The following is a 124,141-nucleotide window of genomic DNA, read 5'->3' on the forward strand; positions in this document are numbered from 1 at the left end:
AAGCTAACTGTGCTAACTTTGGGGGGGATTTCATGGTCCCATGTTGTAGGACTGTTCACCAGGAGGTGCCACAATTGTGTATTGGAAGTCTTGATGCTGGAATTTAGACCATTTAAAACTGCTCTTGTCCCTCAGAGTCTCCAAGAAGAAGAATATTATGTACTTTATTCACAGTTTTACATGTCCAACGTAATAGATGCCATATATGACATACTGGACAACAAAATTAAGGAGAGGGACAGGAGGACAAAAGCCTTAGCAACACCAGCATAGTTACAGTTTGTGAGCTACCTGGTTCAAACTTCCAGCTTCCATATCTGTAGCTGATTGACGGCTAGTTGGAAGAAATCAGGGCTTTATTTTAGGACTCTTTTTTTATACAAAACAGTTCTAGCAAAGCAGTTTTACCTGGATTACATAGTAGTCTGTGTTATTATTATTATAAGTGTTGTGTTATTACTATTGTGCCTGTTATAGATATTTCAAACCTTTCAAACCTATAATAAAAGCCCGACTCTGGTAGGTTTCACCTACTGACACCTAGTGACCAATGTAGAATACTGCATAGCACAGTTTGAATGTGTCTTCTTAATTCATTCATTCATTGTTCTTAATTCATTTGTAAAAAAAAAAAAGGTAAAATTTGAGGAAATAGTTTATAAAAAAATTATAAAAAATATAACATTTTCTTTTAAAAAAAATATTTAATTTCATAATTAATGTATTTTTAATAAGTGTGGTAGAGTGAAGCCACAAAATGTGATCCGCGGTGTGGCAAAAAAGTGATGGTGGGATTATGCCAAGGGCCCATCATTGCTGTGTTGGGGGTGTATTTCCATGGGGTCTGGGCATTGCTATGGTATGTTGTGATGTAGTGGCTTAGTAACAATAAGATTCAAAAAAGGTGATTTCCCCCAAATGAAACAATAAGCAGCATGTCGTCACTTCCGGGTTCACGTTTGCTAGACAGACGACAGGGTTCCCGTCTGTCCCCCGCCTTCCCACTACAAGCACCGTGGGGATGAGACAGTGTGGCTAGAGCCCCGGTGACCGCAAGGCTTAAAGCTGCGAGCGACGTCTCGCCACACAGCTACGGGTCAGCCGGCAGCGCGGCTGCAGACAGGTGGACGGGGCCCGTGGGGGACCTCCAGCAGGAGACACTAATGATCCCCTCGGACAAAAGAAACAGCAGAGTTCCCCACTGTGAGTGAAAACAGAACAACTTACAGAGACGTGTTTACACTATTAGAATAGGAGGAGGAACACGGTGACACTGTACCACTGTACTCCTGCAAGTATACAGGAAGCAAAAAGTGTGCCCACAAAGTTGGAAGCACACATTTGTCCATAATGTGAATGTTGATGAAGATGATGATCATCATTAGCTCACATTTGATATGGAGTGGAAGAAAAGGCCTTATTTAAGATTGACTATTTCATCACAAAAATGCTGGCACGCATACGTCAGCTTGGCACCACAGCTGAAATCAGTGTGCACAACTCCACACACGGTGTGCGTGCTCATTGGACAGAACTGGGCATGTGCCAAAACTGGCATGCACCCACCACGAAGTGGTTGCAGAGGACACGCGCATCACACGTCATCTGTAGCCTGACGCAGCCCCGTACGCAACAAAAGTTTCTCCTGCACTAAAAGCGCAACATCGTGTCTGCATGCTCTCAAATCCATACTGAGGTGGTACCGTAAAACGGGGTTATAAGGGACAATTTTCGGTAATTTTTTTTTAACGATTTGTTCAAGAATATATGGTTCTTTGGAAAAAACAACACAAAGCAGCTTCCTGTTTTACATGAACAGGCAGAATTACATTTAAAACCTTTTTCCAAAAATTGTCTTATATTACCCCGCCGTCCCTTATAACACCGTTTTACAGTACTGGTCCCCAAATTTGCCCACACAAGAACAGCAGGTTGTGACCGGGGCTTTACTGACAGCTTTTGTACTGACAGAAGTGCGTGAATTTCCTAGTATTTAATGAGGATGTTTTGCAGACTTCTGGTACATCAAAAGCCATATGCATAAAGATACATAAAGACCTCCATCAGTCAAAATAAGCGCTCAGTAGCACAGTTTGTCGGCTTCAAGTTGGATGCTGTGAGGTCTGGCATGTCCACCATTCATCAGCTTTAGTGTTTTTGGACACGGCCAGACAGCAAAAAGGCCTCACAGTTTGTTTTTGATGAGGTCGGATGAGACTTTCAGCCGCATACTCTCCAGCCGACACCCAGTTCCTAAAAATACACATTTCCAAACCTCAGGAACAAGAAGCGTCTTCAGTGGGTCCTATTATACATGGTTTGTGTACAACGAGTGTGTCCAATGTGCGGCCCACAGTTTGTTTTTTCATTGACCGGCCACAATCAAATTAAACAAAAAAACAAAAGAAATTCACAAAGTGCATTTAGTCATGTTACTGTAAGTGAGTCATTGTAAAAGTCGTTTCTCCTACTTCCATGGTCTTCCTGTCAAAAGAGTGCTGAACTCATCTGTGTGTTCCCCGCCACATGCAAATGATCCCGCCTGTCCACTAACTTTGACTCACAAATTTGCGTTCACGATCCTATTTTACATTTCAAACAAATCATATGACCAAGGAGGGACAAGCAAAGTCCTTAAAATGTATAATCATGTATAATCAATCAAGTCAAAGACGTCTGTCTTGCTTGATGACGGCCATCTTTATCAACCAGTCTGTACCAAATTTGGTGGTGATTTGGCGAATTGTGCAAATTACACAAAGAAATACATACAGTCGGGTTAAAAAAAATGTGCATTATTCGAATGTGACTAAGGACACGTGTGTTTGATTTCAAAAAATGAACTTTTCAGACAGAAGTCATTTATTTTGCTATTTCAGAGCTTTGGGACAATATCTTGCAAGGAACTGGTCCGCATCTGTCACATGAAGATTGACATGTAACCTTTGGAGATAAAAAAAAAGGGGGGCGTCCATGCAGACTGTGACCCGGTCGTGCTAGCGTGTCATGTGGCTGACAGAGATGTCAAGCCATCAGCGGGGACAATGTGTCTCCTCACAAAGACGCATAGTTTGAGGTGACGCAGACAAAAGGCCATCGGGCCAAGCTGAAAGTTGTGATTTTCCCTTTGACAGGTTCATTCCAGACTGGACCAGAGACAAACATTCTCCTCACATATGTCCACCGTCCTGATTGGTCTGCTTCGTTGGCTGCCATGGCGCCGCAGGAGCACAGGAGCTGATTAAACATGAGGTCATCCTGCCCGCCCCCGCCGCCCCGCCACAGGTCTCATCGTAGCGAGGACCCGCCGCGCCGATTGACAACTCAATGAGACGAGCAGCGGCGGGCTTTTACCACGGCTTCAGCCCTTGAGGGGCAAAAAATGCAGAGCCACCACCCCCGCCGAGGCGCCACTCCACATCCCCTCCATTACGTGCCCCCTTTCATACTGATCCCAAAGGACACATTTTTACCATGCTTCTCTTTTTGGACTGTTTTTAGCATTTAAACACTGCTGTCATATAACACATTTTGCCACTTGTTGCTAGGCTGAATTCAATCATAAGCCAATGAAAAGGGAGATGAAATTCTTCCCAAAACAGCACAATAACCATTGTGAAGCATGTTTATGTACACTGTATGCCTTCATTTCACAGTTGGATCGCCACTCTGCTCTGTATTACATATAATAATTTTAGAAAGAAAACCAGATGGTGCCAAATGGTGGGACAGTGCCTCCCAAATGCCATTAATGCTAGTTTGAAACTACTGAATTAAGCAAGGAAAGCCAATAAGAGGAGGACGTGTTGTCAAACTGGCCCACATTTTTATGTTTTCACAAAAGTCTTTTTTTTGTTATTTTTTTGTAGTTCAAATCTTGCAATGTTGACATCACATCACATCTCAAACGTTGGTGTTTTGTTCTAAAACTTTGAAGCCAAAAGAAAAAGAAACGCCATAGAAATGTTGCATGGAATTGCCACTTGTTGTTGCTAGGCAAAATTCATTGTGCTCAATCACAACTACCCCATAAACCCATGAAAAAAGTAGATAATGGTGGTGAAATTGCTGAACAAAAGCATAATAAGAATTGGCGAATGCATTCATATGCATTTCACAGATGAATCACTGCTCTGTATGATATATAAACAGGTTCATAGGAGGAAAAAGAGTGCCATCTGGTGGGACAATGCCTCCCAAATGAAGTCAATGCAAGTTTACTGGACTGAAACGGAATTGCGGAATTAAGCCATCATGTCGGACCGAGCATGGTTGGAGACACGGAAGAAAGCAAGGAAAGGTAATAAGAGGAGGGCACATTTTCACGCTTTGGTGCCCGTCAATTGGGGGTGTGAACATGGGTCACGTACACCTCCGCCATGTTTGCATGTGAATGGACTTAGCGGCATGTTTAACCTGTCTGCTCCCAAAAGAAAGGCATTGTTTCTTACCCTTCATCCATCCAAAGTCATCAATGCCACATTTACTGTATATTGATCCTGCTGGATGCATTCATGTATATAATATATAATATATAATAGATGTCCCCCTCCCCACCAGACTAGAAAGACAGCCAACCCAAGTTAATTGTCCAAGCGTGTCCACTCAGTCGTCTGCTCCTGCTGAGAAGATTGTTCCTGCTGCCAAAAGATTCCAGCTGCACTTTGAAAAAAGAAGCGCTTGGCTCCCAAAGTGATACTGACCAACATGTGAGTATGAGATGATTTGAGATTTGAGATGAAGAGCCGCATGCGGGTTTCCGACCCCTGTTCGAGATGTTTAGAAGCTTCTGAGTTGTGGATCTATTTGGCACACAAACATGGAGGAGGCGGGTTCAAACTGAATATATGTGTGCTTTCACAAACGTTTTCACAGTCCTCACCAGAAAAGGGATTCCCTTCTCTTTGAGTTCACATTGCAAGTTCATTTCTAATCCACATCAAGTCTGATGTGGAAATACAAGTCAATTGAATCTGGAACACTTTGTTTTCACAGTCACAGTTCACTTTCTAAACTACTTTAGCTGTAAAGGGTACGTAGTCATTTTCATGGCAATACTAGGCAATGTGGACCAAAATCACTTTGCATTCACAATGTTAATTCATATGAAAGAGGAATCAGTTCTGATCCACTTCCTTTCTAATGGGCCTAAACTAAACATAATGAAAACATAACTCAATGTGAATCTGAACCACTTTGTGTTCACATTGTATAAGTTTGGCTAAGTTGTCTTGCTTTGGTTCACTTTATTGAAAGAGGTGTCACTTCTCTTTCGGATCCACTTCTCATGGGGGCAAAGTGAGCAGAATGAAAATATAGGTCCACATGCATGCAGACCGCTTTCTGTTCACACTGCACTGATGATGTGGTGGTGTCACTTCAGTTCAGTTGTGAGTTCATTAGAAAGTGAAGTAAATGTTCTGATCCACTTTAGGTTCAAACGGGGACACTGTCACTAGAATGGCAAGTCAAAGTCAATCTGGACCACTTTGTGTTCACATTTCTTTTGAAAGAAGAGTCAATTTACTTTCTGATCCACTTGATTTGTATTGGGGCCAAATTGAATAGTGTCAAAATATAAGTCAAAGTGAATCTGGACCAAATAAATTGAATTGAACTGAACTGAACTGAAGGAGGAGTCAGTTCACTTTCTGATCCACTTCAGGTTTCCATGGAGCCACAGTCAACATAATAGCAATACAAGGCAAAGTTGTACTTTCTGTGCTGAGGTGGAAAGTTTGTTTGAAGGAGTAGGAGTTCTCTTTCTGATCCAGATTTATTTTTAGTAGGTTGAGTTGTATGTGTGTAGAGTGTAACCCAGCCCAGGAGGAGTAGGGAAGGACACCGGGAAGCCATCAAAAAACTGCTAAATGGAGTTTGTTTGCGTCCTCCCCACACAATGTCCCCACGCCCGGATCCGCCAGCTCTAAGAGGGCCCGCTGTGAGAGCGTCTCAGCCTGGGTCCCCGGGGACCAGAGTATGAGGCTGGGATGGGGGGGGGGGGCAGCTGCATCCCGCAGCCCCTCAACACTCGGCCCTTTCTTCTGGTGGGACACTTGGAGAATGAAGCCCTGCATGGTCCTGACGTGACCTTGCAGAACTTCAGCAGAGTGGACCAGAAACACTTGAGGTTCATTTGAGTGTTTTTGAAAGGAACATTTCACTGAAGAGCTGCTAAGTTTTCAAGTGGACTACTTTAGATCTTCAGGGCGAGGACAGGAGGTTATGTTTTCAAGTACATATTGTGCATGTTACAGCAACTTTGTACTTACAGTAGTTATATAAACACATACATTTTAAAACATTGTTTAATGATTAAATAAACATGGTGTTAGTATAGTAACATATACTGTAGTTTAGCTTAAATGTACGCTTATTTTAATATTCAGGAGTAACAGATTGCCATTATTGTTAATGGGCCTTTTCCGGTTGTGTCTGTCTTCAGGCTTCTGATTTAAAAAAAATCAATTAAAATTTAAAAAAAAGTCACAAGAATAAAGTGAAATAATGCACTTCTGGACGGAGATGTCAGATGTTGGTATTAGCTGGAGCCATCCACCCAACTTGGGAGTGACTGCTCCCAGTGCCCCGATCATTACTGGCACCACTGTTGCCTTCACACCCCACATTTTATCTAGTTCTTCCTTCAGCCCTTGGTATTACTCCAGCTTTTCCTATTCTGTTATTTTGCTATTGTTTGGGATTGCTACAAATATCACCATTACTGTCTTCTGACGTTTATCTAGCACCGGCCATCATCAGCTTGTCCGTCTGGATCTGGTTCTTCTTGACCACCTTTGGTGGTGTCTGCCATCTTGATTCTGGACCTCCAGAATCAGATGTTCCGGTACACTATTCTTGCTTCCTGGTGATGCCCTTCCTGCCAGCACTGTAATGTACTGGACTGTCTCTGAGCCTTCACCAGGGGTCCTGTCTGATGCGGTAGTCCCAGACCTCTATTGCCAGCCGTTTCCGGCTACTGGTATGTTTTCCTAAAGTCAGTCACTTCTTTAATTTGTTGGTGGTACATGCCATGCAGGGGATTGTCTTTCCATGTCTTTCCATCTGGCTCCTTCTGTTGTCTGAGGCAGTCACTTAGCATGTCATCCTCGGGGTCCATCTTCTTGATGCATTCTTGGAGGCCTGTTGTTTCCTCCTGGACAGTGCCTGTGACACTCACTAGTCCTCAGCTCGCCTTTTTTGCTGAGTGTATAGCCTTAGGATGCTGGACTTGGGGTGGAAGCCTCCACGCATTGTAAGGCGCTTGCATCTCTTACACTGGCCACAGGATAATGCCACCGGGGTATCTGATTACTGGCGGGCTATAGGTAGTAATAGCCATCATCTGACTTTCAGGATCTGAAAAGTTAAAAAAAGTTGCAAGTGCCAGCATTTTGATAAAGAAAGCGATAAACATTAATTAATTAACATTCATTAATTCATTAATTCATTCATTAATTCATTCATTTTCTACCGCTTATCCTCACGAGGGTCGCGGGGGTGCTGGAGCCTATCCCAGCTGTCTTCAGGCAAGAGGCGGGGTACACCCTGGACTGGTTGCCAGCCAATCACAGGGCACATATAGACAAACAACCATTCACACTCACATTCATACCTATGGACAATTTGGAGTCGCCAATTAACCTAGCATGTTTTTGGAATGTGGGAGGAAACCGGAGTACCCGGAAAAAACCCACGCATGCACGGGGAGAACATGCAAACTCTACACAGAGATGGCCGAGGGAGGTCAATAAAGATTATTGTATTGAAATAAGTCACTGCTAAATACGAAGGTGGTGTCCGTTCAGTGAAGGTAAAAGGAACCTTAACTGCTCATTTAGATGTTGGATGCATGTAAAACTATAAAAATGTGTTTTGACATATGGAGAGTTGCAGAGTAACTGTGTAAGTTAGCAGAGAACTACAGAATCTACCGCTGATGACATCATAGATGGTGCAACGGAGCTGATGTCCACTTCCTGTTTTCATATATATTAGCAAGTTTCTAGGTTGCTAACAAGGATGTTTTGCGCTAAACATACTTTCATAAGAGTCACACTTACTCTATGTATTAATAACATGACAAGACATGCACTGCATTGTACAGTCACTGGAAAATGTCTACCATATTTTGGTGTCAATTTTGTACCGAAAAATGCACTCACCATAGCTTTAAAGGATGAGTGCTTTCATAATTGAGATGTTTGATCTCAGATGTTTACGTTTCACAATTGAAGATTACTATTCTAATGAATTAGAATATATTGCCATGCCATTCGGTGCCTTCCTGAGTGAAGTGCAAGCAGGTGCAGTTTTAAATTGACTTAAATTGACTGCGTGTTTTTGCGTATAATACAAAAGGATTCCGGTTGTGTCCTCTCATATACATAATCCTCCCCAACGCTCCTCTTCCTTTTCCTCCAGGGGCCTGAAAGGGAAGCCTCGGCTCTAACCGGGGGCCCGTGGGCGCAGTGAGAAAACGAAGACCTCTGCGCCCCCTCTAAACCCCCAGGAATTTCTCATTAAGCGTAGATTTGAGTGAGGGGGTCTCCCTCTCGCCCGTTATTCACCTTTTCTCTCTTTCAGCTTTCTCCCAATCCCGCTTTCAAAGCCTGCAGCCACTTCCTCTTCCCTTCTTTCACTTTTTACACAACTTTTTTGTCTCATTCTTCTTTAAGAAGAGAGAGGCATAATTGAATTTGACATTTCTCTTTTCTTGTTTCATAATAATAGTCTCCTGAGATATTTGTGTCCCCAGGCAGCACAGATGAAGCAGATTCTCCTTTCAAAGATGTTCTCATTCACGCATTGTTGGCGACTACAAGTAGGCTTAATGGGGATTATGTATATGAGGCGAGCTAATGAGACCATATTTAGCCGCCACTTTTCACAACATTTGGCCGCTCGTGACTTTTCCTGTTTTTGGCGCTCGACTTTGGCGCCATTTTCGATGCCAGAGTGAGGGACAAAACATTGAAGAGTGGTTTGATTTTGGAATATAATGCACTTATGTCATGGGGTTTGCTGCTACAGTGATGCTGTGTGGTCATTACGCAACTCACTGTCTTTATTTGTCACAAAATCAGTGCAATGGTTTAAAAAATTAAATACAATACAGTTAAATGAGCTAAAAAATAGGAATAATAAATGGACTAGAGCTGTACTACCTAGTCATTGTTGTATATGCCTGTTTATTGGAAATCTCCTTTGTCATTCAGAAGACTTGGCTGATTCAGCCACATTTAAAATAAAATTGCTTTTATTTTTTGTTTAATATTTTTTTATATCCATTTATTTGTACACAATATTATGTCATTTGGATTATTTCCTCTATTTCATTATTAAATATTTACTATATTTTCATATTTTTATCGATATTTTTTTCCGATTTATGTTTATGTAAAATAAACAATGTTTTTAAATGTAACGTTCATTTGAGCATTTCCCTCTCACTAAAGCAATGTCATTCAAACTGGAGACCGCTCTGCTTATAGCCACTAGGGGGCGTACTTGTACCGTATCCGGTTAATGCTCGACTATACTGTGATCTGTACATGAGGTTCTATTTTTTTCTTGACATTCAGGTGCGTTTTTTCACAATATTTTAATTTCCGTATGACTTCGTGTGGAATAGCGTGACAGTGAGTGAAAAAGAGTGAAAGTTGGTGGGGAGGGGGTCCCCCACACGAGGCCAGAACAGCTGACAGCTGGGTTCAGCTGAGGTCAGAGGTCAGGCATTGGCGATGGGAGGGGGGAGAGACGTGGAATCTAAAACAAGAGGAAGAAACACACACAAAACAGTCTTAAGGGGAGCCATCGCTGCGAGGACTATTTGCTTGTAACCATGACAACCAAGAGTTTATTGCTGCTGTACAAGTACACACACACATGGTTTGTTCGCCTTTTTGAAGTAGATTTTGATAACATTTTATATTACTATGTACTACTATTTTTGTAATACATTTTTAATATGGTCTTGCATGGATTCTATAACGGCAAGTATTTGAATTGACAATCATTCAAAGAAAGCTTCAATCTCAATACAGGTGCTCTGCTTCCCTCTAGTGGACAACAGAGGTACGTCTTCTAAACCGCATTATTTGCATACATCTTTACATTTTTGCTTATATAATGTCTATTCGTCAGCAAATGTCTATGTAATGTCTATTTCTCAACGCTGATTTTCCTTTTAATCTGGGTAAATATTTACAGTGTATAAACCTTGTATTTTTCCAATTATAAAGCTTAATTATTTGTTTACATTCTTGTACAATATGCTATGGATGTATTTCCTGCACTTGTTCTGATATTAATGGGCATCATTTTGTATTGTTACACACTGGTGTATACTTTTAATTTAAATTATAGCATAGCATTTTAGAACAGTAAAACAACATTTACTCATGCTCTAGTCTGATTGAATTGTATTTATAAAATAAAAAGCAAATAAAACAGTCACAAGGGCTAGTTTATCTTTATCGCCGCCACTGAAGTACTTCAAATTAGGAATCATTTCTCCACTGATTACACTTAATGTGACAAATGAAGCTCACGTGTTGTTGTCGTCATGGCAACATTGATGCTGATATGAGATTTTGAAGTATCAAGGCTCAGTAGACATAAAATGTATGGTCCTAACTGCAATGTAAATATCTATCTTCCACTTTAAGTAGTTCTGTGTCAACAGATACAGCTCTTGCATTGGCTGTCTTACGGTAGCTGTTTGGGGCAAACATGCAGCGGGGTCTAAGGGCTCCAAACACAGAAATTATCTAAAACCACAACAATGCTACAAATTAAACAGTGTCGCCTAAAATAAGCAGCTGCAGTTTGACCTAAATAACAAATGGACATTCACTGCCTGCTGTTTCAATCGTCTACCATCAGGGGTCTCTGTTTTGCACCAAAACCACAGCCAAGCTAGGCCCGGTCTTGTCCGCCTTAGAGGTCCACCACTTTTCCTCGTCGTATCCACCTGGGGAAAAAAACAACCAAAAATGTCTTTGGTAGAAACGAGGGAGTGGCGTTTCCTATCGTGACTTGGTTGTGTTGACTCGTGTATCGTGTCGTCTCGGCCACTCGTTGGTGGTTGTTTTTTCATGTTGACCGGAGAAGGTTGCCATTTTGCGATCCAAGCCGCTTCCTGCATTAAGATATAGCGAGATCCATTCGTGTCCAGTTGGCGTGCTTGTGCTGGTGGCAGCGTTGTGTGGGGGGGGGCGGTTAGTGTGTATGTGTATGTTTTAAGGGGCGTTTAACCCTACTCTGGTCCCCTTCCCACGCAACCACTTTCATAGTAACGTGGACGTGACACAATACAATAAAAACAATGCACTACCCTACCCGCCATGTTAGTTGTTGCTACACGCGGCAAACCTGGGAAGCAACACCGGAAGTAAACACATTTATTTCATTCACGCCGTATGTTTTAAACATATAACGAATAATACTCTGTGTGTGTGTTTCGTGGGTTCCCGACACGCTGCATGGACAAGAGAGTTGCGGGTCAACATTAAACCCACGCTCTAACACTTTGTGGCCTTTATCTGTTCCCCTTCTTCGCCTCTCCTGCTCTGAGCTGAGAATGGAGGACTCCATTTTGAAGAAGTAGCAGCAGCGGCCACTGATTCTACACGGGGAGAGGGCGGGGGAAAGAAGAACCCACGCGTGATTTTTGTTTAGTTTTTAAAAAATAATAATAATGCAACACGCATCGTTTTCATGCAGCCTTTTAATGGACGTACATGCTCGTGTCGCATGGAGGAAGCTGACACTTTAAGTTTGACGTATGACGTAACGGCTGCTGACAAGATAATTGATGCCTAATTATAAAGAGGGAGGTCTTCTTAGAAGGTGCTTTTTTGTATTATTGTAACTATGAGAATGTGACGACGCCCCCCCCCCACCCCCCAGCAAGAGAAGTCCGTTTTTTGTGTGAGAGACGGGGCTGGTGGGTGACGCCTGGTAGTGCGCACAGCAGACATGCAGGAAATAGACGCTTAAGAGAGACCCAAAAAAATCCAAAAGGTAGATTTAAAAAGTTGTGCGAAAAAAGGGAAGTGGTTCTCGCTGGGGTATGGGTGTGTAGATGGGGTGGGGGGGGTTTGGGTTGCAGGGGCCGCAGGAGCATGTAAAAGAGGTGGAAGAGGAGGGAGGGAGGGAGTGAGAGAGGAGGTGGAGGGGGGTGAGTGCTTCTCGGCTCAGGATCCGGGCCTAGTAGTGCCGGCGGCAGGACTCTCCCTCATCCGCTGTCAAAAACCTGGGATTTGCCTCATTTGGGGGCCAAAATGCAGACGGCGAGGCTCTTCTTGAAGGTGGTCGACATCGGAATGGTAAGAATTTCGCCTCGAATGACGCGTCCGGACGCATTTTTGCGCGTCATTTTTCCTCCCCAAACCCTTAAACCACAAGCCCGTGGGAGTCTCGTGTACATGTGTGTGTTTACGTGTGTGTCCACGCGTGTGCAAATTGGCGTCGTCCTCCTCTCATTACACGTTATGTTCCATTTTAACATGGAGAGACACGGACGACATACACACACAGTGTAAAGACGCGCGCAGATGCACACACCGTCACACACGCACGCCCCCATGCACGCGCGCGTTTAGGACCGTTGACAATGTCCTCCTCATGCAGGAGACACGCATCTTCATCACATCACGCAAAGGCTCCCCCAAAATGTCAACCAGTGGTGTTGTCGTCTGACACATGACAGGTTTTTGTTTTGATTTTAGCCTTCAGTGTCATGAATGCAGAAAAAAGCCCTTGCTCCTCTCTTTCTGGTATTACAGTAAGACCAAAATAATACGTACCGCCATAACTAAAACATAATGTACACCAAACATTTTTATGGAAAAGAAAAATGAAAGGATGCATAGGGCAACTCTGGTATCCCTCAGAGTTTTGGTTGTTTTGTTATAAAAAAAAATATATATGTTTTGGGACAATAAAAAAAAATCTTAAGGCCTGAAATACCCACGAATCACACTTTAGACACATGCTGCAAAATTTTAGGATGAATTGGGTGACTGATCATTTTCATGTTTTTTTTTTATCAAACACACTTGAATCCATTTGTTTTTAAGATACAGTGGGTAGCGGGCCACTAAAAACTGAAGAAACATCTTAGGCCTGCTGTACGTGAACTAATGATCATGAACATACATGACTTGGATTTTGTACAAAAATATGTCAAAAATGTCTTTGCTGCTTTGCGATCAACTAAATGACTTATTGCATGGCCCGGTATTTATGTTAGTAGCCCCATTTTGGACGCAGAGCTTAACTTTGGAAATCCCTACCGTAAGATAGAAGTGTGTACTACAATTCTAATGTCATGTACAAGTATGTATTGAAACTTGTTGATACTGATTGTTGTTGGTCCTGTTCCAGGGAGGAACAATGCCAGCATGAGTGGGCCCCATGCAGGCCCAAGCCAGACGTCCAGCTGCCCTTTGACCCCTGCCCCTGACCTCTCTCCCTACTCCCATAACAATAACTCCCGCCCAACCATGTCTGCCACCTCCTCCCTACAGCGTGTCTATGGATTTGTGCAAGGGGACCCGTCACCCCCTTCCTCCACCTACAGCCCCCTCAGGAGACTGCAGCATCTCACCACCATGGTCAGCCAGCCCGACCTGGTCCTTCCGGCCCAGTCGGGTAAGAGCTGGGAGTGGGCATCCAATCAGAAGGCACCAGAGCGGGACTCCTGGGCCGGTAGCAGGGATTATTATGGTGCCTCCTTCACAAAAAGAGAGGAGAAACAACAGGAGGTCCAAAGTGGTGAAACTAAGGATGCACCGTTAGCTAGCTGTAGCAGTCCTAGCACGTCCGAGAGGAAAACGGAAGGTGCTTTGTCTTGTCCGCCGAGTCCAGCCTTCTCTCTGGATAGCAACAGCCCGTTTGCAAATGGTCTTCTGCACTTTGAGTCCTCCTTGTTTGAGGATGAGGACAACAACGTTGAAGAGCAGCAGCAGACTTTCCCGACCATCTCTGACTCGTGCAATAAACACGAGACAGCAAGGAGTGAGATCCAATCCATCCCTCCCGACTCTAAGGATCTAAATGTTTCATCAGCAAAGGTCATCACTCGATCACAGTCGTCAGGCCTGCGACGAAGGTACTGGGATGGTTCCGAGGACGAGTGGGAGAGTGACACTGAGCTCTTCCTGTTTGAAGATATGTCCTCCAGACATTTGACGGCAAGTATTATCCCAATGACTGCAAGCGCAAATACTAGCTTATTGTGTTTGTCAGCTATGTTTATTGTTTATGTTTGACTGGAATCTTGTTGATGTCGGATTTCGTAAGTGCAGAGTGTGATGGTTCCCCTTCAGCCAGCCCTTCAGCTGGGTCATGTTTCTCGCCTCAGCTGTTCAGCTGAGACCCTCAGAGTAGCCAAGCCTGACTACTAAAGTCGTAAAAACCTTGGGCATTTAACTGCATTAGTAATGCAATGTCTAATGTTAAACATTGTCTTATCTGATAAGGAAATCCTTTTGACTGTTTTTGTGTTGTTGACAGCAGAACGATATGAAGAGAAGTTCCGTGCCACCCGTGAAGTTTTTAGAGGGCGAGCTCATTTGGGCAAAGTTCAACCGACGACCGTGGTGGCCCTGCGAGGTGATCGTTGACCCTGCGCTGGGAGTCTATCACAGGGTCAAAGGTGGGCCAACAACATTGTAACTGACTTACCAAAACCATGACTGTTGTGATGCTAACTAATCGTTCTGACTTACTGACTGTCTTAGAGCCCAGCGATCGTCCCTGTCGACTCTACCATGTCAGGACTTTTGGGGAGCCGGAGGAGCAAGCCTGGGTGGAGGATAAATCAACTCATATCTTCCATGGAGGCTTTCAGTTCGAACAGCTCGCTCAACTGCGTCGTAAGGGGAAACAAAGAGCGCACAACCACAAATACACTGTAATGCCTTGACTGATTACTACTTGTATACCCTCTTAAAATGCTGATATGAATCTTCATTGCCTTTGTCTCACTACAGATTGCAAAACGTTTTGAGGCGTCTTGGCAATCCAGTGTGAATGAAGCTGAAATTATTCTCCAGCAGAGACCCAACATAGTCTCTTTGTCTATAGACAATGCCTTCCAGGAGAGTCCTACTGCAGTAAAAAAGGCCAGCCCCCATATTTCTCCTTCCATGCTGCCAGTGACCAATCTTCCTGAAAAATCGCACATAATCAATGGATCAATATCTTCTCCTATAGAAACACAAACTAAGCACGGCACTTTAAAGAAATCTTCTAGTAAGAGAAAAGATGGTGATTCATCAAAGAAGTCTAAAAAGATACACCATAATAGCCCATCACATAGAAATGTGGAGTGCCCTTATTCAGATCTTGACTCGGTCCCTAAAATTTTGTGTCCTAAAGCACTTGAACGTCAGTCTAAGTTGACTCAACTGCCGACTAATGTCGCCAAAGAGGAAAAGAAACATCCAGAAATACAAAGTGGTCTGTGGTTCAGCAAATCGGGCAAAGACAGGCGACCTAAAACTGTTGGTCCAGTGCCAGATCGTACCCTTTTCACCAAGGTGCTCAGTAAGAAAAAGACCTCTGTTAGTAGTAAAAAGATTGCGGCCCCTGGTGGTCCTGCCTCCAGTGGGGCACCGGGTGGTCAGTCTGAGGCGGTACTTGTTGAAACAAAGCTTATATCTGAGAAATTGGAGCATATGAACTCATATGAAAACATCACTGTAGTTAATACACCTTTTGGAAGCCCTGCTGAGTTGGTGTCACAAAAACAGCAGAACCCAGTGGATTCTTCTGATCTTAAAGGATTGTCGCAAAAGCAGGAGTCCATGGATTCTTCTGGATCTCCAGGATTTTCACAAAAGCAGGAAGCCATGGATTCTTTTGTCTCTCCTGGATTGTCAAAGAAGCAACAGTCTGTGACTTCTTCTGGAACTCAAGGTTTCTCAGAGAAACAGGAATCTGATTCTTTGGGCTCTTGTGGATTATCTCGAAAGCAGGAAACCGTGTGTTCATCAAAACCTCAAAGACTGTTACAGAAGCAAGAGTTGGTGGAACCTTCTGAATCTCGAGGATTGTCTCAAAAGCAGGAGTCTGTGGTTTTTGCAACATATGAAGGATTGTCACAGAAGTCGGTGTCTTCTTCCAGACTTCGACAATTGTCAGAGAAGGATTCAGTAGGTTATTCTGGATCTGGAAGACTGTCACAGAAGCAGCAGTCTGTGGCATCTTCTGAAACTCAAGGATTGTCGCAAAAGCAAGAATTTGTGGCTACTTCTAAATCTCAAAAACTGTCATCAGGGCAGGAGTTGGATTCTTTCAGATCTCAAGGATTGTCACAGCAGTCCATGGAAAATTCTCAACCTCAAAAATCATCAAAGAAACAAGTGTATGTGGATTCTTGTGGACCTCAAGGAATCTCACAGAAGCAGGAATCTGCAGATCCTTGTGAACCTCAAAGCCTGTTACAGAAACAGGGTTTTGTGGGTTCTTTGGACTCCAGAGGATTATTGCAAAAGAAGGTATCTGTGGCTTCTTTGACACCTCGAGGTTTGTCACAGAAGCAGAAGACCATAGCCTCTTCTGATCCTAAAGGATTGTCTAAAAAGCAGGAGTCAGTGGCTTCTTCAAAACCACAAGTATTGTCACAGAAACAAGAGTCTAACTCTCGAGGATTGTCAAAGACGCAGGAGGTCATAGAGCATTCTGGACCTCGAGTGTTGTCACAAAAGCAAGACTCTGTGACTTCTTCTGGGCCTCAAGGATTGTCACACAAGCAGGAGTTGGTGGCTTCTTCAAAAACTCGAGGACTGTCGCACAAGCAGGAGTCTGCAACTTGTTCTGTGCCTCAAGGGCTGTCACAGAAGCTGGAATCTGTGGACTCTCACGGACCATCTGAGAACGGTGACTATTTAAGTGGTAGGCAAGTCAGTCCTAATTCTACAGACTCTGCTAGTGTAAAGTCTAATCCACCAAATAGTGCATATGGTAAAAACACCAGCAAGAAGGCCAATTACAAGAATGTCGGTGAAATTGACCACTGTAAAGTAAGGGAGGTTAAAAAGATTGCCGTACCGAGTTCTAAGCAGGCAGAAGGAAAGGAAAGCCGTGCCAAGACCAAGGCCACATCAAACGTTGAATCAACAGCTCTCCAGGCAAAATTGGATCTCCAAAAATCTCTGATCGCCCAATGTAAGATGCCCTTTGTCAAATTGATACGCAAAGAGATAGACATCAAGAAAATCCTTAATTCCAAAGTAACTATTGGTCCCAATGACCAAATTGGACATGCAAAAAGTAAGGCAACCTCAGATGAAACTGTTGACACGTCCGCTGAGTCAGACATATTGGACAAAGGGTCAAGTGGCATAAATAAAGTAGACAAAAATGCTTTGAATGTTGACAGTTCAGAAATCGAAACTGTGTCAGTGAAAGTCTCTGAAGAAAAGGGAGCGATTGTTACTGCAGCCAAAACCATTTCTTCCGAACCTTCGCAAAGCCCACATCAACAAGATACTTCTGTCTCAATTGTGGTTCAAAACACAACCCCTCCATCCTCTCAGTTAGATCAATCTTCAGTTTCTCTCTGTAACCAAGTGCCCCAAGAACCATCCCCTGAGACAACTACTCTTAAATTGAAGCCTGTTCCAGGAACTTTGCCTGAAGTTCTATCACAAGATCCGCCTGCTCACCTTCCAGCCAGCAATCGGCTGATGACGCGAGCACTGAAGACCCTGAGGGTGCTGCAAAAGCAGAAACAGAGAAAAGCCAGAAGGAAGGCTGGGCAGAAAAAACTTTTACATCGTACCAAAAACGTGGTAGACCCCTCTCAGAACACTTTTAATCCAGAAAACATTTTGGACCTTTGCACCACCACAGCAAAGTCCAAGTCTGATCACGAGGCCAACGATGAAGACACCGTTTCTAGCTGTTGTACCCCGCCTTTGATGTTCCAGGATTCTGTTGGAGTCAAGAGTGAAGAGGAGGACCATTCTCTGTCTTCAACGTCTCCAATGGACTTCATACCCCTCACTTCCAACATGAAGGCAAAAGAGGTGGATCAGACCTCTTTATCTTTGCCTCTCTCACCCTTTTCTTTTATGAATGCCTTCAAAAATGTGAAAGAGGTGTCCTTCCAGTCCTTGACGGATAAGGCTAACGGCAAGCCCCTCCCCTTCAAGCCAGACATGAACTACAAATTCAGCACTTTTCTTATGATGCTCAAAGATGTGCATGATACCCGGGAGAGAGATGGGGCCCCTTTAGAACTGGAGATTGGTCCACCGAGTTCGCATGTCAAGGAAGAGCCCTCTGTGATGCCTGGCATGGCTGCACTCATAGGCCTGGATCGAGACGTGAATGGCCTGGACAAACACACATATTTGGATACAAGTCAAAGGCATGTCTCCAAAGGGCCTTGCAACAGAATTAGTAGTTCTTCCTGGATGAAGAAGAAAGCTAACCGTAAAGTGCCTTGTCGCCCTGAGAGGTCTGGACCGGGCTACCCAGGAGTAAGAGACTTGCTAGGAATGGACTTTTCTTCTGTCCTGGATTACTCTGCCAAGGTCCAGTCCTTGCTGGGCGTGCAGGCCTGCCAGTGGGAAGGGCAGGCTGGGGGTGATGAAGGAATGTTGAGGTGGAGCAGAGACTTCGGAGCGATGAATGGCTTCGTTTCCGACTGTACAGACGCCAAATCTAGCCTGAGCTGCAACACTGGAGAAGGCGACGATGCTTCATCAGGTAGGACTGATTAGATTACAGCTTGAGGTTATGAAGTCCTCTAAGGGTAAAAAAAGAAAGGGGCCCGTGTACATATCCCTGTGGTACTCCTGTGATCATTGTAACAATGTTGTTGCTCACTCAAAAATCCGCTGACATTTCTCCCTTTTTAAATAACTTTCTAAATCTTTATTCATATTTTTTAGCACATAAAAGAATTAGAAAACCAAGCAAGAGGCTCCTAGAATGGACTGAAGAATACGACCAGATATTCTCAAGGAAGAAAAATAAAAAGCCTCTACCATCAGTTACAATGGTAAGAAAACATGTCATATCTTCATAAATCCTAATGCTTTCTCCATGAAGATACGTCATTGAAGTTACACTTCGCTCTCTCAGACCAACCAAGCACTTTCGCCCACGTCCAAAACGTCAGCACTGGCCAAGAATGCACTTGATTCCCCTTCCTTGAATGCACTACCTGAGATACAGACGCCACCTCCAGAAGAAATCACCCTAACCACAGAGCTACAAATTCCCAGGGCCGAAAACTCGTCCCCACGGGAAGCACAAGTGCTTTCCATCGACACGCTAACACCACCTCCTGAAACCGAAGCTGAACCATTGCAGTCTACAGACCCTGTCAAAGACTACAGTGAGGCAGTTTTAATCCAAGTTGCAATCAGTACCAGTGACCTACCAACTGTACCTTAAAGTGTCTGTCTTCTCTGGTTGTGATGTTTCCTTCACAGCACACGGTGCATTGCTACAGAAGAAGCGCAAAAGGAAACCCACGCCGAAGATTCTGGAATATTCCCTTGAAGCTGAGGCCTCAGTGGGCCCAAAGAAGAAGGTGCTGTATGATTTGAGTGCATGTGGCTCATGGAACTATACTTTCCCACCTTGTATGGTGTTGTGTATGTTTTGCTGCTTAGATTTACAAATGCCATGTTTATTTTGTTCTTCACAGGTCAAAACAGTGAAGAACAGCTCCAGTCCTGCTCCTCAAGCAGGTCAGTAACAAGCCTTTCATTGTGACCTGACAATTTCCTTTGTTGCTTTTTGTCAATACTCTCCTACAGGACTTATGCTAAATAACGTTGCCTTACAGCTTATCCAGAGCCTACTCCACCACCCATGAAACCAAAAAGTAGGCAATCTCCCCCGCCTGCGAGCCCGGAAGTCTCCACTTTTTCGCCCACCCCTTCCACTTTGACACCAACCAGCACTCCACTGGTACCAACGGCATCTGAACCCAAACGGGTGGACCCGACAATAGCAGACGTTGATGCTACTCGACTAGAAGACGCTAAATACACAACAGAGTCAGAGGTCAGCTTATATAATTTAGTCACCTTATTTAGCACTAATAAACACTTTGTGTTCGGGGTGTAATACTCAGGGTGAAGCATCCATGTTGGATCAGAGCTTCTCTTCCACTAAAGACGACTCGTCGCTGTGTGATGATCCACTCGCACCTTCCAGGAAGATCATCGGGGACAGAGGAGGCCCCGCTTCCATGAAGGAGAATGTCTGTCAGGTGACTCATGTCCGTTTCACTGTTGCACTAAACTATCACATAGGGACACAGGAGGTAATAGTCTGTACCTTTTTAAAGGGTAGATGAACATTTAAGGGGGCTGCATGACGGTCGAGTGGTTAGCACGCAGGCCTCACAGCTAGGAGACCTGAGTTTGATTCCACCCGTGGCCTCTCTGTGTGGAGTTTGCATGTTCTCCCTGTGCATGCGTGGGTTTTCTCCAGGTATTCCGGTTTCCTCCCACATTACAAAAACATGCTAGGTTAATTGGTGACTCCAAATTGTCCATAGGTATGAATGTGAGTGTGAATGGTTGTTTGTCTATATGTGCCCTGTGATTGGCTGGCCACCAGTCCAGGGTGTACCCCGCCTCTCGCCCGAAGACAGTTGGGATAGGCTCCAGCACCCCTGCGACCCTTGTGAGGAAAAGCGGTAGAAAATGATTGAATGAACATTTAAGGGTACTAACAAGACTACTACCCCCTATCCCCTACAGATACAATGATACTATTTATCTGTCACAGTAGGTATGCTTTTCTTCAGCTGTATATGTTGCTACTTATGGTTACTAAAGGCAGCTTGTGTGTGTGTGTGTCAGGTGTGTGAGAAGACCGGGGAGTTGCTGCTGTGTGAGGGTCAATGTTGTGGAGCCTTTCACCTTGCCTGCATTTCTCTGGCCGAGGCCCCCAAAGGGAAGTTTGTGTGTCCGGAGTGCAAATCAGGTGAGCTTTAAAATATTAAATAAATAAAAAAAACAGAACATAATGCCTCAACGCTGGGTGTACCTGTCTAATTGAATGAAAGTTGTACCCAAAATTCTACCTCTGCAAATGTTTCCAGGAATCCACACCTGCTTTGTCTGCAAGAAGCGCAGCGAGGACGTGCGGCGCTGCATGATCCCCATCTGCGGCAAGTTCTACCACGGCGAGTGCATCGCCGCCTACGCCCCGACCGTGCCAGTCAACCGAGGTTTCCGCTGCTCCATCCACGTTTGTCTCACGTGCTTCATCGCCAATCCCACCAGTCCCTCTAGCTCTAAAGGTACATTGTCCACTCACATCATCTTTGTATAGCGGAGTCCCCAAGGCTAACTGTGCTGCATTGTGAACAGGACGTCTTGTGCGCTGTGTCCGCTGCCCGATCGCGTACCACGCCAATGACCTCTGTATGGCGGCCGGCTGCGTGGTGCTCTCCAGCAATAGCATCATCTGTCCCAACCACTTCACCCCGCGACGGGGTGTCAAGAACCATGAGCACGTCAATGTCAGCTGGTGTTTTGTTTGCACAGAAGGTAACGACACGTCTCTCCTTTAAAACCACACATAATAAATATAAATAGTAGGATGCAAGTTCAGTTGGATATTCTCTGTTCTGTTTGGTGTGGTTACGATACGGCAGTTGAACCATTCTTCGAGCCAATTGACAAACAAATGTAATGGAAGTTTACATTTAATATAACATAAAAGTGTATAAACAGTTATGTTCTTATTTTAAGTATAATAACAATTATTACTTATTTTAGTTTTTAAAATGAAACAAAACAATGTTGTATGTGTGATTTTGGGGGTTTAAAATTTAGATTATATAATTCAGTGAACCTCAGAAAATTGGAATTCAGCTTGGTTTACCCATTTAACAAACTTGTTTGTGGCTTCTCAGCAAAATAGATTCAAAAAAATGTATGGATTTTATCAAAATTTGACAGGAAGTAGCACAAACAAGTATAAAGCAAGTATAATGGGAGCAGATCCTCTACCAAAGCCCAAAATACCCTAATTTGGGTAAAACACACGTCCTGAATTTTGGCATTAGCATTCTTACAGGAACACTGAACAAAAAGTGGAAAAAAATCTATCAAGAGCCTCCTTGTTGGAGGTAATCTAAAGCAAAAGCATATGCAGTTGCGGTTGATGACTGTCATGCTGTATGGAGTCAACCGTGGCATGTCCGACATGATAGAGTGATAAGAAATTGTCCTCTCATTCCATGTGGAAGTGGTACATTTTGGGCTTCTTTATCATTCTTCCCCAACCTGTTTTAAATCCTTTAAGTTGAGAATGCAGTAAATAAATTGGAGGCTGACTAGTTAGCCCACTAGCTTGCTAATGGTTAAAGCCATAGCCGTGTCTTGTGTCAACGAATAGCAGGAGTGTGAAGGTGACTACAGGGGTGTTATTTTATGTCTACAGGGCTCTAATGATGATAAGTGTTGTATTTTAAAAGTCATAAACAGGTTTTCTTTGCTCTAACTATGAAAATGTTCCATTTATTAATATTAAATTCACATATCGTGCTGGGATCTGGGATCATGCTACAGGGGGAAGTCTGCTGTGCTGCGAGTCCTGCCCCGCCGCCTTCCACCGCGAGTGTCTGAACATTGAGATGCCCAAAGGCAGCTGGTACTGCAACGACTGCAAGGCCGGGAAGAAACCTCACTACAACGACATTCTGTGGGTCAAGGTTGGACGCTACAGGTGAGTGGTGACCTATGAACTTTAAAGTCTGTATATGCATTACTCACAGAGATAAACAAGAGCTAATAGTACAGCGAACAGCGTAAAGCATATCACATGACATAACAAACTACAACAAGATTGGTGTTGTGTGTTTGTGTCTTGGCCAAGGTGGTGGCCTGCCGAGGTTAGCCATCCCAAAACCATCCCAGAGAACATCCAGCGTATGCGGCACGACGTGGGCGAGTTCCCCGTTCACTTCTTTGGCTCCAACGACTACCTGTGGACCTACCAGGCTCGTGTCTTTCCTTATATGGACGTGGATGCCAACAGCAAGGAAAAGATGGGCAAGGGTGTCGACGCCACTTATAAGAAAGGTACGTTTGCCACAAAATGGCTCCTGTCAATCAAACTGACTTTGTGTAAGCGTGCTGGTGTGTGCTTTTGCAGCTCTGGAAGAGGCGGCGGTGCGTTTTCGTGAGCTTCAAGCTGAGAAGGAGCTTCGGCAGCTTCAGGAGGACAGAAAGAATGACAGGAAGCCTCCGCCGTACAAGCATATCAAGGTCAGACATCTTCATGGGATGGATTGTCCTCTTTATCCATGTATTTGTTTGGTCATCCATCATTAAAACGGCTAACACAAAGACAAGCAAGCTAACTGCTAACTAACAATGACTGTGAGCTTTCCTTCTACGTCCTCCAGGTGAATCGGCCAATAGGGAAGGTTCAGATAATCACTGCTGACCTATCAGAGATCCCACGCTGCAACTGCAAGGCCACAGACGAGAGCCCATGCGGGATGGACTCGGAGTGCATCAACCGCATGCTCCTGTACGAATGTCACCCGCAGGTATGAAAACACTTAATACCTCATACAGCAACCACACCTGTGGTTAAAACTAGTGTTGTGTATCTTTCCATTTTCCCTCCCCCTCCAGGGCCAAAACAATTGGCACCAACAACGAATTAGCTGTGCAGCCTACCACACAACTTATAACACATCTACCAACTCAGCCCATTTATGTTAGAACTACCATTTTACTTACATTGTCACATGACTGCATATTAACAAAATAACTAGCCACGCTTTAATTTGAGGTATGACTTGAGGGGGGTTTCTGCAATTTTGAACTTAAGTGACCTCTGCTTGAGGTTCGAGCGACCAGCAGTCTACTTATTTTGGAGACGAGATTACAATTGCGTAAATATGTATCCACCTGTATGTTTATCCTGTTCTGCACCAAAAATATTACATGTTAAAATTCAGAAGAGATACATTGTGGTGGTCTCCAACATGCATTTCTACTTCTAGTTGATTTACCAGTTTTGTCATTAACAACCTATGACCTCCCAGGTGTGCCCAGCAGGCGAGAAGTGCCTGAACCAGGCGTTCAGCAGGCGTCAGTACAGCCAGGTGGAGATCTTCAGGACGCTGTCTCGAGGCTGGGGTCTACGGTGTGTCCACGACATCAAGAAGGTACAACCTTGTGAACCTTACAACTGTTTGGCAGAAGGAGTTGGCTGAATGCTTTGTTTTCCCCGTCAGGGTCAGTTTGTGAGCGAGTACGTCGGGGAGGTGATCGACGAGGAGGAGTGCAGGTCGAGGATCAGACACGCACAGGAACACGACATCTGTAACTTCTACATGCTAACTTTGGACAAGGTAAAACAGCCATATCTCTGCAGGTGGTCAGATTCCTTATTTTGCTTGTATACCATTGCTTGTGTACCACCGTAAAGGATTTGAAATACAACAATGCAATTGAAGTGTAGAATTTTGTATTAAATATAAAATGCCTACTCGATGGACAGATAGTCACCAATGTATTGCGTGTCAAGTATGACCTGAGTTTTTGTCTTAGGATCGCATCATCGATGCTGGACCGAAGGGCAACGAGGCTCGTTTCATGAACCACTGCTGCCAACCCAACTGTGAGACCCAGAAGTGGACGGTGAGCGGCGACACGCGCGTTGGTCTCTTCGCCCTCGTCGACGTGCCAGCGGGTACGCTCTTTGCACCGCTAAGAATTCAAATTCTGATTTGTGGATGGATGGAGATTAATAAGACATTTTGCACTCAGGCACTGAACTCACCTTCAACTACAACCTGGAGTGTTTGGGGAACGGCAAGACGGTTTGTAAATGTGGCGCGTCCAACTGTAGCGGCTTTCTCGGTGTCAGGCCAAAGGTCAGATATTTGACTCTTTCAACTTTCTGTGTTTTGGTACTTAAACATCCAACCATCTATAAACATATCCCTCCCCCCCACCATTAGAACAACCCGCCTTCAGATGACAAAGGACGCAAGCTGAAAAGGCGTGGCCACGGCAAGCGGAAGAAGAAGGTGGTGGTGACTAAGGAGCGAGAGGACGAGTGCTTCAGCTGCGGAGACGGGGGACAGATGGTTTCCTGTAAGAAACCCGGCTGTCCCAAGGTCTACCACGCCGATTGCCTCAACCTCACCAGGAGGCCTGCGGGTAAGGCGTTACTCCGCTCTCTGGTGTCACAGTTCACTTCAGGATCTGACTGTCCAGCGTAGGCGAAAGGAGTGCCATACCACTGGTTGGTACCCCAATGGTTGGAGGTCAATATGCATGGGACCTACTTTGACAACCTGTGGTCTGGGACCTACTGGTTGATTGTTTGACCAATCAATACAAGCTTCAGAATAATCGACTAAGAAAATAATTGTGAGTTGCAGCCCTATTGTACAGTTTGCCTGGCACAGTGGATACAAACATGCGTACCAGATTTGACCAGACTACCATGCCTGGCATATATCTGATGAACCACATTGAAAGGTTTTGTTCCTAAATGTCTTCATGGCAGGACGCTGGGAATGTCCGTGGCACCAGTGTGACGTCTGCGGCAAGGAGGCGGCGTCCTTCTGCGAGATGTGCCCCAGCTCGTACTGCGGCCAGCACCGTGAGGGCCTGCTCTTCATCTCCAAGCTGGACGGCAAGCTGTCCTGCAGCGAGCACGACCCCTGCGGACCAGACCCCCTGGAACCGGGGGAGATCCGCGAGTACAACCCCCAGTCCAGGGGCCTGACGTCGGGCTTGGGAATGGCCGTCATCACCCCATCTGCTCCCGGTGTCTCAGCGGGTGCGAGCCCCGCCCCCAGCAGGGTTCAGGATGTCAGTGCCGCCCCTGGAGGCTGCATTTCCGAGTCATTTCCTGCCTTTTCCATCCCGGTACCCATCACTATTCCTGTCTCCACACCTACCACCTCACCTCCATCCAGCAGCATGTTTGACCTCCCGCAGTACTCGCCCATCTCCTCCTATGAGGAGGACAGGGACGTCCTGGAGGAGGAGGAGGAGGAGGAGCTGTTGGAAGAAGATGAAGAAGAGGACGAGGAGGAAGAGGATAGAGAAGCAGGAAGGCAGGAGAATGAGGAGGAAGAAGAAGAGGAGGATGCAGCTTTGGAATACCTCGAGATCAGAGACGATGAGGATGAGGATGACTGAAGTTGTGTATTCTAGCAGGTGTGTATTGACCACAATGCAATCTCTGCTTCTACTCTTCTGGTTCCTTTACAGACTTCTACGCCACCTTTGACCCCTTCAAGTGTAAAATAGTTTCATCCGCATGGTCTTTCCTCATTCCAGCTGTCAAACATGCTCACAACATTAGGTACACCTCATCAGATCCAGTACAAGAGCTTGGAAGTGTTGTTTACCAGAAATACCTCCAGCCGGGGCTTTTATTGACCTTATCTTTTAACTTTCATCATAATTTGGAGTGCATGAGACAACGTGGCTGTCTCGTGGTCGATTTATTCACAAGAATATTGCACAACACAGCAGCAACACAACTGATGTTGTAATGGCGGTAAGCAGCCAGCAGGTCATTGTACAGTACGGTCAATGTAACGTGCATGACTTTCACACCCATAGCTGAGCGGCAACATTTTAAAGCGCACGAAGAGGCAGATGTTGACCACTCTTCATACTTCAAACAGTATTTCCCACAGACTGCAATCTAATTGTAGTGGAGTGACATGACGATGACATCGGCAAGTAATTTGCATAATTGGCCATGTTGCATTTGCATGTAGGGTCCCTCGACACATCTCGCTTTGAATTTTGCGGCTTCACTATCATGTTTTGTCAAAAATGTAGTCATGAATCATCGTTATTGTGGTTGACTAGGGCCTATTATTAGTAAAAAAAAATGAATGTATGTAATTTGTACATATTTTTGGCCTAAATTCAGCATTTTCCAAGCATAAAAATTACTAAGTGATCTAAAATATTAATATTATACTTGGGAAATATGAGTGTAAAGATGATTATTTCATGTCGAGGGTGCTCTGTCCATCCAACCATCCTCTATACCGTTTATCCTCACAAGGGTTGCGGGTATGCTGGAGCCTATCCCAGCTGACTATGGGTGAGAGGCGGGGCACACCCAGGACTGGTCGCCAGCCAATCACAGGGCACATATAGACAAACAACCATTCACACTCACATTCATACCTATGGACAATTTGGAGTCACCAATTAACCTAGCATGTTTTTGGAATGTGGGAGCTAGAGTACACACAGGGAGAACATGCAAATTTCCCAACAGAGATTCAAACCTTTCAGATCTCCTGACTGTGTGGCCAACATGCTAACCACTTACCCAATGTCATAGCACGGCCGCCTGTGAGTGCTTTTAGATGGGGAGTAACCCACAGCATTCCCTGCTGCACGTTGAGAAGAGCAATAAATGCTCTCATGTCAGTCTTCACAACTCTTTTTTTGAAGAAGAAGAGTATCTAGTTCTTGTATTCTCTTTCTGTATCTGGTCCTATGGTCTTAATTACTAGCTAAATATAGCGACAAAATCACTAAGGTGGCAACGCTCATCCTTCCTGCTACATTATCTTACTCCCTGGCAGATCAGGTGCATATTTGGTGTGTTAATCAGCAGAGTTACAATGCACACATTCACCTACTGTACTGTACAGAATTGTACTGACAACTTCCATTTGCAGACAGTCCCATTATAGTGTGTTTAAGAGCAAAGTTGAACAGGTAGCACCATTTTTTTAATGAACGCCACAAGATGGCAGTAGCCGCATTTGACCACCAAAAAAAAAACCTACATCAGGAGGTTGCCTACAACCACAGCAGTTAATGCTCATGTTTTTTGACACTCGCAGATTAAAGATCCTGGCGGTTTTTGCAGACCACATAGGCTGTAATTGAATAGGGGCATTAATTGAAGCATTTGCAAGTCAACTGGGATAGGCTCCAGCTCCCCACCATCATTAGTCATTTAAGCGGTCGAGAGAATGGATGGATTTGTTTATATTAAATCTTATCTTATTATAAAAATGATTGAAGTTTATAAATGAGTATGTTTATTTGAAGTTTAATACATCAGTATATTTATTTTATTCATTGAAGTAAATGTATATGCTTAGTTTTATTATTGTGGCTGTACAGTACTGTAGTGCAGAAGCGCATTGCATCATACTAATGTGTAGCTGTCTAAGGTACGGTGCTACAGCTCTTGTATTGGATCCCTGCTTTGGATGAGAAGGTGTATTCATCAAGTAGCAATCACACTTTTGTTGTTTTTTTTAAATCATGGACTGTTTTAGAGACTACGTGTCATTGTTACAGGACACTCTATGCTTAGTAATGACAACACTAGTGGACGTTTTGGACCGCAGGTTCACGCTGATACCTGACCAATTTCCCACGCGATCCACGTGTGTCGGAGTGAAACACTCAACGCCAGAGGAAGGACAGTTCTCGGGATTGTTGGGTTATTTTCGGTCGGGATACACTTGTGGACAAAAATCTTGGGACACATCCATTGTTGACTTATTCAATATGGGACAAAAGTCACGCTCAAAAGACTGGGAACAATCATATGTTTCACTTCCTGGATGTGTCCCAATACTTTTGTTCCACACAGTGTCTCACCCCCCCCCCCCCCCCAAACTGAAGGATGTTTTCAGAGAAAAAGAAAAAGACAGTCCGCGGTCTTAACACTGAAACGCAGCAGCTGTGTGTAAGCTGTAGTCGGTTTATTTATATATTACTGTGACGTGACCACACAACAACCATGGCGCTTCTAAGTGTGTATGTGTGTATGTATGTGTCCAACGTGTGTTTTGTCCTAAATAAGTATTTAGTGTGTGCGTGTGTCATCTTACAGCCTTAAAGTGTCTTTTTTTCCCCTGAGACATTTTGAAGCCGATTAATTCTAAACTTTTTACAGTGGCCCAGTCACACCTCATTGCTCATTGTAATTAGCAGCGCTTCCATCACACAAAAGTACTAGTCAACAGTATACAGTACAGATATATACAGTATATATAAGATGTGAAATAAGCACTTTGTACCAGCATAATTTCTTTTCTTGTTTTTCCTCCCTGCTCCAACATGAAGCCAAATAAAAGTAGTACATCTGCAAGTGGCAAATTCCAATTATATTACTCTCTTATGTGTCTTTTTTTTGAACCGCTAAAATATGACACCCTCGAGATCCAACAGGGTAGACAATTACTAAACTTAGGTGGAAGATGAACACATGTATTTCCCTTTTCTGTGCATCCTAGCGAGAAAACGAGTTAGTTTGAGCTAGCTAACAACGGACGTCATGGGAGGTGCCTATTTTGACGCTAACAAAAGGGGGGGAAAAAAAACAAGCCAACAGTGTTCCACTTACATAACTGACTTATATATTACCAAGCTACAGCGATTTTGTTATTGTAGTAAGAAGTTTGGGTAGGGTTTAAAATCATCAAAATGCGGCAAAGTACTGTAAGCATTACATACTATCATCAATGTACTTGTTAATGCAAACATTGTTAGAGGTTTTTGTTAGATAGTCGAAATAGGTACCTCCCAATGACGTACATTGTTAGCAAGCTCATACTAACATGTTTTTCTCGTTGCACAGAAAAGGTAAATAAACGTGTTCATGTTTCACATAAGGATTGTGGATGAGCAAAATTACCCGCAAAAAGTGCAGTTTTCCTTTAAATCCAAGTTCAAACAAATAGAACCATGCTTTTTATCCCAGATAATTATCACATTGAAAAGTAATTCCATTTTATTTGAAAATGAGTTGATAAAATGGAAACTAAAAATTGAACTGATTTGATATTTAAAAATACATTTGCTACAAAAAAAATATAACATCTTAAATCTTGTCATTTATTTTGAATTTCCAAGTATTTAAAAAATGTGTTTCTCCATTCCACTTTTTCCTCAAAGGCAAAATATTGAAACCGTTTATTCTAAAATATGAACGAAGGCCATTGCTGTCTGAGGCCCTGCTGTGATGTTAGCTTGTCATACTTGTATAATGTGAAAATGTGCCCCCTCGTGGCTGTGAGAGGAATACGAACGAGGTCAACGTGACAGGGCCGTTCCTCGAGGCAAAGCCATGACGTCATTTATTCTTACAAAAGCGATTTTGGCTGAGAGAACCTGACCATTTAGATTACCTACGTGCCAACAACAGTGTTGCTATAAAGTTATTACTTAATAATCAAGTCAGTTATAACTCTTTTCAGATGGTTAAAAAAACACTGATATTTCAGTGGCCCCAAATGCACCACAAACAGTTCAGGTGAAGCGAAGCTAAAAAAAAAAATTCAAAGGTTATATATTACAGTACTTCCTGTTGGGGTGTAGAAATGTACCGCTTTGTCATGAGGATCCTTTTATTTCACAGTTTTAACAGTCGAGGTGGAGATGTATGGGACTAGCAAAAAAAATAGAATTAAACCCATTTTGTGATTGCACAAAAGCACACATTTCCACTTTATTCTGACATTTTTTGCCAAGGATGAATCAATACAAAAGCAAGAACATTCTTGTTATAATGTCAAGTTTGTGAGCACTATTCAATTTCATTTTTTTTTAAAAAAAACATTCAAGCAGTTTTTTGAAGGGGGCGAAAGAGTCATCTGGCATTTTGGGGAAAAAAAGGCAACAATAAATAAGTGTAACCAAATGTGAAAGACAGCTTCTGAGGTGACGACTGTTTGTGCTGTAAGACTTCTTCCTGTCTTGAGGGAAAAAACCTCAACATGTGGACTGAAAAAAGGAAGAAATGAGTCGTTTTCCCCTCCATGCGAGTAGATGACAGGATCATGTGATGCACAGACACACTAACAGGCACAGCATCCATTACTGTGGACCACCAGGTCATGCAGAGCTCTCTGGATTCAAACCACATTCTCAAAAAACAAAGAAAAAAAGGCTTTTGTAGTGAAATCGAGAGTTTTTGTACATGGATCTCAAAACAAGTCTCAGCAGCTCAGTTGTCCATCTTGAAGGTGGCCCAGCTCAGTAGGCGGACCAACCTAGATGTTCAGTTCTTCATGCCACACAACCACTTAGTGTCTTTTCCCACTTCCCATCCAGCGTGTTCCTCGTCCCCGTTGGCAACCATCATCGTTAGTTGGTGTTGCAGCACATGTAGAAGTACGAGTCTTTCTTCTGCCCCAAGTCGACACCCGTTTCTTCTGCTGAAACAGAAGTAGTACATACGTACATGAAAATATCCCATATGGTTCACTTTCTGAATGCATTGGCCACAATGGTTCAAACCCAGGTTAAGTAAATGAGTCATGACTGCAAAACCCAGAGATCCGTATTAGGTCCACTTAGGTACTATAAACAGGTTAGAAGGGTCTGGGAGGAGCAGCAGTGACAGTGACAGATACTTTTTTTTTTTTTAAACTTTGTCAACGAGAGCAGATTTGACCGGATAATTTACCCACTTAAACAAGGAATGGGCCCATTCCCATCCAGTATCAGTATTCCAATACAAGCATAATTTGCCATATCGTAATTTTCCGACTGTGGACATTTCCGAGTCATGAGCCATATCTGTGCTTTAATGTCATCAGCAAATGTAGCCGTTTCCACACAAGCACCGCAGCTGCACGGCCACACACACACAGTGTGTGTGTGTGTGTGTGTGTGTCAACAGTAGACTCACCTGTCATGTACTGGAATGCGGCATTGTTGTAGTCCTCAGCCACTTTTTGGAACAAGTCGTCTGGCAAGCAGAGGCAGTGAAAAAGTCTTTAGCTTTTCATTACATTTACTGTTGGGGTGATGCTGAGGCTAGTATGTAGTAATTGTTACAGTAACTACCGTAAATACTCTATAGCAAAGTTACAATGCTCTTTATAGCAAAGACGTCATTTTTTAGGAATAATGTGGAGCGCATGTCACAGTGGAAAGGAAAAAGTCGCACCCTTTGACCACACGGTCATGAACAAGTATATTGTAACAACACAAAAGCAAGACAACCATGTTGGAGCTAAGTGCCCAGCCAGCATTGATAGCATTATTATAGTTCATCGTAAACAACAGTACCCAACAGCATCCCTATAGCGTGGCTCCAGTTTTGTGGCTTCACTCTCAAGTTTCATGGTTGTTATGGGGACTTTCCTGACCTATAAATGTAGTTAGAATGTTGTATTCTCATGTGAAACTATGCCAAAGTTTCAGATAAAGGGTAATGAGTGTTAAGGTGATATAGGGGTGTTAGTTCATGTCTATCGGGCTCTAATGTTAAGGATTTATACGCCATAACTACAAATATTTGATTCATAAAATGAGGAATCCTACTTTTTAGAAATTCGCTTATAACTGTCAGGTCTGGAACCAATCAACCGCGATAAACTGTACACTAAATGTGACATGCATGACTTTCACACCAACTGAGTAGCAACAGTTTAAAGCCGACCAAATCTGGATGCTGACGTCAAATACAGCCGTTACCATCTTGTGGAGGCTGCAGGCACAGCCACATGGCAATGTGGACATGTGGCAGGCAGACTAAGAATAGCGCAAGATGAGCAAGCGAGCCTGCAGACCATGCAGAGTGCTACTCACCGACGTTGTTTCCCGTTTTGCTAGAGGTCTCAAAATGCTGTGCGCCAATCTCTACGAGCAGAACAGTGAGTCAGTGACACTGAGGAAAGATGTCACGTTTGTGACAAGAACTGAAGTAGCAGTAATATCAGTTGTTCCTCACTTGGGTCAGACACATTATTCAAATCCATTCATTGGACTTATTATGGACATATTTCTATTTATTTGCCATGTGAGAGAGCTGGACTGGTGTGTCACCTTCGGCGAAGTCCTGCGCGTCGTGATAGTCGATCTGACGCAGACTCCGGTCTCCTTGAACCAGGTCGTTCTTGGTGCCACACAGGTAGATCTTACAGTGCTGGAGAGCGGGATTTTTAAAGAATACAAGTGGAAGAAGCACGGTTTGGACTCTGCATGGAGAAGCTCTCATACCTCCTCGCAGTTCTGCAGCTCTTTTACCCAGAAACGCGCACGCTGGAAGCTGCTGCTGTCCGTCAGATCTACAAGTCCAGAAGCATAGATTAGATATGAAACGTGCATATATATGCTGTCCTTTGCTACGTCGTGATTTTTTTGCCCAATTAAGCATTTTCAAGCATAAAAATGGCTAAATTAATGAAAATGCAAATACATTATATGCCATTAAGACCACAAGTGCATGTAGTATTCTACATTGCTCACTAGGTGTCAGTAATTGTTCGGTGAGACCACCAACGAATCACTAGACTTATTGCAGGTTCAAATTATTTCACAATACGCACAATAACGATAATATAATACTAATAATAATCATTCAAACACAGGGTACGGTTGCAGCAGTAGTCCACAACAAGCTAAAACTCAGCTCTGATCCTCCGACATCACTTCCTGTCCGCCATCGATTCTGCTCTACAAGAATCGTTTCTGCCCTACAAGGTAAAACAGTCGCAAAGGGCTAAAACAAATGTAAGAGTGTTACATAATACAAGAGTGCTACTTCATGTCTAGCATGCTCTAATAATGTTAAAATCCATATTTAAAAAGGTCATGAACAGGTTTTCTATGCCATAACTACAAAAAACGTTGCATTTCTGACTCCGTAGTTCTACTGGGAAACTTCAACAACCATGTGAGCCATGACTGTGGGACCTGGAGGGGTGTAATTTGGAGGGACGGCCACCCCGATCTGAACCCGTACAGTGTAATGTTATTGACCTTCGGTGCAAACCACATCGCCGTTATCACCGGGTCATATCACTGCACGCTGTGGCCTGTCCATTGGTATGTATGTGTACAGCCGATTCATGTATGTATCAGTGCATTTTTTTCCATGTTGGCCTACACACTTGAAAGGGAAGTCATACATTTCATGTCCAAAAATCCAAACTATCGTTTTAAGGATTTAGAGGAATAATACATTAAAAATGAAGTACAAATTATATTTTCTATTGTTTTCAATTTTCAAAAAATGTGCTACTTACCATAGCAGACAATGGCTGCTCGGGCTCCTCTGTAGTAGATTCTGCTCATGGCTTCGTAGCGTTCTGATCCAGCCGTGTCCTGATTGTGCAAGAGAGAACAAACTTTCATAATCATGTGAGTTGAACAGTCCTGTTCATTCATTTGGCTTCTTTTCTCTGGTTAAATGTGACATCACTGCATGGTAAAAGACTGAAAGATGTACCCATATTTACCCATATTCCCAAGGTGACGACTTTGTCTCCCACTTGGATTGGCTTGGCCACAAATGCGGCACCGATAGTCTGTCAAGAGGACAGAATAGTTTGTCACACATTCGCAATTCCTATCAAAGCTTATCCTTGACTAACCCGCCATGACGACATGCCCCCTCCCTAAGGGCACCATATTAAGTATAATACAGAATAGTGCCTGTCATCCATGTATGGAAGCAGAAACAACAATTTGAGCAGCTGACTCTCACGTTCTGATAAGGTCCGACCAGGAAGCGGTGATGAACGTATCTCTCCACCAGGCTGGTCTTGCCCACGCTCTCCTTTCCCAGCATCACCACCTTGGCATCCACACGCATGCCGCTCATGTTCCCGGGGACCAGGATAAAACGGTGGGAAGCAGAGGAGGAGGGAAGAGTGCTGTGAAAATAAAAGATATCTTAAAAAACATATATAAAATGAAATTTTAAATACATTTCCGCAGTGGAATTCATGGCACGATCGCGCGATGATACAAGTAACTTTTCTGCGGCTTACAATACAATGGGTGACAATTGTGAAAGGTGTGTACATCTTACCGTAGAATTGTTTTTATCCGTCAGTTGTCAGCCACAGCAGCAACCAGTGGTTGTTTTCACGCTGGGATTTCATTGTTGACGCATAGTGGCAACATCAGATCAGGAGGGGACTGCTATTGGAGTACGCAAGTGTCGCGTCATGACAGATACACGTCACGGTGTTCAACTTTAACCACATTTTCTGTGGATTTCGAAGTACTGTAATTATTCGAATTATCATTGCAGCCCTACTAACCATATTACAAAAAAATGGGCGTTTGGAATAATCCATAATACTGATTAGCAGACCATAAAACCACCTGCTAAATACTTATAAAGTGTCAGGACAAATATGAACACTGAACCAGTGTGTGATATTACTATCCCAAGGCATTATCATTATTCAATTAAGGCAACTTTACCGTTTTGCTGATGATTGCAAAACCTGCAAACTCTGTGTCACAATAAGTGAAAATATTAAAACAGCTTCTTCCTACTCCTTTTCGGACACTGAATTGTGTACCTGTAAACAATTTATTTCAATGTTCTTGTTTGAAACCAACTATATTGTCACTAATATTTTGCATTGACGATTATGTATTAATTTTTTCCCTTTTTGTTTGTGATAGCACCTCAGATGAAGCTTGCTAACTTGAAAAAACAGGAAATGAAGACACGATGGCGGCGATGCTTAGGAGCTTACCTAGCAGCTACTTGGGAATCTTGAACAGCATCCAAGTCACTCCACAACGGCAGCAACCAGCAATCAATGCGATGTAAACATCGGCGTCGAGATGAAGTATTTTACGGGGGTGAAGGTGCCAGAAAAACCGCTTGTCATCTCAGCCCAGCCTCACTAGCTAGCTAGCTGGCTGGCTAAAGCCGGGCTGACTGGCTGGCTGCTATTCGTCAGCGTGCCCCTGTTGCGCAATGGTGGAAGGAAAATACCAGGTTGTGTTCAACTAAAAGTTGTTCCGGGAAATGCAAAATAAACATAGTTTCAACGATAGAAATATTTTAACTTGTAGAATTACGGTTAATTTCGTAAAAAAAAGTGCACGGCAGTTGAAATTTGTCAATGTTTTTGTCAAAGGTTAGGAACCAACACGACTGCTTGTTTCGGACGGAGGAAGTGACCGAATTTATTGTGATCACTAGCGGAAGTGACTTTTTTCAATAACAGTCAAAACATAGGCCAATAAGCGTACAAGTACAACAAAATAAGTACAAATAACAAAATAAATGACAAGGCAATAAAAATAAGAAGTATAATTGTATAATAAATAAATTATAGATTAACAAAAATAAATAAAATATTCATAAAGTTCCATTTTATGCACAGTGCGGGGGATTATGAGCCTGACGTACTCCTACCAATTTAGAAGAGTTTTACAGCTGCTTTTCACGTGTTTCAGTGATGAAACCTTGTGGAAAGCAATAAAGCTTGGTGTAGTCTTTAGCAATCTATTTTTGTGTATGTAAACACCCTAAAACGACACTAGATTTTATAGTGTCATATCCATTGGGAATTGCCAGCATCTCTGCTGCTGCTGCAATGAATAGTAAGGGAGAGACTGGGCATCCATTTTACATGACCTTTGGCCTTGGGCATGTGGATTAGGCTGGGTAAGGAAGGTGGAAGTGAAATATATATATATTTATTATAAATACAAGCTTGTCTGAATCAAGAGGAACGTTTCCTTCCTTCGTGAAGAGTTATGCTCTAGTTTTCCTCTGACAAGTATAACATGTAATATTACAACTTTATTCTCGTAATTTAAGACTTAATTATTCTAATATTATGACTTTTTCTCATAAATGTACAACTTTATTGTCATAAATTTATCATTTTTCTCGGAAATGTACGACTTTACTCTCAACATCTCTGTTTTTTTTTCAATGTGGCCCGAATACTTTGTTACATAGAACTGTGCCGTTAGTATCCTTATACGTATATCCTTATACGTTTGGGCATAACGTCACTTCCTATTGACAAGGACAGACATGCACGGCATGAGCTCCAATTTTGCTACCGGAGTTTTAAAGTTTTTGTTGGGAAAATACCCCGACCATTATTCGTGTCAGCACCTCTAATTACTCCACTGAGAACCCTGTGGCAACTCTGTCTTAATTCAGGACAAGCGAGGTCTGAACTCACCACATCAACGAACTGTAAGGAGTCAACAGCCGTTACAAGGCTAGCTAGCTGTGGCTTGTGGCTGCTTTTAGCCTCCATAACCTCCATAACATCTCGGAACCTTCGTGGGGGCACCCCGGGCTGTAATATCGAGTGGTGAGAGACAATATTCGCTATAACAACGAATATTAAATATCGAAGACGGACGGTGTTAACACACGGCGTTGCCTAGCAACCGCAACAATGCCTAGCTCCAAGGGGAAGGGTTCACCCCTCGGACAAATTAGTGAACCTCCAGCCCAAGTACCTCGGATCGAGGTGGACCTGTGAGCTCATGTAGCTCGGTACTGAAAGGTACAAATGACCACCTGACCAAACGCAATGCTGAAATAGCGAAGAAAGCACGTGACCTGAGAAAGCGGGGAAAGATTCAAGCTACTTGGAGTGCCAACTGCTAAATTTTCATCAAGTTAAATGGAGGACCGGAAGCCAGTGTGCTCGTTGTCAAAAATATCAAGGATCTGGAACAATACTAAGATTACTCTAACTTGAAAATGGAAAACATCACCAGTATGACACAACAAGATCTGCAATTGGACACTTTTGGCTCTACAAATCACAAACAATTGGAATTGGAAAAAAATGTTCACACATGAGAATTGACATTATACAGAAGAGCAATACAATAATAATTTAAATATTGGCAACAAGTTGTCAGTCATAAATATAAGGGAATCCCAAAGGGATTCATAAAGTATTCTGTCTGTCTGTATAAACTGCAGAAGCATGTACGCAAACTATGACAACATCAAACGATATTTGAATTTATTCAAGGAACCTTTCAAAGTAATCGCAATCTCGGAAACCTGGTTGAATGAGGATAAAGGCACGGACTTTTAGTTGGAAGATTATGAGATGACCCGCATCAACAGGAACAACACGAGGGGAGGAGTCGCCCTGTATGTGGACAAACAACTACATTACAGGCAATCCTACTCCTTTTGGACATGTGGAACTGTGAATTGATTATGTGATGCACTCAATTGTAACCTGATGCATGTTCAAATGAAATTAAACCATTACCATAAATCTAATTATGGAAGGTCCTGTAAATTTGCTCAAGCTATGATGTAATCATGTTTTATAAAACAGGAAAATGTTGATTCAATTGAAAGGTGAACTTAATGTTAATAAGTTAGTTATCCTAATGGTTTAACTCAATAGAATTGCACATACATAGAAGGCAGTTTACTCTTTCACAACCCATGTTTGTTGACCAAGTGCGTTATGCAAGTGCTACATCATAAACCACCAGTAATAATCACCCCTGTCATTTTGCTTATTTATTAGTGACAGGAGCAACTATAGATATACTGTGTGTGTATATATATGCATAGAAACAACAATTGGCTTAATTTATAACATACGTGGCGTCTTTTCTTATTATTTTCAATTCAATGTTATTTCATTTTGTGTAACTTTTTGGCAAGCAGGCGGAGTAACCTGATTGGGCAAAGTAAATCTGACGTCATCAAGATAAGCACTGTGATTGGCTGACAAAGCGTCACTTCTGTCCGTCTCGGGCCGCACATACAAAAAAAAACAGCACAGACTCAACATGGCAGAAGCAGAGGATCGCGATTCAACTTCAGGCGGAATCCTCCAGGAGATCTTCACGTCCCCTTTGAATTTGACCCTGCTCAGCTTATCCCTGTACTTGCTGTACAAGATCTTCCGCGGAGACAAACCCCCGGAGGTGGACGAGGCGGAGCCGCCTCTAACCAAACTGAAGAAGAGAGACTTCACCCTGGCAGAGTTGAAGCCTTACAATGGGGTGCAGGATCCGAGGATCCTTATGGCTGTCAACGGCAAAGTGTTCGACGTGACCAGGGGGAAGAAGTTCTACGGGCCAGGTAGCTCTAGAAAATATTTAGTTGAAAGTCTTACTGACAGACAAATTGAACTAACCAAACAAAATGGCCTCGTTTGTCAGTGTTTTTGCTAGCTTAATCACAACAGTGTAGCCTTGAAACCAAAGGTCGTCTAATGAACACGTCTAACGCCCCCATATTTTTCTCCTGAAAACGTTGGCTTATCCATGCTGCTTTATTTACGTTAATTGATAACTTGACTTCGTTTGTTGGCTGAAATCCAAGAAAACACACGTACACATTTACTAAGTATTTTACTGAGTAATATTAGAAACAACTCACTGTGAGTGCTTACTACTCACAATGAAGTGAAAACACATTCATAAGTCGTATAACTTTTGAGTTTTCCATCTTGCTGAAAAGTGGCACAGAGTTAAACCTCACCTTCAGTATCTCATCAAAGATTATAACCTCTGTTGCCTGTAACCTCTGACCAGCATGAGAGCTCTCTCCGTTTCATTCATTGCACCGCACGCCCCAGCTATCGTTGCATAACCTTAACATAACACACAGTTATGATTTATGTACAGGCATTATATCTGCAGTACAGCCCTGCTATTTGACCTCCCCTCGAATAAAATATAAATGCCTATTTTTGATACTCTAGTCACTGTTGATATACTACAAACGTCGATGGGGATGTCATTTAACTTCATGTCAAAAAATCTCAACCATCCCTTTAGCTAGTCTTCATCTTCATGTATGCTGCGTTATTATAATGTATATGTTATTAGTTATTGTGTAAATGATTGCTAACTTTGTGTAAAAAAAACACCTGCTTATAGAGAAATGTGTGACTAGGATTTCTTCTGCATAAAGACCAAAATAAGACGACCGTACTGGTTTATAATGTCCTCCATGGTGTTTTCCAGAGGGGCCATATGGAGTGTTTGCAGGCCGAGACGCATCCAGAGGCCTTGCTACCTTCTGCCTAGGCGAAGAGGCCTTGAAAGACGAACACGACGACTTATCCGACCTGAACGCAGCCCAGCAGGAGAGCCTGTCCGAGTGGGAGGCCCAGTTCACATGTGAGTGTTGGGTGAAATTTAGCTCATTTGAGATGATTAGAAAATAAGCACCACATGACTGTACATGTATTCATCAAGGAGTATGAGAATTGTTTTGATGATGATATTAAAAGTGAATGTCTTTCAACCCCCTGATGCAAATTCGGACTTGTTGAATACCCAATTCTAGAAACAACAGAAAGTACTACTAAGACTTCTAATATAATTGTCACAAATACGTATACAACTGTGTATAAATGAGTAATAATTTGATGCTATTCCTTTTTGATTCAAAGGTTATCAACCTAACCTGTGCTTCTGTAAATAGCTGAAATGTGCGGTCAAACTCAAGAAAATCTACTCTAGTCAAGTTGATAAAGCATCTTCTACGATCTTCTCAGCCTTTTCAAGTGCAGGCTGGTATAATTCTAAAAGAACCTGTCGGTGAGAGCCTAGCAGCAACTCTCCGGATACACTAACTCCATTCATTGCCCCTTGTGTTTACTTATCATGATTTAGTTGTTTCTAGCTTATTAAAGGTCTTTTTTTAACGGTACATCAGAAAAGTGCAAGTATTTAACTGGCGATTAAGCAAAAAAATGGTGTGTGTGTTTATCATTGTAACAGTTGAACTAATGGCACAATTGCATGTTTGTTATATTCCCATTATCATAGTTAAATACGACTACATCGGCAAGCTTCTGAAGCCAGGGGAGGAGCCCACGGAGTACACAGACGATGAGGAAGGAAAGGACAAGAAAGCAGACTGAAGAATAGAAGAAAAAAAAAACATGGTGGAGGGAAAGTTGTGGATGCCTTAATGTTGTACTTTCTGGCTTTTTCTTGGACCACCTCAGTTGAAGGTTATAGTTGGGGATGGAGGGTTTTTACATATACTGCCTTGTATTTCTACTGCATAGAGCTGTGTAATGTTGTAAAGTTTAGAATGGTTTCTATAATTGTACAAGTGGAACTCCGAATGAAATGAAATGCAATGCGGTCCGAATAAGTTGTTTGCTTGTCATGAATGACTTAGCTCAATGTGTTCTGGAGAGGTATGTGAGATGGTATATGTGACAAACTTCAGGAAGAAGAAGACTCTTTGGAGAGACAGACCAAAGCAAGATGTTTCTCTTTTGATGCCAGCATTCCAGTTAAAATACACCACATATGCTCCGTAAATTCATTACATGTAGTTCTATAATTTGTGCATGTACATATAGTCAAAATATTATAATTCTGTCACGCTATAAGCTATAATTTAATAAATAAGCTTTCAGAAAAGGCACTGTATCTTTTTTTCCTCTCAGTGTTTTCAATGTCGATGCTAATACTTAAATCAGATGAACACTAATTTTTAATTTATAAATAAAAATATGTGTCAGAAGTGGGATTCGAACCCACGCCTCCATTCGGAGACCAGAATTCCCGCTCAGTGGAAGGAGTTTAGTCCTTGAGTCTGGCGCCTTAGACCACTCGGCCATCCTGACACGAATGATAACGGATGAATATATTAAGTACTTAAAGATGCTACAAGCTCTGGAAGTTGTCAATTGTCTTATTTTGTTCTTTCGTCGATACGAACGCGTAACATAACATCTTATTTTTCTACGTTTTCATGTGCGGAAGCGTACATTTGTGCATTATTTGACGATCATCCTGCTGCCACGTAGTGCGCATGCTCTTGAAAATTGTCGTCACTTCCGCTGCGTTTGACGCTCAGCGGCCATACTTGTACTTCCGTTCTTCAAGGGTATCAGAAGACACCAGTCTAAGAAATCAAACATGTACAGGTTTGCGAAAGCTGCTGTCAACATCACCGGTAACACATTTTTTTCCATCCTTATTGTTTGTTTTTGTTTGCACTACATTAAGATAGTAAGCGTATGTAATTTTAGAAGGTCTCATATGAGTCACCGCGGTCAGCGTGCCAGCATTCGTAGCTAACTGTTAGCATGTTATTGCGAGCAGCGACGTTGTGCTGCGCCTTCAAACTGCTAACTGTTAGTTTAAATCTTGTTTCCTGCTGTAGTCAGTTTGACATTTGTTAATATGTCGTTAATTGCTAGGACTGTACATACTGCCACTCGCAATTTCGAACATGATGCTTGGGGGAAAAAAGTTAGTCAAGAACGTTGCATTTACACTTACAATTCAACGTGTATGAAAGGCAAAATTATGTTGTAAATTGACTGATGATTAATTACTTTTATGTGGAAGTTGTACAGGGATTAGACATGTACATTGAGGCTCTAGTCGTAATTTGCTTCATCATATCATGGTTTAAAATGTTGTTTCCAAGCAAGTGTTTATCGTGTATTGTTGATATTTTACACAAGTACTGATCAAATCGTGTACTTCTGCTGTGTTGTAGGTCAGGCGGCAAGGCAAGTTAGGTATGGCTCCACCGCCCCCCAGAACTTCCACGCCAAGTATGGCACCGGAGTGTTGCTTGGTGGGATGGTGTTCTGCACAGCTGTGTGGTCATATGTAAGTACTTATACCAAGACACATAATTAACTTGAGGTGTCACGAGGCGCGATTGGGTCCACAAGAACAAGACAAGATTTTAACATTAATTTTCATAAAAGTACAATGAGAAAATATGTATGGACAAACAACTTTTTTGTTACAAAACAATGCAGGTGCAAGTGTTTATTGTCCCACAATTTGACACTCAAAGATATCAACATGGTTTGAGATTAAATAAACCGTTGTATAATATAATTGATGTATTATATAATTCTAATTCTGCCCTGTGAAACAGTGTACAAAAAGAACAATATATGATTTTTAAAAACACTACATTTGCATACATTGTACATGCATAAACATTTGAAGACAAATCTTTGTCTTTTTCTGAGGTATTAGTATCAACATTTTAGCTTTTTCAAGTTACTTTATGCCTTTTTGTTTTATTTTTGTCACGTTTGCTGGGTTTTTGTTTTATTTCTGCAAAGATGACTCCCACGCCACACTTTGGACACCCAGGTGTTTTGCCAGGATGCTATGGTGCAGCAAAGTGACAGAGAATTGTGTCCAAACTCTACTTTTTTGTTTCTGTGGGGATGGGTTACATTGCGGAGGTTTTTTTAGTGGCTTGCAGACATCCATTACACCGCGTTACGGAGCTAGAGCTCACTCCTGCTCGGTGGATTCTTCTCCTTTTGTTGATCATTGTATTTACAACCAGTGCTCTAAATGCATGGCAAACGAAACCCTTATATGCACACTCTTACTTGCTAAATATAGCAACTAAGTTGCCAAATTGTCAACTATCTCTTCTGTGTATGTGGTGCATTACAAAGCAGATGATCGCCAGTACTGGAAAATTAGCACAGAGTCTCATGCAATGAGCGTCAATAGAAGCGCTCTGTGGGTACGGGTGGGGACAAGTCCGGACATCTATGTGGGTTGATTTGTCCACTCTAAAGTTGATCAAATGTAGAGTTACTTCAGATTTTGCTTGGACATCAACAAATAGCAAGCAGCCTTTTAACAGCCATACCTCACACACCAAGGTAGGTTGGATTGCAGGGTTTAAAGTGTGCTTAAAGCACTTTCTGTGCACTTTCAATAATGCCTTACACACTGTCACTTCCATATTACTGTATTATCATTCATAGTTGCCATGCCATAGTTCAGTCTTGGTTGGCTTCTTGTCACATTTGAATGTCATCACACCCCTACTATTTACCGTTGTATCTTGCTTAGAGATTGATTGCATTGGTGTCCCTCTTAATTAATAAAGGTTTCCTATGTTGGCACAGGTGCTGACTCAGACTGGCATCACCTGGAATCTGTCACCGGTTGGCAAGGTCATGCCCAAAGAGTGGCGGGAGGCTGAGGAGTAAAACAAGAAAAGAAAAACTGCCATTCTTGACCCAGTTTCCATCTAAAACAAAAACCTGACTGTACAGATGAACAATGAATATCTGCTTGTGTGAATCCCAACATTGTGTTGTCCAAATAAATTAAAATATGATTCTCCAGATTGTCAAGAATTGTATTTATCATGACATGTAATCACTGGGATAGAATCAGAATCGCCTTTATTGTCATTGTATTGCATACAACGAAAGGAGAAGCAAGCTATGGACTTGGAGTTTTTAGTTTGTAAAATAATATTTGAGAATCATTTCCTACCGCTTATCCTTGCGGGGATGCTGGAGCTTATCCCAGATGTCTTCGGGCAAGAGGCGGGGTACACCCTGGACTGGTTGCAAGCCAATCACAGGGCACATATAGACAAACAACCATTCACACTCACATTCATACCTATGGACAATTTGGAGTCACCCATTAACCTAGCATGTTTTTGGAATGTGGGAGGAAACCGGAGTACCCGGAGAAAACCCACACATGCAAACTCCACACAGATGGCCGAGTGTGGATGTTTGAGAATCATTTGCCAAAATCGAGGATTGTTGAAAAACAAAAAAAATGTATGCAAAACATTTAATTACAATTACACAAACTGATCTACAGTATCACGCTTCAAAGTAAAAAAATAAAATACATAACTTAAAAATAGTTGGTAGAATTATAAACCGAGGTGTTTGCACTGAAGGTTGCATTACAGCCTTAGTTTTTGTTGCAATTAGCAAGTATATCTGTGTGTATGTTGGCAACTCCTGGTGAATACAGCTTGTTTGGGGGGATTTTAACAGTACAATGCAAGTACAATGTAAAGTGCAAGTGTAGAGAATGTTGAAATATTATGTATACAACTTTGATTATACAGTAAAGTAGGGATGAGAGATAGAGAAATTTCAATAAAGAGGTGGTAAAATTGTGTGTTATTACTAAGTCCTAAGAGTTTAGCATTTACATTTGTGATTAGAATGATGAGAGTATGTTATCTGATTTGAACAACAGGTGTTTGGTTATTACAATTCTGAAATTAACTAAAATTGACCATTGAGATTGTTATTCTATTTAGCCAAACCGTGCAGTAAAAGGTGAAATGATGTGTAGTGGGATTTTTGATAAACTGTCAGTGGTCGTTTGCGCTTAGGCTAACCCTACAGTACACTCACCTTTACATGCGCCTGATGCTGACGTCACATTATGGACCAACCAAGTCCAATCAAATGCAACGTCCTCGTCCATCAATGGCCAATCAGCTGCTTGGGGTGTGTCCTCCACCGCCCCCCTATTCTCCAGCACTGTTAAGGTCACTGCTGTCATTCGTGAGCTAGCTAAGCCAAGCCAGCCAGCCGCCCCACAGCAGCGGAGGAGACACAGCAAGGAACCCCCAGTGAACAACCGCCACCATGTCTCTGTCTAACAAACTCACACTAGATAAGGTGGACGTCAAGGGGAAGAGGGTCATCATGAGGTGAGTCGCCTAGCAAGTCATATACGAAAACCTGCTAATGGGTAGCTCGCTCGCTAGCAGTGTTTAATCATTATTGCTAACAGATTGTGCGTATCGGTGTCGTTGTAATTGAAGCGTTGGGCAGCACACAGACAACTAGAAATTAAGTGGTCTTCCACGTCACGGTAACAGTGATTTATTGAAGGTTGAAATGGAGCAACACTTACATTTTGGCACATTAATTGAGCTTCCTGTTTGGACCGGAAAAGGGTAAAGTTATGCCCATATATGCAAAATCCTGTTTGATGCCAAAATACTACAGACAGAAGAAACAGGAGGGAAACAATTACACATTCATCAATGGAGGAACCGATGTATTTGAATAGTGTAGCAATTCATCTTTTCATATAGAGATATATGTCTTTTTTGATGATGAAAAATCACTGATAGATTTGAACCTGACACCCACCCACTGTGCAAATGTCAGAGTCCCATCTTGACTTCATACTGCAGCTCCAGACACCATAGGTCAAAGTTCACTACTGTGTTAAAAGGTCAAAATGTACTCTGTATAATGTCTTATCATGGCATATTGCACCAGGAAGATGAGTGAATTGAAGCCACGCAGTAAGCATAGCAAGAATCTGCCAGGCTGCAGAAAACACCCCCCTAAATGAGCTAACGTCTGTGTGTCATTTCTAAGGCCGGGGATCAGAAGGCACAATGACATTACGCGATGTGTCACTATCAAATGTGCTGTGTTGGTAACACAATTGATCATCATCTGCACGCTCTTGGGCTCTTGCTAAGCTGCTGAAAAGCTGACCATTCGGGTTTCAGGCGAATACAATTCTATTATAGTATTGCGTGTGTGTGTTGGCTCATCGTGCATCAGGTGGGGAGGAGGGAGTTATGCAACACAGTGGCGTACGAGGGATGCAGCATGTACACATGAGCCGTCCGCCATCTTTATGAGCATAGTAGCTCTGCATGCATTAATATTTCAATGTGCCTGTGTTGGCATTTGAGAAGTATAGAAGGACTGACAAGGAAACAATGATGCAATTACGTGGAGGGCAAATTCATAATATTACAATAATTAAGTTGTATTTTTTTTCTAGGAAAAACTTTTAATATTACAAAAATTGGAGACCCACCATATGAAAATCACTAGAAGATTGAAGATTATATTTTACTTTTTCTATATTTATTTCAAAAAGAAAATTTTATTTTAGTGGCTATTTTTCGACAAGATTTTTAAAATTTTAATGAAACAACTTTGTACACTTTGTCTAAGCTCACTTTGTGGAAAAAATATAGTCATCACCTTTACACTCCTATTTTTCTTTCTTTACGCCACATTGCTCAACTGTAATGTGCAGGCTACGGGATCACGGCAGGGATACAAGAGATGGCCACGGCTTTAAATTGGCAAGCTAACTAGTTAACCTCTCATTAAAACTGAGTGGGGAAGCAGGACAAAAAAACCCAACAAGTTACCAATTCCACACCGAATGGGAGTATAACTTCTTTTCGCTTCATCTTGTCAGACATGCCATGGCTGACTCCATGCAGTGTGATGGTAAAGTCATGTCTTAATAATGGAACATTACTGACGCCTAGTGGCCAGAATACAACATGTACGAACCTTTTTGTCTTTCAATATCTTTTGACTCATAGTATGCCATAGTCAACCTTCAAACAGTGATCATTTGTAATTAATTGTTGAAAAACAGTGATGGATCGAGCGGACCATAATGGAACGGCGATATTGCGAGGAACAACTGTTAAAGGAAGTAACATTACGCTGAACGCTTTTCTCATAACTTTTAAAATGTTCATTTTCATAGTATTTTTTTTCTTTTCAGTGTGAACATAGCAAGCTGTATATTTACTTCCAGCATGCACCCCATTACATGGCTTTTTTCAAATGGATGTATTGTTTTCCTTCCTTTAAGGGTTGACTTCAATGTCCCAATGAAGGACAAGCACATCACCAACAACCAGAGGTAACATCCCCATCAGTGCAGCCACCATGTGAGGTAATTGAAGCAGCGAGGAGAACAGAGAGCAGGCCGTCCTAATCTTCCTCATCTTGTGTTTTTTAGGATCAAGGCAGCCGTTCCCAGCATCCAACACTGCCTGGATCACGGTGCCAAGTCAGTGGTACTGATGAGCCATTTGGGCCGCCCCGATGGTAACTTTGTGCCAGAGAAATACTCGCTGGAGCCCGTCGCTGCTGAGCTCAAGTCCCTGCTGGGGAAGTGAGTCCACTTCAAGATCATACGAGTTCATTCATCTGAAGGCATCAAATATGCGTCTAAAACGATGCAGTTGTGGCCAACAAGCATGTCAAGCATCCCTCACTGGTCCTCTGCAGGGACGTCACCTTCCTGAAGGACTGTGTGGGTGCAGAGGTGGAAGCCGCCTGCGCGAACCCCGCCGCAGGAGCCGTAATCCTGCTGGAGAACCTTCGCTTCCATGTGGCAGAGGAGGGAAAGGGCAAGGACCCCTCAGGAAACAAGGTGATCTAATACTGTACTTATGAATGAGAGTTCTAGAGCTAAATCATAAGGACTGGGCTCAGATGGGCTTTGCTTCTGGGACCTGCTGACATTTATCCTGAAGGTCAGCAGGCTGTTGCTTTTTTTGTCCTGAGCGGCCTGCATGGCATGCAGCTCGTGTGCTTTAATTATTACTGTGCGAGCTTCTCTATCACACTTCATTATATATTATATAATTTATCTAATTAATAATAAATTATAATTATCAAATTATTTAATTAGATTGTATTATTAGTCATTTTTGTGCTTGTTCAAATGTGAGCGCTATACTGACCTTTTTTTTTTTTTTTAATACATTTGAAATCAGACAAAAGCATCCCAGGAGCAGATTGACTCCTTCAGGGCGTCTCTGTCCAAACTGGGAGACGTCTACGTCAACGACGCCTTTGGCACAGCTCACAGAGCACACAGGTGAGCTGGATGCAGGTTGCACGGATACACTGGTGATTTACAGGAAGCCTGATGAGGATCATGATGATCTGCTTCCATCTCCTCCGTGCAGCTCCATGGTGGGCGTCAACCTGCCCCAGAAGGCAGCCGGCTTTCTGATGAAGAAGGAGCTGGACTATTTTGCCATGGCTCTGGAGAAACCTCAGAGGCCTTTCCTGGCCATCCTCGGAGGGTGAGAGACGCAATTTGCACTTCCCCTGTTCAGGTGTCCTCACACACTGTCATTTTTTTTTCAAAATCACACTTCTATTTCCTTGGTTCAAGGGGTGTCACTGCTACCTGTTTGTCACGGAGCCCATTTTGAACCCTGTGGACCGTGCAAGTGTCTATTTCGACATGAGCCGCCTGTGTGCTATCATCATATAACTAACTAGTGGCGGCCTTCCCCTATTTTTGCTCTGTATGTTCAGCAAAGCTAACTGGCTACACCTCTTATCTTTGCTAACATGCTGCCCCATGGCCTCCTTTGCGTTTTTTTTCCTCAGGGCAAAGGTGAAAGATAAGATCCAGCTCATCAACAACATGCTGGATAAGGTGGACGAGATGATCATCGGCGGCGGCATGGCCTTCACCTTCCTCAAAGTCCTCAACAACATGCAGGTGATGGGCAGAAGGGAACAAACTATGGCGTGTTTCTGCCGTGTAGCCTGAGTTGCAACTGCAGGAAACTCTGGAAGACCTTCATCTTGGAGCGGAGACAAACAAAACCAAATCTGTGCTAGACTTAAAGCCAAATGAGATTTGCAATGACCTCTTAATGAACCTCTGCTTGCTCAGCGCCCCCCAAGAAACACCAGTAGACTTCAACTCAGCAAACCAGTCAGTATTGTCCAGCCTTTACCCCTTGGCGCCAACACTGTGACACCTGTCTGAAATAAAACGGCAATGACATTTGCTGAAAGCGTCAAATCCATTCTCCTCCACTGTGTTGCCCCAAAGGCTGAACTGTGCAGACTGTTTGCTTGGCCAGATAAGTAACGTAGGAACGTGACTTTCAAACCCCGCAAGACACTAGTGAGATAATGTTGTGCTTGTGACTTTAAATATGCAGGATTGCAACATGTGGACCTTTTCTACAGTGTCTAGAAAATCATTTAAGCCTCTATTTTACTATACAGTATCTTCTCAAGGGACAATACTTTAGAAATGGATATTGTGTACTTCCAAGTAGTCAGTATATGGCTTGTACATGGCTTGTACAGCAGTATAAATTTACTATCCCATGAAAATGAGTCAACCCACAGCCATTACGGCCCAAATAGCTGGCAGCACAATGGTGGTAGAGTCACAGTCCAGGGCTGCACAAGTGCTACTGCCACTGAGGGAGATGCGGTTCATTGAGGGGAGCAATGATAAATCAATTCCAAACATGAAGCAACACACAAGCATTATTGTATAAATATGCGGCAACACAAGTTGATACACATCACAGTGAATTTGTTCAAAGTGTGTCCTTGGTGTGAATATTTAGTGTGAGCACCATCAGGCACTCTTGGCCACTCCTCAGCTTGGCACCTGATCATCTTGCTGGTGTGTTTGAAAACTGCCATGCAGTCCAAAGTTTTGCTTCACAATGTCAGACTACATCATCTTTCCTCTGTCAACCACAGCTCCCAGAGTGTTGGCAGCACTTGTGCAGCCCCCAGACCATACACCACCACCACCAAGACACAGTTTCTTGCTACTCACCTGTTTTTGTCAGTGGATAGTAAATCCATACGACTTTACAAGCAGTTTTGTCAAGATATACTATCCTAAAAGTGTTCAGATGTGAGCTGTACTGGCCTTTGTGAGCTACTGTATCAATAAACCTCTTCTGGATTGTGTCATTCAGATCGGCAACTCCCTGTACGACGAGGAGGGTGCCGCCATCGTCAAGGACCTGATGGCCAAAGCCGAGAAGAACGGCGTCAAGATCACACTGCCCGTCGATTTTGTCACCGCTGACAAGTTCGACGAGAAGGCCACCACGGGTACCGCCACTGTGGCCGCCGGCATCCCCGCTGGCTGGATGGTGAGAGGCAAAGATGAGTCTCCTGTTTCCACCAAGGGCTGCAGTTTTCATCGACATGTCCTCGCAGGGTTTGGACTGCGGACCCGAGAGCTCCAAGGCGTACGGCGAGGCGGTGGCCAGAGCCAAGCAGATCGTGTGGAACGGCCCGGTGGGCGTGTTTGAGTGGGACAACTTTGCAAAGGGGACAAAGAACCTGATGGACAAAGTGGTGGAGGTGACCAAGGCGGGCTGCATCACCATCATCGGTAAGAAAGATTTTCTACCACTTATCCTCACGAGGGTCTCAGGGGGTGCTGGAGCCTATCCCAGCTGTCTTGGGGCGAGAGGCGGGGTACACCCTGGACTGGTTGCAAGCCAATCACAGGGCACATATAGACAAACAACCATTCACACTCACATTCATACCTATGGACAATTTGGAGTCGCCAATTAACCTAGCATGTTTTTGGAATGTGGGAGGAAACCGGAGTACCCGGAGAGAACCCACGCATGCACGGGGAGAACATGCAAACTCCACACAGAGATGGCCAAGGGTGGAATTGAACTCGGGTCTCGTTGTGAGGCCTGTGTGCTAACCATGTGCAGCCCCATTATGATAGGCTATCTTAGTAACTGCATTTTCCCAAATATGTATTTGAAAGATATACACACGTGAAAACAGTGCAAGTATGTGATACTCCAATTATACATTACTTCTAGTTATCTAGTTACAAATACCCTTATTTGCCCCCCCCCACCCCACCCCACCCCCCATCTCTTTGAGGCGGGACCGACAACAACCGGATGTGCCATCATGTGAAACCATACACTCTGCACATCAAGTAAATTGTAAAATACATTTTGTGATGTCCAGGCGGGGGTGACACTGCCACCTGCTGTGCCAAGTGGAACACTGAGGACAAGGTCAGCCACGTGAGCACAGGAGGCGGAGCCAGCCTGGAGCTGCTGGAAGGTGAGAAGAAAAAGAAATCCTTGCACTTTTGTATGGGAACGTTTACCGAAACATTTGACAGGCGCTGCACATTATGCGAGTTGGCCAGCAGAGGGTGACGTTAATTCAGGCCCAACTAGTTCACTCATAGAAATCTCAACAGAAAGTAAACAGCTGAGCAAACTGTATGTTATATTGTCATTTAGTATATACCTTTAACATTGCTGACTGCTTCTCTCTTTAGGCAAAGTTCTGCCTGGAGTGGATGCGCTGAGCAACGTCTAAACCTCCTTCCCATCAGCCCGCTAACGTGTGTGTGAATGTGTGAGATTGAGTGTGTGTGATTGACAGGTGAGTAGTAGCTAAGCTTTATCGCAGATCACTCACCTGTGACAAGTAGAGCATCTGCCTTATTTCAATTCAAAGACTTGTGTTAGAGCAGATGGATTGTTAACCTGCTGAACTACACTGACTATTTGCTCTCTCTTTAGCGAGTCAGTCATTCCCTGATTAGTTGACGGTAGGTTGTATTAGTGGATGTTGCTTCATAACATCACTACTAATAAAATCACATTGGTTTAAACATGCAGTATAAGAATGGTTGATGTTACCTTCACTGTCTGTCTGGTCACAAGTTAATAAATGTCTATAAAAACATCAACATGCCTTTCCACTACTGCTTCTTCCTACCAGACATTTAGCAAAGGTCCCATGTTGCACTAGTCTTCACTAATTCAAATAGAGGTTCCACACTAGTGTATTGGAAGTTGTGGGTTGTAGAAGACCTTTTAGTAGTCTTTTTTTTTTTTTAATGTCACAAACAAGACTGAGCCACCTGTGGGTGCTTTTTAATGGGGGTCCACAACAGCACCAGATGCTAGTTGAGAAGAGTGATACATGTTTTCAATAAAGACGAGTAAAATGGCTAGGTTTGTCGGTAGTCACTTTTTTGGAAATGGATATCTTCGACATCTTGTTCTCTAGCAGACGCAGTGGGTATGAGGTGTGTCAAGAAGCATTCACAATGCATTTACTGGACACGGTTGTGACGATAAGCTACAGTCGCATTGCACTGGTCTACAAGCAAAATGCATCTGGAGTGAAAGTTTTCTTGGTTTAGGTCACTAATAAAGAAAAATGTCAGAAGTGCAGATTGGCAATCGTTTCCAAGATACAGTATTGGGTCAAAAAAAGAAAACTGATGCAAAAACGGTAGTTTGAGAACATACATTGTGTCTACAAGCAGCCACTCTGCACATTCCTATACATTCATTTGAACGGGAGCAGAAACTGACTTTTACATCAGAGTAATTCATATAATTATAAGCAGCTGGTGTTTTTTTGTCTTGACAGATAAAGGAGTGGAACTTAAATATGTCCAAATTATTATTATTATTATTAAGCAAAAATGCCTATGTAATGACTAAATTGATGTGATTTTGATGTAAAGTTTTGATGTTAGTTAACCAGCACAGTTATCAATTGATGTAAAACAATATCATTAAATATCTTGAACACGTTAGCTAACCAGATCCAGTCCAAAAATATGTAGACCAGTGTTATCATGACTCTTATGATCGAGGGTGAACGGGTAGCGTCAAATCTATTTGTGGTGGTCCAAATTCATAAGTGGCACAGATAATGCACATTAAATGTCCATGTGCTTCCCTGGCATGTCAAACGTGTCAAACTCAACACAACAGGCAACAAGTTCAGTGTGTTTATTAATTATGTTGTCTTTCGTCGTCCACGTCATTTGCAAATCCCTTTTTTGTTCATATATGATATGATGAGTGGGCCAAAAGAGAAAAGGGAGTGTTCACATCAATAACAAACCAAAAAAAGCAAACAAGTGTGCCCTCACCATCCTCCACTTCCAGAGTTCTTTGTGCCAGGAACTCAGAGTTTTCATAGTCTTCATCGTCTGGTTTGAAAGTGCATTGTGTTAGTGTGAGTGAAGCTAATCCCGTCAGGGCTGTCGTGTCTCATACCCTCGTTTTTTGGTGCCACTGCGGGAATGTTTGCATAGTCGCCCATCAAGGGGTCAGCATCTGAGGACACAATGGCGTATGATTAACACAATCATGCAGAAGAGGTTGATGGCGTTTTTTAAAAAAACAGGATGAGCCCACCTTTCATCTTCAATGGTGAGATTGTGTCATTTTCATACACTGTGAAGGGGAGTGGAGCTCTGCAAAGCAAAAAAAAAGGCAAACATGATCTTGTTTGTAGGCTGCAAGGTGGGTGAGTGGTTAGTGTGCAGGCCACACAGCTAGGAGACCCGAGTTCAATTCCACCCTTGTCCATCTTTGTGTGGAGTTTGCATGTTCCCCCCGTGCATGCGTGGGTTTTTTCCGGGTACTCCGGTTTCCTCCCACATTCCAAAATCATGCTAGGTTAATTGGCGACTCAAAATTGTCCATAGGTATGAATGTGAGTGTGAATGGTTGTTTGTCTATATGTGCCCTGTGATTGGCAGGTGACCAGTCCAGGGTGTACCCTGCCTCTCGCTGGAAGACAGCTGTGATAGGCTCCAGCACCCCTGCGACCCCGTGAGGATAAGCGGTAGAAAATGAATGAAATATCTTGTTTGTCCATGAGCACACGTATAAGTGGAAAATTGCACACTTACACATATACATGCTCCCAACCTCTGGGTGGAGATGCAGCCATTGAATACATACCTGTAGCTGCCAACATAAATAGAGTGGCTAATTAGTGATACATGTGATGAGGGTAGATTTGAAAATAATTCTGCAAAACTCACCAGCATTAAAATCCTCACTGGAAACAACCATGACACAACTATTGATCTTTGGTTTTAGATGAATATATATATACATATATATGATAATACATACTTGGAGGCACATGGGGGAATTTGGTTGGCTTTGATGACTGAAAAAAAACAAACATAATTGGCCAAAGAGAAATGCAATACATCAGTACAAATCAATCAAATCAAAGAATATACCTGTTTTTGATCGCATTACAGTAAACCTGCTCCTCCCACTCTGGCTGCAGAAATGTTGTCAAATGTCCATATATCAGTGATGAGACAATGAAGGTGCCCAGGAAAGAATGTGGGATGAAAACAATCCATACTCACAATGTCTGCGAGTTGTATATTTGAGTTTCTTCATGTATCATGTCTGCAGGAACTATCAAACACAGAAGGAGGTATCAGCAGAAAAAATAGAAAGATTTTGTAAATGATTATTTGTGTTTAGAATCATTTTATGGGGAAAAAATGTACTGAATGTTTATAGACACTTTCTTGTGCCAGTGAATGATAAGGTACCTCCAAACTTTTGAGCTGTAATAGAAAAAATAAGTGTGTGTGTGTGTGTGTGTGTGTACAGTATGTATGTATATACTATACACATATGTTCGTGTATATTTATACACACAAACATATACATACTGTGTATACGTGCATATTTATGTGTATTTCCATATACAGGTACAACACAACCAAAAACAAAATGGAAAACAATTTACAAAAGTAAAGTCAAATAATAATGACACAATGTTATGAGGAAATAAAACATGATTTTCGTAGCATACGGTTCAGTGGTTAGCATGCTGGCCACACTCACTCAGGAGATCGGGAAGGTAAGGTAAGATTTAATGACCTTACTGAGTGCTAATGTACACATTTGTGCGTTGTACCTGTCTGAAAACAAACTCCAGGCTCGTACTGGCGGAAGGTGGCTCTGTATTCATTTAGTGCTTTTAATGTAATGTTGTTCCTGCCATTGTTTAATACAATACCTGATAAGTAACATTAATTACATCGCTACAATGTATGCATGTTTTGAAAATCTTTCCAGGTGACGAGCTAGTGCGCTGCTAATGCTATTTACATCCATTCTCGTCGTCAGCTATGGTCACATTGACATAAGCCCCCAAATAGCTGTCCTTGGCTAATCTTGCCGGTAATTCGCTGCTAGTAACCCAAATTTTAGCTCGCAGTTCAAAGCAAAAATAAATAAATAAACGAACTAACCAAGGTATCACTATGCCAAGGTACCACTATATAAATGACCATTTAAAAATACCGGCAGTACTCCACCTTCTTATTTCTCTCTGGCAGTCGACGTACATACTCGATGACAATTCAATTTAAAGCGGGAGTCATCTCGCAGGGATGAATAGTTTTATTTAATGGCACAGTTCTCTTAAAGATACAGTACTTACATTTACCTCATGTCGAAGCAACCAAGTATTAGTGCTTATTAAAGCTTCACTTACTGGACTTCTTTTTACATCGCAGGCACAGAAGACACAGCAGACTCAGGGAGGCCAACGAAACAACCGTCAGAACCGTGCACTGTACACTGGAACTTCCCAGCATGCCTGAAAGCAGCACAGGACACAAGAGGTGGACGTTTGACGTAATTAAGAGTATGTGCTGATTTTCTGTAAATGACACAGGATGTGGTTGGCCGAAAAAAAACTTTACACAGATTGTGGTCAGACATCTTCAAGCAATAGCATGGCGGTAAACCATTTAAAAGATACATGCACTTCATTGGGAACACCTGTCCCTTCTATCTTTGTCTTTGCAAAGATACTTTACAAATATCTTAATTATCGTGGCTGTAGTTTGCAGTGGCATAATATGAACTGACGTCGACACACACCGGACATGATTAAACCTAATGAGTAAAAAATGGAGCACACATGATTCATTTACACTCTGGCTAACGAATCATTTGCATATAGAAGGCAGGAAGCACTAATGACTATGATCCAATTTGACAGACCCCTAACCAATTAATTGGAATGATACACTCGTAGGAATTGTGTTGCACTTCCCATAATCCTCAGCTATTCTCCAAGAATTTCAATGATTTTGTAGTCACCTAAAACATTGAGCCTTCGATTTACCACTTAGATACAAATAAAATAAACAAATACATGCAATCCATTTAGATGACTATAAATACATAAAATGCAGTTTTAAAATAAATACCTCAAATGATTGACTTTAATATTAATAATAATACAATAGTAGTATACTCTATAGATACAGAATATTGGTTGGAATACTGTATATAAAATCCAAAGTTGACAATGTTGTATCATATTTGGTGATTGCTAATCATTACAATGAACCAAAGTATTTCTATGTGTTCTAATAAATGCTCAAAACCAAAAAGAATATTTTGAATGTTTCATATCTCACCAATGTCTCCAATGAAGCATCCATACAAACCAACAAGCATGACAGACAAAATAAATCCAACTTATGAGAATACAGGTCTGCTCAATTAGATAAATCTGTATTTTATACAACATTATTCTATACTGGAAAGCCACAAATTTGACATGAACATGTTAAACTCACAAAATTGCATATTACGATGATTACATGTTGCTGTTACCTTCAGTGGTCCGGCTGCTCTCCTTCCTGCCACGACCACCCTGAGACAACATCAGCTGTGAACTGTGTACACTTCCTTTCTCAACACTTTTGCCACATCCGTCACACTCAAGACAAGACACGAAGCACCGATCTAGTACTGTGCTGTGGTAAGTGGACACATTTGTGGTTTATACTCTCCTTGTGTGAAACACCTAAAGGTCATTTCTTTAGTCTGATCTCATGGGTCTAAGTATCGTCAGACCAAATGGTCATTACACGGGTCATTATTCAAACTCACAAGAAATTATGCCAACATTTGGCTGTCACTATTGTTCTTAACTGTCATGTTGACACCTAACACAAATTATTGTTGCAAACAGTTGGTAGATTTTTTTGTTACCATTCCTGTTTGGTCCAAAATATGAACACTATTATGAGTTGATACGTGTTAGTTATCGCTACAATACATTTTGTTTCTCTCGGGTATAGCTTCACCTATAATTAGAAACAGCTCAGCATAATACAGTGCACTTCTACGCCACTGCAAACTACAATCATAAACATATTGTTACATTAATCCCTTCCTGAACTCATTATTATTCTCAAGGCACATACAACACAAGTCTTGCATTGGACGTTATAGGACAGGGGTGTCCAAACATTTTCCAACCTACATTTGTACATGCTAAAAGATGCTAAAACCAATCTAATTGACTGCTGTGCCCCGCCCAGCTTTTACTCATGTTTAACTGTGTATTAACAAATGAATGTTGTATTTTCCTGTATCTTTTACTCTGTTTACTTGCTTTTATTCAACTCCATTCTTCTTTGAGTATTTTGAAAAGCGCTATCCAAATAAAATGTATTATTATTATTATTAATGTAGGTAGCCATATGGTATCTGTACCCAAAAATATAGAGCTCAGCTTTGTGTAATAGATGACAGAGCAAATTAGTGTAATGTCACATTAAGAAGGAATTAAATTACATTTTTACAAAATGGCAATGAAAACAAACTATTGTCTTAAAATGGCAGCCGTGCTGCACTTTGGACACCCGCATCGTTTATCGCTTGTTGGCTTGCTATAGTTATTCAATTCATTCATTCAGTTCATCTCCAACTTAAAAATGCTTAAATATTTGATTAAAGCGATAGAACAACAACATTACAGTTCAGATAATATGATGTTTAAAATTAATTATCTGAAATGTCGATATTTCTGCAAAATCGTCAAAGTCAAATCACTGATTTGACTTCCGAGTTAGCGTGCCAAGGCGTGATGACGTCACTAATTAGCGACGCCGTAGTACGCACGAGCGAAAACAACCCTGGGTTAATCCTAACGTTCAAATGAAACACATCAACTCTTTAATTGGTTGGGGAAATATTTTTAAAAAAGGGTCACTATAAACGTGTTTAACAACGGAGTAAGACAAAAAGTAGTCGCCTAGCTTGTTAGTAGTGTTGGCGCTATAGTCGTAATATTGTTGTTGATGCTAGTAATCTGCTCGTGCATTACTAGCTCGCTCGGAAGCGCATGCAGCAGAATGGTGCGAGCGGCTCCAGCGTCTCTGATGGCGGCGGCAGGGACAGACAGTCCCCGTCCCGGAGCCCCCTGCCCGCCGCGACTACTCGGGTGAGACGCTTCATCCAGGAGCGGCGAACGCTGCCGCTACCTCGAGTGATGGTGGTGTTCTCTGCGCCGGGCGACACCGAAAAACCGAGCGATGCCATGGATGCAGGCTCGGACGCTACTGAGGATGACTTCCGGAAGCCGACGGCCTCCCCGGCGGCGAGCCTCGCCCGGAGCAAGCCCACCCGCTCCCCGCTGGACGCTGGACAGGATCAGGAGGTAGATCCCGGTCCCCCCGGCCCACATTCACACTATTGTATGAACATCCGGCCTCGAAAGTACAACTCCTGCTACTAATGCAGTAATAATTATTACATTTTAAATTGATTGGCTGAGACTGAGTCACATGATCAATGTTGTCCTCTGATTTACCAACCTGTTGGACCTAAATATGGCAGCATAATTCCCTTCTTACTCATGCAGTTTAACACTGATTAGTTGCTTTAGGTGTGTGAGATATGTTATCATAATTGTTTTTGCAAAATTCTCATCACACCTGGACCTTATTGTATGTGTCTTATTTGTACTACGATGCCACATGTCCATTCATCTATTTTGTATACTGCATATCCTGTTGAAGGCTGCGGGGAGCTGGAGCCTATCCCAGCTGATAATGGGAAAGACCAGTCAATCACAGGGCAAAAAGCAAGACAAAAGCAATCATTAACCCTCACATTGACACTAACTTTGGTCAAGCATATATGGTTTTTGGAATACATATGGAAGTGCCTGGAGAACTCGCAAGTACTGAGAAAACATTCAAACAAACCCAGATCTTATGTTTTAGATCATCAAACAAATTAAAATATTTGTCAATGACAACACAACTGAACACAAAATGCATTTTAAATGAAATACTTTATTATTGAGGGAGGAAAAAAAATGGCACTCTGTGAAAAAATGTTTGCCCCCACCGTTACAACATAACTTAACTGAGATTAACTGAGATCAGTCTGGAGCTGGAAAAGTCTAAAGTTCTAAAGATTTGGGACTCCAACAAACCACAGTGAGAGCCATTATCCACAAATGGCAGTGGGGAACCTTCCCAGGAGCGGCCAGCCAACCAAAATGACCCCAAGAGCACAGCGACTCTCATCCAAGAGGTCACAAAAGACCCCACAACAACATCCAAAGAACCACATGCCTCACTTGCCTCCGTTAAGATCAGTGTTCATGACTCCACCCTAAGAAAGACACTAGGCAAAAGCGTCCTGCATGGCAGAGTTCCAAGACTAAGACCAATGCTGAATATAAAGAACATCAAGTCTCGTCTCAATTTTGCCAGAAAACATCTTGATGATCCCTATCACCTTTGGAAAATACTCTGATGGTCTGACGAGACAAAAGTTTAACTTTTTGGAAGGTAACACCACATTTCAGAAAATTAACATCATACCAGCAGTAAAATATGGTGGTGGTAGTGTGGTCATCTGAGGCTGTTTTGCTGCTTCAGGACCTGGAAGACTTTCTGTGATAAATGGAACCATGAATTATGCTGTCTACCAAAAACTCCTGAAGGAGAATGCAGAACCCAAGTTGAAACCAACTTGGGTTCTGCAGCAGGACAATGATCCAAAACACACCAGCAAATCCACCCATGAATGGCTGAAGAAAAAACAAATGAAGACTTTGGAGTGGCCTAGTCAAAGTCCTGACCTGAATCCTATTGAGATGCTGTGGCATGACCTTAAAATGTGCTTCATAGATCGATAGATAGATAGACTCCCTTTATTGTCATTGCACAAAAACACAGTAGTGAAATTGCCAACGAAATGTCGTTGCCTGGCTCCCATATAATAACAGACACAAAAGAAGATAAGTACTGTAATAATAAATAATAATAATAATAATAAGAAGTGCAGTCGCTGCTGTGCCTTCTTCGCCAGAGCGGAGGTGTGGAGTGACCAGCCGAGGTTGTCCGTGATATGCACCCCCAAGTACTTGGTTGTGTTCACAACTTCTACGGCTGTGTCGTTGATGCTGAGTGGAGTGTGGCTGGGTCTGGATCTCCTGAAGTCGACGATGATCTCCTTTGTTTTGTCAACATTCAGGATCAGGTTGTTCGCCTTGCACCAATCCACAAGGTGTCGCACTTCCTCCCTGTAAGCCAGTTCGTTGTTGCCCTGAATGAGGCCCACAACTGTTGTGTCGTCCGCGTACTTCAGGATATGGTTGCTGCTGTACTTGGGGCGACAGTCATGGGTCATTAGGGTAAACAACAGGGGGCTCAGAACACATCCCTGGGGTGAGCCGGTGTTCAGGGAGATGACACTGGATGTGTTGTCGCCCACTCTGACATACTGGGTTCTATCTGTGAGGAAGTCAAGCAGCCAGTTGCACAGGGAGGTCTTGAGGCCCAGTGGCTCCAACTTGTGTACCAGGTCCTGGGGGATGATCGTGTTGAATGCTGAGCTGAAGTCCAGGAACAGCATCCGTACATGGGTGTTTTTCTTCTCCAGGTGCTCCAGGCTCAGGTGGAGAGCAGTGGAGATGGCGTCTTCAGTGGAGCGGTTTGGCTGGTACGCGAATTGGAAAGGGTCGAGTGATGGGGGGAGTATGGAGGTGATATGGTCCTTAACCACCCTCTCGAAACATTTCATAATGGTTGATGTGAGTGCAACGGGCCGAAAGTCGTTCAGACATGTAATAGATGGTTTCTTGGGCACTGGAATTATTGTGGCGGACTTGAAACACGGGGGGACTACAGCTTGGGCCAGTGAGGTGTTGAAGATGTCTGTGAGCACGTGGGCCAGCTGGTCTGCACATTCCTTGATCACCCGTCCTGGAATGGCGTCTGGGCCTGCAGCTTTCCGGACGTTGACCTTCCTCAGGACTCTCCACACAGCAGCAGTATCAAACTTGACTGCCTGTTCATCGGGGTGGGGGGTAGCCTTCCTCGCAGGGTTATTGTTCAGAGCCTCAAACCTTCCGAAGAAGTTATTTAGCTCATTGAGGAAGCTGATGTCATGCTGGAAAACCCTCCAATGTGGCTGAATGACAACAATTCTGCAAAGATGAGAGGGCCAAAATTCCTCCACAGTGCTGTAAAAGACTCATTGCAAGTTAGCACAAATGCTTGATTGCAGTTGTTGCTGCTAAGGGTGGCCCAACCAGTTATTGAGTTTAGGGGGCAATCACTTTTTCACACAGGGCCATGTAGGTTTTTTTTTCTCCCTTAATAATAAAAATTTTCATTTAAAAACTGCATGAAAAACATTATTATTATTTGACTTCTTTCATTGTAATCTTTAGTTTCCTGAGGTCATCTCTCTGAATGTGGGCGGCACCTACTTCACCACTCGCCTCTCCACACTGCGGCGCTATGATGACACCATGCTGGCCGCCATGTTCAGCGGGCGCCATCACATCCCACGTGACGCAGAGGGGCGGTTCTTCATTGATCGGGATGGAGCATACTTTGGGTAAATAGTGCTTTGTGTGTGTGTGTGTGTGTGTGTGTGTGTGTGTACCGGTACACTTGCACAATGCTGCTTGTGTTTGTGTATATTGCTGCCTGTTGTGCAATCGCAGAGTGACCTCGCAATGTTCTCCACCCTTACGGGGTTGCAGAATGCCAGGGGAAATCGGAAATAATGGCCCCCACTGCTTGTAATCTCATCTACTGGGACCGTGAACCCCATTACAGTTCAGCATAGCTCACACAGTTTCACATAGTTCCCTCCTTGAGTAGAACAATGCAGCATGCAAATCTCAAATATTTTTCCCCTGGAGACCCACATGTTCGCGATTGAGCATTCACGTCCCTAAAAATGTGCAGATTTTTGATGCGTAAGTCATTCCTGGAAATACAGCAGGTAAACGGTGTGGATTATAAAAAAAAAAAAAATAGAAAGAGAGAATACTCACTCTGTAGCCTGTGGTCTCCCTCTACTATTAAAGGGACATCCTGAACTTCCTGCGTGAGGGCGAACTACCTCACAGGGAGCGAGTGAGGTCGGTGCACAGGGAGGCTCAGTACTACTCCATCGGACCCCTGCTGGACCGCTTAGAAGATACTCAGCCGCTCACCGGGGAGAAAGTGCGGCAAGCCTTCCTCGACCTGCTGCCCTATTACAAAGGTGAAGACAGGTTGCATGAGTGTGTGAGTGCGACTTCCTGCTATTTGTCATATTTTTTTTTATGATGGTTTGGTATTAGATTTTGATGGTCCACATATTAAGTCCTACAAATGGTCAATTTGTAGCGTGTGATTAAAACGGTCTCATCTCTTTCAACAAACAAGATGTTACAAGACTGATACCATAAGATACACCTGGAAACATAATGTAAACAAGTACAGGCAATTTTGTATGATGGCTAAGCAATGTACCATGAATGAAGTTGAAATGTTTGAATGACATGAATAATTCACTTTGAAAGCAGAAGAGGATCATAAATAAATCAGTGGTTTGTTCTTTCAGACAATCTGGAGCGTATAGTGGAAATCGCCAAGCTGAGAGCCATGCAAAAGAAGGCGCGCTTCGCCAAGCTGAAGGTGTGTGTCTACAAGGAGGAAATGCCCATCACACCGTACGAGCGCCCGCTTTTTAACTCGCTGCGCTTTGAGCGCTCAGACGGGGAGGCCAAGCTCTTCGAGCACCACTGCGAGGTGGACGTGTCCTTTGGGCCCTGGGAGGCAGTGGCCGACGTCTACGACTTGCTGCACTGCATTGTGGGTGACCTGGCCGAGCGCGGCATCGCGGCCGAGCAGCAATGCATCGGTGTGTGTGACAAGCACCTCATCAACCATTACTATTGCAAGAGACCCATCTACGAGTTCAAGATCACGTGGTGGTGACACTGGACCAACAGGCAAAATATTTTACTAGGACATGCCACAGTGTTGGCAGTCCTATCAGATATTGAAGTATAACCATTTCACATGCTTTTTTACTTCCAGCATAACCTAATGCAGATATTTCCATCATCCAGCCATCCCTTCTCTGTACCATTTGTTCTAGCGTGCATGTTTTTGGAATGTGGGAGAAAGCCGGAAACCCACACACAGAGACCTGCTAACATGTACACACATTTTGACCCTTGAATACGCTTGTATGCGTCGCTGCTTTTCAAGTATGCATTTTGTTGCAGTTCGCCGGTTTCTGTTCAGAGTTCTGGATCTGTTTCTGAATCTTGGATTATGCTCTCCTGTGCTGTGAAGACCTCAGCCCGCCAACATGTACGGATTCTTTATACATAGCACATATTTTGACCCTTTAATACGCTTGTACGGTCAGGTCTCAGGTACGCATTTCATTGGTTTTAGCTTCCTTATTCAGTCTTCGTATGTAGCCTCTTGTGCACTTCAAAAGAATTCTCAAGCTGTGTCGACGCTGACCCTTAAGGCTGAGATTGGTCAACGTGACTCATTCAGAGGTCGGACAGCCCACCGCCGTGAACGCCTTCTCCGATTTCGGATCCACTGACTCTTCCCCTTTTAATCACTATCGTTCACTCACTAGCTAACAAGCTAAATAGTCAACAAGTGGTGTGGTTGCTCAAAGAGTTCATGTCACGTCACGCCTTCAACCCTAACGAAAGGTGTCCAAAGTGCAGCGCATGGCTCATTATTTATTGGCCTGCACACATTATAGAAGGGTGGGTGCGCACAGAAAATTGATTGGCAGGTCTGCATAAACTACGGCCAGCTCAGTCATCCTTCCTGCATGACCTCGCGCTTGCCTTTTTCCTGTGTGTGTATGACTCATTAAGAGGGTGTAACGCCCACCTTCTCGATCACCACCTTCTCTGATTTTGCGTAACTATTATTTCCAGCTCCAATAACACTCCCCGTCTCTATTATTAGCGGAAAATATTTGGTTAAAGGATAATGATGGCGTGGACTTCTCATAAAACAGCACACTGCAATATTCCAACGAAGATTTCAGCCCGCAGCTCCTGACTAATTTGTATGCGTTTACAGATACTCAACAGTATATGCCTGATTTCTGTCATTCATGCATTCTTTGCTTAGAAGGTGAAATGTCAGAAACCTATCGAAATACTTGCCAAAGGGGAAGAAATCATTGATTTGTTTTAATGACCGCTCGAGGCCAGCAAAGAAAAAAAAAAGATTATTGGTTTCAGTTGACACGGATGCCCCCCTTTTGACCCTGGGGACCTGTGACTGAGTGAGCTGGATAAACAGCTCTCTTCTAATTGGTTAAAAAAAAGTGTGGGTGGATATGACTAAGAAATGGGGGTCCGCCACTCCGCTGCAACAGGGTAAAATGAGCTAAAGCATCACAACAATGTACACATGAACCTCATATGCTTGTCTGATGTTCTTTCTAGTAGGGATGGGTCGATTCATTAATGCTTCAGTTCATAATGAATTTCACAAAGGGTGCGTCGGTCATGCTCATCCCTGCCATAATAACTTCACGCGTGCTTCTTACTTAAAGCAACATTCCACTCTTTTATTTATTTCAATAGTAGCTTCCGTAAATCTAATGTTGTGAAGTCGAGCTAAAGCTAAGCTTATTGGACATGTTGTCCTTGTACTTGATGAATTGTGAGCACCTTGTGATTTTATAGTCAAAATGTATAACTGTATTTTGTACCTTCTCACTATATTTATGTTGTAATAATAGATGGAGCACTACTTGTTTATATTGTATGTTTCTTATGAATGTGTTGGCTTCTAGGAAGCTGTCGTGCTCCCAAGGCGTGGTGGTTTTGTTTGTAGTGAAATAAAGCACCATATTATACTTTCATGACTGATACTACAGTAATGAATCACAACGCGTGCGGTCTTGTTGAGTTATTTATGAAATACTTAAACAATGATTGTTTTTTAATTGCTGTGCATTTGCATAAAATGTCTCATCTGCTTTGATTCATCAGTGAGCAGGCAGGCACGTTCTATCACCATGCTCACCCTCTCTGGCATGGAATTGAGCAGAACTACACAGGTTGTTGCTGGAAACTCCTCCATGATGACAACATTGGTGCACCTTGCGCTTCCCCACCTTCCATCACCTTCAGCAAGATACTCCTCATCTGGGAGGTGTATTTGGAAAACTGTCTTGCAGCCAAGATTCTGCTTCAGCACAGCTCCCCCGGTGCTGGCAGCACTCGAGCAGTCTCAGAATGTGATGTCACCACCACACTGAAACACAATTATTTGCCAGGAACATAGTGGGTTTGATGTTGCTGTCGGGAAGACAAGGATCATAATGTCACATGTTGGAAACCGCTGCTCCCTTAGTTCGCACAGCACTTATACAGCCCCAGACCATGACGCCACGACTGCTATCATGCCTGACTGGAGGCAAAACACAATTATCTTGGCAAAAGACCAGAAAATGTCACTAGTTTTGTCACTATTGGCAATCTAAGTGACCAACATCCGGGAAAAATAGTGTTTTCGATGTCAGGAAGACGATGCATGATATGCTGCATACTGTTAATGCCTCATAAAACTCTAGAGAAAAAAGCAGATCATGATCTGTGTCGCAATATTCATGTTTCCCCTCAGTGAACCACAGCCCCCTCAGTGCCAGAAGCACTCATGCACGCGTGCATGCTTGACGGTAGACAATACTTTCAATAATAACTTTGAGTCATTAGTAAATGTATACTGTTGTCGTTTGCTTTCTATTGTTCTTTGTATGAGGAGATATACTCATTTTTTGGAGATCAGTATAGCAGATTTGACATCATTGGCAGCGCAGGCGTTTTGGTGAAAGTAACTAGTAGTAGTAGCTAGTTATCTAAATTTACATTTAGGAGTATGTGGACATCCTGCTTTCTCTCTCTCCCATCAGAGGAGGAGGAGGGCTGATGCTGCCTGCTGGTGCTGCCGGTGGTGTTGGAAGAAGAGGGAGAGGTGGGAGGAGGCTGACGGCCCAGCAAGCTCTTCAGAGCCTTGGAAGGAGGAAGGATGGAGGAACAGGAAAAGGGCGATTTATAGCCTCTCCTCTCATCTTCAGCCGGGATCAATCTGGACTAATACGGATGGGAAGGAAAGGATGATGCGGGACGTCAATTTGCCGCAGGTAAGCACCTTTTATAATATTATTATCATCATTACGATTTAGAACATCTCCTCCCCCACCACTGGGAGCGATCATGTGCTCGTTTCGGCATGGGGGGTGTATGGTTACATAAGAAGACTAACCTCTTATTAGTGCTAACCTTGCGACGTGATGAGAGGATGGAGGAGGGGGTGTTAGCAAAGATGTTCCCCGTTCTGCACTCCCGCAGGCCGGCGGCCTTCATCAGCTTCTGTGGCGCAACAAGGAGTACAATTCATAACACGCTGCTGCCTGATACTAGTATATAACAGTATTATTGGATACATTCCCTCGCCTCTGTCACCATGACAACACATAGAAGCAGCCCCCCTTCCCCCACCTGAAATACTTGAGCCTGTGACTCTAAAGTGTGGTTGGGAGCAAAAATAACTCACTGGACACTTCATTAGGCATACCCGAACACTCTAATGATATCCAAAGCAAAAGCCTAGTGCGAAAAATGTTCCTTTTAATACGCAAAAATGCTCACTTTTCATTTGGACTTCTTTAATTAGCCATTTTGCAATAGCGGTTCGGTGCAGACTGCTCTGCGTCCCACGAGAGGGGCAAAGCCAGGGGTGTCCAAACTTTTTCCAACGTAGATCAATATTTGCTAAGGTATTTGAAGAAAACATCCACATCTCAGCTGTATGTTACTGGATACGTATTAATAATAGATATATTGTTCATTGAATACGTTTGTGATCATTATTAGATTCCTAAAGACAGAATTTGACCAAGCACTCATTACTATTTATATACTTTTTTTTTTTTTTTAAACTTGACTACTGCACTGAAAGGAGAAGCTCTCCAATCTCGTTGTACATCTTGTATAATGACAATAAAGGCCATTCCATTCCATTCCAGGCCATTCCATTCCTATTGTGGAAGTGCACCTTATACCTTATATTGTATATTGTATATAGAAGTGTGCCTAATCATTACCTTACAATAAAAAGCCATTTTCCCTCCAATAATACATTATCAAGTGTAAAATATGATACTAATTAGCGTTACACTTGCTAAAATGCACATATTTATGCAATACACACTTTTTCTGTTGTGATTATTGGTTTTCGATAAAAGCAGTCGACTTAAATGGTTAGCCAGACACCTCCTAACCATATGTTTCACATTAAACGTCTGCAGACAGAATGTTTCCCAAGAGGCTTTTAAAGTGAAACATTGAAAGGACTCACCGCAGGTGATTATGCTATGTTTTGTATTGAAAATGCCACCTGTATTGTCATAAAATTTACATTTTTTTGCAATCTTTTGGCCACTTTTGTATCTAGCCAAGCCGCTGATGATTAAACTGGGGAATAATTGATGTTTATAATAGTAATAATAATAATGATAATGTCTCCATTGCATGCCAACGAGGAGCCATTGTGCTACACCTGCTTAAACAATCCGATTTTCTGTTTGCTAAACCCCCCCATCTCCAAACAATGGCAGCCTAGCAACCACGACTAGCCAGTCTGTCGGGCTTTAGGAGTTTTTATGGCACAGCACAATGGTGCCCATTGTTTTTGCACAAATCAATATATGTACAGCATTGTTTACACATCTTTACAAATAAATCTGCATTGGAAATGTCCATCTGTGTCTGTCTGCTAGCGTTAGCATGCCAGGCTCACTGGTGACAAGGTTAATCTTCATTTAATAGAATTTGGATTCAAGGAACAAAACTCTTGTGTTTTGCCTCTAATACTGGTATAATTATATAAGTGGCTATGGCTAATGTGCTAGCATATACAGTCTAGTATTACATAGTATAGTATTACACTTTGTGGTTTGAATTTGGTGGCTTTACTCCATCTATCCATGTTCTATGCTGCTTCTCCTCACTAGGGTCTCGGGGTATGCTGGAGCCTATCCCAGCTGAATCATGGGGCACATATAGACAAACAACCATTCACAATATCATTCACATTTATGGACAATTTAGAGTCACCAATTTGACTGTGTGGCTAACATGCTAACCACTAGATATGAAACAAATAGTCTGAGTTAATCATGCCATTTCGTGGTTGAATACATTAGTCAAAATATTCTTATTTAAGTAAATGTCACATACCTTTTGCCTAAATTAAACATTTTCAAGCATAAAAATGACTAAATGAAATAAAATGCATATATCAGGCATTTAAAGACGAGACGTTGATAGTAATATCCTACACCTGCCACTAGGTGTCGGTAATGTTGCTGTAATGTTGGTTGAGAGACACAAACCACACTTGATTGCCGCAACAACAGGCTTTTATTGCAGGTTTGCTTTATCTCCCAAAGGCATAACAGTCTCTAAAATAATCTCTAAAAAAAAAACACGGGATAATGTTGTGGCCATGACCCACGGCAAGCGATCAATTCTGAACCTGCAATGTCAACCTATGCGCTCCTCAGGAGAAAACATTTATAGCAGCACACACAAGTCTTATTTATATATTGAATGGTTTATTTACTCCTATGTTTACTATATTGGGTTATGTGTAAAGCTCACTATAGGGGTGTTAGTTCATATCTAGAGGGCTCTAATAATGTTAACAATCAGTACTTAGAAGGTCGGAAATGGTTTTCAATGCTGTAACTGTGAAAATATTGGATGTATGAATAAGGAATCCTACTTTGCAGAAATTCACTTATTAAGTTTGGGTCTGGAACTAATTAACCACAATAAACAAGGGATTACTGTATTAGCTTCTGGGTGTGATGTGTCATCTTGATAAATATAATCGTGTCTAATAGTTGTTTAAACATTAAATTCTATTGTTAATGATCCATGGTTAAATGTATTTAGCTTTGAGATTCCATGCTACTAGTTAGCCTCCATGTAGGCCCTAACATCTTCAGTTACTAATTGTATCTATATTCCTTGTCACAATGTCTTTTTTCACCTGGATGAACATAAGTAAGTGTTATATTGGCCCTGCTTTTATTTACTCAAACATTATCATATATTATGGTGTTTAATGAACAAAGATGAAAGAGATTGCATTACCTTGCTGCTGCCCGTTAGCATCCATGAAGCCTCTTTAGCTGCTCATGATTTCTCGTGACAGTAGGTTTTTGTTATGTTTGTTTTGCCCAGATGCATTTTAAATTAGTATAAAACTGACTCTGCTTTTAGTCACTCAAACATTATTAAATTTCATAATTAATGAACACAGATTCATGGAGGTTATTGCTTTAGCTTCTGATGCTATTAGTTAGCCTCAAGGCTCTGGTGCGAACTTCCTTAGCAACTAATTATATAATTTCATGAGACAATAGCTTTTTGTCATGTTTGCTGAATATGTTTGCTGCAAGATTGTCTCTGCTTTTACATTATTACATTCCAAAGCTGATTGCTTTAGCGTCCAATGCTACTCATTAGCCTCCATGGAGCTGGAGGCCTGTGAGAACTAATGCCTTTTGCTAAAGTTCACTTATTTATTGACGATCAGCCAGACTAATTATTTAATTGGAACAGTAGTTGTTTGTTGATTATTGTTAAAATGCTAATTTAGAGTCCAGGGGTAGGTACTAGCAGTATTTGTAATGTAAACAATGGGTTCGTCCAACGCTGTTGCCTCTTTCAGTACAACCTGCTATATTGCCAGCACTTGATAGCCTGAGCGGTGCGTTGCCATGGATACCAGTGCTGCTCAAGCTCATAATATTCCCCTGTGAGTGCGAGTAGTGCAGAACGGCATCAACGCCCGCCATTTGTTCCACTGGTAAATACACTGATGGCGGCTTCAAGGGGCCACTGGGGCGGAAATGACCTCCAGACTGGGGGCACGGCAAAACTAAACAGTAAAAATGACAGTTGAATTGTTTTGTTTTTTTTCACCCGGTGAACATAAATAGCTCCCAAACTGTCCGATACGGTGAAGAATATCAGTGGAAGGTTGACGCAATCACATCTGAAGCAGAAACTGCTCAGGCTGTTTAGCTACTAGTTGCCACATGGGGGAGGCAAACAAAGATATTTGTGTAAATTATCTCACCAATTGTCATTATTAGAATTATAAATTAAAACAAATCATGATGATTACACTAGTCAAAGATCCCACTGCAAAACACTAGATCCACAATATGACCAGAGTGCTCTGCTGTTTTGATGGCGCTACACTAGTTAGACATCCTCTACACATATCACAGAACCACTCTGTTGTTTTCAGGAGCTGTAGCAAAATAGAAATTAATCCTCTGCGTGGCAGGTCCTGTTATTACTTTAATAATGTGTCTTTCACCAGCTTCGGTGGATGTCTGGACCTACAGCTGATATCCACTAATGCTGTTCCCGGTCCTTTCTTAGGCTTGAATCCATCCAGAACCCTGATGGAGCAGGATGTGGAAAGCCCAGTCATCAACAGACAGCCCAAGTTGCCCAAGCAGGCCCGCGAGGACCTGCCCAAACAGCTGGTGGAAATGGACAGGGCCAAGAGGATCCAGCGCTATGTTCAGAAAGACGGCAAATGCAACGTCCACCACGGCAACGTGCGCGAGACCTACCGTTACCTGACGGACATCTTCACCACGCTGGTGGACTTGAAGTGGAGGTTCAATCTGTTCATCTTTGTCCTGGTCTACACGGTCACATGGCTCTTCTTCGGCTTCATGTGGTGGCTCATTGCGTACCTGCGTGGGGATCTGGACCACATAGCGGACAACCTTTGGACTCCGTGTGTTAACAACCTGAACGGTTTTGTGTCTGCCTTTCTGTTCTCCATTGAGACAGAGACCACCATTGGGTACGGATACAGGGTCATCACGGACAAGTGCCCCGAGGGCATCGTTCTGCTCCTGGTCCAGTCGGTGCTGGGATCTATCGTCAACGCCTTTATGGTGGGCTGTATGTTCGTCAAGATCTCGCAGCCCAAGAAACGTGCCGAGACGTTGGTGTTTTCCACCAATGCTGTCATTTCCATGAGAGATGGGCGGTTGTGCCTGATGTTCCGAGTCGGGGACCTCCGGAACTCGCACATTGTGGAGGCCTCCATCCGGGCCAAGTTGATCAAGTCCAAGCAGACCAAGGAGGGCGAGTTCATCCCCCTCAACCAGACAGACATTAACGTGGGCTACAACACGGGAGATGACAGGCTCTTCCTCGTGTCGCCGCTTATCATCTGTCACGAGATCAACCAGAACAGCCCCTTCTGGGACATCTCACCTGCACACCTGGCCAAGGAGGAGCTGGAAATAGTCGTTATCCTGGAAGGCATGGTGGAGGCCACTGGTGAGTCCATCTAGACTGATCTAATCGGTGAAATTACAGGCAATAGTCAAGTCATAATGCGTAATGTAATGTTGGTGGACGGACAAAGAGACCAGGATTACTATAATATAGGTACAGGCAGAGACTGATACATCGGTACAGATGGAGGGACTTACTGACACATAGGGACAGATGGACGGGCTGACAGATAAGAACGGGTGGCACAGATATGGGCTGATGGACAGATTATGACAAACAGACAGGGATGGACCAACTGACTGAGACAGGGAGACAGGCTAACAGATAAAGTGGTACGAATGGACAAACAGGTATCGGGGTGGATGGATGGTATCCTCCAATGTATTGTGTGTGCAGGCATGACGTGCCAGGCCAGGAGCTCATACGTGAGCAGCGAGATCAAGTGGGGCTACCGCTTCACACCTGTCCTGACGCTGGAGGACGGCTTCTACGAGGTGGACTACAACAGCTTCCATGACATCTACGAGACCAACACGCCCGCCTGCAGCGCCAAGGAACTGGCCGACATGAGCAGCCGCGCCCGCCTGCCCCTCACCTGGTCGCTGGCCAGCAAGCTCAGCCAGCAGGGCCTGCCCGAGGCTGAACAAGAGGGGGCGCCAGAGACTAAGAGCACCCCACAGACTGAGAGGAACGGAGACATCGGCAACATGGAGAGCGAGTCCAAAGTGTAGCCGGGATGTGCGGAGTGACGTTAGGTGACGTATTTTAGCAAGGAAACAACACCGTGACACCCTGACAGTGCAACATGCATGTCTCTCCTGACAAGATCCCTATTATTTTTTCTAGTAGACTATTCCTATAGATGCATTTGCATATTAAGTATTTTTGTACATAAGATGAAATGTTTTGGTTGAGTGAATATTTGACACGTTTGATACTAATTCTCTTAGGCTAGGCCTGTAAATAATACTATGCCTTACTGTATCTATCAAGCTTTCATTGTTTACCTTTTGTTTTTTTTCTTTTTCAGAATATACACTGACAGGACACCTCATTAGGAACACTTGCACCAGGTAATGACGGCCGTTATGAGAGCTGCATCAATAATTCAGACTTTACAAAGGTAATAATCACAAATAAAGGATTTTTATAGTCGGTCCTTAAAAACAGCAGAGCACTCCTTTCATATAGAGGAACTCTGACTAGCGTTTTTGCAGTAGGCCTTTAAAAACAACACTTCCTGTCGTACAGAGGGCCGTTGTAGTAGGTTCATTTTTGTTGTCGGAGCGTTCATGTCATTTAGAGGATCTCTGACGAGTGTTTTTGTAGGAGGCCCTTAAAAACAGCCAGGCCTTCCTGTCATATAAAGACCCTTTGAAGAGTTTTTGCAATAGGTCCTTAAAAACAACAGCGTTGCTGTCTTTGTAGTAGATCCTTGAAAACAACAACAACCCTCCTGTCACAAAGAGAGTCTTTGATGACCATTTGTAATAGGTCCTTAAAGACAACAGAGGTGTCTTGTCATATAGAGGATCTTTGACAATTTTTTTGCAGTAGGTCCTTAAAAACAGAAGAATACTCCTTCTAGATAGAGGATCTTTGACAAGCGTTTTTGTAGTATGTCCTTAATAACAGCAGAGTGCCCCGGTCGCATAAAGTGGCTCTTTGAAGGGCATTTTTGTTGTAGATCTTGAAAAACAGCAGAGTGCTCCTGTCATACGACCAGCACATACATAAGTCCTTAAAAACATCAGTGTGCTTGTGTCACATAGAAGATGTTTGACCAGCATTCTTGTCATGTCAGAATTTGAATGTCAGAGAGATTATAACAAAAGTATATTAGATGAAAATGAACATTGTGTTGAAGTAATCAATTATTATCTTTGTAAATGTATGATACAGCTCTTGTAGTGAATCTCATGAGATTGTGCAGATGTACCTAATGAAGTGTCCAGTGTGTATAAGCATGTACAAACATGAATTTATTCTGTATGATGTATTTATTTATACTGTGAGGAGAAGCACATACGAAAAGGATGCAAAGCTCCAGTTGAAACCAATGACGAGTTCTTCTTCAAGTCCAGCCCCACCACCCACTCACACCACAACCCCTTCCCTTGAAGCTTTGTGGAAAGTTCCACAAGGTAAGCCATGACTTTCCTTTATGCTGACTTCACTCGACGGCCCTTTAAAACTGCTTTTTTCTCACTGTTTTGCACATGGGAGAGGCTGGAGAGAGATGTTGCAGTAAACTAAAAAAACCTCACATCACCCGACAGTATCATAAATATCCTAAATAAACAGTAACATTGCACATTTGTGAAAACTTATTATTGGGCAGCAAATACACAAGCATTCATGTTTTGTGGATTTATTTTCATTTTTCAAAATGCAATTCCTTTGACTTCCTCCCACAGTGAACATCGCCCCGCTAAAATACTGTTTGAATTCAACATATATACACATTCAAGTTTAAACACAATTAGAGGTGTGCAGGTGTAGTCAAGTTATTCTTTTTAAAAAGTACTCTTGGAGTGAGTTTGGTCATGCGCTTGTGACAAGTATCAGGATTATGTATGCTAAGTGCGTGTGCGTACTCCATTAGGTACACCAGTCCACCCCAAACTTCTAGTGATGCAGCCTCTGCACTACTTGGAGCTGTTTGTAATACTTTGGTTGTAGAAAACAAGACTTTAAAGGCAGAAGTTTGTAGGTTGCAGGTGTACCTAATGTTGTGGCCTTGTATAGGAGTGTTCCGTACTTAGTCCACCTACGGTACATTAATTAAATACATTTACGTTAATTAAAAAATAGTGTTTTTTCCTAGTGTGTAAAATGTAAAAATAATGACCTGAACTTCTCCAACTTTCTTCACTTTTGATTGAAAGTAGGGAAGGTCGTGAAGAAGCTCGGCTTCAGATGTAGTAGGAGTAGGAGTTAATCATTTAACACGAAACACAGGTGACGTGTGGACTTTTCCGAGCAGGAGTGTGTGTGTGTGTGTGTGAACAACATTACCCGGCAAACACCTGCGGCGTGAGCGGTAAGGGCAGCAGGTCATTGTCTATGTTGTCGGCATTGTCGTCCATGGCTGACACGGTGCAGCCCAGCACCTTCAGGGGGTATTTCTCCATGACGCCGTGAACCTCGCGCTGCACGCTGTCGGGCCAGGAGAGCAGGTCGGCCCTCAGCCTCTGGGCCTCCCCAATCAGGGTCTCCTGGCGACTGCAGAGGCCCGACAGCAGCTCCAAGTTGCGGTGGAGCTGGGCAAGCGCAGGGCTTGGAGGCTCTGCGGGATACGGCAGGGTGTCGCGGTGGTGCCAATCGTTCCCCCCCGGGTTGGGAACTCGGGGCGAGGCCTGGCCTGACATGTAGCACTCAAATTCCTCTGGGGTGAGGTTGAGGGACTGAGCATCCAGCTTCTCGATGAAGGCTGCTGCACAGCACTGAAACAACATAGAAGACACTTTTCATGTTTCCCTCAAGTAACCGCAGTGTTATTATGATGATGATCACTATTATAATTATTGTTATATAGATATATTAGTCCTGTGATTGGCTGACGACCAGTCCATGGTGTACCCCGCCTCTCGCCCGAAGACAGCTGGGATAGGCTCCAGCACCCCCGCAACCCTTGAGAGGAGATACCATTTTTGGCCCATGTTGAGGCGCATTATCAAAAAGTGTTCTAAACGCCCACAATATACGGTTGATGCAACAAAAATCATTTTTTGACGAATGCTTATTTTTGATCAGAAAATACTGTTTACATGATTGTTGTGGTTTATGGGAATAATGATGTAAAAAATGAAAGCAGACCAGGTTGGTGAAGTAGTATCCGTCCTCTCCTGTCATCAACCTGCTGGGGTTGCAGAAGCGCGTGATGTACTGGATGTTGGACTGGAGTCTTGGCGGGTTGGCTTTGAGCACGATGTAGATGAGGGCGGGGAGGAAGTCGTCCGCCGACGCCGGCTCGCTTTTGGTGTTCCTGATGGCAGCGAAGATGTGCTTGCTGCAGCGGGTGACACACGACAGCTTGTCGCGGGGAACCTTCTTGGAGTCCATCTCGATAATGTCTGCAGCAGACAATCCAAAATAGTTTTTGGTGATTGTACCATTGTAACTACATATACTATATGGTTCCTGACCACCACAATGTAACCCACCAGACAGCCCCCAAATAGAGTCATATATCAGGCTTCCTCCATCTTGGTCTACAACACTGCCATCTTCTGTTTTCTCTTTTTATTACAGACCAATTATACACAACCATTATCAGAGGTCAACCATTATCAAAGTACCTCCGCTAGTCTTTTCCTTACTAACTCTTAGTCAGTCTTTGCTCATTTTTAGCCTATGCCGGTACGCCTTCCTCGACCTAATAGCCAGTGTGCCGTGCTCTGCGTTTCTCCTACATTTTCCTTTAGTTTTTTTACATATTTTCTTGTTTCTCCTTTGATCCTATTTTTTTACGTGATTTAGTGTTTCAAATCAACCACCTATCTAATTTACACTAAAGAGTTTTATTTCAGCATTTAATAGAGAGGAGGCAATTATTTGTACATTATTAGTATTTTTATGATACTTAATCATTAATTCTTTCCATAGATATTCTTGAAATATATTTACTGTATTATTGTAAATATTACATAATGTACATTTGAATGCAGTATTTAAAAAAATAGATACATTTCGTGGTATATTGTGATAATTTAGCAGGATCTGCACGGTGCTTGAGTGGTTAACGCGTAGACCACATAGCTAGGAGACCCAAGTTCGATTCCACCCTCGGCCATCTCTGTGTGGGGTTTGCATGTTCTCCCCGTGCATGTGTGGGTTTTCTCCGGGTACTCCGGTTTCCTCCCATAATTCCAAAAACATGCTAGGTTAATTGGTGACTCCAAATTGTCCATAGGTATGAATGTGAGTGTGAATGGTTGTTTGTCTATTTGTGCCCTGTGATTGGCTGGCGACCGAAGACAGCTGGGATAGGCTCCAGCACCCCCGTGACCCTTGTGAGGATAAGCTGTAGAAAATGAATGAATTAAATAATTGTATTCGTAAAAACAGATATGAATGAATAAGTTTACTGATTTAATTAATTCAAGATTTACTGAGTCGATGTATATAAATCAATAAACTTGACTTGAAAGTCTGAATCATCGAGGCAAAGCGTTGATTAAAGAAGAGTCGACTATTTGAGGAAATGCTGTCATCACACAAATTGTGAAGGAAAAACACACAAACATAACAATAATTCCAAAAACATAATGACTGTATTGAAGAGCACTGAAAAAATTGACCTGTTATGGCTTTAACCACATTTTCTGACGCTTCCGGGATTTCCTCATCCATCGGCACACAAAGCATCTGGATGTTGACCCAGTGTAGAGCTCTGCAGCACCAAGAGAGAGACAGTTTATTTGTACAGGAAAATGCGCTGCTTTATAGTGGAAAACTGAGCCAATGCATCACCAACCTGATCCTGTTCTGCATGGCGAGGTCCTTCCTTTCATCATCGGTTGTTTCTGGGCAGAAAACGCTTTTGTACAGACGAGACATGATGTACTTTTCCACCTGGTCCATCACCTGCTCTACAGCCTCGGAGGAACCTGGAGAACCCAACCAACATTTACAGCTATTGCTGACATTCATGAAGACGATGAGAAGACGCTTTTGTTGCCCACCTTTGAAGTGACTGGTAAGGCGGTCCGCCATGCTCTGGTAGAAGTCCTGAACACACTCTGATAGTTCTTCTGCATTCAAGTCCTGAAACACATTTCGAGGACAGGAGTCAAACCCATGAGAGGTCAGCCTAAGTCTCATAGTAGCCACCTTCTTGCCGGACATGCTGAGAAGGAAGCTCCGACACTGTTTGTGGATCTCCCGGCCGGGCCGCTGGAAGTTCTTCAAGAACTCCACAAAGTCCCTGGAGACCTGGTCAGAGTCAAAGTCCAGTCTAGCGTGGCGGCTCATGGACGGACTGGTCATCTTCACCTCAGGAGATTCTGACAAAAAAAAAGAAAAAAAACATAATAACATTAACAGCTATGGCTGTGGCTGTAGGCAACCACCAGGTGTAGTTTTTTTTTAATACTAACTTCACAAGATGGCAGTAGCTGCATTTGAAGTACTGTGAGTAGTCGGCATACGGCAACTTTATTTACCTTTGCATTTCCTTTAAAATGAACTATGAATGATGGCTGAGCAGTTTGCTCCTTACCACTATTACTATCATTATTACCAACATTGGTAATGGCTGGGTGGGAATCAGACATACACCATCTGCATGAAAGATTGTGTGTAGCATTAAACCACCAGGGAACGCTGTGTGGTGCAATATACTTATATATACAGTAAATGACCATTTGCTGGGCTGCACGGCCGACGAGTGGTTAGCGCACAGGCCTCGCAGCTTGGAGACCGGAGTTCAATTCCTCGGCCATCTCTGTGTGGAGTTTGCATGTTCTCCCCGTGCATGCGTGGGTTTTCTCCGGGTACTCCGGTTTCCTCCCACATTCCAAAAACATGCTAGGTTAATTGGTGACTCCAAATTGTCCATAGGTATGAATGTGAGTGTGAATGGTTGTTTGTCTATATGTGCCCTGTGATTGGCTGGCGAATGAATGAATGACTGAATCACCATTTGCTCAAAAAGTGCTACGTTTTCCTTTCCACTCTCGCATGTACTCCATATCATTATTAAAGTACATTTTCACATTTAGAAAATAACAGTGACAGTGGCCTGCTTCCAATTGACACCCCTTTAGGTAAATAAACACCCCTGCTATAATTAGAACATTTTAAGTGCACAAATGTGTATATATCATCTCTTTTCAGTGTCTAGACTTTTATACCAGTTTGTGAGTTAGTATATTTGCATGTTGCCTTCTTGTAGATAAATCATTGACTGGACTGCTTTTTATTCTCAACGTACCTTTCTTGGAAGCAGTGCGTGACGACGGGCTGAAAAACTTCTTGACTGTCGTGACTTTCCGTGTCTTCTCGTTGGTTTTCTTCTCCTCAAACTTTGAGAAGGGTCCGAGAGAGGAATGGGTGGTTGGCGTGGACTGGGTCTGGGCTGGCACCCCATGACTGCTGGCGTATGCAGCCGCCTCCTCCTCTCGCTGCAGCCTGAAGGAAGATGTGAAGCTTAGTTGAAGAAATACGCTGTTCACTGCATCCCATTTTTGGCGATGCATAGGTAATCATATAGGCAATAACATAGTCAATAACAAAGGATTTTGTTTGGTTTAAATGCTGTGTAATTAGCCAGTAGTTGTGTTAAGTTTCACCCTGCTTAGCAATAATGACAAAGTGGACAATACTACATCACATGTCGACATAAAAACAGGGCTTTTGATATAAGTGGTTTCAACTGTACTAGTATGTCACACATGCAATAGTGCATGCATGTAATAATGCTTACTTTTCAGCTAGGGCCCAGTCGTCCTGGATCTGTTTTTGCCGAACCCGCTGGTACTCCTCCCTCCAACACTTGGAGCACAGGCCCTGCCAGGCCGTGTTGCCATAGTAACCGCATCCCTTTTTGCACAGGAGCTCCGACTGGTCCACATGGATGCCACGACGCTCCGTCCTCTGACTCATGCTGCCATAAAAATGAGCTTTTAATGTTTTGATGGCCTCCCTGTTCACGCCACACAAAATATAAACGAACGTGATTTGAACACAGACCCTTCTAATCTATAGTCAGACGTGCTCCTGCCTTACTCTCCTGACTCACTCAGATACCATTATATAAGATGCTTAAAATTGCTAGGTATGCTTATTTTCTCTGTTACATTATCTCATTGTATATATATTTTTTCTCAATACCCAAAAGATCGACATATTCCAAATTGCTTGTGCGTCATCACAGCCAGTAGGGTGCGTATTTCCGTACGTGGTGAGAATTGCTATGATATGCTGAGAGTACAGTTAAGTCTTTGGCACTTCCACATTTCTCGACATTCTGGAGGGCATTGCTAATTATAACGTTGACGGTACCAGGTTGCTAACGTTAGCTAACATGTTAACGGGACATGAATTCGTCGTAGAACTGTACCATTCAATTGCGTTGTAATTATTGTCGTTAAAGTCCTCACCTTTAATGTGTTTCACCGCCGTCACCAATGTAGACAAATACTATAAAATATATTATCTTTCCTCTCCTGTCGTGGTGACGCGACGATAATCTAACGAACGTCTTCCTCGAGAGTAACCGGAAGTGGATGTGACGGAAAATTTAACTCAATCATATAAAATGGATCCTGTGATATTGATAAATGTCGAATGTGGCACAATATTTCCCACTGTACTTATTGAATGAATGCATTATTCCTCTTCACACAAAAAGAGGCGGAACATTGATCCGTGACGTCACCAAGCACAGGAATGCCAGGACGTTGGGAATTTCGAACCAAGGTCACGTGATTGGCGGAAGCAGCGTTTGTTTGTTTTTACGAACAGTTTTGAGAAGTGAACCCTTTAGTCGGGGTGGGCGAGACTGAAAATTGTGGTTATGTTATCTTACTATGGTAATGTTAAGTTTTTTATTGTTATGTTAATATTACTACGTTGCAACAGTCCTTGAGTGAGTACTCGTTGGTCTTATTATAGTATTAGCTAGAGGAACTCGTCAGTCAGTTGGAGAAAAACACGTCGTTATTCATGACAAAGAAACAATTGTCAAAAGCGGTGGGGGGAAGCAGGTCAACACTGCCATCTAGTGGTCATCATCTTGTATAGAACGTGAGCGAGCACAAATGAGGCGCCCCGATACGGATACTTTTTTACTTTTTTTCAAGCTCTTTTAATGATTGTGTGATTTTGCATTCTTAATCATGATTCTAATCACAATAAAACACTGAATACATATTATTGGCATAAAATATTCAACAAATTTATTTATCTTAAAAAAAAACAAAGAAGACTATCTAGAAGAAAAATAGTATAGATCTGATACTGACACTACCCTTAACCCTTGGTGTTAATACTATCAATGTTTGGACAATTGACAGTGTTTTCTAGCTGCTTTTGTGTTATTTTCCAATGGTTTACTAGAAAAGTTCACGTCATTCTGACTATGCAAACAAACACAAGGTCAAAAATACTGTGGACTTGTTTTCACAGACATACAACACATAAACGCACACACACACCATGATCCTGCTGGGCCCCAGCCTGTGCCTTCCCTCACAGGCCACCGTCCAGGAGCTTTTCCTCATCGCCCGAGACGCCAATACCATCCCATACATCTCCTTGGATCCCGTTCTCACCACCTTTCTGTCACTGGACTCGGCGGTGGCACTGCAGCACCAATACGCCTCTTTGCAGCGGGGCATGAGCGATGAGCAGCAGGAGGTGTTCGGCCTCCGTCTGAACAGAGAGCTGTGGGGGAGCAGGGTCAGCCGCGGGGGGGTCGGCATTGTTGCTCTGGCCCTGTCCTTGCTGCTCGACCACATTGCCCAACAGGTTGGTCAAAGTCAGTAAAATCGTGCAACCTTTGGAGGTTTCGACTGTGTTTCTCTTCCTCTACCAGGTTCGACACAACACCTCATCAACAGAGGCCAACCGATTGCCCCTGACAACCAAGATGATTTTTGGCATCAGTGCTTCTTCAAGAATCGGCCTGATTATTCAAAACTACCTGAGGCTAATTCCTGGTATTGCCAACGACCACAACACCATGGCTGAGACCACGGAGATCTACGACAACTGGCTCAAACTGGAGCTGCTGGACCATTTCCAGAGGATGACCACCAAGAAGAGGATGAGCTCTGTGTCCATGCAGCAGTGGTTGACTGGGGCTGCTGTTCATCTACACATGAGGATCCACCAGGTCAGTACGAACATAAAAACTATGTTCTATTTACAACTATATATGTAAAAAAATATTTTTTTTGTTCCAATGTCGTCCTATGTCCAGTATAAATTGCTGAAAGAACAACTAGGGTACTTTTTATTGACAATAACCAATAAATACACTAAAAAAAACACTGTACTATGCATGCCGAGCCAGTAGTTAGCGGTGTCATCGCACATAGGCAGTAGCAGTGTTGCAAATGACAGCTGAGTCTCCATGCCTGCTCAGGAGTGCAGGACCACTGGTATGTCTCCAGTATGTGGTACGGTTAAAATGGGAAGTCTATTCAACTGGTGAGTGTACACAATCAGAAAAAAAGCACTGGAAAGTAGGAACAACTGGGAAGGTTGTGGGTTTTGTAAACTGAAGTGTACATACAGCTGGGATAGGCTCCAGCACCCCCGCGACCCTCCTGTTGTGGAAAAAATTTCTATCATCCTAAGTAGGATAGAGAATGCCTGAAATAAATACATAGCTCTGGCAGTTTTTATTACCTTTGCAAAACAAAGGGGTCAGACAACACACAGTACGCATGGCGGTCTATAGGTGTCTGGCAAAGAGTGGTCTCTTGGCGGGAACTTACATTACAATAGAAAAGAGACATTCATGCCACTCCCCCGATGCCACCCTCATGTATGGGGGTTAGTCTACACACCCAACCCTCTAGCATGGTTTGTCACACCCATGCGAGAGAACCTCCTAGGGTCAGCCATTTGGTGGGACATCCTGATGTCCCCTGTCCCATGAACGTAAAGCTTTGATCAAAGAATGACCTCCTCCGACACTGCCCCTAACCCCAGGTTACAGATAGCCTCCTGCTGTGCCACCATCCTTGAAGGAACAGCAGGATGTGCTCGGATGCAAATGTTGAAGCTCTACAAAAGGCCATAAAGAAATTCACACAATGTGTAACCTATGTTATACCTGTGAAATATAAAATTTTCCATCACACTCCTGAGGAAAAAGCGGTAGAAAATGAATGTATGAATGAATGAAGTGTGCAAAATTGGAATGTGTGCATTTTCAGTGACTGGGGGTTGATTTTTTTTCTTGTCCTTTGTGTTTCTGTTTTAACAGGTTCGGCTTCACTCTGTGCCACCAGGCTCAGCGGAGTCCCTTCGTTTGTCTTATAAGACAGCATTTAACCGTCTGGTGCAGGGCTACACGATCTACCTTCATAGGAACATTCAAGAGACTGCACCTTCAGCACTACAGAATCTAAGAAAAGCAGCCAACATCTCCAGTGTAACCAACAAGACCTGCTCTCCTCTGTCCTTTAGCCAAGGAGACACTTTAAATGAGACCAACCCAAGAGGAGGTTGTAGAACAGATGAGTCCGCTTCAAAAGGGGGTCACGGAGATGACATTGTGTGGGCTGGTAACAGAAGTGATGACGGTGCCACACAGGGTCTGCTGGTGATCGAGGCAGGGAGAAACGTTAGTCACGACGTGCAGCATCACCCCTGCGAGTCTCCCGCCATACAACGAGCTTTGGTGATACGTATTGTCAATGCACAGTACCTGGAACAGAGCAGAAACTTTTTCCTTTATTCCAAAAAAATCTTCCACCGCCTTCTTGGGCAGAGGGATGCCTTTGAGCTGAACGACAAATGATTCATTGTTTTACTGTGTGAAAGCTGTGGAAGCTCAGAAGCTTATCAATAAAAATCCTAAACCATTTTTATGTCAAACATACTAAAAGGTTACACAATTGATAGATGATAAAATGACAAAAAAAAGTTATCAATAAGCAAATAGTAATAAGAAATCATAAAAAATACAATACATTTAATAATGTTAAAATAATAATTACACAAATAAATGGAAAATTAGAAAATGGATGGCAACCAGGCGACAGAGGACCAATATTCCTGTCATGTTTGTGCAATGTACTGTCATTTCTGTTTCAATTTTGTTTTTGCGTAGGAAATTACCGCGCCTGGAGGTGGGCCATGGGTGGAATAAATTAAAACACACTGCTTTCGCAGGAAGCACGGAATCCAAATAAATACAGCTGGAATAGGTTTAGATTCTGGATGATCTAGAAAGCTTTCAGAATCAGAAAAGGGTTTATTGCCAGGTATGATCAAACACATACTTGGAATTTGTTTTGGTGAAGTAGGTGCAGACACATCTATTAAAAAAGAAGGAAAAATACAACCCAGGGCATAATACGGAAGTGGCTGCTGAGTCGGCTCTCCTATCTTATACTCCTCCTCCTCCTTATCGTGTGTAGCTGCTCTACAGGAGTCCACAATTCTGAAAAGGGCCAAAAAATTAGCATAATAAGTCCCCTTGAAAGCTCTATTGTGTGGGAGTCACATACAATATACACATACACATACAAATATATATTGTTGTTTATTTACAACAAGCAGTGTTATAAATCTTCAAAATTTTTTTCATAAATACCTGTTTTTGTTTCGGGGGAACTTGAAAAATGACTTTTGGTCCTTCTATTTGAACAATTAATGGCTGAGCAGTATGCATGTTTTTCTGGATTCAGCACTCTAAAATGGCGTCCAAACCAACCCAGGGCATAATACGGAAGTGGCTGCTGAGTCGGCTCTCCCATCTTATACTCCTCCTCCTTGATTATTTTTATTGTGATAGAGGAATTCAAACAGAGCAGCTGGCAGGAATGGCTGATTACAGTGTTCTAAGATGGTCTGTAGATGGCGGTACTGCACCAAATGGTATCCCTCCTTCTAATAGCGGAAGCAGAAGAAGAAAAACGCGGAGATTTGTTTTTTGTAATCATATAATTATTACATGGTTTAATTACAATTAGATCCAAGTATTCCAAGTATTTTTATTAATATGAAATATATGTAAAATATCACAAAAGTCACAGTTGAGGGCCGTGTTGTCATCGCCCCTCCCATTTTTTTAAATTTATGTTACGTCACGGTCAGTTTAAAAGCGCCGCATGTTAGCTTGGATGCCCTGTGTTCCACGGAGACTCAGTTTCACACTTTCATTGAGCTCAGTAAAGCGCTTTCTAAACTTTTAAACTTTTATATCAAGATTCTTAATCGGTAATCCTCGCGGTCCTTATTGTTTCTTGGCCGCACGGCCGGGTGGCTCTCATTCGACGAGCAAAGCGGTAAGAGGGTGTTGAAATGTACGTTTTGGTATCTACCTTTGGTAGTTACACCATAAAAGCTTACGAAACAAACAATCAGCCACTTATAGTATATACTTTAGTTTATGTGTCTCATCGTTTCAAAATAGCCCGACACTATTTGTAAGCTGGTGGGCGTTATTAGCGTGTGTGCTAATTGCTAGCACCTGAAGCTAGCCAAAACTAGCCGAAGCGAGTTTTCGCCTATAATCGGAAATATAGTTGTTTGGCTCGCAGTGGAGTCCCTCTCGTTTTTGGGATAGGATTCGGGAACCTATTCGAGCTGTTAGGGTGTGTTTTTTGCTTTGTCAAGGATGCTCTGTCAGATAAGATTCGTTTCTTCCAAAATGATATTCGTAAGGATGCTGCGCAACTAAGGGATAGCTATTAGGCTCTTCCGGTTGTTTTCCCCCATTTCCAGTGTAGTTTGTGTGCTTCTTGTACGACAAATCAGAAAAATATCTCCCTTGGGCCATGTACCGTCCGTTGAGCTTTTTAAGCCAGCTCGCTTACCGTTTCCACTTTAGTTTTTTAGACCCATCAACATCGGGGCTGTAGCTGGCGATAAGATTTACAATGTTGTTTTTAAGAATTGCATTGAGTCTCCAACCATCTAATTCCAGTGGCTTGCCCGGTTTCGAAACTGCGCATTACAATCACATAGGGGTCGTTACGGTAATCACAGGTACTGAATCGCAGCAGCTCTAGCAAGATGAGACTTATATACAAAGTATTTATTTTACAAAACGGTGCAAACCAATGCAATACAGGACAGAAGTAGATTTTAGGACTGGGTTTTAGATATTTTACCATGGTACATTTTTGCTTGATTGTGATGAAGTCGGGGAAGTAAACAAAGAAAGACATGCTCATCATGTTCAGTGTTTCCTCTTGTACATCCCAAATATTTTATTAATTTACAAACTGATGCCTTATTAAATACAAACATTTAAAACTAAATTCAGTTTTTTGAGAATGATGCCCAAGTTTACCACAACTGCCAGATGCTTGAAGCACTGAAAAAGGAGACCCAAGCAGACAACCTGAACTGTTGTACTTAAAGATGTTAATTTTTCAATAGGTGGATAGATATAGCCTCCCCCCTCTTGTCTGATGGGTTCACATTTTTATATTACAAACCAGTTGGTCATTGTTACATCAGTAACATAAAGCTGCATTGCTTCTGTTGTCCACCAATTGAAAAAAGTGTGATCAGTGTGTGTGTTAGATTCCCATTTTGTATAACCAACATGGCTGTAAGTGATTTTGTTTTCTTGCAGATTTGGAGAAGATGACTGACTCGGATTCTGAGTACACAGACTGTGACGATGATTCCATTACAGAGATTGAGATTGTAAGTTGTCATTAAGCATTATGTGAACATACAGTTTGTACACTCTCCCTAAAGTGAGTACAGTGGAACCTTGGTTAGTGTCATTGATTTATTCCTGAAGGTCTGGCTCTAACCGAAATGGACATCAACCCAATCAATATTTCCCATAAGACATAAATGCTAAATGGTCTTTCACTTGTAGTGCTTTTCCACCTCAAAGCGTTTGGAGCACTTTGACACTGTTGGTACATTTACCGAATGATGACCCAGCATTAGGAGCAAGTCATTCAGGATCTTGCTCAAGGATACTTTGACATGGTCACGAGAGGATCGAACCCGCCACCTTCAGGTTGGGAGACCACCACTCTACCGCCTGAGCCATGCAGCTAATGAAACTCAATTTATTCGCTTCCAGAAAGCCAAAAATGTAAACACAAAACATGTTTTTATAGTATTACAATTTGACATGCAGTGAATCATTCCAAATGGATATAAATAAACATTTAAGAATACTTTTATCTTAATTCAAGGCATGATTTCTTAATGTGACTGTCCCTGAAGACATGATGTGGGAGCAAGCTCTACCGCCACCATCTTCCTGTTTTGTCACAAGTTACTTCTTGAAATCAAGTGTTTCTCACATCAATACTGTTAACACAAAATTAACTATAAGTGTTACAAATGACACTGTTGAAATCAAGAAATAATTATGACAAAAAGGAGGATGTTCATATGATGTATAGCTGCAACACTGAAGGTACAAGTAACCTTGAAAATTGATTTAGCCCTTTAATTTATATCCATTTAGAAATGTTTCTGCACGTACATCTATACTTCTAAAACTATAAAAATGTTTGAGTTAACATTTGTGTCAACTGTTGATGACATCATAGACAGTGACATAACTTATTTCTGATGTTTGCGATTAATACATTGCATGAGTGCAGTGTAGATGTATGTTAACCAGAGAATGCACACAAACTGAGGCAAAAATTGTGGCTTCAATTTTTCCTGTTAACAAAAAAACACTATCCGGGATGGATAGCACGATAATTGTCTTGCCTCCAATCAATCATATATGTCATAGTTATGGTAGCATGGTCTGGGGCTGCATGCTAAGCAGGGTTAGCCGGCATTGCAGGCACTGGGGGAGCTGCAGTTTCACAGGTGCTTGTGTTGCCAGCTATTAGACTATAATGGCTGTATATTGATAGCACATATATACAAAGTGTACACTGACTACTCTGTGGAAAAGACAGGGAGCAGAACTGGAGGTAGCAGAGATGAGGATGCTGGAATTCTCATTGAGAGTGACCAGGATGAATAGAATCAGGAACGAGTACATCAGAGGAACATTACATGTTGGAGGCCTTGGAGATAAAGTCGGAGAGGCCAGACTGAGATGGTTGGGACATGTCCAGAGGAGAGAGTGAATATATTGGTAGAAGGATGCTGCGTTTATAGCTGCCAGGTAGGAGGCGTAGAGGAAGACCAAAGAGGAGGTTTATGGATGTAGTCAAGGAGGACATGAGGGTAGTTGGTGCGAGAGAGACAGATGCAGAATACAGGGTTGGATGGAGGAGATTGATTTGCTGGGGCGACCCCTGAAGGGAAAAGCCAAAAGAGGCAGAAGACACTGACTACTCTAAAGTAGTATCGTCTCTTGAGAGCATGTAATAAAATGTGAGGACTGTAGTCACTGTTGAGACATACTGTATGTCTATTGCCCATTTTGCCTGTTACCATATACAGTATATATATTTTTCTCCACTCAGACAACTAAGGGGATGGGAAATGATCCTGCAACCACCACAGCCTACCCTGCAGGTAAAATACAACTCTCATGCAAACCTCTTAATTTCATAATCTGCCACTTAAGTGAGTGAAATGTATGCAAAGTTCTGAAAGCTAAATTGTACCTTGCACATATTTTTGTGTGTTTTGTAGTTATTGTTTTTGCACAATGGGACTGCATTCCCATCGATATCAGGAAGGAGGCAGCACACCTGATGAGGCTCCACAACGTCTGGGTTCACATTCTGCTACGAAGTGACAGCCCCCACAATGCTGTCACTTGGGCCAAAGGTCTAGGTTTCATCGATCCATTGTAAGCAGGAGGAAATGTTCTCAAGTGTGATGTCATTTCATGCTCAGATTTTTTGTAATTTGCCAACTATGTGATGTCCTGTGTCCTGCAAAGGGACCCTGGCCATTTCAATCTGAGGAACCTACTCAAGATCGAATCCCTGGAAGCTATCTTCAGAGCTGTGGAGATAGGAACTGTGAGTATTTGGTGCATATGATGATTATTCTGGATGTTTTCCCAAAAGATGTATAAATGTGAGGCTTTAATGCATGTAAGCAGTATCTGCTGATGTGGATTAGTATAAAAAGCGATGGCGTGTGTGGCCCAAGGGTGGCCATTTTGTCGATTGTGAGCTACTGGTGGATCGGCAAAGTAGTTTGGGTGGCTCGTGTAAACATTACTTTGTAGATGTCATATGACATCAGCTGACATGAAGCCCCCTTCCTGATTCTCTCATGCTCCCCCTCGCCGTGTGAAGCTACACACTGAGATGCAACTTTCATCTTCATTATTCCGATTATGGATGAACTATCTCTTTGGTACGGTGCCTATATCTCTAACAAAAGTTATAATTTCACATGGAGCACTAGTTATATAGAAAAGTCAATTGTTGGCTTTGCTCTGTCATGAACGCCACCATAAAAATGCTTGTTTTATAAATTTCCGTTTCTTAAAGGGGACCTATTATGCTTTTTCTACTTTTCTGACCCATGAATGTAGTGAGAATGTAGTATTTCCGTGTTAAATGATGCCAATGTTTCAGATAATTAGGTTTGCGCATTTGAAAGTGAGCCCTGAAAGGTTTGGAATTGCTCAAAATGCTCTGTTTCAAAAGGTGTGGTAAAACTGCCCCTTTGTGACGTCACAGGGGCGGACTTCCTTATACATACACGGTCTCTGCCTTCCCCCGCCCTCCCCCATGCGCTGCTCCGCTGTTTACTTGCTAGCAATGCCTCGAATGGCAACGCCACATTTGTTTACAATTCTTGAAGACGCCACCATCAGGCACCAAATGGTTGGAGTTCCTGATTCCCAACCAGCAAAAGAAGTGCATTTTAAAACATGCATTCATAGAAATTCAGCTGAATAGGTGCAGATTCTGGAAGAACTATAAAGCATTGTGTGCTGGTTATCATGTGTAGCTGCTCTATAGGAGTCCAGGGCCGAAAAATGAGCATAATAGGTCCCCTTTAACTTTAATATTTCATATCATTTCAATCTTTGTTGTCATAACACACAATTTTTCCATTTTTCCCTCATGTTTGCTGTTTTTCTTAATTGTTTTACATGTCAAATAAAACTTTAATTAAATCATGATGATTATTTTATGCCGCAAATGGCCTCCAGGGCCACACTGAGATCACAATGTTTATCAAGAGCAACATTTTTCACCGGCTCATAGCATCGCTGTTGCCTAATCATTGTGTGCACAGTGCCTAGCTCCAGTTAACAGCAAAAGTTATCTCAAGGCAAACAATAAAAACCCACACAAGCAAGCACTTTAGCGTCTGAAGAAGAGAGGAATAGTGGCCCTTACTATGGTGACATACTGTATATAACATTGCTATAATGCTTGACCCGATGATGTTAATGTATGTTTTCATGCTGTACCCAAGTGGTACTTCTCATTCCTGTGCTGTGGATTTGATATGTGCACCCACTGTCTAGATAACTGTCAAGGTTGTCTCCAATGTGCATTTAAATGTGTGTTTTTTTTTACAGATTAAAAAGGACTTCACGAAAGATCTCATCTTGATAAGTACCAGGTTTAGTGAGGTAAGTCTTATACACTATTCTTTGTCTATATTCCAAGGGAAAGACATTTCAATAGTATTTTAAATCATCAAAACAAGGCAAGTAAGTATTGCATGTTATCAATAGTGTACGTGTTAATGCGTGATCACAGCTTGTATATGAAACGATTCAATGTTGTTAGAGGTTTTTTTCAAGGCCTTCATTGTCAAAATGGGTATATCCCAATGACATGCATTGCTAGCTCATATGAACTTGTTTTCTCATGTTGTAATGCATAGAAAAGGGAAAAAAATGTTCATGTTTCACATAAGGTTTGTGAATGATGGGCAAAATTCTAAAATCTTGGGTTAAGTTCCAAGAGGTTTGCTAATTCGATTTCCTAAGTGGTCTCTAAGACTTTGTATGTTTGTGCTCTCAGCAATGCCCAGGTGCCTTCGAGGAAGCTCTGGAATGGTTAGCGTCGACGGGAGAGCCTGACATCCGAGCTCATGTCATGCATCTGGGTCATGTCCACATTTGCTACACAGCCTTGCTCTTCATCTTCAAAGAGTGTACGTCTTACGCCGGATGCTTTGTCTGCATGATGTTGAAGTGTACAAAAAAGCAAAGAGCAGGGTTCCTATGCAAGTATGGAGTTTATACATTTCCAAGTCTGGAAATGTATGGAAATTTTCCAAGATCGTAACCTCTGTTTTCAAAAAGATGAAGTTCTGAATAACTAGGCTCGCTAGTGCACCTGAGATTTTTGTGTGAAAACACACAGTGGGCAGTGATTGACAAGTTGAATGGCCAGCCCTCTGCTCCAACCCTTTGTGCTGGAAATGATGGTGACATAATGGCATATCCAGAATAATGAAAACAAAACATCCATCCATTTTGTATACCGCTATACCTCAATAGGGTCGCGGTCATGCTGGAGCCTATCCCAGCTGTCTTTGGGCGAGAGGCTGGGTACACCCTGGACTGGTCGCCAGCCAATCACAGGGCACATATAGATAAACAACCATTCTCACACTCTTTCATAGTATGGACAGTTTGGAGTCACCAATTAACCTAGTATGTTTTTGGAATGTGGGAGGAAACCGGAGGAAACCCGCGCATGCACGGGCAGAACATGCAAACTCCCCACAGAGATGCCCAAGCGGAGAATCAAACCCAGGTCTCCTTGCAGAGTGGCCTGCACGTTAACCACTCAGGGAAAACAAAACATGATACAAATTATAATAAATATAATATGGCAGAAAATTCCCAAGTTATTCAATCCAGTATAAAGTGGTGTGAAAAAGCATTTGCCCGTTTCCAGATTTTTATTTTTTGCTTGTTGCACTGAAATGTAACAAACTAATTAAAATATTATTGAATGACAACACAATGGAACACAAAATGCAGTTTTTCAATGAAACCTTTTATTAAGGGAGGGAAAAAAATCCCTGTGGTTCGCTGGAGTCCCAGATAGATCCCAATGACTTTGTCTCATCTGTTCCTGAATTTCTTTATATCCCGGCATGATGTTTTGGTCTACTTAAAGTTGTCAGGCAGGTCCAATTTGAAGGGATTTCTTCATAGGTGTGGCAGTAATCAGGACAGGTTGTTTCGAGAGAAATGATACTCAGGTCTGATAAACCACAGTTATGTTTTAATAGAGGTGGCAACCACTCTTGCCACACTGTTGTTTTGGATTTTTAAGTTATTTTAAAACTGCATTTTGTGTTCAGTTGTGTTTATCATTGACTAATATTTAAGTATGTTTGATCTGAAACAGTCATGTGTGACAAACGTGGCAAAAAAATTGTTCCCCAGTGAGGGCATGGCAGAAAAACCACCATGTTAGCCTAAATTTTTACTTAGAGTAGAGTAGACACTGTCTAATTGGAAAAATAGTTACATTTCCTTTCCCCGTACTTCAAAGTGTACTGTACTGGAAAAATTCCATGGCAGATTAATGTACCCTTACACCTCATCTATTGCTGTCATACCTCTTTAATCCGTTTCTAATGTGTTAGGCTAATGTAGGCTCCTTTTCCCAGGATCGAAGGCTTTTATGTGGTAGTACAAGGGAGCTTCATGTCTTCTCAATGTGAGTCACCTTTTTGTGTGACTTTTTCAGATGCCCATTTGATCTTCCGAATGGCAAAAAACCTGGAGCGGACCATGGCAGAGTTGCGAACCAAGCCTCCCGAGGCCTTCCTTGCGGTAAGTCCACGCAAACTCTGTAGGAACATCTAGCCGGCATCTTAACATGTACGCATGCACTTACAAAGCAAGTCCAATGAATTTCCTAGCAGTGCTAAGATCTGAACAACTTCTGACCACTGTGCTTCCATTTACTGATGATGTTGTGATGTGCTGCCTTCCTCCTACAGGCTAGTGATGACCTCAAGAAGCAAGGAAATGATCTGTTTCAGAAGCACAAGTATGAAGAAGCAGTGGACATTTATTCCAAAGCCATCAGATGTTGGTAAGTAGTGGGCATAACTATGAATATTTTATTTACAGTGTAAAAATAAATTTGTTCTCTCAAAGCCCTGAAAACTACGTCGTCTTTGCTAACCGGGCGCTTTGTTACATCCGCTGTAAGAAATACCTGTAAGTACATATAATATAATATATACATCATTACACATTAGCTTGGTTAAAAAAAAGCAAACAAAAGTGGTTGTATCCCTTGATGGCAAGTTTTACTCATGCACGGTGGTTTGCTCTTGCAGAGAAGCTGCTTTCGATGGAAAACGAGCTGTTCTGATAGAACCGCTCTGGGCAAAGGTACGCTTGTCAGTTTTATAATTATGCTTTGTTTCACAAGGTAATGTTAAGGAACAGGACCATTAACAATGTTAGCATTGCTATATTAGCTGCAGTGTGAACATTACTTTTTAATTTTAACAGCAACACGGGGCTACATGATCCTACAAAAACTGGGAATCACAATTGTCTTCCTTAGAATTGAGATTGCAATCTAAGGGACATTTTTTTTTCACACACAGAATGTTCAGAGCCATGCGCTTAAGTTCTCAATATATCGCACTTTTTAAAAAAACAAACAAAAAAAAGTGCAAATTCATTGACTTGGTTTGAGGTAAAGAAACTTGCAATGTTCTCTTGATGTTTTTCACAGGGTATTCCAGAAGGACAGTAAATAAATAAGTCAAGTAAATGAGTCAAAAGCCCTCCCTCAATCAGAATGCACGCACTAAAGACACGTTTATAGAAAAGCCCATTGGTTACTGCATGATGCCACTAGCACTAGAACAAGGCCCTACAGCAGCAGCATGCTAGGTTAGCCCTGGGTTTCCACTAGATACAATACCTGAATGATGACCCCAAGTAGCCTCTGTGATTGGAGTGTTGACCTCAGTGTGACCCCTTGGTAACTAACTAACGAAGCCATTATACTTTTTGTGCAGGAGGGACAGCCATTGTGCATAAGTGTCATGAGAAGACATTGAACATATATGGCTTTTCCGAAACAATATCACAGTACCATGGTGGGACTCTTGCTAGACGAGGGGCACTGGGCCAATTAGATATGTGTATGCGTCTTAACACATAAGACTTAGGATGACTGCAGTATAGTATCATGTGCACAACAGGCCTCTTAACTAATCAGGAGATGCTGAGACCACACTTTGCAACATTTGATGGTAGCACACTGAAGACCATATGTAACCTTTGAGCTACATAAGGAATGCTTATGAGCAAAATGTAGACATACACGAGACATATTGTGATGCTACAATGTCATTAAAACATTTCACTGCTCCGCTGAATGATGAGGCTCCGTATAATCCTGAAGGTCTTAGAAAGGGTGGGGGCACAACATGCATACTCTTCCTTGTCTTGTGTACACTGGATAGAAGCCCAACTTCAGAGTCAGAGGTAGACTGGCAGGAGCATAGGAACATTGTAACGACATGCTGACAAGGAGAAAGGGGTTTAACATGTTGGAATGTGACAAAAGCATCTGCATCACAATACTCCACATGAAAAGCGAATCGAGGAGGTGCAAATGCTCAAGTCCTGGTCCAAGAACAGTGATTCTGCAGCCAAATGGCAGCATGACAACAAGACAGTGATTGCTTAGGGAGTTTCCAACAACAGCTGGGCAACCTTGAACACTCTCATGCCTGAAACGGAGCAGCAAGAAAAAGTGGCAAAAAACCTACACGTGATAGGATAGCATACACTGTAAAGTAATTTCCTGTGAATTTACAGTATTTTACTGGCAGGATGATGCCAGTAAATATTTCACAGTATGTACTAATTTTTTTTGACTTGTGCAATGATGGAAGCCCAGGTGGCATCTGGCTAGATCTGCTCTATCACCTGTAACAGTGGCGCCAGAATATTGGATCAACTGATATGCTCATTTGGAATTGGCCAAAGACCAGTTGAAAGACGCAAAAGATCCATTACTGCCACTGCATTGCATGCTCATGTATATGGAACGGCAAGGCCTCAAGGACTGACTCCCGACAAGAGATGGTCAATAATGGGCATTGTCATTCGAAAATTCAACATGGCTACATTGACCCTCAAGGGGCTGTCGCTGGTGTTACTTTCACCAGAATTGCAGCCTTGGTGCCATGTTTCACCTTCCACTTGGTCCGGCGGTGGAAGCTGCTCTCCACTTCCCTGAATGGCGGCAAACATTAACTCATTCATTCATTTTCTACTGCTTATCCTCACAAGGGTCGCTGGAGCCTATCCCAGCTGTCTTCGGGAAAGAGGCGGGGACCACCCTGGACTGGTCACCAGCCAATCACAGGGCACATATAGACAAACAACCATTCATACCTATGGACAATTTGGAGTCACCAATTAACCTAGCATGTTTTTGGAATGTGGGAGGAAACCGGAGTACCCGGAGAAAACCCATGCACACACGGGGAGAACATGCAAACTCCACACAGAGATGGCAGAGGGTGGAATTGAACTCTGATCTCCTAGCTGTGAGGCCTGCATGCTAACCACTCGGCCGCCATGCAGCCCTGGCTGCAAGCAGTTCAGTGGAATTCTTTGATATTTTTGACAAGGGCAAGGTCCTCTGTCAAGTGGTGAGGTAGACACATACTCTTTAGGCTAGAGGTTGTATATTCATGGTTGTGTGTCTATATGTGCCCTGTGATTGGCTGGCGACCAGTCCAGGGTGTACCCCGCCTCTCGCCCAAAGACCGCTGGGATAGGCTCCAGCATAACCGCAAACCTTGTGAGGATAAGCAGTGTAGAAAATGAATGGATGGACGTTTTGTTTTAATTATTCTGGATATGTATGCCCTTATGAGTAGAGGGCTGGCCATTCAACTTGTCAATCACTGCCCACTGTGTGCTTTCATACAAACGTCGCAGGTGGATTAGCATGCTTGTGAGGATAACCGGTACAGAAAATGGATGGATGGGTGTTCATAACTGAAACAGTGAGCGTTTGAATGCCTTTTGTCCGAAAAGTGTAGCAGACAAGTGAGGGAAAAGGTAGATTTTTGTCACATTTGGGGATCATAAGTTGGCTCCTGGAACACAAATCACTTAGACCAGTATTCATTACAAAGTCACTTTTTCATGTAAGCCTCCCTAGTGCTTGTCATAACGACACTGATGAGCTGAGTTTGATTCCAGGGTCATTACCGCTACTGCGAGGCCCTGTTCCTGTTGGGTGAGGTCAACATGGCCATCACAGCCAACAAGTCAGCTCAGAGTCTGTGCAAGAATGACTACGAGGGAGTCAAAGACCTGGCGCAGCAGCATCAGAAGTTCATGAGTGAAACAATGGGCAACAAAGGTACACATATCTGTCTACAACATGTGTGTCAAACTCGGGCCTGGGGGCCAAATCCGACCCCACTGTAGTTGCATCCGGCCCGCTGAACCGTTTGGGAAATGGCATTATATACGGACCATATTAGACAGTGCTTTACAGCGTTTTGTGTAATTGAGCAACTCCTCCACTGGTATTTTAATGTTAAAAGTGGAAACTATTGTGTATAGCACGAAATTCACAACCATTCATAATAAGGCTGCTAGATTCAGACCAAAAGTCTAAATAATTACAGTACACAAGTACAAAAGGCATCACTATGGCAGCACTATTGCACCTTGTAGAAAATAACACATTTAAAGGGGCATTAGACAGTGGAGTCATTTTAACTCCAGCAAAGCATGCTGGGAAATGCTAAAACTGCCAATTTCACAGCTGCTCTTCCAGGTTACACATCTTGCATATTGTGATATTTTTGTGTTGACATAAATACAGTAGCTTTTGCCCAGACATTGAAAGAATGACTAAGAGTTGGCCCATCAAAACTCAATTCATCGGAATGAACAACCACGCCAAATGTCCCGTATGGCCCATGAAAAGTAGGCTAAAGTAGGCTTTGAGTTTTGACCCCCTGTGCTACTGAGTTTGACACGCCTGGTCTACAATGTGGATTAGTAGTGCAATCAGCGGTTGGACAAAACTGTATTTTTCTTTTACAGCGGGACCACCAAAGAAAAGTGGAGGTTCAAGGTAAGTGCATGGTGCAAACGCAAATTGTAACCCTTGAATGATCATTCGTGTTTTTTTCATTCCAGTAAAGCAGAGTCCATTAAATCAAATGCAGGGGAACCACAGCAGCCAGTGAAGGGAAAAGGAGGTGGGAGTAGTAGTAATAAGACAAAGGTGAGTGACGTCTCACTGGAATGAAACTAGATAGTCATGTATGACTAACTGAAAACAAAACTTGCACACCCTTTTGTGAAATGACACACCCATTTGAATACACATCTTGGCAACAAACAATATTTGTGATCCGCAAAGGTGCTTGAGTTTGAATTGACCGTAAACTTCCTTTCATGTTTCCAGGTGACAGATCAAATGAACAAGGAGAACCACCAAGGTATGTATGAATTCAAACATTTATGTGGTGTTGTTGTTTTGAAATGGTTTGTTTATTCTTCTGGATTTTTTGAGTATCCAACTTCCAGTTAAAAGGAAAGGGAAAAAATTAAAAACAAAACGCTGTTGGGTGTCAGGGATTTGACGTCTTTGCATGGTGATGTCATAATATGCAAATTAGATGAGTGACAACAGTATGCCTTTATCGCTAACCATTTTCCAAGCTACAACCGTTTCAAATAGTGATATCAAAACTGAATATTTTCTCAAACTTTAGTATGCTGGAAATTACACTGAAAACGTACATACAAAACATACAATGCCTCTTTGCTCATAGCGTGGTTTAAAGTGTGATTCTAATGTTCTACTATTAGAGACTAGCGTTAGACAAATATATTTTGACTTGTGTGCCATATTTTTAGCTTGAATTCAGTTCATTTGGGTTTGTTAATATATAAGTTATCCATTAAATGCAATAAAAGTGGGCATGTTTGACAGTTCTCAATGCTAGTTAATCGTGATTAATTAGTTAAAAAAACTGCCACCACTGAGTGGAGCATCTGCTTTTTTCGTTAGGCCTTGGCGGTCTGCTTTTCTTAGTTGGGAGATGTGATATTTTCCACTCTTCACAGTACATACACTCATTCGGCTTTTGTCTTGTAAACAGTTAAAGAGGCTACAGTACCACCAGTTGCCACTAAAGAGTCCAGCATAGCAAAAAAGGTGACTGCACCGCCAGCCGGCGCAGATAAAGAACACAGCTTGGCAAAAAAGATGACTGCACCACCGGCTGCTGCGGCTTTGGCACCCAGCACACCAAAAAAAGTGATGGCACCGCCGGCTGCTGCGACTAAAGCACCGAGCACACCAAAAAAGATGATGGCACCGCCAGCTGCGGCTAAAGCACCAAGCACCCCAAAAAAGATAACGGCAAGCGCCACAACTAAAGAGCCCAGCACTCCAAAAAAGACAGCACCGCAAGAGCCTGGAACTCCCAAGAAGAAACCCAAGAGCAGAGAGACTCAACCCAACCAACAGCAGGTAAAAATGATTTCCTTTAAGAGTCCAAATGACAGCCCGACTGTAAATAATGTTGTTATTTTGTTGTTCTTGCAGCCAGTGGTAAATAAAGCTGCAATGTGCAAAGAGTTGAGATCTCTTGTGCATGACGCCCACACTGCCCTGAGCAACCTGTGCAGCTACAACGCCGAGCAAGGCTTTGGCCAGGCGCTGGCCCTACTGGACACCAACTCACACAAGGTCATCAGAATTTCATTGTCATTATGCAGAAGTACAACAAAATTGATTACTGAGACATTCAAATGTAAAATGAGAAAACTCAAATTCTGTTCCTAAATTGAGTAATGTTTTAGAATTCAGTATTTACTTTTTTCCACTTAGTATTTTACCACCAAAGAGTGTGCTATTTGTGTCAATGAATAAGATGTCCGTTAATTAAATGCAAAAATCCTTAGTTATTGATGCGATACATCATTGGACAATTGTATCAAGTATTTCAGAAACGGCTGTAGCTTCGCTAACTTTTCAAATGGGATGTCAGCCTCTGCACACATTCCTACAAAATTCTCAACCACCTCTGTCCGTGCTTATGGTTCAAATCGCTTTATTAATATAAGCCGTTTATGACACCCTTATTTTATTAGCACAGTTAGACATAATGTGCCATGCAGCACTCTTGTTTTAAAGTGTGGGGTATTAAGCGGGACGAGCTTTGACGAGAATAAACGTGCCTCCTCCAGTCGTGGCTCTCATCCTTATTTCACTCAGAACTTGGACGACATCAGCGGCATCCTAAAATGCTTGGTTGCATTAACCTGATAAAACACAACATGGTGTAAAAACACTCGGTACAGTGCTACATGCACACAGCTGCACTAGAATGCTCTGCTAAACTAAGCCAACCTAACCAGCTTCCTTTCAGAATTTCAGATTTTTTTCTGTCGACGTTTCAGGTGGCTGCTTTGACATGTTTACTTTGTGAAGGGGGCGCATTCGTTTTTGAGAGATGTCCTCACAATTGAACACTGGGGAAATATTTCCACGCATACGTTCCCTATCCTCACAATTAAGACATTTCATTAAAACTGTCAATTTTCACCAGAGTTTCTGTACGAATTCTACGAATCTCTCAAGGTGAACATTTCAGGGCCCTACTTGCCTTGTTATGGTGTGATTTATGTATGGCTTTTACTTTTATTATTGTTTCATTTTTGTCTTTAATAGGGCGCACAAGATTTCTCGTTCTGAAAAAGTGTTGGGCGCGGAAGGACCGGGACAATAACGAAATTGACTTAATCACGCAATAAGTGAAAATGAACTTGATAATTTTGCCGGCCTCAATATATTTCCAAGTGCATGCGTGTCTGTTTTCCTCATCTCCCGCCTCTAAACAGGAAGAGGGTTCATTCTGTACATTGGCGCGTTTGTCCCATAGAACGAAGAGAGTGAGCCCTTGTGGGTCATACTCTTCTGTCATGGTGTTCTTTGTATGCGGTGGGTGACTTACATACATCAGTCTAGTTAAGAAACTCCTGCATAACCAGAGGACCACCTGATGACAATTTTTTAAAGCAAATAGATGCCTCCGTAGATAACAGGAACGTTTGTGTTCTCAGTTTGTGCCCTATATTGTCCTGCACTGCCTGATGGATGCTGCACCACTGACAAGTCCAGACCTGTATTTAACATCCCCCTATATTTATTTATTTATTTTTAATAGGACCTTGGTCTTTCAGCGTTGGATGTGCAGCTGTTGCTGTATGGCCGTGTGTCAGCCCTGACAGAAATTGGCAAGACTGAGGTAACTCCAGAAACCTAAGCCATTGGGGAATACTAACTGGGATACACCTGTACTCATCTTTTCAACTATGATGATTTAACATTAAAAAAAAAATTGAAATGGGGGCGGGAAATACCTTGGACTTTGAATATTCTCAATGGAAAGTCTCCGCTTTTGTACAACAGGAACTTGCAGAAGCACGACGGCTCTTGGAGAAGATTAAATCCTATGAGGAGAGGATTTTTCAGTGTTTGGTTTACTACGCCCACGGGAGGCTTTATCTCAAAGAGAACAGGTACAGCTCATACTAACATTACATTTTGGGGTACTTTCAAGCCATGTCGACTCATATTGTTCTCCTCTCAAATCAGATTTGATGTTGCTCAGGAATACTTTGAGGATTCTCTGCAGATGGTGAAGAATCGCATAACCCCGGGTATTCTCACCTGGCCTTTAACCAAAGAGATTGTTAAAGAAACCCAGCCGGAACCTTTTAATGTAAGATCATCAGACCATAAATACTCAATTACTTCTAAATTTTTTACTTTGATAATGATTTGGAGTACATGACAAAGTGGGAAGAAAGACGCAGATCTTTTGGATCACATGATCATTTATTAACGACTATATTGCACAACACAGCCAAGTGAACCAAGCAGTAAGGGTCTGACTGCTCATGGCAAATGTAACGCCAACTAAAACCAGCTCATGCATGCAGAGAGAGAGCGAGCTGCTGGTTGCTGACCACGCTTGCTGACCACACTTGCGCCTTCAAATGAAGTTCTTGTGGATTGTAGGAGGAGGTGTTTAATTCAGTAGAGGCATTCATTGGAGCATTTATGGTGACTTTGCCACCTGAGTATTGCTTAAGAACTATTTATCCGTTAGGAACTTCATTTGTGCAGAGCATCAAAGCAGTTTCTCCTTTAAACTGAATTCTCCGATCTCATTTTATAGAAAATGTTGGAGGATTCTATAGCTTTATGCAAATTTCCCCCTATGCCCGATGCCACTTGTCGACTTGGGAAATGCCTCGGCTCGTGCAAGAATATTTACTTCACTGACCCGGATTTTAAAGTAAGTGCAGCCATTTACTTTTAAAATATAGAAAAGACATGTTAAATGTTGTAATGTTTTTTTTTTTAACAGGGCTTCATTCAGATAAAGTGCAGCCAGCAGTGCCTGATAGAATACCACAGTGCTTGCTGGAAGACGCTTAAGACCTCATCGCCCTTTGAAAAGACTGATAAGGTAACATTCTTTAAAGGCTACGGTGGAAATGTTCTTTAAACACAGTTCTTGTACTTGTAGGATTTTCTGGAACAACCATGTCTGACTCCAGACTGCTTTGGTAAAATCTGTAGCATCAAAATCATTGACCCAACAGGCCTGGTCAAATGTAAGGTAGGGATTCCGCTTTGGTCTACAGGAGTTGTTGTTCGATTTTTTTTAAAATTCCTTTTTTGCATTTTGCATTGACTCGAGCTTCTTGGTTGTCTTGTTAGTTTGAAAATGACATTGCAAAGCCGCAGACGCAGAGGAAACCAAAAGTGAATCAGAAGTCTTGTACTCGGTGAGCTGGTTTTTCCTCCACATTTTTCAAGTTACTGGTGATGTTGAGTAAAGAACTTGTCTGAGACGCGGTCCACCTTATTAGTAAAGTCACCGCTTCAGTCCTTATGGACAGAAAATTGATCTCTTTATGTCAACATGTGTTGTATCATTAACTCTATCATTATTGCTGTATTGTACATTTGTGGTTGTCAAAATCGATAAAACAAACCACAAAAGGACAGGAAATGCCACATAGGCAAGTTTTATTTATAGAGCACACGTACTATACAAGGCAGTTGAATGTGCATTGCAGACAAGAATGCACAATCCTTGCATAAAACAGTCTCTCTAAAGTAATTGTTAATAATAATTCTCCCATTTAAGTTTTGCACAATTAGAGGAAAATGATATCATACTGTTTTTTTGTGTTTCACTGTATTAAAAAGAAAAATAGCCCACGTTCTTCAATTTCAGAGTGAAGAACTTGAAGTCAAAGGAGGAAGGTCACCTGAAGACAAAGAATAATCATAATAAGCTGACTTCTGAAGAGAAGCTGACTATTGGTGAAGAGATTCTACCGGCCAAAAACAAGTCCGTAGCACAGAGCCAGCAACAAGGTACAGTGTGAAAACATAGTCGGCATCATTGTAGCTTGCCGTCTCCAAACAGCTGACCCAGCTTTGTTTCTGCTGTGTACAATATTACATCGCCACTAAAGCATGGTAACATTATGCAACATTCTCTTGTGTGATCAGCTTGGTTGCTGTACCGGGATAGAGTACTCCTACAGATCAGTCAGATGATGCAGCTGCTCCGCCAGGAAAAAGGCCTCTCCGTGTCGGCCCTGAGCACCTGCCTAAAGCCCTGGCTGGAACTGGACTCTGTACGGGGGAACCAGCTGGCCGGGAAGATCCTGAACTGGGAGCAGGAGAAGGTGGAGACGCTTGATCAAGCTGTGGCGCTGTTGCTGGAGAGGAAGAATCGTGTTTGGGCTCGTGTCTTCATCCAACTGCTGTCCAACTCTTTGGATATAAGCGTGGACCTCAGTCACTGGGCGGGCCGGCTCAACGATGCGGGTACATTAATTTAGTTAGTAGAGTGATGACCATCCAGCTAGTGTGTTTTTTTTTTAAATATATATATTTTACAGATCTGAATGCCGCAAAATCCTTCATTGAGCGCAACGCAGGCTACCTGGAAGAGCTAGACCTGACTTTGCTGTTGAGTTTTGCTCCACTGCAGGAGATGATTTCTGAGAGGATTGTCACAAACCCAGAATTTACTTCAAACAAGGGCCTCAATAAATACATGAGACGGGCAGCACCACATGAGATGAGACTCTTTATATGGACTCTGGAGGAGCATAAGGACCTTTATGTCTCTTGTAACATTTTACTGGATGAATATTTTGATATGATTGGTATGTATTTACAATCTACGTCTTTTTTTTTATTTTTTTGACCTGTCACATTTTTAACTTTACTGTTTGTGTTTTCCAGATGGACACTGTTCAGTTCTTAAAAAGTCTGATCAAAATCTAAGTGTAAGACACCCAGTTCACGTTACTGTACACCTGCACCACAGAACTTGCATCACAAATTCTTCAGTTCTTTTCCTGATCTCACTAGATGTTGCAGCCTGTGTTAAACACCATTTAATTCACCCTGCCATATAATTGTATTCCAAAAAACAAACAGCCCAAAATGTCCCTCAGATTTTTATAAAAAATTAATGCATTAGATGGTGCAAGTATACCCAAAGAAGTGTGGCAAATACTGATGATGTCTTTTTAGCTATTGAAAGTGAAATTGACATGAAGTGTCTCATTTCAGAGTTTTCCTATGGGTGTAAAGAGTCGAGGCCGGAAGAAGAAGAAAGAGCAAAAGGTTTGAAGATGGACGTGTTGCGTTGCCAAGTCTTGGCAAGAACACCCACACATGTTTTAGGTCATCTCCAGTAGGGAAACTCTGAATTTCTCTCCGCAGGGTCTTCCTGTTTGGTCCGGGTGGCAAAGTTTAGTGCCAACAGACCAGTGGGACCAAGAAGATCCGATGTAAGTTTGCACTGCAGATAGTGGCGGGCCGGGTGAAAAAGACGTTTTCATAACTCTGCCCCGCTTTTCTGTCCACAGATACTACCTCGACCCAAGCGAACCTTTCAGCATTCCCAGACACCTCCAAGCGCAGGTGGCCGAGTTTGAGGACCAGTATAGCGGCCCCAGACACAAGAGGGATTTCAAAAAGCTTCTGGACAACAATCCTGATCCCACTGAAGAAAATATGTATGAGTAAGTTGCAGCATCACTTGTAAGCTCAAATGAAGATGTTTTTTTGTGTGTGTATTGGAAGTGTGTTGGCCAAAATCTAGCTATGATTCTGGAAACTACAGTTTTTTTGAGTGCTTTTTTAGCAAGCCCTACTGGGAACACATCATTTTAGCTTTAAAGGGGACCTATTACGCTCATTTTTCAACCCTTTGTATTGAGTTGTTGACTCCTATAGAGCAGCTACACACAATAACCCACACAGAAAACTTTATAGATCGATTCCATTTGTATTTCCTTGGATTTGTGATTCCTGCCAGTGTTCTATTTAAATTTATTTCACCCATGGCCCGCCTCTGGGCACACCCACTCTGCTTTGATTGGTCACACACTCAAAGTGCTTCCTGACTATGAATGAACCACACTTCCTAATATAGTGGGTATAGGGGTTGATATTAAATGGATAGTCTTTGGAACGCTAATTGAAAAGTGCAAAGCTACTGGCTAATAGCCACACCTTTTTATAAGGAGGTCTGCTCCATTGTGACATCACAAAGGGCCAATTATGCCACGCCCTCTGATACCTAACGTTTTGAGCCACCCCAAACTTCTTTCAGGGCTCACTTCCATATGTGTTAACCTCATTATCTGAAACTTGGGCATCATTTACCACAAGAAGGCAACATTGTAACGACATTTATAGGTCAGAAAAGTGGGAACAAACATATGTCCCCTTTAATGCTAATTAGAAAATTTGCTAATCAGTCAATTTTGTATAACGGAGGACCTATTTTTACTATCCACTAATAAAGTTTCATCTTAATATAGCTACTTTGCACAAATTCTGGAAGCACACGGCCCCCTCCCCGCTGACGATCCCCTGCTGCTTGAGGAGATGGAAAACTTCCCACCGATGGCTCATGCAAAGATTGACAAGGCGGGCGGTTTTGAGCCCTTCTTTTTGGAGTCCCTTCGCTTCATAAAGATGGGGAGTCGTATCGGCCTAGCCAAGCATGCCGTCAGCCTGCAGCAGCAGCAGCATCAACGGCACCTACCGGAGGCTCTGAATATATTTTCATCAACTCAGACTTCGGCACCACATCCTTATGACGTTGACCCTTTCCCAACTCGCCATTTACCTGTTGATATGGATGACCTCTTCCCCCTCGTCGGTAGAGGCCATGTTAGTAGCTGGGATGATGCCAAGCTCTCCCCCAACGACTTTGACTGCCTGGATCTTTATACGACTGAAGTGGACGATTCCTGGGAAACATATTCCTGTTCAAGTGGATTAAATTTGACTCCGACTGAGGAGGTCATTTTGAAGCAACATTCTGAAACACAGGTCAGAGCTGTTTCATTATTACACCCCGCCCTCCACCACCATCGCACATTTGAGCACTGCATCACTATTTCAGTTGTGAAAAATGCCAACATCAAACTTCACCCTTCACTTAACAGCTCAATGTCACTGACTATGCAACTTTTGATGTCTTTTAAATTGCTTTGTTTTGCATTCCTTCAGACTTGTCCGGTGACTAAGGACAGTGTGGCGATAAATACAGAGCCTTTGGAACGTTATGAGAGCTGCCATGTAAGTGGGAGTTGTATTCTCTCGACATTGTTGAATTTGGTTCTTTTTAAACCCCGGTGCCCACCATGAATCCAGGGTGATCTCAACAAAAAGGCCAAGATCATTAAGGAAATGAAGGAGAAAATGGATAAAATGGCAAATGACCATGAAGAAGTTGACCAGAGGCACAAGGAGTGCCTGTCAGCCTTGCAGAGCGAGATCCAAGAGATCACTACCAACATACAGGTCAGCTGGGCTAGAACAATTAGATGAATGACTTGCAGTGACTTGTGTCCAGTCCAACATTGGTTGTTTTCTCACCCATTTCAAGGTTACGGACAAAGAGTTGACCCTGTTCCAGCAGAAGCTGGAAGAGGAGATCAAGAAGGACCAGAAGGAGAAGAAGGCCAACCAGGAGGTGCTGAAGGCACTCAAGCTTGAGATAGATCAGCTGGTGGAGGAGCAAGCCAGGTAATGTCCACACATTTTAGGATTCATTTTATAAAATTATTTTGTTTTTAAATCCCTCAATGGCTTAGCCTTCCCCTGGCACTCGAGCTGCTACATCCATATGTAGTGCCTATTTTTATTTGTACTTATTTTCATGTGGTTTATCCTAGCTGTCATTTTTACACATGTCATAATTTTATTTGAGGTGTTTTAGATATACCGTCATCCCTCGCCACATCACTGGTTAAATTTTGTGGCGTCACATTTTTCAAATAACAAATAAAAATAATAAATAAATAAATCATGCTGTTTTGTGGTCATAATGCAGATTAGTCAAATATTCACAATATGCAATGTTATGTAGTATTTTACTCTGGTCACTAGTTTAATGTTGGGTGAGGCACACTATCTTGAGATTTATTACAGGTTTTGAATTATATCTCAAGCACACTAACATAATAATGGTAATAATAACAATCATAAAAATAACACCGGCTCCTGTTGTGGCCGTAATCCAGTTCATGAACACACACCAATGACCTGAGCATTCCTTGGCCATCACATGTGCACACTTCGTCGTCCAAAACATGACGAGTTGAGGTATATATTGAGGTTTATATTATTGATATGATTGATTGGTATCTTGTGTGTGTGTGTGTGTGTGTGTGTGAGAGACACACACTACTTCCCTGTTTCCTTTTCTTGCTGCAGCCTGTTCTGGCACTATATTTGTATTTGTCTAAATGAAAATACACAAAAAAAGAATCTACCACATGTACAGTTAAACCACACATTCAATCCACACTTTTTCTGAAAAATGGCTTGGGACTTGTTTTTTAGCAGTCCTTTTTCATTTCATTTCATTCATTTTGTACCGCTTATTCTCATGAGGGTCGCGGGGGTGCTGGAGTCTATGCCAGCTGTCTTCGGGCAAGACGCAGGGTACACCCTGGACTGGTCGCCAGCCAATCACAGGGCACATATAGACAAACAACCATTCACACTCACATTCATACCTATGGACAATTTGGAGTCGCCGATAAACCTAACATGAATAGGGGAGGAAACTGGAGTATCCACACATGCACGGGGAGAACATGCAAAGTCCACACAGACATGCCCGAGGGGGCAATCGAACCCCGTCCTCATAGCTGTGTGGCCTGCACGCTAACCACACAGCCCGCTTTTTCATTCCTCATTCGAAAAAGAGAAAATCTGACCCGCATAGTCCTGGCAGCCAGTCCACCTGTAAAAGGCGTTCTTTTTTTTTTACTTTTATTTTGGTGAGTTGTCCCATTTGTTTCGCCATAATACGGTGTTAGCAAGCGTCGCTTACCTCTGCTTCCCCGTTTACTATACCCTGACCTATTTCGCTCTGTCTGCTTACAGTCTAACCAAAAACATCAGAAAGAAGAAGGCCAGCTATGAGGAGGAGCTAAACGCGTTCTGCGAGCTGAGGTACATGTTGTACCATGGTGAAAACTTGTTTTGAATGTGATGATAGTAAGCATGTTTTGATTTTGCCAAACTGGTGTCTTGTTGATCCTCAAGCAATCAGTTGGCAGCAGAGAAGATGAGTCTGGAGGATGAGGTCAAGCGCCGCAAAGCCTCGGTTGCCGCGGCGGCCAAGAGGTCCCACACCGCTCAGGTAAAATATGCTCATCAGCCACATTGAATTGTATTATATTGTATAAACTTAAAAGGATTTTGTCAAAGAGTGAAAAGCTCCACATTGAGTACTGTCTTCACCACTGGAGAAGACTGTTCCATGATCACCATCTTTAATAAGTTAACCATTGTGAATAAGAGTAAATTGTATGATACTACAAATTCAACTGTAATAATTTATCCTCCATTAGTTGTCCATCTTGGAGAGCGGCCGGGATCAGCGTCTGCACAGCCTTCACAGTCAGCGGGCAAACGCCAAGGTGCTGCTGGCCAAGCTGGATGAAAATGTACAGCGGTAAGTAGCAGAAGTCATAACTAAGGATCGGCCGATATACCGGGCTGATATTTGCGTTTTTTCCTTGTATCGGTATTGGCTGATACGCGCGGGTGTTCGCCAATGTATTTTTCCACCGCATGATTTACAGTCAGGCATCCGCTCTCTCAGAGCACACACACGCACACACAGAAGGAATTGGAGCAGCCGTGTCTGCTTATGAGAGGTCTTTATCGTGCACAACACCAACTTTAATGATGAGAGAAATATTTTATATATCGTACTAAATTGTGTCAGTATGATGTGTTTGTGTGTGTGGAGGCGGGGGGGGCGTCACGCTGCAGAAGAGTAGTCATCACATGGATGCTAGATAAATTTAAACTACGACAGAAATGTTTTGCACATGGTTGAATATTTATTCCTTTTAAAGTTGATAATGCCGTTTAAATGTGTTTAAGAAAGCTGAATCCTACTGTGTTCAGCGTTTACATTTCAATAAATATTTGTTTAAACATGAGACGTGTAATATTTGTTATCGTGGTCATTTTTTCATGTAAATTGAGGGATCAAAAGCAGTATCGGCCCAAGTAAAATCGGCCATCGGCTAAGGGTGATGGAAAAAAATCGGCATCGGCCCCAGAAAAAAAAACCATATCGGTCGATCCCTAGTCATAACGTCATAGTTGTCAACATGTGAGTGATGCTGGGGCGTTGGTTTCCTCTGGCAGATTTCCATCCCTGGAAGTGAGCAGACAAAACTGGCGAACCAACATGCAAGAGCTGGAAAAGAAAATCGCCACAGTTGAGGTGTGTGCATCCTCCCTCTGACCGAAAGATGGAAATGAGTTGTGCTTTTGCTTAGTTTTTCTATATGGCGTCCGGCGTGCTGAAAGACATGACTTATGTCCACAGACTCAGTACAAGGAGCAAATGGAGCAAGTAAAATCTGGCAAAAGGGTTAAAGATGTGCTCAGTAACACCAGTCAGCCTGATCCCCAAGTCTCTCTGGTAAGATGCAGCGTGAACACTTATAAATGATCTTGCATGAGAGGAGCCTTAACTTAGTGTTATACACACCTTTTCAATCATTTTAATGAATTTTTTTAATATTTAGATAACATTTTAATGATTTTAATGTCACATGTTAAAAATAGCAGTGACTTACCGCCTTTTTGTGAACGTCGCAGCTTTCATCTGATATGGCTGGCCTTAGAATGGCACCCACCCCTCCCCCTACTGACACTCAACACCTGGCCAGACCCGTTCCACCTGCAAGTAACACAGTGTTCGACAAGGCCATGGAGCGCCTGGCCACCATCTTCCCCAACTACACCAGGTGATAAAAGCTGGCCTCAGCATTTTTTTCTTTAAAATGTTGCCACTTTTTAATAGGTTATCAATTTTTTTTAGGCCGGATTTAATGAGGTTTTTTAAGGAGTTGCGTTCATCCAATGGTGGCAGTCTTAGCAGCATGGGCTTACAGGATGTGGTCAGTGGAGTGAGCCAGCTGATCCTGAAACATCAGGTAGAGCTTTAGATTTTAAATTCTGATTTAGGGTCTTAGATTAATACTAAGTTTCACCGGCTTTGTGTGTGTGCATGTATGTGTGTCCTCTCAGGAGAAGCTCAGAGCTGGCGCCACATCCAAGACAACAGAGCAAGGAAGTTCTGCAATGCCCCCTCCGGTGGACTCAACCTCAGTGTGGCAGCGGGGCCAGAACCAAAAACCACAGGACACCTTTGCGGTAAGTCCAAAAGTAGGGTAAGCTGATGTTAGTTTGTAAGATGTTAGTTTGTAAATGTGTGTGATTTGCAGCTGAACTTGGACGACCCTTGTATCATCTGCCATGAAGAAATGAACCAGCTGGACCACTGTGTCTTGGAGTGCAGACACACCTTCCATAAGAAGGTGAGTGGAAGGAGACAATTAATTTTAGTAGTTTGATGGGCGCTTGGTTAAAAACACAACATTAAATGCATACGATCTTTATCACTGTTGAAGCATGTGCGCTAGTTTTACCACCGTTACAAAAGAATCTTAAATACCTGTACTATATTGTTATAAATGTGTATACTATTCATCGTACTATTGTATTTGTGTTCAGTGCATCACATCGTGGCTGAAGGAAAATAGTAGCTGTCCCACATGCAGGAAGCGAACCTTGATGAGTGACTTCCCCTTGCTGATTGGTAGGAGGCGCCAAGCACCGTGATGACTTTTTTTTTTTTTTTTTATTTTATGTTCTAGTGCAGGGGTCAGCAACCCGCGGCTCCAGAGCCGCATGTGGCTCTCCAGCCTCTTTGTTGCGGCTCCCTTTGCAATGCTTGAATATTTTTTAGCACCCGTGTGGTGAAAATGCACGTCTTTGTTATGAGTTTACAAAAATCCAACTTTGTGTGAGACCATGAATGCATCCTGACTGAGTTCTGACTGGTGACTGAATGAGCAGACAGGATGCTATCCAGTTCTCTCTGACAGGTTAACATGAAGGGAAATGAGTAATACTTTGAGTTATTTGAGTTATTAATTATTATTAATGAGTTATTTGACGATTCTAAAAAATAAATTAGAGCTCATTTAAAAACAAAAGTTTATCTCCAGTACTAGCAAGAGTACTCCAACTCGTCTTTTTTTTTCCCCTCCAATGTTGTTTTAAACATACAACGTTTTGCGGCTCCAGGCTATTTTTCTTTAGTGGGCAAGTGGGTGAAATGGCTCTTTTCATAGTAAAGGTTGCCAACCCCTGTTCTAGTGTAACCTTGAACTGTAGGAGTTCACTTTTGTCGTTAAAACTACAATTTATGACGAATAAAAGTCTGGTTAAAATGTATTACATCTGTGATTATCCCCACCCCAACCACACAGAATTCCTCTTTATTTATTTATTTTAATGTTTGACAACATTTTCCCTAGCAGCAGAGTTTCCTTTGTTCTGTCCAGCGTCATGCAGGGGCACTACTGCACACCTTACATTGACATGCAAATAGTGAAAATATTCTCCCAAACTTAAATGCGAAAGAGCTCATGTTGTCTTTGCTTAAACTACATTTTCAAGTGATGTCTAAGCAAGGAGAGCAAATGTGTCAGGGTGAAACATGGATGCTACATATAGAGTGGCGAGTGTTGTTGGCAAAGTCCGATATCCTAAAAGTGTCCTGGGAAGGAGAGGGCTTCTTGAAAACAAGGTCACCTGGAGCCAAAGCAGAGCTTGGTCACAGACGAAAAGAAGCTCTGGCTCTTATTGGGCTCGGGCTGATCTTTGAAGGCGTCCAGGTGGACTTTTAGGTGCTTGAAAACAGCGTCATCGAAAGATGGCTCATTCGCCACCGCGGCCTCAACCAGCTTGTCTGGAGAGGCATAGTCCACTAGGAGCTTCTTGACCACGGGCGTGATCACCTCCTCCAAGTTGGCCAAGGTTTGGATGTTGTCGATGTGCTGGGGGCTGATTTCCTCCATGGCCCTGGATGACAGATGCTCAATGACCGGGAGGAGGGCGTCTGTCTTCAGAGACTTCTTGGATTTGCTTGGGAGGCTCTGTCCCAGCTGCGCAGTCAGCGTGTAGGCCAGGAGTTGTGTCAGTTTTGCATTGAAGGAAGGGGTACGCTCCCACACAGGAGACAACTTCGACAATGGGCTTTTTGAAACATCTGTTCCCGACGTTGCTGGTATTTGGGGAGTGGCCAAACCCGACACTGCTGAGAAAGTCGTTTGAGAGTCCATTTTGGGAGATGTGTTGTCCTCCACCACAAGGAGCCTATTTTTGGGGGTTACCACCTTCTCGGCATCTTCGTCTGTGTTGAGGGCGGTCGCCACCAGTCTATTGATCTCGCTAACGGCACCGGACACTTCGTCGGCGTACGTCTCTTCATTTTGTGGTTCAGTCTCCATCCAGAGAACCAGCTGCTGCAAGAACTTCCAGACCGCGTCCTCCGTCATCGCATACAAGACTTCAGAAGAAAGGGTCTGACCGTCCCAATGTTTCTTACCTGGTCGCCCCCACAGGAGCGAGTCCATAAAAGGAGTGTTGGAACGGCTGGAGGGCACCTCGTATACTTCACTGTGACAAGACATGATGTACTCGTACACTTGAGAGGTGAGTTCTTCAGAAAAGCCCTTCAACTTCTCATCCATATAGCGCTTGATTTTGTTCTCAAGAGCTTCCGGCTCCATCTGGCTGAACTCATCGAACAGCTTGGCCACCCTGTCTTGGATGGACTCGAACTTCAACTCTGGACGCTGCGAAAGCCTGACATGTAAGGTGCTCGTCCGAAAGGCACCTTTGGTGTCCCCTCTGGAAGACTGTGCGTTCTTCTCATCTTGGTGCTCTGGCTTGAGGGCCACCACACATGCGTCTTGGTTCTTAAAGGCTCGTTTTAGTCCTCCCAGCATGCGTGAAAACTGCAAGCGTGCAAACTTGAAGAAGCGGAACCTGCGCTGTTTGACCTGACCATCCACGCTGGGCTTCTCCTGCGACTTGAAGAAATTCTTGACTTTGTTGGCGATCAGCTTCAGGTTGAGGTTTATGCGAGACAAGTGGCTTTCCATGCAGCCAGATGTGTCTCCTGAGCCCTGAGAGGGTTCCTGGATGATGCTCTTGGTGATGTCCATTGCCACCATCTGAGCGCTTTCTATGGCAACTGGGTCCACATCATCATTGGTCTTCTTGCCTTTGTTGCACCACTTTAAGAGGATACCCCTCACAGCGTCAGTCATGTCGTTCTTCTTCATGGTACAATGGCCACACAGCACCATGCATGGCGTACGCGCTCGAAGGAATGCCTGCCTCAAATACTCCACAGCCTGCCGAAAGATGGAGGACAGTGTGTCCACACTGGACATACTGCTGCGAATGAAGAGGGTGGGCTCCGACGGCCACTCTGTAGATCGCTGAGCCACGGAGAAGGCTGAGGTCACCCGATGTTTCACCTCCGACTCCACCAGTGTGGTGAGCTCCCCGGCACCCTCATACTTCTGTGGTGGGAGGTCGAGAGCCGCGGCGAAGGTCTCGGTGATGCACTCGCTCAGCTTTGGACTGCACCGGTCGATGGCATGATTTACCTGAGCCTGAGACTCTTGCCCGCGCAGGTGATCGCTGATAGCAGGCAGCAGACGATGCATTACCTCAGAGGAGAGCTTCTGGATAACATCACTAATGGTGTCAGCCAAGATGGCTTTGGTCTGCAGGTCCGGGGTTCCCGCCACCAGAAGAGTCCACTGAGCTGCAGAGATTTGGCTGAAGCGTGTTTTTACCGCTTCATGAATGAGGTCCAGCCTCTGAAAACTTTTATCCTCCATTTCGAATGACTTCGGTTGTTGCAAGCAGGGATGTGACGTCACAGGTGAGCCGAGTTGTCCATTCGTTCATCCACTATATACATTACACACCGTTGAACCATACATATACAGGAGCGCACGCAGCGGTTCTGTCAAATTTGTCGCCCGTTACAGCGTCGGCCGTTAACTTTGTACAAAAGGTGACATCACAAGCCAGCGCCAGATTCCTGGCTGTGGTCGTCCACGACCTCCTGATGACGTCACAGCGAGCACGCCTTGTATTAGTAATTATTAACTTAAGTCACTGTCCACCACTTGTAATTCACTCGTTCTCTGTAGGATAATCAATAATCATTTACAAAGTTAGGTTTACCTAGTTCATCATTTTCGCTATGACACGTTCTCTACTACTTTTCAAAAAATAAACGTATGACTCAATTTTGTCTTCTCCTTGTCTCCGAAAAGCGTTCGGTATTTAGTCCCACGTGTAGACCCATTACGACAAAAGCATAATACCTACATTACTACACAATTCGTGCCAGGAAATACCAAGTAGAGAATCTCAATTTGTATAACCGTGCCTTTATGTTGAAACAAACATACAGGAAGCCTTTGGTGAGATATGTGCTGCTTCCACTTATAACCCGGAAGTAACCAACAAATTACTCTCTGACGAAGGAGTATGTAACCAGCGATTTAAACCAGGTGGTTGACGCGTGCAGCCGAAGATGAGCGTCACGTTGGACATACGGCTTAAAAGAGCGAACAAAGTCTACCATGAGGGGGTAAGTATGTCACATTTATTAACCGGCTAGCTAACAACCTTAGCCAGACGAAGTATCGTCTCCCTGGCACGTGACAAGCAGCTGATTGGCTTCTTTACGCTGAAATTTGCGTTTCAACGTTGAACTTGACTTTTTGGAAAACTGAAAATAGCTTCTGCGCATACACTAACCGGCTAAAGTATTGGGTACACCCGCACTGTGTGAATGTCGCTGCAAAAATGTTATTAGGGTTTTAATTCCCGGTAAGATACCCAACACAATACAACACTGCATGTATAGGTTCCTGTATTGGACCTGTAAGGTGTGTGTACATTAAAGGTACATTTTGGGTTGCACGCATAAATTGTATGACAATAGTATTTGACTTTAACCTGAATTTCTTTAGATGCATTATTTGGAGTAATAGGAGTACATAAAATTCTGCAAAATAAAACTATATGAAAAGAAACTGCGATCAACCTACAGACCTCGGCAAGTACAACCGTACTACAAAATATGTAATAACTTAGGTTGTGACATTTGTTTAAAGATCAGCAGAGTAACTATTAATTTTGGGGGTCATCAAAGTCCAGGGAAGAAAATCAAGTGTCATAATTCCAATGGAAGCCTCACACTCGCAATGCAGCAGCACATTGGATACTTTTCCACGCTGCACTACAAATTGCATGTACACAGTAATTCCAGCGCAAAATCAACATATTTCGCACCATCAGATTTTTATGAAATTTAATCTGCCATTGATATTAACGTGAATTTACATCCTTCATACCTTTTTATTGTCCTGAAGCTCTGATCCATGATTTTAAAAGGCTTTAGGTGGGACTAGACCAGGGGTGGGCAAACTACGGCCCGGGGGCCACATGTGGCCCACCAAGCGTTTGAATCCGGCCCGCCAGTTGCTTTATATAAGTATTTCAACTTTGACATACAAACTGGCAACATGACTTGCAAGTCGGATGTCTTATTTAGCAAAAATAAATAAATTAAATTAAATGACATAGTGGTCATGTAAGCATGTGGTCTGATGTTTAAATTGCTCCTGAAAAAAGGGACATATGAACATTCAGCTGATAGTATAACACTTTTACAGATAAAATTAGAAAACTAATTCAAGGAAAATTATAAGTATAAAACAGTGTGTGTTAAATATATGTTCTGGTCCCGTGGACAATTTTGTTAACTGAATGCGGCCCACGAGTCAAAATATTTGCCCACCCCTGGACTAGACTGTCAAAGCAGTCGTATGAATCAATGTGGTTAAAGACACAGTGTAAATCAGATACAATATTGAAGAGGAATTGGTAACCTAGGGACCAGGGACTCTCCGAATGACTTTGTGGCAGATTTGACCATCGCTTAGATGTCAGCTTACTCGTCTTTTTTTCTCCTCCTGCATTGGACTGATTTGGTGCTCCGATGCACCTCCTTTGCACATTTGCAGAGAATATGCTCCCTGCACAGAGCACATATTCTGCATTTTGGAAGGGGCCTCCCTGGTTTCATCTCAGTAGTATGTATGGGCCAATAGCTGCAAAAAGAGCTTTTGCAGGTGGTAAACATTTGCACATCCTGTGCAGGAGTCTGTGGCCGGCATCATTGTTCTGTCCTGCAAGGAGACTGTGCAACATCACGGCATCTCCCTCAGCATGGATGGCATGGTCAACCTGCAGCTGAGCTCCAAGAGTGTGGGCGTCATAGAGGCTTTCTACAAGTCTGTCAAGGTAAAATGCACAAAGTAACTGAGTGAAATACCCAGTACTGCACTGTTGCACATTGGGAATTGTTAGTTTTGTGCAGGGCAATTTCTAAAACATGTTTAAGTCAATAGTGAGCTTATCAAATCGTGTTTAACACGATTCTCATTGTTTTAATATTGCGCTCTCATTTGCAGCCTATTCAGCTCATCAGTTGTAACATTGAGGTGGCCAAGGCGGGGAAAATCCCAGGGGGCAAGACAGAGATTCCCTTTGAGTTCCCTCTGACTACAAAAGGCAACAAAACCTTGTACGAAACCTACCACGGAGTCTTTGTCAACATCCAGGTAAGCACAGGGATACATCCACATAAAGAAACATTTGAAGAAACAATCGTGTGTTGTGTTGTTGTGTGTCCGCACAGTACACCCTCCGCTGTGACTTGAAGCGCTCCCTGCTGGCCAAAGACCTGAGCAGGAATTGTGAGTTCATTGTGCACAGTCAGGTAAGAGACATAAACCACTTTATAATCTAAAACTAAAAAAAAAGAGGTTGAATGGTTGAGAGGAGGGTTCACTCTCCATTCATTCCAACAGACTATTACTCTTAGACCAATACAACCTATATGAAGTGGTTTAATTAACGTGGTGACATGCGCTTGAAGCCTTAGAACAAACTCCATGATTTTTTTAAAATGTAAACGATATCAAATCATGTAAAACCTGGTGTGCCTCGGTCACATGACCTGCAAACTATTAAACAAAATCTTTGATATTTTAAGTCATATAAAATCCAATAAAAGATAAAATTGGATAAGATAAGAGTGACACTCCCTGTACGAGTTCACTGCACCATGAGCGAGCAGTCCAGGCACAGTGAGGGGGAACTGCCGCTGTTGCTATGGAGTTGAATATTCGACTGCCAAAGTGAAATTAACAGCAACGGTTAGACAAATGTCTAACATGCAACTAACTTCACAACCTTCCTGTCATCCAGCCTGTGCACATGTCAATTTATAGAGCCTGGCAAAATTGTTGATTTTTTTTTTTTTATCGTTCGATTGATTTGATTATCGTGACAAGCCTAACCAGACCCTTTCCTATGAACTCTTATCTTCCTGCCTTCTTTTCTGTGGTTATCATCACATCAATTCTTTAGATGTTCTATGAGCTGAATTCTCTGAAGATTTGCTCAAACTTTGTGATGATGGTTTCAACTTAAACTGAACTTAAAATGTTTTAAGAACAATTTTGTTTTTACTCTAAAATGTACCACTTTTGGGCTGTTTGACTTCAGAGTTTCTACAGTTTACCGTCATACTAATATACATTTATTGCTTCTCTGTTGAATTATAAATGATCCACACCAAAATCTCATGTATTCTAGCCTATAAGGTTATATGGGACGTAGGGGTTTTCACACAATTCTGCCAATAAACCAAATCCTTGGCATTGTAGCTTGTTGTTGTTTTGAATTCAATAACATTTCTTATATTTTGAATTTCTGGGGGATTTGACACTATGTGCAGGTATTTGTTGTGTTAAACTCTTATTTTTTTTAGCCACAGAAAGCAAAGGTTGCAGCCACCCCGATCAACTTCACCATCACTCCAGACACCCTGCAGAACATCCGCGAGGTGCCAGAAATGTTTTTATTAACATTTAACATTCACATTATTTATATAACATTTTTTGTTCCCGCTTTGTAGAGCTCATGGCTGTACACTCATCTTCCTGTCTCTATCCACAGCGGAGTTTACTCCCCAAGTTTCTAATCCGAGGCCACCTGGACTCCACCACGTGCATCATAAGCCAACCGTTGACTGGCGAGGTAGTGGTGGACTCCTCTGACGTTCCCATCAAGAGCATCGAACTACAGCTTGTTCGAGTGGAGACCTGCGGTGAGTTCCCCACCCCCAGCTCCCTCTTGCGAGAACCTCGGTTTCTCTTAGTAAACACAAGTGTCTCGACGTCATTTGATTTAGGCTGCGCTGAAGGCTACGCCCGAGACGCCACAGAGATCCAGAACATCCAGATAGCTGAAGGTGATGTGTGCCGCGGACTGCCCATTCCCATCTACATGGTGTTTCCCAGGTTGTTCACCTGTCCCACCCTGGAGACCACCAACTTCAAAGTCGGTCAGTGGACTTGTTAGCAATGTCAGTGTCTTAAATATACAGTAAACCTCGGATATATCGGAAATTCGCTCACAACGGACAGATAAAAAAGAACCGATTTTTCTGTAATGCATTTCCAATAAAAATTCATTGCATATATCGGATTTTTTATAACGGATTTCGCCTATTTCGGACAAAATCTCCAGTCCCGTTCCAATGCATTTCCATTAAATTTCCCTCGCATATATCGGATGGCCGCATCGTGGCGCTCCGATTCGCCGAATCGTGACAGGCCGCTATACGACGTCATTTGCAGCGTTTGCAGCGTTGCCTGCGCGTCCAGGTACATTGGAAACATAGTCAAGGAAGTGCCTTTTTATAACGGATAAAATCCGATTTACGCATATACCGGATATAAATCCGATATATGCGTAAAACTGACATTTTCCGGTATACGCATATAACGGATTTCGCTTACATCGACAAAACCAGTGGGAACAATTGAATCCGATATATCCAAGGTTTACTGTATATAAATATTTATACATATTATATAATATATATATATACATTTAAATATATATGTCGGTGTGTAAATATAAAAAAGGGCTTGTTCCTCTCAGCTGGCAACATGTAGCAAGGCTCAATGACATGTTCCTTCAAAGCTCCCAAGGTCACCAACACAATGCGTTCTATTTTTCTTGTGCTAAAATTCTGCATTGAATCCATCGCAACTGGACTTTTCAGGTTCCTCGTTAAATTGCTAATTTAATAAACTGATTTTATCTGTGTTCATTCATTATTTCATTTTCTACTGCTGGATCAGTGGAAAAAAAACGCCAGCCAATCACAGGGCACATATAGACAATTTGGAGCCGGCAATTAACCTATCATGTTTTTGGAATGTGGGAGGAAACCAGAGTACCTGGAGAAAACCCACGCATGCACAGAACATGACAACATGCAAACTCCACAGAGATGCCAGAGGGTGGAATCGAACTCTGGTCTCCTAGCTGTGTAGCCTGCGCACTAACCACTCGTCCGCTGTGTGTGTGTCACACTTAAACAGAGGTTGGGAACCTTTTAGACAAAGACAGCCATCAAAGCCACATATTTTAAAATTTTTGTATTTTTTTGTGAGTCATATTTTTTTTATCACTAAACAAAAACCCGCGCATGTTCTCCCTGTGCATGTGAGGGTACTCCGGTTTCCTCCTACATTCCAAAAACATGCTAGGTTAATTGGTTACTCCAAATTGTCCATAGGTATGAATGTGAGTGTGAATGGTTGTTTGTCTATATGTGCCCTGTGATTGGCTGGCGACCAGTCCAGGGTGTACCCCGCCTCTTGCCCGAAGACAGCTGGGATAGGCTCTAGCACCCCCTCGACCGTTGTGAGGATAAGCGGTAGAAAATGAATGAATTTCATTAAAGACGGGAAGTTTACTTCTTGACCTCTTTATGACCCAGGTAGGCTATCGCTATTATCCAATAATCAAGTTTTGGTCTATCACCAGGAAACTATAGAAGGACAGCTGGCATTGGCCACCCGCATTGTGGTACAAAATGGGTAGATGGATTATTAAAAAGCATGAGAATGTTGTGATATTTGATGTGGTGATGTCAACTGTTTTTGATCTGTATACCAAGATACTTGCTGTTGACACGTCTCCGCTGCACCCTCACCCCACAACACGCGTTTGTCCCGTAGAGTTCGAAGTCAACGTTGTCATCGTACTTCACGACGACCATCTAATCACAGAGAACTTCCCTCTGAAGCTGTGCAGAGTCTGAGTGTGCAGAGGTTAGTGTCAGCAAGAGTAAAGATTTAGAATAAAAAAACAAAATAAAGCCCTCTCAAGACTGGTTTCTGTCATTTAATGATTGAATGTGCTTTTCTTTTTGCAGGATTCCTCTCGGACAATAACATTTATTGATGCAGTTTTTCAGCAACAATGTCGTAGTTTTGCATGTTTGTTATGCGTACTCTGCTTTCAATGACCTGGCCACGCTCCTTGCCACATTTATGTTAACTTTCTGCTTCTTTTGTTCAAGATTGGCTGATATATTAGAAGCTATTTATGTTTTAAGTTATGATTTGTCGGTGACAAGGGTAGCAGCACACACATGGATTTTTCTTGGGTAGATCTTTGAAGGTGTCCAGCTTAATTCTGAGATGCTTCAAGACGGCGTCATCGAAAGACGTATTGTTCGTCCTCACAGCTTTCACCAGCTTTTGCGAAGTGCCGAAGTCCACCATGAGGTTCTTGACCAGACCTGTTACCACCTCCTCCAACTGTGCCATGGTTTGGATTTTGTTTATGTGCTTGGGGCTGATTTCTTCCATGGTCCTGGATGACAGATGGTCGCTTACCAGGAGGAGGGTGTCCCTCTTCAGCAACTTCTTGCTTTTCTTCGGTAGTCTCTGTGCCAGCTTGGCGGTCAGCGTATAGGCCAGGAGTTGAGTTAACTCCTTAAATAGCGGCATGTCTAATGTCTCTGTACGGCGTTTAGAAATGTCTTGTGTTCGGGAAGGTGCTGAAATGCTCTCTTGAGAGTACTCTTCTAGATTTGTTTCCTCTTCAGATGTGTCCACATTTTCACGTGTCATCTGCAATTTAGGAGGCTTCACCTTCTCAGCATCTTCATCTGTGTTGAGGGCGGTAACCACCAGTTGGTTGATCTCGCTCACGGCACCGGATACATCATCAGCATACGTCTCCTCGTTTTCCTCCGTCTCCAGCCAGAGGACCAGCTGCTGCAAGAACCTCCACACTGTGTCTTCCGTCATGGCGTACAAGACTTCAGGAGAAAAGATCTGGCCGTCCCAGTGTTTTTTACCTGGTCGCCCCCACAGGAGCGAGTCCATAAAAGGAGTGTTGGAGCGGCTGGAGGGCACCTCGTATACTTCACTGTGACAAGACATGATGTACTCGTACAGTTGAGAGGTGAGTTCTTCAGAAAAGCCCTTCAAATTCTCATCCATATAGCGTGCAATTTTCTTGTCGCGAGCTTCCGAATCCATCTTGCTGAGATCATCGAACAATTTGGCCATCATGTCTTGGATGGACTCAAACTCAAACGCAGGACGTTGTGATGGCCTGACATGTAAGGTGCTGGTCCTGAAGGCACCTTTAGCATCCCCTCTGGGAGACAGCACGCTCTTCTCTTCCCGGCGGTCAGACTTGAGGGCCACCAGACATGCGTCTTGGTTCTTAAAGGCTCGTTTCAGTCCTCCCAGCATGCGTGAAAACTGCGAGCGTGCAAACTTGAAGAAGCGGAACCTGCGCTGTTTGACCTGACCATCCACGCTGGGCTTCTCCTGCGACTTGAAGAAATTCTTGACTTTGTCGGAGACCAGCTTCAGGTTGAGGTTGAAGCGAGTCAGTTGACCATCCACATGGCCAGAAGCATCTCCTGACATCTGAGAGGTCTCCTGGATGATGCTCCTTGTGATGTCCACTGCTGCCAATTGAGCTTGCTCTTCCATCATTGAGTCGGTGTATTCGCCAGTAGTCTTGTCCTTGCTGGATTTGAACCACTTTAAGAGGATTCCCTTAATGGAATCAGTCATTTCGCTGTTCTTCATGGTAGAACGTCCACACAGCACCACGCAAGGTGTGCGTGCCCGAGCAAACACCTGCCTTAAATACTCCACAGCCTGGCGAAAGATGGAGGACAGGGTGCCCACAGTGGACATACTGCTGCGGATGAAGAGGGTGGGCTCCGACGGCCACTCGGTGGCGCTCTGGGCCACGGACAAGGCTGAGGTGACCCGATGTTTCACCTCCGACTCCACCAGCGTGGTGAGTTCCGCGGCGCCCTCATACTTCTGGGGTGGGAGGTTCAGTGCGGCGGCGAAGGTCTCGGTGATGCACTCGCTCATCTTCGGACTGCATCGGTCGATGGCGTAATTTACCTGAGCCTGAGACGCATGTCCGCGCAGGTGATCCCTGAGGGCGGGCACCAGGCGCTTCACAACCACTGAGGAGACCCTCTGAACCACCTCGCTGATTGTGTCGACCAAGATGGCCTTGGTCTCAGAGTCCGGGGTCCCCTCCACCATCAGAGCCCACTGAGCGGCGGAGATTTGGCTGAAGTGCCTTTTCACCGCCTCCAGAATGGCGTCCACCTTAAGCAAACTGTCATCATCCATCACGGATCACTTCGAAGGCTCGGCTGTGACGTCACAGGTTGTGGTCCATGTAGTTAATTGTAGTTCTGTCGGGTTCTCAGGTGTAACGATGTATTCTTTCAACCAAGGGTGACGTCATACGCCAACAATGCACGTCTCATATTGTATATGTCACCGATTTTGACAGACGGATGGGACTTTTGGGGGAAAAAATAGTGTCCTCACTATTTTAGCAGCTTGCATATCCGACCAGTTAAAGGTGGATTCTGAGGGCGAAATGCAAACAGTCACATCTCTGCTGTATTAACCTCCACATTAACTATAACTGATATTTAACTAATACTTACCTTAGACTGCGATTGGCTGGCGACCAGTCCAGGGTGTACCCCGCCTCTCGCCCGATGTTAGCAGGGATAGGCTCCAGCATACCCGCGATCCTAGTGAGGATAAGCGGCATAGAGGATGGATGGATGGGCTTACCTCAGAAGTGAAAGTAATTTCAACGCAATGGCTGGAAATAACGCGATCGTTTCAGGTGCCGAGTAGGTGAGCAAACACAGAAGCACAACACAGTGCGCGCTGTGATGTCAGCAGGGACATCGTAGGAGACCACAGCAAGACGTGTAGTGACGTCACCTTTTGAACAAAGTTCAAGGCCAACGCTGCAGCGGGGGACTATTTTGACAGAACCGCCCCGTGTGTGTGTGTGTGTGTGTGTATGGTTCTACGGTGCAAATGGACCCCTGACGTGATCTGAGATGGAGGATGAAAGTTTGCTGAAGGTAGACGCCATTCTGGAGGCGGTGAAAACCCGCTTCAACCAAATTTCTGCGGCTCAGTGGACTCTGCTGGTGGCGGGTACTCCGGATTCTGAAACCATGGCCATCTTGGCCGACACCATCAGTGATGTGATCCAGAAGATCTCCTCCGAGGTGATGAACCGCCTGCTGCCCGCTCTCAACGAGCACCTACGTGGACAAGCATCTCAGGCTCAGGTAAATTACGCCATTAACCGATGCAGTCCGAAGCTGAGCGAATGCATCACAGAGACGTTCGCCGCCGCTCTCGACCTCCCACCCCAGAAGTATGAGGGCGCCGGGGAGCTCACCACACTGGTGGAGTCGGAGGTGAAACATCGGGTGACCTCAGCCTTGTCCGTGGCCCAGAGCGCCACTGAGTGGCCGTCGGAGCCCACCCTCTTTATCCGCAGCAGTATGTCCAGCGTTGGTACCCTGTCCTCCATCTTTCGCCAGGCTGTGGAGTATTTAAGGCAGGTGTTTGCTCGGGCGCGCACGCCTTGCGTGGTGCTGTGTGGCCTATCGACCATGAAGAACAGCGACATGACTGACGCTGTGAGGGGTATCCTCTTAAAGTGGTGCAACACCAACAAGGGAAAGAAGACCAATGATGATGAGGACCTGGTGGCCCAAGAGAGTGCTCAGCTGGCGGCAGTGGACATCACCAAGAGCATCATCCAGGAACCTTCTCAGGGCTCAGGAGATGCAACTGGCTGCATGGAAAGCCGCTTGACTCGCTTCAACCTCAACCTGAAGCTGATCGCCAACAAAGTCAAGAATTTCTTCAAGTCGCAGGAGAAGCCCAGCGTGGATGGTCAGGTCAAACAGCGCAGGTTCCGCTTCTTCAAGTTTGCACGCTTGCAGTTTTCACGCATGCTGGGAGGACTGAAACGAGCCTTTAAGAACCAAGACGCATGTGTGGTGGCCCTCAGGCCAGAACGCAGAGATGAGAAGAGCGCACAGTCTTCCAGAGGGGACACCAAAGGTGCCTTCAGGACCAGCACCTTACATGTCAGGCCGTCGCAGCGTCCAAAGTTTGAGTTCGAGTCCATCCAGGAGAAGGTGGCCAAGCTGTTCGATGAGTTCAGCCAGATGGAGCCGGAAGCTCGTGAGGACAAACTCAAGCGCTATATGGATGAGAAGTTGAAGGGTTTTTCTGAAGAACTCACCTCTCAACTGTACGAATACGTCATGTCCTGTCACAGTGACATATATGAAGTGCCCTCCAGCCGCTGCAACACTCCTTTTATGGACTCGCTCCTGTGGGGGCGACCGGGTAAGAAACATTGGGACGGTCAGACCCTTTCTTCAGAAGTCTTGTACGCGATGACGGAGGACGCTGCATGGAAGTTCTTGCAGCAGCTGGTTCTCTGGATGGAGACGGAGCAGCAAAATGAAGAGACGTACGCCGACGAAGTGTCCGGTGCCGTCAACGAGATCAACCAACTGGTGGTGACCGCTCTCAACACAGACAAAGATGCCGAGAAGGTGGTAACCCCCAAAAATAGGCTCCTTGTGGTGGAGGACAACACATCTCCCAAAATGGACTCTCAAACGACTTTCTCAGCAGTGTCGGGTTTGGCCACTCCCCAAATACCAGCAACGTCGGGAACAGATGTTTCAAAAAGCCCATTGTCGAAGTTGTCTCCTGTGTGGGAGCGTACCCCTTCCTTCAATGCGAAGCTGACACGACTCCTGGCCTACACGCTGACCACGCAGCTGGGACAGAGCCTCCCAAGCAAATGCAAGAAGTCTCTGAAGACAGACGCCCTCCTGCTGATCATTGAGCATCTGTCATCCAGGGCCATGGAGGAAATCAGTTCCCAGCACATCGACCACATCCAAACCTTGGCCAACTTAGAGGAGGTGATCACGCCCGTGGTCAAGAAGCTCCTAGTGGACTTTGGTTCTCCAGACAAGCTAGTGGAGGCCGTGGTGGCGAATGAGCCATCTTTCGATGACGCCGTTTTCAAGCACCTAAAAGTCCACCTGGACGCCTTAAGAGATCAGCCCGAGCCCAATAAGAGCCAGAGTTTCTTTTCATCTGTGGCCAAGCTCTGCTTTGGCTCCAGGTGAAGCCCTCTCCTTCCCGGGACACTTTTAGGACATCTTACCTTGCCAACGACACTCACCTCTGACAGGTGAACTGCACCTGTACGGTCATGTAGCATCCATGTTTCACTGACATCTTTAGCTTGGTTCATAATATTTATTCATACTGACAAATGGATGTTTAACATGTATGATCCCTTCATAGGAACATTGAAGCACTTTAACCTTTTCAAGCACATTGTTTAGACCACCCATGACACTGCTAAGTATTGCACGACAAGGCAAAAGGGTTCTTGCTCTGACAATAGACTCTGAATTTGACCTTTGAACCTCAGCCTA

At 43.1% G+C, this 124,141-nt stretch overlaps 14 protein-coding genes, 1 long non-coding RNA gene and 1 other non-coding gene across 31 annotated transcripts in view; 10 read left to right on the forward strand and 6 right to left on the reverse strand.

Moving 5' to 3' along the window:
- LOC131138482 (uncharacterized) overlaps positions 1 to 3,706 on the forward strand; it is an 18,039-nt gene extending 14,333 nt beyond the window's left edge. For both annotated transcript variants that reach the window (XR_009132092.1, XR_009132091.1), the window contains one exon: positions 3,135 to 3,706. This is a non-coding gene — a long non-coding RNA (uncharacterized LOC131138482). The remainder of the gene's footprint in view (positions 1 to 3,134) is intronic.
- An 8,461-nt stretch (positions 3,707 to 12,167) lies between these two features.
- On the forward strand, positions 12,168 to 33,787 carry nsd1b (nuclear receptor binding SET domain protein 1b). 4 transcript variants are annotated; one of them, XM_058086902.1, is made up of 25 exons: positions 12,168 to 12,332; positions 13,393 to 14,201; positions 14,524 to 14,665; positions 14,751 to 14,923; positions 15,003 to 18,729; positions 18,915 to 19,024; positions 19,108 to 19,363; positions 19,461 to 19,561; positions 19,679 to 19,721; positions 19,820 to 20,040; positions 20,111 to 20,248; positions 20,847 to 20,970; positions 21,089 to 21,289; positions 21,360 to 21,539; positions 22,566 to 22,722; positions 22,873 to 23,078; positions 23,152 to 23,264; positions 23,405 to 23,551; positions 24,056 to 24,178; positions 24,248 to 24,364; positions 24,564 to 24,705; positions 24,783 to 24,889; positions 24,977 to 25,178; positions 25,531 to 26,189; positions 33,629 to 33,787. In XM_058086902.1, the coding sequence occupies exons 2-24, from the start codon at positions 13,410 to 13,412 to the stop codon at positions 26,169 to 26,171; spliced, it is 8,163 nt and encodes a 2,720-aa protein (XP_057942885.1). In that variant the 5' UTR covers positions 12,168 to 12,332; positions 13,393 to 13,409; the 3' UTR covers positions 26,172 to 26,189; positions 33,629 to 33,787. The 4 variants fall into 4 exon arrangements, with proteins under 4 accessions (XP_057942885.1, XP_057942884.1, XP_057942883.1 ...); XM_058086901.1 differs by lacking the exon at positions 33,629 to 33,787 and adding an exon at positions 33,350 to 33,461; XM_058086900.1 differs by lacking the exon at positions 33,629 to 33,787 and having other exon boundaries at positions 25,531 to 29,135.
- rab24 (RAB24, member RAS oncogene family) lies at positions 30,445 to 37,228 on the reverse strand. Of its 4 annotated transcripts, none has more exons than XM_058086905.1 (10): positions 36,932 to 37,228; positions 35,477 to 35,693; positions 34,468 to 34,636; positions 34,220 to 34,288; positions 34,007 to 34,085; positions 32,979 to 33,046; positions 32,805 to 32,904; positions 32,568 to 32,618; positions 31,663 to 31,722; positions 30,445 to 31,186 (listed from the first exon to the last, which is right to left on the reverse strand). In XM_058086905.1, the coding sequence occupies exons 3-10, from the start codon at positions 34,582 to 34,584 to the stop codon at positions 31,116 to 31,118; spliced, it is 615 nt and encodes a 204-aa protein (XP_057942888.1). In that variant the 5' UTR covers positions 34,585 to 34,636; positions 35,477 to 35,693; positions 36,932 to 37,228; the 3' UTR covers positions 30,445 to 31,115. The 4 variants fall into 4 exon arrangements, with proteins under 4 accessions (XP_057942888.1, XP_057942890.1, XP_057942891.1 ...); XM_058086907.1 differs by lacking the exon at positions 36,932 to 37,228 and adding an exon at positions 34,795 to 34,907 and having other exon boundaries at positions 35,477 to 35,919; XM_058086908.1 differs by lacking the exon at positions 36,932 to 37,228 and having other exon boundaries at positions 30,445 to 31,183; positions 35,477 to 35,920.
- Positions 37,229 to 38,485: 1,257 nt separating this feature from the next.
- On the forward strand, positions 38,486 to 41,132 carry pgrmc1 (progesterone receptor membrane component 1). The gene is made up of 3 exons (XM_058087203.1): positions 38,486 to 38,823; positions 39,714 to 39,869; positions 40,524 to 41,132. The coding sequence occupies exons 1-3, from the start codon at positions 38,529 to 38,531 to the stop codon at positions 40,616 to 40,618; spliced, it is 546 nt and encodes a 181-aa protein (XP_057943186.1). The 5' UTR covers positions 38,486 to 38,528; the 3' UTR covers positions 40,619 to 41,132.
- Positions 41,133 to 41,227: 95 nt separating this feature from the next.
- On the reverse strand, positions 41,228 to 41,338 carry trnal-caa (transfer RNA leucine (anticodon CAA)). Its single transcript has 2 exons — positions 41,301 to 41,338; positions 41,228 to 41,273 (listed from the first exon to the last, which is right to left on the reverse strand). It is a non-coding gene; the product is annotated as a tRNA-Leu (tRNA).
- Positions 41,339 to 41,547: 209 nt separating this feature from the next.
- On the forward strand, positions 41,548 to 43,840 carry LOC131138428 (cytochrome c oxidase subunit 7B, mitochondrial). The gene is made up of 3 exons (XM_058087332.1): positions 41,548 to 41,670; positions 42,223 to 42,338; positions 43,619 to 43,840. The coding sequence occupies exons 1-3, from the start codon at positions 41,634 to 41,636 to the stop codon at positions 43,700 to 43,702; spliced, it is 237 nt and encodes a 78-aa protein (XP_057943315.1). The 5' UTR covers positions 41,548 to 41,633; the 3' UTR covers positions 43,703 to 43,840.
- A 1,174-nt stretch (positions 43,841 to 45,014) lies between these two features.
- On the forward strand, positions 45,015 to 51,784 carry pgk1 (phosphoglycerate kinase 1). Its single transcript, XM_058086899.1, has 11 exons — positions 45,015 to 45,189; positions 47,127 to 47,177; positions 47,277 to 47,432; positions 47,549 to 47,693; positions 48,040 to 48,143; positions 48,235 to 48,354; positions 48,668 to 48,782; positions 50,017 to 50,196; positions 50,264 to 50,441; positions 51,050 to 51,148; positions 51,372 to 51,784. The coding sequence occupies exons 1-11, from the start codon at positions 45,125 to 45,127 to the stop codon at positions 51,410 to 51,412; spliced, it is 1,254 nt and encodes a 417-aa protein (XP_057942882.1). The 5' UTR covers positions 45,015 to 45,124; the 3' UTR covers positions 51,413 to 51,784.
- Positions 51,785 to 52,832: 1,048 nt separating this feature from the next.
- On the reverse strand, positions 52,833 to 66,392 carry si:dkey-183i3.6 (LAT2 domain-containing protein). 3 transcript variants are annotated; one of them, XM_058086159.1, is made up of 11 exons: positions 66,255 to 66,392; positions 62,000 to 62,200; positions 55,382 to 55,486; positions 54,237 to 54,288; positions 54,102 to 54,145; positions 53,989 to 54,025; positions 53,895 to 53,911; positions 53,760 to 53,817; positions 53,260 to 53,318; positions 53,119 to 53,178; positions 52,833 to 53,051 (listed from the first exon to the last, which is right to left on the reverse strand). In XM_058086159.1, the coding sequence occupies exons 3-11, from the start codon at positions 55,482 to 55,484 to the stop codon at positions 52,903 to 52,905; spliced, it is 579 nt and encodes a 192-aa protein (XP_057942142.1). In that variant the 5' UTR covers positions 55,485 to 55,486; positions 62,000 to 62,200; positions 66,255 to 66,392; the 3' UTR covers positions 52,833 to 52,902. The 3 variants fall into 3 exon arrangements, with proteins under 3 accessions (XP_057942142.1, XP_057942143.1, XP_057942141.1); XM_058086160.1 differs by having other exon boundaries at positions 66,272 to 66,385; XM_058086158.1 differs by lacking the exons at positions 62,000 to 62,200; positions 66,255 to 66,392 and adding an exon at positions 56,518 to 57,832.
- On the forward strand, positions 57,805 to 65,201 carry kctd7 (potassium channel tetramerization domain containing 7). The gene is made up of 4 exons (XM_058086157.1): positions 57,805 to 58,351; positions 61,385 to 61,554; positions 62,033 to 62,211; positions 62,554 to 65,201. Exons 1-4 carry the CDS (start codon positions 58,037 to 58,039, stop codon positions 62,928 to 62,930), a joined length of 1,041 nt encoding a protein of 346 aa, XP_057942140.1. The 5' UTR covers positions 57,805 to 58,036; the 3' UTR covers positions 62,931 to 65,201.
- Positions 65,905 to 77,538, forward strand: kcnj6 (potassium inwardly rectifying channel subfamily J member 6). Of its 3 annotated transcripts, XM_058086154.1 has the most exons (4): positions 68,967 to 69,061; positions 70,454 to 71,374; positions 71,729 to 72,087; positions 72,363 to 77,538. In XM_058086154.1, exons 1-3 carry the CDS (start codon positions 69,034 to 69,036, stop codon positions 72,061 to 72,063), a joined length of 1,284 nt encoding a protein of 427 aa, XP_057942137.1. In that variant the 5' UTR covers positions 68,967 to 69,033; the 3' UTR covers positions 72,064 to 72,087; positions 72,363 to 77,538. The 3 variants fall into 3 exon arrangements, with proteins under 3 accessions (XP_057942138.1, XP_057942137.1, XP_057942136.1); XM_058086155.1 differs by lacking the exon at positions 68,967 to 69,061 and adding an exon at positions 65,905 to 66,132 and having other exon boundaries at positions 71,729 to 77,534; XM_058086153.1 differs by having other exon boundaries at positions 71,729 to 77,535.
- rabgef1 (RAB guanine nucleotide exchange factor (GEF) 1) lies at positions 73,345 to 79,701 on the reverse strand. Of its 2 annotated transcripts, XM_058086152.1 has the most exons (9): positions 79,438 to 79,698; positions 78,762 to 78,941; positions 78,270 to 78,466; positions 77,168 to 77,340; positions 77,020 to 77,101; positions 76,812 to 76,944; positions 76,636 to 76,727; positions 75,152 to 75,408; positions 73,350 to 74,778 (listed from the first exon to the last, which is right to left on the reverse strand). In XM_058086152.1, the coding sequence occupies exons 2-9, from the start codon at positions 78,938 to 78,940 to the stop codon at positions 74,347 to 74,349; spliced, it is 1,545 nt and encodes a 514-aa protein (XP_057942135.1). In that variant the 5' UTR covers position 78,941; positions 79,438 to 79,698; the 3' UTR covers positions 73,350 to 74,346. The 2 variants fall into 2 exon arrangements, with proteins under 2 accessions (XP_057942134.1, XP_057942135.1); XM_058086151.1 differs by having other exon boundaries at positions 73,345 to 74,778; positions 76,812 to 77,101; positions 79,438 to 79,701.
- On the forward strand, positions 79,207 to 82,877 carry LOC131137820 (uncharacterized). The gene is made up of 4 exons (XM_058086156.1): positions 79,207 to 79,219; positions 80,465 to 80,806; positions 80,874 to 81,173; positions 82,275 to 82,877. The coding sequence occupies exons 2-4, from the start codon at positions 80,495 to 80,497 to the stop codon at positions 82,809 to 82,811; spliced, it is 1,149 nt and encodes a 382-aa protein (XP_057942139.1). The 5' UTR covers positions 79,207 to 79,219; positions 80,465 to 80,494; the 3' UTR covers positions 82,812 to 82,877.
- A 1,211-nt stretch (positions 82,878 to 84,088) lies between these two features.
- Positions 84,089 to 109,814, forward strand: ttc3 (tetratricopeptide repeat domain 3). 3 transcript variants are annotated; one of them, XM_058086147.1, is made up of 46 exons: positions 84,090 to 84,303; positions 85,602 to 85,675; positions 87,430 to 87,481; positions 87,602 to 87,761; positions 87,855 to 87,936; positions 89,463 to 89,516; positions 89,914 to 90,046; positions 91,603 to 91,688; positions 91,859 to 91,953; positions 92,019 to 92,081; positions 92,204 to 92,258; positions 95,109 to 95,271; positions 95,967 to 95,997; positions 96,063 to 96,150; positions 96,334 to 96,367; positions 97,034 to 97,407; positions 97,483 to 97,626; positions 99,107 to 99,187; positions 99,352 to 99,461; positions 99,538 to 99,664; positions 100,124 to 100,243; positions 100,316 to 100,417; positions 100,478 to 100,570; positions 100,672 to 100,739; positions 101,195 to 101,337; positions 101,476 to 101,796; positions 101,871 to 102,140; positions 102,220 to 102,263; positions 102,553 to 102,606; positions 102,706 to 102,773; positions 102,852 to 103,007; positions 103,812 to 104,328; positions 104,509 to 104,577; positions 104,653 to 104,802; positions 104,888 to 105,027; positions 106,396 to 106,464; positions 106,558 to 106,654; positions 106,866 to 106,969; positions 107,677 to 107,755; positions 107,861 to 107,956; positions 108,136 to 108,284; positions 108,359 to 108,473; positions 108,568 to 108,693; positions 108,765 to 108,857; positions 109,054 to 109,188; positions 109,694 to 109,814. In XM_058086147.1, exons 2-45 carry the CDS (start codon positions 85,613 to 85,615, stop codon positions 109,159 to 109,161), a joined length of 5,346 nt encoding a protein of 1,781 aa, XP_057942130.1. In that variant the 5' UTR covers positions 84,090 to 84,303; positions 85,602 to 85,612; the 3' UTR covers positions 109,162 to 109,188; positions 109,694 to 109,814. The 3 variants fall into 3 exon arrangements, with proteins under 3 accessions (XP_057942132.1, XP_057942130.1, XP_057942129.1); XM_058086149.1 differs by lacking the exon at positions 109,694 to 109,814 and having other exon boundaries at positions 84,089 to 84,321; positions 109,054 to 109,683; XM_058086146.1 differs by lacking the exon at positions 109,694 to 109,814 and having other exon boundaries at positions 109,054 to 109,683.
- Positions 109,694 to 112,736, reverse strand: LOC131137817 (uncharacterized). Its single transcript, XM_058086150.1, has 2 exons — positions 112,008 to 112,736; positions 109,694 to 111,920 (listed from the first exon to the last, which is right to left on the reverse strand). Exons 1-2 carry the CDS (start codon positions 112,242 to 112,244, stop codon positions 110,136 to 110,138), a joined length of 2,022 nt encoding a protein of 673 aa, XP_057942133.1. The 5' UTR covers positions 112,245 to 112,736; the 3' UTR covers positions 109,694 to 110,135.
- A 123-nt stretch (positions 112,737 to 112,859) lies between these two features.
- vps26c (VPS26 endosomal protein sorting factor C) lies at positions 112,860 to 119,489 on the forward strand. Of its 2 annotated transcripts, XM_058088043.1 has the most exons (9): positions 112,860 to 113,008; positions 114,586 to 114,729; positions 114,900 to 115,049; positions 115,127 to 115,207; positions 116,264 to 116,338; positions 116,452 to 116,602; positions 116,687 to 116,839; positions 118,530 to 118,622; positions 118,727 to 119,489. In XM_058088043.1, exons 1-8 carry the CDS (start codon positions 112,952 to 112,954, stop codon positions 118,610 to 118,612), a joined length of 894 nt encoding a protein of 297 aa, XP_057944026.1. In that variant the 5' UTR covers positions 112,860 to 112,951; the 3' UTR covers positions 118,613 to 118,622; positions 118,727 to 119,489. The 2 variants fall into 2 exon arrangements, with proteins under 2 accessions (XP_057944026.1, XP_057944025.1); XM_058088042.1 differs by lacking the exon at positions 118,727 to 119,489 and having other exon boundaries at positions 118,530 to 118,679.
- Positions 118,606 to 121,695, reverse strand: LOC131138801 (uncharacterized). The gene is made up of 2 exons (XM_058088041.1): positions 121,301 to 121,695; positions 118,606 to 121,219 (listed from the first exon to the last, which is right to left on the reverse strand). The coding sequence occupies exon 2, from the start codon at positions 120,972 to 120,974 to the stop codon at positions 118,905 to 118,907; it is 2,070 nt and encodes a 689-aa protein (XP_057944024.1). The 5' UTR covers positions 120,975 to 121,219; positions 121,301 to 121,695; the 3' UTR covers positions 118,606 to 118,904.
- Between the last annotated feature and the right edge of the window lie 2,446 nt (positions 121,696 to 124,141).

The sequence above is a fragment of the Doryrhamphus excisus genome, chromosome 11, assembly GCF_030265055.1.
Source record: "Doryrhamphus excisus isolate RoL2022-K1 chromosome 11, RoL_Dexc_1.0, whole genome shotgun sequence".
In the NCBI taxonomy this organism is placed as follows: Eukaryota; Metazoa; Chordata; class Actinopteri; order Syngnathiformes; family Syngnathidae; genus Doryrhamphus; species Doryrhamphus excisus.

Excerpts from the sequence above, each read along its gene's own strand:
- nsd1b (XM_058086902.1), top strand. The coding sequence starts at position 13,410 with ATGAGTGGGCCCCATGCAGGCCCAAGCCAGACGTCCAGCTGCCCTTTG. Across the intron at positions 19,025-19,107 it reads CTCTACCATCAGTTACAATG|ACCAACCAAGCACTTTCGCC; the intron begins GTAAGAAAACAT and ends TCGCTCTCTCAG. Across the intron at positions 20,971-21,088 it reads GTGTCCGGAGTGCAAATCAG|GAATCCACACCTGCTTTGTC; the intron begins GTGAGCTTTAAA and ends AAATGTTTCCAG.
- rab24 (XM_058086905.1), bottom strand. The coding sequence starts at position 34,584 with ATGAGCGGCATGCGTGTGGATGCCAAGGTGGTGATGCTGGGAAAGGAG. Across the intron at positions 32,905-32,978 it reads AGCTGCAGAACTGCGAGGAG|CACTGTAAGATCTACCTGTG; the intron begins GTATGAGAGCTT and ends CCCGCTCTCCAG. Across the intron at positions 32,619-32,804 it reads CGCGCAGGACTTCGCCGAAG|AGATTGGCGCACAGCATTTT; the intron begins GTGACACACCAG and ends TTCTGCTCGTAG.
- pgrmc1 (XM_058087203.1), top strand. The coding sequence starts at position 38,529 with ATGGCAGAAGCAGAGGATCGCGATTCAACTTCAGGCGGAATCCTCCAG. Across the intron at positions 38,824-39,713 it reads GAAGAAGTTCTACGGGCCAG|AGGGGCCATATGGAGTGTTT; the intron begins GTAGCTCTAGAA and ends GGTGTTTTCCAG. Across the intron at positions 39,870-40,523 it reads GTGGGAGGCCCAGTTCACAT|TTAAATACGACTACATCGGC; the intron begins GTGAGTGTTGGG and ends CCATTATCATAG.
- LOC131138428 (XM_058087332.1), top strand. The coding sequence starts at position 41,634 with ATGTACAGGTTTGCGAAAGCTGCTGTCAACATCACCG. Across the intron at positions 41,671-42,222 it reads AGCTGCTGTCAACATCACCG|GTCAGGCGGCAAGGCAAGTT; the intron begins GTAACACATTTT and ends GCTGTGTTGTAG. Across the intron at positions 42,339-43,618 it reads GCACAGCTGTGTGGTCATAT|GTGCTGACTCAGACTGGCAT; the intron begins GTAAGTACTTAT and ends ATGTTGGCACAG.
- pgk1 (XM_058086899.1), top strand. The coding sequence starts at position 45,125 with ATGTCTCTGTCTAACAAACTCACACTAGATAAGGTGGACGTCAAGGGG. Across the intron at positions 45,190-47,126 it reads GGGAAGAGGGTCATCATGAG|GGTTGACTTCAATGTCCCAA; the intron begins GTGAGTCGCCTA and ends CCTTCCTTTAAG. Across the intron at positions 47,694-48,039 it reads AGGACCCCTCAGGAAACAAG|ACAAAAGCATCCCAGGAGCA; the intron begins GTGATCTAATAC and ends ATTTGAAATCAG.
- si:dkey-183i3.6 (XM_058086158.1), bottom strand. The coding sequence starts at position 56,569 with ATGTTGTCTCAGGGTGGTCGTGGCAGGAAGGAGAGCAGCCGGACCACT. Across the intron at positions 55,487-56,517 it reads GAGCAGCCGGACCACTGAAG|GCATGCTGGGAAGTTCCAGT; the intron begins GTAACAGCAACA and ends TGCTGCTTTCAG. Across the intron at positions 54,146-54,236 it reads ATATACAACTCGCAGACATT|CCAGAGTGGGAGGAGCAGGT; the intron begins GTGAGTATGGAT and ends ACATTTCTGCAG.
- kctd7 (XM_058086157.1), top strand. The coding sequence starts at position 58,037 with ATGCAGCAGAATGGTGCGAGCGGCTCCAGCGTCTCTGATGGCGGCGGC. Across the intron at positions 58,352-61,384 it reads ACGCTGGACAGGATCAGGAG|TTTCCTGAGGTCATCTCTCT; the intron begins GTAGATCCCGGT and ends TGTAATCTTTAG. Across the intron at positions 62,212-62,553 it reads CCTGCTGCCCTATTACAAAG|ACAATCTGGAGCGTATAGTG; the intron begins GTGAAGACAGGT and ends TTGTTCTTTCAG.
- kcnj6 (XM_058086154.1), top strand. The coding sequence starts at position 69,034 with ATGTCTTTTTTCACCTGGATGAACATAA. Across the intron at positions 69,062-70,453 it reads TTTCACCTGGATGAACATAA|GCTTGAATCCATCCAGAACC; the intron begins GTAAGTGTTATA and ends GTCCTTTCTTAG. Across the intron at positions 71,375-71,728 it reads AGGCATGGTGGAGGCCACTG|GCATGACGTGCCAGGCCAGG; the intron begins GTGAGTCCATCT and ends TTGTGTGTGCAG.
- rabgef1 (XM_058086151.1), bottom strand. The coding sequence starts at position 78,940 with ATGAGTCAGAGGACGGAGCGTCGTGGCATCCATGTGGACCAGTCGGAG. Across the intron at positions 78,467-78,761 it reads GACTGGGCCCTAGCTGAAAA|GCTGCAGCGAGAGGAGGAGG; the intron begins GTAAGCATTATT and ends ATCTTCCTTCAG. Across the intron at positions 77,341-78,269 it reads ACGCACTGCTTCCAAGAAAG|AATCTCCTGAGGTGAAGATG; the intron begins GTACGTTGAGAA and ends TTTTTTTGTCAG.
- LOC131137820 (XM_058086156.1), top strand. The coding sequence starts at position 80,495 with ATGATCCTGCTGGGCCCCAGCCTGTGCCTTCCCTCACAGGCCACCGTC. Across the intron at positions 80,807-80,873 it reads TCGACCACATTGCCCAACAG|GTTCGACACAACACCTCATC; the intron begins GTTGGTCAAAGT and ends TTCCTCTACCAG. Across the intron at positions 81,174-82,274 it reads TACACATGAGGATCCACCAG|GTTCGGCTTCACTCTGTGCC; the intron begins GTCAGTACGAAC and ends CTGTTTTAACAG.
- ttc3 (XM_058086149.1), top strand. The coding sequence starts at position 85,613 with ATGACTGACTCGGATTCTGAGTACACAGACTGTGACGATGATTCCATT. Across the intron at positions 96,368-97,033 it reads GAACAAGGAGAACCACCAAG|TTAAAGAGGCTACAGTACCA; the intron begins GTATGTATGAAT and ends TCTTGTAAACAG. Across the intron at positions 103,008-103,811 it reads ACTGAAGAAAATATGTATGA|CTACTTTGCACAAATTCTGG; the intron begins GTAAGTTGCAGC and ends ATCTTAATATAG.
- LOC131137817 (XM_058086150.1), bottom strand. The coding sequence starts at position 112,244 with ATGGAGGATAAAAGTTTTCAGAGGCTGGACCTCATTCATGAAGCGGTA. Across the intron at positions 111,921-112,007 it reads GGCAAGAGTCTCAGGCTCAG|AAGTATGAGGGTGCCGGGGA; the intron begins GTAAATCATGCC and ends CTCCCACCACAG.
- vps26c (XM_058088043.1), top strand. The coding sequence starts at position 112,952 with ATGAGCGTCACGTTGGACATACGGCTTAAAAGAGCGAACAAAGTCTAC. Across the intron at positions 115,050-115,126 it reads GAGTCTTTGTCAACATCCAG|TACACCCTCCGCTGTGACTT; the intron begins GTAAGCACAGGG and ends GTGTCCGCACAG. Across the intron at positions 116,840-118,529 it reads GACCACCAACTTCAAAGTCG|AGTTCGAAGTCAACGTTGTC; the intron begins GTCAGTGGACTT and ends TTTGTCCCGTAG.
- LOC131138801 (XM_058088041.1), bottom strand. The coding sequence starts at position 120,974 with ATGGATGATGACAGTTTGCTTAAGGTGGACGCCATTCTGGAGGCGGTG.